Here is a 118115-nt window from a genome sequence, read left to right on the forward strand (position 1 = left end):
AAACACTCTTGTCTAAAATCCCTTGTGGCTTACACCCATCGCTTGACTCAGTTCGTTTACATGCCAACAGACCCGTGAAGATTCCGGGGTAGGATAGGTCTTCAGCAACCCATACTTGCCGTAAAGGGCGACTATGCTTGTCGTAAAAGGCGACTAACGGGATCGGGTGGTCAGACACGCTGACTCGGTTGATGCATGTCATCGATCCCAATTGCGTGGATCGATGCTCATGATGTCAATCACTGGATTGTCTGGTCCAGATTCGATTATATTACAGACCGCCGTCATATCGCTGGAATATTGCTGAGTCCGGCGTTAAACCACAAACAAACAAACAAACAAAACATGCCAACAAATGGAGACTCAACTAAGAGTAAATCACTTGTATTCTGTAATTTACCCCTCATAATAAAGTAAGCTACAAGTTTGGTAATGCTACAATTGACAGTTTATCCTGTAAAGAAGGAGCCATGACGTGTAACTCAAAAGCGGGACAATGAGTTAATTCACTACGATCACATGGTCGAACGACCCTGATCTTCACCCTGCTAAGTGTGTCAAAATATCGAAAAGAATAATTCTATCTACACGATTTTTATGGATACGAATTGTTACGATCCTTACACTTGAAATAATTGAATTACACAACGCTACTTTACTTGCCATGTACAAGGGCTTGGAAATAGACACCCCAAAGAATGAATCATTTATATCAAAGAATATGCTGAGACTGGTTTATTCCCAGCAAAATCGGCTTGGCGATCTATTGTAATCAGACGTCTATCAGAGAATGAACAAATCACTTGGAGGGAGACCAGATCTCTCATGTCATAAAATTCATACACGGTTACAAATGCATGTTCTTTTTAATGTAACGAATCTCTATCCACATTTAAGACACGCCGCTTTTAACACCATTCCAGTTATATCACGGCGTGTCAGCTTAATGTATGAGGAAAACCTGAAGTGATGCAGGTCTCAGACGTTTACCGCTTCTGTGAAACCCACGAGCACGGGTATGGTGCTGACAAACCTAGAAACATAATTGGGGCGAACCGGGATTCGAACCCACAATCATAGGTTTCTGCTGGTCCAAGTGACGCAAATCTGCACAGCGAATCGCGGCGACTTAGACGTCTGGGCCACCCGTGCCCCCCTCTACACATTAACGTTGAGCATGTTCTTTGCATTCGTCGATTTGGGAATCGACGCGTAACAGTAGTTAATAGAATGGTGTATGTGTCTCCGTTATATGCTGTCTTAGATACAACTAGTGTATCTGGTGAGATATGGTTTGAAATACGCTCGTTATAACACAAACGGTATCAAACGGGTACCCGTTTAGTAATCAGAAAACAACATAACGTCTTTTTTTCTAATTTGGATATTAATAAATTCCGTATGGTGTTGACGCAGTTTGGCTGTAGCGGACATTCTCCCCTTATCGAAACTGCCAGGTATTTACAGTGTGAGGATTTACCCTCCAGGGAAACGAACTAAGAGAAGCAGCCTTACAATAACTAATTCATGTGGTTTACAAGTGCTCAGGGATTACCTCCCTTTTAACTGTCAAGTGGTCTGACCATACATCAAAGTTTTGTTTGTTTGTTGTTTAACGCCACACTCCACAATATTCCAGCGATGTGCCAGCGGCTTTTATATAATCGAGTCTCACCAGCATCGATTCACACAATTGACATACGATGACATGCATCAACCAAGTCAACGAGCCTGACCACCCGATCCCATTAGTCGCGTCTCACGAAAAGCATAGTCGCCTTTTAGGGCAAACATTGATTAATCAATACCTCGTCTAAAACGTATGTAATAGACGTTTGGTTGAAAATACGTATCATTGTCGGTCAAGATACTCTTAGATACCTAAGAACTATTACATGTATATAAGCGTTACTATAACTAAGTTTAATATTCAATGGCTTCAAAACATATTTATATTGTGAGAATTTATCCTCCATGGAATGGAACTGAGAGAAGCAGCCTTCAAATAATTCATTTGGTTCACAAGTGCTCAGCGGTTACCTCCCTTTTACCTGTCAAGTGGTCTGACCGGGTGTACATGAATGTTCTTGTTGGTTGTTTAAGGCCGCACTCAGCAATATTCCAGCTATATGACGGCGGTCAGTAAATGATCGAGTCTGCCCCGCATCGATTCACGCAATTCGGATACGATGACATGCATCATCCTAGATAACGAGCGTCTGACGACACACATAGTCGCCTTTCTCTGCAAGCATGGGTTACTGAATATCTATTCTAACCCGGATCTTCACGCTTTTTGTCAACTTTGTCGAATTGTATCCGCATATTGTGACAAAATAGAATCACATTCAAATTCCTGTAATACACAGATCGATATATGTTTAGGCTGATACAAAATATAATGTCCTACATAACATTTTCAATAGTGTTTGTAATCATTTTACATGTTTAAGTGAACTTCCTCATGGTCATTAGTAAAATATGTAGACACATTGCAAACACATAAGACAATTCTACAAAATTCCTATGATCTGCTATGGTCTTAGAACAGGGGACCCAATCCTCTGCTCAGTGGAAGTACTGCCTTTGTAGTGTTCCATACATTACACATTCCTGACATTCCTGACACGCTGCGCGTACGGCTCCAAATTCACTTTAGCAGGGGTTAAATCTACAGGTAACCCAGCTCTACATTGAAAACACAGTATGTTTATCTCCTAAATAAATAGAGGTTATCACGCGAGTGTGTTTGGGGATGGTAAATATCCTGCATAAGGAATAAACATTGTGTTTATTCGTAATACAGGATATTTACCATCCATAAACACACAAGCGTGATAACCTCTTTATCATATAATGTCATTCTTCAATTATGTGCTTGAAAATCGCTTCCTCTCACTCACAAACATTATCTAAACATTGTGAGTTTTCCTGACATACGCGCATTGATATTTATTACGTCACAGGGTAAGTGATGTGTCAGTCGGAGAGTCACAGTAGCCAATATAGTGCCAAGTGAAATCTGTTTCTTATACAGTGGCGAAGCAACATTTACGCAAAACAACAATTGTTTTTAATTGCCTTTCGCGGCAATCCATCGGTCTGTCCGCTTGAGTAACTGCCCTTTGTCAAAGTATATGTCTATGCCCTAGTCTATGCCCTAGTCTATGCTCTAGTCTATGAGACGTCACCGCACGTTCAGACGTTGTTGACAGTCGGCCTGTTCTCTCATAACGTTAAGAAGTTCAGTCAGATGTACAAACAGCGCCAAAACGAAACAAGGTTACAATTGATACATATTTCGCCTTAATCCGACTTTATTTATTTGTGGAAAAGGTTTAAGCCGCAGAAGTCTACAAGCACAGATAAGGCCACTGATCCCGCTTGGCTAGGCCTAGTACCCTCGAAAAATTGTTTCGAAATTTACATCTCCAAAGTTGCCCAAACTTATAAAATGCCTCAGTTACGTCGCAGTTCGACTCTGATTTTCAGTATATAAGACTGTTTTTTTGTGATAATTGTAGCAATTATACCTGTAGTTTATCCAGATTCCCCATGGATAAATCTGACTCGATCGCCGAATGACAAGTGCGACGCAATGTTTGTTTATAAACACCGAAAGTAGTCCCTACTTGACCTTTGATATTTGCATCTCTATACGCATATGACCCCAACGGATATCGTTTTTATCCGTTGGCTTTATCCTGCCGAGAAACCTACCCATTATACGATAAACAACACTATCGGTTTTGAAACATTTACTGCAATCAACACACAACCAGTGTCATAGAACAAACCAGATGACGTCACTATTGCACTCCCTGTGACGTCATTATTGCACTCCCTGCACTGCCCGTCGTCAAGCAAGATGAAGCCATTATCTAGTTGCCCGCTCATTTCTTATAACATGCGGAAGGTTTAATAACAATTCTATCCATATTTTGCTTAATAATCCGTACCATCGGATAAAGGTTTGCTAACGAAAACACAAATTAGACTTGCCGCTTGGGGTGATATAACCGCCTCACAGAGGTTTTTCTACTCCTACGTCCGTGTCTTCTTGCATCTCACCTGTAAAATTTGAGGTTCGCATACCCATGTCCGACACAAGATCAAAGCCCTTTCGAGACAGGGTCCGAGGTCCGATAATTAGGCTGACGTCGTGGCAATTTATCCCTTGTTAAGATTACATATCCTAGATTACTGTTTGCTAATTTATGACTATTTGTGTGTTAGACGTATGTCACGCTGTGTGAGGTCAACTTGTATATGTTTACATAAAGCCTTAATGCTTTAATTTTGGTTTATTGCTCAGTGTTAATATAACCTTAAACTTCATCAGTGTAATAATCGTATGTTTAGCACCGTGACACCGATTACAGATGCTGAATCCCTTTAGGGCTGGGACGAGTATATATTTACTACCCAGGTACCAACCACCCTATTACCCGACCCTACCCTGGTACCCACTGTAGGTCTCAGGAGATATCGCAAAAAGTCCGATTGGAAACATGTTTAGCATAGCTCTGGCAACAATCTGGTCATTCATACACTGAAGTTGAATTAAGTTATATCTTTATTCAACCATAAGAAAAATCAGAAGGAATGGCTCCATAGTCAGAAAGAAATGCGAACAGTTGTGACTATAGTGTAACCATAGAGTTCTAGATAATTTTTGTCATTAAACAATATATCACGTGACTAACCACAGTTCCAGGTAGTCCTGTGGGTACCCGGGTCCTACTCAGTACCCACCCGACCGTGGTACCCGAGTTACCCGTCCCAGCCATAAATCCCTTTACACAAGTAGACCGCCTCCGTGGTCTAGTGGTAGAGCGTCCGCCCGGAGAGCGGAAGGTCCGGTGTTCGATCCCCGGCCGCGTCATACCAAAAGACGTTCAAAGACGGTACTTGTTGTTACCCTGTCTGGCGCTCGGCATTAAGGGGCTTGTCGGCTCTGAGTCAATATACTGTGTCTGAGTGGGGTGTTCATGTTAAACTGCGGCATTGTATCTCAGTGAGCTAGCACTATAAATCGGCATTAGTCCGGACTAGTACAAGCAGCCAAACACACACACGTACATGCACGTCGCTATATACATGTAAGCGCAATAATCTTGGACGCGACGTTAAACCCCATTTCACCTCACTCACCTCACTTTACACAAATGAACTACGTATCGATTTATCCTTTGTGTTTTCAGGTAGAAGGAAGTGTACCCAGCTATTGTGTTTGCGTAATACAGTGGGTAGACTAGGGCGATGAGTTTGTGTGTGTGTGTGTTTATCTAGTGATTTTGATGTTAACTTTTTTCATTCTGATATCAGACCATTTGAATCAGTGAAACGAGAACGATACATATGGCTTTATAGTTCAGTGTGAACTATTGGTAGATTTTCGGTTTTTATTGGGAGTGCAGCTTGTATCTGTTACATTCATATGCTGTCATATCCCGGGAAATAATCGGTCGCCATGTTGCTCATAACATCGACCACTGGTCCGTCTTGTCCAGATTCGGATGTTTCTCTGACTGCGGCGTAAAACAATACCCACTTCTCTACATTGACGCTATCGTATCAAACATACAGGCATAAATATAGATCTAATTTGAGCTCAGTGTCGCCATGACAAAAGTAGAATACAGAGTTAACTATTGCTGTTGTTGATTGGTAATTCTGATTAGGAAGTTCCACTGGTAGACAGATTTGACGAATATATAGTGAACCGCAAAAGAAACGTCACCATGGATAGATATATGAGAAACCTTATTTGTCCAAACACTGTAAACATACTTTCATATATATTAAAAAGATGAAACTTCGCAAAACTGTTCATCAAGGTTGAAATCAAATTGTTAAATGTTCTTAAAGTGAAACACAACACTAATCTGAGAAAATGACATCACAAGTCAGTATCTCGTGTGTCCGCCATGTGCATTGATGACTGCCGTACAACGTCGATACATGGAATGAATGAGGCGGTTGATGAAGGCCATAGGCACTTGAGCCCACACACTGAGGAACGCCTGACGCAGTTCAGCTGCAGTTGTCGGCCGTGGTCAGACGTCATTCAGCCGTCTTTGAATCTCGTCCCACAGATGCTCAATGAGATTTAAATTGGGACTGAGGGCAGGCCACTGCATGGTTTTGATGTCGTTCTACTGGAGGAAGTCTGTTGTTGCTCTCGCAGTGTGGGGATGGGCGTTATCATGCTGAAACTCGTGGTTGTGGTGACGTGCCAAATGAGGTATGGCTTGTGGTCTCAAGACTTGATCAATGTACCGAGTAGCTGTGACACCATTGCCCTCTCCCTGGACCGATGTTCTGGAAGACCACAGGGCCGACCCTCTGTGCAAGACCAATTCAACCCAACACCAGGATGCTCGGACCACCCCACGCGTCTCTCTCTCAACAACACAAGCATCCAAATAACGTTCCCCACGTCGTCGCAAGACTCTCTCTTTCTCTTCCATCTGCTGTTGTGATACAGTAACGGCTCTTGTCTAAGAAGAGGACTCTTCTCCACTGCTGGTGGCACCAATGTTGGTGCTGTGTTGCCCACTGAAGACGGTCCCGGCGATGACGTGGTGTCAGAATGGGTCCTCGGTGTGGCCTGTGACATTGAAGGTGTCTGCTCGTCAATCGTCGACGCACGGTGTCCGCACTAATGTGTCGCTGGTGTGTCCCCATGGTCTGTCGAGCAGTTTCCGCAGCAGTAACAAAACGATCTTGAAGATGCTGTCGCACAATCTGACGATCCTAACGTAGGGTGGTGACCTTGGTCTTCCACTACGTGGTCGGTTATCTGTAGTGTTGGTGGTCTTGTACCATTGCTGGAGCCTGTATATGGTCCTTAAGTTGTCTTGAAATGCATTGGCTACTTGTCGGGCTGTTTGTCCACCTTGCAATCGTCCAAGGGCTTGGTGTCGCTGATTTCTTGTCAATCTTGGCATGTGGTAGCAATTCGATAACGAATGAATGTTATCTGGTGGATTTTTATAGGGCAAGAAATCGGGGAACGGATCTGCATTTCATTTTGCACGGAACTCACGTGCATCAGATTACCATGGCCGTTGCCGTGATGCGTTTGGGCAATCGGTATTTAAATGACAACTTTTCATGCAATGTTACTTGGGGTGACGTTTCTTTTGCGGTTCAGTATAAATTCGGAAGTCTCACACCCACGAAACCCAACGCCTGTCGACAGTATTATATTCTAGTGAGCCTCCCTTGTATATACCCCCAAGCTCTGCCATTAATGGTCCCACAATCACTGTGCAGTGAATCATCACTTTTGTTCTACACAAAAATATACGGTTTGTCGTTGTTGTGGAGTAATTAGAGCGTTGCGTGGTTGTCAACAACGTTGCGGCAAAAAGCTCAAGTTGACAGTGCGCGGTGTGCTCCTTGACAACACGACAACGTGCTCTGTCAAGTTGAACGGGAATTACCGCATGGACGTACAGTTATGTCTGACGTAAATGCGCAACTTGTCCAACAAGGAAGTTGAATATTTCTGGAAAAATATCATGTGACTCACTTTGTTGTTCTGAAGTTAATAGAGTGTGATAACTTTCATTGCCAGCCCATGCGAACCTGTCGTCAAACACCAACATGTTATGGATTTCTATCATGTTTGATGTTATCTACATCCTGTATTAATAAAGAATAAATTCAATACAACAATAAAAAATATTAACAGTGTTTCATATTTGGCTTTCGTTACTTGATACCACCCAGCATTGACACATTAACATATTATCTATGCCAATATTATCCTCATACGCCCATATTGAACTTCAGCACAGCACAGTTGGCATGGGCTGATAGGTAGTTTTAGTTACTACTTTGATACAAAAAAAAGTCACTACAAAAGGTTACACCCTCCCTGGACTTTAAAAACTCCAAACGTTGACGCTGCCCTAACACCAGAAGTCACTTAAAAAAGAAAACGCAACCCTACAACGATCAGTAGATATCACTAAAATTCAAATTAACTGGGACAGCTGGGCCTATATATACACTGATGGATCCAAGAATCCTATCAACAACAGTGCTTGTTACGGGGTCCATTTCCACAGCTCTAAACTCAAAGCACACTGGTATGCCTGCCTGATGGTCAGTGAGTATTCATTGCTGAACTGGAAGCATGCACTCAAACCCATACTGGAACTTCCTGAAGCAAAGGCAGTCGTCCTATCAGATTCGCTATGTGCACTTCAAACCATCAGCGGCAGAAACTGAAACTTCAGGTCAAACACAGTCAATAATATTCTATACGAATATACAAAAAATGGTGGTGCTGTGTTGGATCCCTTCTCACATATATATTCATTGAAATGAAAAAAGCAGACACACTGGCAAATCTAGCTCTAGACAAAGCGGGGATACAGCCTATTCCCTTTACTTTGATACAAAATATAACTGAACCAAATGCTTAATATACAATTGCACAGAATTATGGATATGTAGACGAGCTCCACTTTATGGCTCTAGAGACGCATATAAAGAACATACTCAAGGTTAATGTGTTGAGATTTAGCTACTGTATCTGGCGATTGTTCAAAACACCCAAGGGGGCATGGGTGGCCCAGTCGTTTAAGGCGCCGCGATTCGCTGTGCAGAGTTGCGTCCCTTTGGCACGCCAGAAACCTATGATTGTGGGTTCGAATCCTGGTTCGCCCCAATTATGTTTCTAGGTTTGTCAGCACCATACCCGTGCTCGTGGGTTTCACCGAAGTGGCACTTTGTGGCATTCCTCCCACATTAAGCTGACACGCCGTGATAAAACTGTAATACTGTTAAAAGCGTCGTTAAACCAAACTCACTCACTCACTAACAAAAGACAAGGCATTTATGTAGTCGCGACCTTTCGGCTGATAACGTTTTCTACACTAAACCTTCGCATCATGCAACATAAACCAAAAGGTTGAGACTACCACCAGCATGTGTTTCATAGAGAGATAGTCACCTTTAATAGTGAAACTAGTAACTCCATTGATTCCTTTTAATTCATGTCCATTTAGATTCAGTTCAGCCGAGGGACCAATTACGGTGCCGTGCTACCAATATAGGTCTTGACAAATCGTTTGTAGTAAGAAACACAATCATTTGTCGTTGCTGAAAAGTAGATAAATACAACAATTGAGAAACGTGTGATTGTAATCATTACCAGTAGTCACAGCGTGTAACATATACTTTTTGGATAGCTCTGCTTTATCAGGTCAAATGCCATAGAATACAAATGACAGCCATAATAAATGAATGAATTTCTTTATTTTCTTTAGTTCAATCCGAAAATAATACATTATTTACAATATTTTTTTTATATTACGTGAGTATATACAATGAAAGCATGCGATACGGTGTTCGTGAATATCATTTTACAATGTACAATTTGTGAGAAGTAGGATTTTTATGTGTCTAGTAGAAGTGTGTCGTTATATTCCATATAAAGTACATGTAGCAAAAAGACAGTATGATGTATTCCCAAGTATTATAATTAATTGCGTCATTTAAGTCATTAACATCTGCTCCGAGAAACAATAAAAGCATATCACAATCAAATTTATCAATAAAAAAAGTTCTATATATAAGACATAAACTATTTACAGTGCAACATAATGTGGCAATCTTAGTCAAAGCAGTGTCAAAATGCATGATATGTAAGTCTTATCATCGACAATAATATAGCAATCATCTGCAATTAGATCCGCTATCTGTCATAGATCTCCCGAAGCCAAAAGATGCAATAGCGAAAGGCCTAACTAACTCTATTTCTGACAGATGAACAGCTACTCGAACGTTTATAAACGGAGCAGTCAAAGATAAAAATGAAATTATATCAATATACGAATTAGAAATCATATCAATACAAAAACAGAAATTATGTGAATACCAAACTAGACATGTGTACCCTACTCACACATGGGAGTCTCAAAGAGGGACAGGTCAGCCGAAATTGCTGAGGCAGAAGGCGACCTCTTAAACACTTAAAACAACAACGACAATAATATCACCAAAATGGCAAATGCGCAAGTGAGACTGACTTTGATAGAGAGTGTGAGAGGCGGACAGCAACAGTACTGTGACGGGTATAGATTTCGTCGCAGAAGCGTACACAATGAAACGAAGTATTGGAGTCGTGCTGTCGTCGGATGTATTGCACGTTTTTCAACCCGTGAAGACAGACTAAACAAGGTTGAAGAACTGGCCTGCTGGAGACGATTGCCCACAGCCCTGCAGGACCTAAGATCACCGCCTTCATGGACTACGTGACAACATCTTGAGTTGAATGGAGGCAGTTCAGTCCTTTTGTTTCTTTTTCTTAGGGTTTCTGTACTACAGCGTATATGTCTGAAACTGACGTTCACACATTGGGTATTTAACTTGCATCATACATTTTTGTTTGTTTGTTGTTTAACGCCGCACTCCGCACTATTCCAGCTATATGACGGTGGACTACAAATAACCGAGTCTGGAGCAGTCAATCCAGTGCTTGACCTTATGAGCATCGACCCACAAAAGTGGTATACCATGACATGCATCAACCAAGTCAACGAATCTGATCACCCGAAACCGTTAGCCGCCTCTTACGACAAGCATGGGGTGCTGAAGACCAATTTTAAGCCGGATCTTGCTACATGTAGCTTCATTTATGACTACGTTATGTTGAACATAGAAAAAAGGAGTAAAATAGATCGAGAGAATCAGATCTACACTTCGATATTAAATATATCAGATGAACTACAAGAGCATGCATTAAGGATGTGCCTCACCATCTTGAACCTCTGTATGTCTGCTTCTGTCAGGTTTAGCGTCCACGTTCTCTAAGTTGTCGTCACCAGATGGAACCTCCTCCCGTGGTGTGCACGTGTTCGTCACTGGCATGTCCACACTCGCGTATCCATCTGGTGAAACAGTATGATGTTTAAATGAAAAGTGCAAATATCATTAGCCAAGAAAACATATCCATTTATGTACATATACAGCAGAGCGATCATTGTAGAATTCAGATCACACTATCTTCTGATTCTTGTAACATTTAGAGATACATGCTAACATGCAGTTACCTGACAACATTAAGTCATCCTCCTGATTCTCAGCTGCGTTCATTGGTTGGACATCGCGTGACCCTTCATACAAGTCATCTCCCACTAAAACATACACAATGAGAGAACACGGAAATACGCCACGTAAATAGGATGTGACAAGGGTAACTGTCAGCTACAGCACAGCGGCAGTATACTTCCAAAATCAGTTTTAATTCTCATACCGTGTTATTCGAATTATGATCAATTGAAAAGCATACCTGTGTTGCTGCCTGTCGTGTTTTGATAAACTGGTGAGCTGGAACGAGAACAGTAATCACTTATATGGAAGACCAAAGATTGAAATAATTTTCAACAAACGTCAAAAAGTACAAAAAAAGTGTATGTGTGCGTGCTTACATAAGAATGTGTGTGTTTGTTTTGCGTGCGTGCGACCGTGCGTGTGTGTGTGTGTGTGTGTGTGTGTGTGCAAATATGTTTTTGTGCGTTCTGTCTGGAATAACAATTACACTTACATGTTCTCCAAGTTGACGTCACCAGATGGAACCTCCTCCCGTGGTGTGCACGTTTTCGTCACTGGCATGTCCACACTCGCGTATCCATCTGGCAATACAGTATGATGTTTAAATAAATACTGCAAATATCATTAGCCAAGAAAACATATCCATTTATGAAAGTGTAATGATTAAGCACATATACAGCAGAGCGATCATTGTAGACTGATTTCAGATCACACTATCTTCTGATTCTTGTAACATTTAGAGATACATCCTAACATGCAGTTACCTGACAACATTAAGTCATCCTCCCGATTCTCAGCTGCGTTCATTGGTTGGACATCGTGTGACCCTTCATACAAGTCATTTCCCACTGAAACATACACAATGAGAGAACACGGAAATACGCCACGTAAATAGGATGTGACAAGAGTAACTGTCGCTCAGGTTGATTTGCGAGATGTCATGGGACCGTTCTACCCCTCAGTATGTACCAGCTGTTTAATAACCATGGAGGATTGCGTGTGTGGCACAAGTGCGTCAATAGCCAACGAACCATGTGTTAGAATAAGGGCCTGTTAAACAGTTACATCATACAGTACAGCGGCAGTATACTTTCAAAATCAGTTTTAATTCTAATACCGTGTTATTCGAATTATGATCAATTGAAAAGCATACCTGTGTTGTTGCCTGTCGTGTTTTGATAAACTGGTGAGCTGGAACGAGAAGAGCAATAACTTATATGGAAGACCTAAGACTGAAAAATAATTTTCAACAAACGTCAAAAAGTACAAATTTGGTTTGTGTGTGTGTGCTTCCATAAGAATGTGTGTCTTTGTTTTGCGTGCGTGTGTTTGCGTGAGTGTGTGTGTGTGTGTGTAGGGGGGGGGGGGGGGGGGGGGTTGCAAATATGTTTCTGTGCATTCTGTTTGGAATAACAGTTACACTTACGCTTCATTATTTCTTTCTTCTTTCATATCATTTTGTTGATCTGGAAGAAGAACTTTTCATCATTTTAGGAAGTCTCAATATCCTCTGCCGCTATCAAACATTTCACACTAACCAGAATCAACTCTGACAATCATTGGATACATATTAATGTGGAAGTTGATGGTTATTGCAACTGTCGAACTGCCTTTTAAAACTTGTTTAATTTATTGTCCATAATTCAAGTCGAAGTTTCATCTAGAATTATCTTAAATCGCAACAATAATACATACGGGCAGCTTTTTTTCTCCGACTGATACACACGACGCCAGCGACAACGACGGTAAGCAGAACAGCTCCACCTACTGCCCCAACCACGATGTAGAGATGTTCATCTGTAAATGCTGAAACATAATATCATGGTTTATCCAGGATATATAGAGAACAGCTTGTCAAGGGTGAGAGGTTATATTATGTGTGCGATGTGTGGAGAAGTGAGAGACAGTTAACTAAAAGACTCACTGAAAAATAGTATCACTGCTAATTAGTCCCGGATATATACAGAACGGTTTGTAAAGTTGGGGCATTACATATGTGCAATGTATGGAGAAGTGAGAGAATGTGTTGGTTATAAGGCATTATGGGGTAAGTCTAAGGTAGTGGACGTTTCGATGAAATCCACGTGTACGCGTACGGTATTAATGAGGGTACGAATCTTGGGTTCAAGTCCTTATACAATCTAGGATCACAGACACAGCTATGACACGCAATCCTGCACAGCGAACGTTCGGGCCTTATCAAATAAATCGGGTGAATTAAGAATCTCGTTTGCTGGACGTTGCAATGATACACACTGGTTTTACCCTTTGATGATAGATCCCCAGCAAATTTAAACTATAATGGTCGTAAGATGCGACCACGTGGATCGGCTGCGCAAGATCGGCGACTTGCATAGATCGTTGCTCAGTGAATCGTTAAGTGGATTGTCTGGTCCAGGCGTTTCACAACAAACACTGATTTGTTGAATGACTTCTTAGAACAAACATATAACATGGTAACATTCAGATAAACAAGTCTTGTTATTGTCTGACCCTTGCATGTGTTTTCCAATGCGTGTGATAAACAGTTGACAGCAAATATTACACTACTTACTGCATGAATATATGAACAAATATGCGTCATGACTATTCAGAGTATTTTATGTGTTATAATACATTTAATGTATATTATTAAAATCTAACTTTACAATTTAAAAACAGAACGATGAAAGAAGGAAGCATTCTATTAACTACCACGCCAAATACACTCACCCTCTTTGCGCACATTGTTGCATAAACGTGTAAATATGTGTATTTAAGTTGTTTGAATATTTTTTCTACAAATATATGAAACGTCTATCTATAAACTAATATAATTTCCATATGTCAGTGTACTTTTATGCAAACAGTATTTCGCCCAAATATGACAGGCAGCGACATTTGAATGATGACCTTATACAGTAGCATGACGTCACAAAACGAGGTTAGAATGCAGATTTCATTATTCAGAGGCGCTGCCCCCATTTACGCGACTTGTCGTAATTCACATTTTGTTTCACATATAAACCTAATCTTTGCCGCTTTGACTCTTCGTCTAACATTTGCATCTGTATCGCATAGTTTGGCGATATATTGACTTAACAAAATCCCTATACAAAACAGTTCAATTTGTGCAGACACCGTTAAAGCAAACTGTATGGATTCCCAATTGGAAACAGCGTACATCTGTAATAACATGATCGGTAGACAAGCTATGCACCTACATGCTAGATTATGAATAGACACGGTGTGACAATGCCCCGGCAGGTGATGCCTATAAAATTATTTTTATAGATCACAAATTTCAAATGCCACTGGAACGACAGTGTTGTGTTTTCTAAGTTTCTGATACTGATCGTTTATTATCGTATATAACATATACTATTTGGTGCATATTCGTGGTGAGTATAAGAATGTTTAATCATTCATTAAATCCGGCTCTCCATGTAAACTGTTGATGTTACCTTGTACATATTCTTTTTTTTGTCAAAGTATCTCCTATGTAGGACTTACTATGTCTTACGTCATACTTTGTATGGCCTAGATTCACTATCTCCTATGTACGACTTAGTATATCCTACGTAGGACTTTGTATACCCTACATAGGACTTACTATCTCCTACGTAGGACTTACTATCTCTTACGTCGGACTTTGTATGGCCTAGAATTACTATCTCCTATGTACGACTTAGTATCTTCTACGCAGGTCTTAGTATCTCTCACGTTGGACTTACTATCTCCTATGTAGGACTTAGTATATCCTAGTATGGACTAGAAAAACTACATAGGAGATAGGGAGTCCTACGTTGGAGATAGTAAGTCCTATGTGGGAGATACTTAGTCCTATATTGACTTAACAACATCCCTACAACAGTACAAGTACAACAGTACAAGTTGTGCAGACACCCTTCAAGCACACTGCAAGCATTCCCAATAGGAAACAGTATACATCTGTAATAATATGGTCGATAGACACACTATGCACCAACATGATACATTATGAACAGCCACGATGTGACAATGTTCCTGCCGGTTATGCCTATAAAATGATCACATATTCCTGAAGGCAATTACATATGTTACTCGTGTATTAATCGTATTTCTAATACTGATCGTATATTATCGTATATATCGAATAATATTTGGTGTGTTTGGTAATGTTTAATCATTCATTATATCAGGCTCCCCATGTAAACTGTTGATGTTACGTTGTACATATTCTCAGTACGATATGGATATTTAAAGGAGAACTACCATTCTTTGTAGTCGATTTCAGCGGATCCGATGCAGTCTCCATATGTTGGGTTGTTGCTGATAATGACTGTGTTGACATGACATGACTTGAAGTATTGGCATGTTTTTCTGTACCTGTAGGACAAGAGCTTATCTCTATGTATATCGTTTGACTGGAAAACATATCATTCATTTCAGTACCCCACAAAATTATATGTATTGCCTTGCATAAATAGTGATGCTGTAATAGACCAACGTTCCAAATGAATAAAGTATATTCAGACAACGATTTTTAATGTTAATCCTGATGCAAAATGTTGTTTAGTTTTCATTGTCATTTCTTACGGGTCTTATCACATCGTTTCCTTTTTTATACAATTTATGGTCATTGATGATTACACTTGTGACAATTTACTATAATGCTAAAGATGTATTATACAACGCAGTGATTATGTCATACCCACCTATTGTATATTGTTGCTTCTCGGGTGGATAACGTTGTCGGAAACCTGTTTCCCACACTGCCACGCTGCTCCTTGGTCTGTGGTGGAGTGAAATCTAAACGTCATACTATGGGCCGTGGTACTGCAACTCACATTGATACGGTTGATGATGTCATGACCATGGGCGAGTTTGTGCTTAATACAATTAGGGGTCTTTTGAGTAACGACCTTAGCTTTGTTGTTCTGCAGCCACCCAATGTTTTTTGTAGATTCATCACGGATGCTACAGATCAAGGTTAAGAGTTCTCCATCTGTTGCTGTTAATGGTGAGCTCGTCAGTACAAATGTACCTGCGGAAACAAAATAATCCACATAAAAGTTTTATATACAAGTTACCCAAAAGCTGTTATGGCTGTCACATACCATTTGTCACGTTCGATTCTCCTCGTGGTTGTCACTAGTGTAGCTTTGGCCCAACTTTTTCACTCGTCCATGATTCTACATGAGTCAATGTCATTACTGGCCAGGATTATAACGAACTGATCACACCTAATGTTATCATTTATTTCATTAATACCCTCAATATTTTGTCTAATATTGTTGTAATCTCACTGGTGCGACGTTAACACATATATTATTATCATACTCGTCCAAATTTAACAAAGGAAATCTCATTCAGGTATACATGACTTAAGCATATTTGGTATAGATGTGGCAGGCTCAATTATGTATATACGTTTAATTAAGATTTATTAGTAAGTAGTAAGGTTATATGGCCTTGTTACCATTTTAACTGATTAGTTTATTACGATATTTACATGATAAGAAGATATTATTAGTTATAATATTAGTTATGTTTTATACTTTAGTATTTTATACCTTAAACATTCATTCCATAGCTCTGTAACATTAAGTAAGCTTACTCTCAGTCTAACTTCCACTAATTGTCACACTGGACGCTTTGACTTACAGCACTCTTTGCCCCAGCGCGCCCCGGCCCAGTCTATTGTCTTGTTGATAGGCCAAGCTGGCCTTAGCTACAACAATGTTTGTTGTTGAATTTTAGAAAATCAGTTGCTATTTGTCACCTCAAGGAAAGACTCAGCGAGATTTATTGCCACTTTCATTTCTATGTGAGGATTTGGATTTGTGAAGGGATTTATTCATATTTAAGGTTAGTTTATTAATTATTTTATGATGTTGTATATATGGATGTTTTCTAATTATTGCGATTAGAAATAATATATATTGTAGAATGCATTTTTAAATTGATTTATTAGAAACATAATGCATCTTGTATATATTTATAGTGCTTGATGAACTTACAGTTCAATGAGTAATTATTATCTGTATAAAACAGTATTAAACACAAAACCTAAATAAATATATATATAAACTAAGTAATATAAACCCCTCTGGACAGTAATGGAAAGTAAATGTATGTCTGTATGCTTGATTTATGTTGGTAAGTGCAAGTGTATGAGTGTTGTATGTCTGAAATGAGTGGCTGTTGTACTATATATTTTTATACACTATTTTACCATAGGATATCACTTGTATATAGTATTCTGCATTTGTATTTCTTTATTATGCAGCTTTCTCAGTGGCAACGTTCACCGTACAATCATTGTCACGGTATTACCAGTTCAGGTATCACCTATCTGGTATGTAATGTTCGTTATCACACTATATCATATTAACATATTTTGTATCTGTGTATTGATGTATTGTACGGATACGTCTGATGTATTGTGTAATTAAAGTAAATGCTATTCATTAAATGGATGTGATGTCTATATTTTAGAAATTTAAAGAGTAACTACATGTATAACGGATTGTATATATTTATTTCTATATTATATTTGCTTATTTGCTTAGGTACATTCGCACCTATAATAAAATAAACGTCATCAGACTCACCCCCCACAGCTGTTTGTGATTTATTTGGCCAGTAGATCGCCTACTCCACTATCGGCCAACACAATCACGGTTACATAGATAAAATATAATACATAAGTTCACATTTATAATGCGATTTTATTTTAAATTGTGTGAGTGGTGGGTCCTTCCGGTAGAGCATGACATGCTTACCCTTTTTCGTGAACATTTGGTGTCATAACTGATTTTCAGAGATCCATACATGTAATTGTCACAACAGTTTGCCTCATTACGCCTAATGCAAAGAAAAACACCTTGCAATAATGTAATTTTTGTGCAAGCATTTTTTTCAATAGTCTGAAGCATATTTGTATTTGAAAATGTATTTTGGATAACTATTTATATGGTCTGTCCCTTATTTGTTTTTCATCACAACAACAGCAGCATGCAAGTTGGACAACTATGAACAATTTTTACTATTTTTGAAAGGATATGGTAATTTTGTTAGGGAATGGATGTAGTGGGAAAATATATTTCTTGTTAAATATGGGATTATTACAAACTAACGGGACACGTTCGAATATCTAAAAATATTAACTGTCAAATTGACAACGCGATTCGTATATTACAGTTTATCTATCAGGCCTTGTGTTATTGTGTGAGCTGGTCATGTACAGTGGCAAGTGACCTTGTGTACAACGCAGAGGACACATATCACATGGAATAATGCAACGTTAGTTATGAAGAATTCTTCAATAGCCGACCGTGTTCGGCAGCGTGAGAGTTTCTATGGCTTTGGTCCTACCCGACACTGAAGCACATGCACATGTAGCACTTGCATCTGCGTTGCCAATTGACTTCGCAATATGCCTATAAAGAATTATATAGCAATGTGACTGTTAACTTCTAGCCCCTCACAGGCAGTAGATGTTGTCAACTTGCCTTCTTAATATTTACTTCCACAGTAAATTCACAATTAACAATTCACAACCTTAAAAAACTAGATAATCAGAAATGTTTTTATACACAACCTGCAGATGTTTTGACATGTGTGTTGTTATGAAAAGTTAATTCCAGTCGAAACTGTTGTCAGTATATGTTTAGTATTTGTCAGCAACATTGTTATACTGGTAAAACTGTCAAGTGTTACTACTTACATAGCCTCCTACATTGTTCGTTTTCATCATAAACCTAAAACTGTATGTTTCAATATAATTGATTGATCATTTCTAGATATGTTTGGTTATTCACTTATTTAATAGTTTAATTCTTTGTGAACCGATTTCTAGGTTCGCCTCTGTTTTTAAATATGGAAATCACATTGTAACAATATAAACACACTTCATTACTACAAATAACAGTGGGTCATAATTAACATGAAGACAACGTTAACGTTTCAAACTTTAGAAAACGACACCTCAACCGATGCCCCACGTCATACATGTACATCTAAGGATATCACTTCAAAGCGTATGACTTACTTTATTCTGGTACCGTCGTTGATAAAAAAAAACATGTTACCGATCTCCATGTTGTAAAGTAGATACATACTCTCATAGCATATCAGATCACATCCCATCTTTAGTATTTATCCATTTTGGAGCCTTTGGTCAAACTGATTTTGAATAAATCAGATCAAGCTGATTCGGGGAGTTAAGGGCCAATATCTATGGTCAGATAGGGTTATGCAAAGATATCTGAGATCTATTTAACATCTTTACCTGTATTTACGGCTATGTCTATCATCACAATCGTGTGAATATAAAACACATCTTTATTATGTTCACAACTGTGATCTATATTGTCGGCCTGAACCTGTTAAAACATGCAGCGACCATGTAAGTAAAAGCATTATGCTTGCATGTTCTAAGTGTATTCCAAAATGCGGATATAAACCCTCTCTTAAACTATTTTGGAAAGCCGATGGACTTAATGATGCACATTACCGTATTAGGGTTGGCAGAACTTGGAACATGGCTAAAAATGGTATCAGAGAGGACAGCATACAATATCTAAAGTAAGCGCTAGTTTCCATAATAAATGTTTTGAGTGAAGAGACCTGTATCTGATCAGAGTTTCCACCGGTCTTCCTCATATGAAGACATTGCATTTCCTCCATTCAGTTCTGATGAAGGTCGAAAGGACACATTTAAGGCTAGAGTTACTTAAGAAATGCTTTTCAAACTGTGTTGGTTTACTGGAACTAACACAGTATGAAATTCATATGAGGCACAGGGTGTTGCACAAATATTCGTGTATACGTACGGAATATTTGCTTTGTTTGTTGTAACAAAACTTATAACACTATGTGATTATGCAAAACCTATCAACTTTGTTGGTAGTCAGTCATCTTACTAAAAGTTACATTCATACTTGCCATTGGCATGCACAGCTCCGTGAATAACGCCTATCCACGTACATATCAATATATTCCAGCAGACCTTCATTGTAGCATACCACGTCCCAGTGTATGTTTTCCTGTATATCCTTCCTTTACAAGTTGTGATGTCATAGGTTCAATTGCAGAATACACTTCCTTGCTATTTCTCCGTATAGAAAGGAATCATAACCCAGTATATGCTCTCCGCTATAACTTGTGTTCTCTCAAGTTTAAACACAACGCCATTTTGTCAACATAACCGATCTGTCTGACTTCGGTTACTAAAACTTAAATACTGGTCAAACTTGTGTATGACATTAGCTTATCTCTTTCCCCGGGACACGTGTATGCAAGAGGGAAGTAGTCTCGACAGTCAACAAGGCGTGATATATTCATGTGATAGTAATACACACCAAAGCAGGAACATAATTTAATAATTTCATACTTCGAAGTTTACACTTTTTCTTTCATGCTGATTGGCTGAATGGGTAGTCACTTGATCTGATATTTGGAGTTCACACACCTGTGTACGGACAAAAATAGTTCACATGATTAGAACAATTTTTTGTGAAATTGATCGTGTGAACTTTTGCCGGAACTACTTCCCGGGATTTCCCCGAATTCTCGTTCGGCGTTTACGATCAACTCGTTTTTCTATTTTCTTTTTAATACCTGCATTTATCAGCAATATAATTAATTTCGTATTTTTGCCTGGTCTTGTAACATTTCATCTGACTGATAAAGAAATAAATGCTTTGGTTCTGGTGATTGATGTCGTCTAGCTGCTACATGAAACAAAATGGATTGTCCTTGTGATGATTTGGATATGGAATGGTTATCTTTCAATACCAATCACGCAAGTGAAGAAAATTAATTCTGTAAAATTACTGAGGTGAACAAAATTGATTTATTGAGCGATATTGACTTTGATGCCTTCTTTTCGGAAATAACAGGAATCACCAATGAAAACAATGTCGTACCTTGCTCAGATGTGGCCGCTGACAGAGCAAACGCGACTGCTCCTGATCAATCCCAGACTAAAATCCAGTTTACTATCGTATCGGGGGAAAAAAATCCAAGATTTTGAGTAACCATAAAATATAAGAAGGTAAGGAAAGAACGTTAACTTTAAAATACAAAACAAACTTGCCTACCTGTTTTATCGATTGGTCATCGGAGTCAAGAAAATATCCGTAGACGGAATTAGAAATCTAATATTCAGGTTTTTGAGTAACAGTAACGGGGCACAGAAATGAAGCTGGCATCAGGTCATACAGTAGGTGGGGGGCACGGGTGGCCCAGTCGTCTAAGGCGCCGCGATTCGCTGTGCAGAGTTGCGTCCCTTGGGCACGCCAGAAACCTATGATTGTGGGTTCGAATCCCGGTTCGCCCCGATTATGTTTCTAGGTTTGTCAGCACCATACCCGTGCTCGTGGGTTTCACTGAAGTGATAAACGTCTGAGACCTGCATCACTTCGGGCTTTCCTCCCACATTAAGCTGACACGCCGTGATATAACTGGAATACTGTTAAAAGCGGCGTTAAACCAAACTCACTCACTCACTCATACAGTAGGTCCATCTCAGGTGACAAGAAACACCAGCTAAGCAAAGTATTATAGCACACGCGACAAATCCCAAACTCCAAATATAACACACCCTGACGTTGAAAATTAACACAAAAACACAACAGTTTCAGAGCACTCGGTTCAACCCCCACCAGTCAATTCCGCACCGTCCCAACTGGTTTGCAATTATCAAAACACAAGCAACACATTTATAAATCGGTGATATTCCCAATTTGCTAGTGCCATGAGAGGGTTCACGCGTCGGGGTGTTTTCCATAACTGCTCCATGAACGTCATTTTCAACAGCAGTAAGTATAAATTTCATCCTCATGCTCCCGTTCGACTCGAAATACACCACTTTACAAACTTATGTGACGTCATGTATAAATCCGTGCTTGAAAATTGAACTCGCCTCGGTGCATCGAGGTCATGTTTATATTTTGGTTCACCTTCCTGTAACCTAATTTTAAGATTTAATCTATCCCAAATATTGTTTGTAAATTTGTTCAGAGAAAGAAATTATGTACATATATTTCTAGATTATGTTGCATATATTCAAAGAACTATTTTTCTTTGAGTAACTATGTATGAGTTGGGAAACGTATGTGACCGAGAGTCGGCAAATACCGACAAAATAACATTGTTGCAATGTTCTTCGGCGAAACCAGAGGACTTCAAATTTAAGCAAACATTCTTACGATATTATTCGGCGAGACAAGTAAACTACAAAATATGAAATTGTAAGAATTGAACGACGCAAGCTCGGAGGTTCACACAGTTTAACCAGCACTTTTAAATCGTTCACACTTCAATGAACCCATCAAAACTGACGTTCAATTCTTAAATGAGAACAATCGCCAGATACAGTAGCTAAATATCTACACATTAACCGTGAGCATGTTCTTTGTATTCGTTGATTTGGGAATTGACACGTAACAGTAGTTAATAGAATGATGCCATCTTAAATACAACTAGTGTATCTGGTGAGAAATGTTTTAAAATACGCTCATTATAACACAAACGGTATCAAACGGTGACCCGTTTATCATTCAGAAAAAAAACATAATTTAATTGATCTAATTTATACATAAATAAATTTCGTATTGTGATGGCACCATACATATTTCGTCTTATCAAAACTGGGGAGTATTCAAATATTGCTAGGGAATTGAGATTTTAGAAAGTATTTAATAGAAGTTTGGTTGAAAATGCGTATCATTGTCGGCTGGTATGTGAATTTCAAGATACTCTTAGATACCTAAGAACTATTACATGTATATAAGCGCTACTATAACTAAGTTTAATATTTAATGGCTTCCAAACATATTCATATTGTGAGAATTTATCCTCCATGAAAGGGTACTGATAGAAGCAGCCTACAAATAACTAACTCAGTTGGTTCACAAGTGCTCAGGGGTTACCTCCCTTTTAACTGTCAAGTGGTCTGACCGGGTGTACATGAATGTTCTTGATTGTTGTTTAACGCCGCACTCCACATTATTCCAGCTATATGACGGCGGTCGGTAAATAATCGAGTCTGAACAGCATCGATTCACGCAATTCGTATACGATGACATGCATCATCTTAGTAAACGAGCGTCTGACGACAAGCATAGTCGCCTTTCACTGCAAAATGGGTTACTGAATATCTTTTCTAACTCGGATCTTCACGCTTTTTGTCAACTTTGTCGAATTGTATCCGGACATTGTGACAAAATGGAATCGCATTCAAATTCAGGTAATACACAGAACGATATATGTTTAAGCTGATATAAAATATAATGTCCTACATAACATTTCAATAATGTTTGTAATCATTTTACATGTTTAAGTGAGATTTCTCATGAATAATGTTCATTAGTAAAACATGTAGACACATTGCAAACACATAAGACAATTTTTATAAAATTCCTATGTTCTGCTATGGTCTTAGAACAGGGGACCCAATCGTCTGCTCAGTGGAAGTATTGCCCTTGTAGTGTTCCATACATTACAAGGCAGTACAAAGATCAGCTCGCGACGGAGCACGTGCAACAGCGGCAGAGAACACAATCAACTGTCCATTCCCTAAAAATAATGGAGCGCTCACACAATAGAATGACGTCACATATGGGTTTTTTTGTTTACCGTATTTTGTCATGATTACATTGTGAATTTGTTTGAATAAAAACTGGGGTTCTCACACTTTTTAACAATGCATTTATGTGATGTAACTTATTAAAATAATGTTATGGCTTATGTATGTTAAATGTTTGAATACCTTTTGTTTTTAATTACCCTTTAGGAAACAACCACTTGGGCCTTTATTGTATATAACACATATTCTTAAAGCGCCAACACGGCACCGAATCATGATGGATTTATGACGCATGATTTTAGGGCATTATCATTGCCCGAGCTCTTCCATTAACTGCCCGACGAAGGAGAACAAGGGTTTCTGCCAATGATATTGCCCTGAAAAATAGCATTACCGTTATAACAGCTAAAATAGATAGAATTTGTTATCAAATACAAATATACAAAAATATCGGTTTTGAAACATTTACTGTTATCAACACACAACCAATGTCACTGAAAAAGATACAAATATACAAATATGGAAACGTCATAGAACAAACCACATGACATCACTATTGCACTCATGACGTCACCTAACTACGGGCGTGATAATGGCTCGTCGTCAAGCAATATGAAGGCATTATCAAGTATACAGTGGCCCGCTCATTTCTGCGAGTGGTATAATGATAATTATATCCATTATTTGCTATAAAATCCGTAACATCGGATTAAAGTTTGCTAAAAAATACAAAATAGCCTTGGGGTGAAGTTTTCTACTCCGACGTCCGCCCCTTTTGCATCTCACCTATAAAAGGTTTATGTGACGTATACTCTGACAAAAAAAAGATGAGGTTTGTATACCCCGTGCTGGACACAAGACAATTAGGCTGGCGTCGTGTTGATTTATCCCTTGTTAAGATTTCATACTGTAGATTACTGTCAGGTTTGTCAATTTATGACTATTTGTCTGTTAGACGTATTTCAGGGTGTGTAAGGTCAACCTTGTATATGTTTACGTAAAGCCTTAATGCTTTAATTTTGGTTATTGCTCAGTGTTAATATATCCTTAAACTTCACCAGTGTAATAATCGTATGTTCAGCACCGTGACACTGATTACAGATGCTGAATCCCTTTACACATTTGAACTACGTATCGATTTATCCTTTGTGTTTTCAGGAAGAAGGAAGTGTACCCAGGTATTGTGCTTGCATGATACAGTGGATGAACAAGGGCGATAAGTTTGTGTGTGTGTGTTGATTTAGTGATTTTGATGTTCACTATTTTCCTTCTGAATCAGTGAAACGAGAACGATACATATGATTATATAGTTTAGTATGAACTGTTGGCAGATTTTCGGTTTTTATTGGGATATTATATGGAGTGCAGCTTGTATCTGTTACATTCATATGCTGTCATATCCCGGGGTATAATCGGTCGCCATGCTGCTCATCACATCGACCACTGATCCGTCTGGTCCAGATTCGGATGTTTCTCTGACTGCGGCGTAAAACAATACCCACTTCTATACATTGACGCTCTCGTATCAAAAAGATGGGCATGAATATAGATCTAATTTGAGCTCAGTGTCGCCATGACAAGAGTAGAATACAGAGTTAACTATTGCTGTTGTTGATTAGTAATTCTGATTAGAAGGTTCCACCTGGTAGACAGATTTGACGAATATATAGTGAACCGCAAAAGAAACGTCACCATGGATAGATATATGAGAAACCTTATTTGTCCAAACACTGTGAACATACTTTGAGTCATAATGAAAAGATGAAACTTGTCAAAACAGTTCATCAAGGTTGAAATTAAAGTGTCAAATGTTCTTAAAGTGAAACACAACACTAGTCTCTGAGAAAATGGCATCACAAGTCAGTATCTCGTGTGTCCGCCATGTGCATTGATGACTGCCATGCAACGGCGATACATGGAATAAATGAGGCGGTTGATGAAGGCCATAGGCACTTGAGGCCACACACTGAGGAACGCCTGACGCAGTTCAGCTGCAGTTGTCGGCCTTGGTCAGACGTCATTCAGCCGTCCTTGAATCTCGTTCCACAGGTGCTCAATGAGATTCAAATTGGGACTGAGGGCAGGCCACTGCATGGTTTTGATGCCATTCTGCTGGAAGAAGTCTCTCGTTGCTCTCGCAGTGTGGACACGGGCGTTATCATGCTTGAACTCGTGGTTGCGGCGACGTGCCAAATGAGGTATGGCGTGTGGTCTCAAGACTTGATTAATGTACAGAGCTGCTGTAACACCATTGCCCTCCCTGGACCGATGTTCTGGAAGACCACAGGGCCGACCCTCTGTGCAAAACCAATTCCACACCACACCATGATGCTCGGACCACCCAACGCGTCTCTCTCTCAACAACACAAGCATCCAAATAACTTTCCCCACGTCATCGCCAGACTCTCTCTCTCTCTGCCATCTGCTGTTCTGATACAGTAACGGCTCTTGTCTGAGAAGAGGACTCTTCTCCACTGCTGGTGGCACCAATGTTGTTGCTGTGTTGCCCACTGAAGACGGTCCCGGCGATGACGTGGTGTCAGAATGGGTCCTCGGTGTGGCCTGTTACAGTGGAGGTGTCTGCTCGTCAATCGTCGACGCACGGTGTCATCACTAATGTGATGCTGGTGTGTCCCCATGGTCTGTCGAGCAGTTTCAGCAGCAGTAACAAAACGATCTTGAAGATGCTGTCGCACAATCTGACGATCCTAACGTAGGGTGGTGACCTTGGTCTTCCACTACGTGGTCGGTTATCTGTAGTGTTGGTGGTCTGGTACCGTTGCTGGAGCCTGTATATGGTCCTTACGTTGACTTAAAATGCATTGGCTACTTGCCGAGCTGTTTGTCCAGCTTGCAATCGTCCAAGAGCTTGGTGTCGCTGATTTCTTGTCAATCTCGGCATGTGGTAGCAATTCGATAACGAATGAATGTTATCCGATCTGGTGGATTTTTATAGGGCAAGAAATCGGGGAAAGGAACTGCATTTCATTTTGCACAGAACTCACGTGCATCAGATTACCATGGCCGTTGCCGTGATGCGTTTGGGCGATCGGTTTTATTGTCATCTGCTTTGTATATTCATCATCAAATTATTTTTTTTCCGGACAAGGTAATGTTAAATTAAGAATCTTTGCCAAAAATTACCTAGATATTAAAATGACAACTTTTCATGCAATGTTACTTGGGGTGACGTTTCTTTTGCGGTTCAGTATAAATTCGGAAGTCTCACACACGAAACCCAACGCCTATCGACAGTATTATATTCTAGTGAGCCTCCCTTGTATATACCCCCAAGCTCTGCATTAATTGTCCCACAATCACTGTGCAGTGAATCATCACTTTTGTTCTATAAAAAAAATATACGGTTTGTCGTTGTTGTGGACTTATTAGAGCGTTGCGTGGTTGTCAGCAACGTTGTGGCAAAAGGCTCAAGTTGACAGTGCGCGGTATGCTCCTTGACAACACGACAACGTGCCCTGTCAAGTTGAACGGGAATTACCGCATGGACGTACAGTTATGTCTGACGTAAATGCGCAATTTGTCCAACAAGGAAGTTGAATATTTCTGGAAAAATATCAAGTGACTCACTTTGTTGTTCTGAAGTTAATAGAGTGTGAAAACTTTCATTGCCAGCCCATGCGAACCTGTCGTCAAACACCAACATGTTATGGATTTCTATCATGTTTGATGTAATCTACATCCTGTATTAATAGGGAAGAAATTCATTACAACAATAAAAAAATTTAACAGTGTTTCATATTTGGTTTTCGTTACTTGATACCACCCAGCATTGACACATTAACATATTATCTATGCCAATATTATCCTCATACGCCCATATTGAACTTCTGCACAGCACAGTTGGCATGGTCTGATAGGTAGTTTTAGATACTACTTTGATACAAAATATAACTGAACCAAATGGTTAATATACAATTGCACAGAATTATAGATATGAAAACGAGCTTCACTTTATGGCTCTAGAGAATCGACGCATATAAAGAACATGCTCAAGGTTAATGTGTTGAGATTTAACTACTGTATTTGGCGATTGTTCAAAACAGAAAAGGGGGCACGGGTGGCCCAGTCGTCGAAGTCGCCGCGATTCGCAGTGCAGAGTTGCGTCCCTTGGGCACGCCAGAAACCTATGATTGTGGGTGCGAATCCCGGCTCGCCCCATTTATGCACCATACCCGTGCTCGTGAGTTTCACCGCAGTGGAAACCGTCTGAGACCTGCATCACTTCGTGGCTTTCCTCCCACATTAAGCTGACACGCCATGATAAAACTGTAATAGTGTTAAAAGCGTCGTTAAACCCAACGCACTCACTCACTAACAAAAGACAAGGCATTTATGTGGTCGCGACCTTTCGGCTGATACCGTTTTCTACATGAAACCTTCGCATCATGCAACATAAACCAAAGGGTTGAGACTACCACCAGCATGTGTTTCATAGAGAGATAGTCACGTTAAATAGCGCAACTAGTACCTCCATTGATTCCTTTTAATTCATGTCCATTTAGATTTAGTTCAGCCGAGGGACCAATTACGATGCCGTGCTACCAATATAGGTCTTTACAAATCGTTTGTAGTAAGAAACAAAATCATTTGTCGTTGCTGAAAAGTAGAGTAATACAACAATTGAGAAACGTGTGATTGTAATCATTACCAGTAGTCACAGCGTGAAACATATACTTTTTGGATAGCTCTGCTTGATCAGGTCCAATGCCATAGAGTACAAATGATAGCCATAATGAATAAATGAATTTCTTTATTTTCTTTAGTTCAATCCGAAAATCATACATTATTTACAATATGTTTTTTTTTTTTATTTTACGAGAGTATATACAATGAAAGCATGTGATACAGTGTTCAGGAATATCATTTTACAATGTACAATTTGTGAGCAGTGGGGTTTTTATGTGTCCAGTAGATATACGACAAGTGTTTTGTTATATTCCATATAAAGGACATGTAGCAAAAAGACAGTATGATGTATTCCCAAGTATTATAATTCATTGTGTCATTTAAGTCATGAAGATCTGCTCCGAGAAACAATAAAAGCATATCAACATCAAATTTATCAATAAAAAAAGTTCTATATATAAGACATAAACTATTTACAGTGCAACATAATGTGGCAATCATAGTCATAGCAGTGTAAAAATGAATGCTATGTAAGTCTTAACATCGACAATAATATAGCTCATCTTCAATTAGATCCGCTATCTGTCATAGATCTCCCGAAGCCAAAAGATGCAATAGCGAAGGCCTAACTAACTCTATTTCAGAGAGATGGACAGCTACTCGAACGTATATAAACGGAGCAGCCAAAGATAAAAATGAAATTATATCAACGTACGAAAATAGAAATCATGTCAATATGAAAACAGAAATTATGTGAATACCAAACTAGACATGTGTACCCTACTCACACACATGAGTCCCAAAGAGGGACAGGTCAGCCGAAATTGCTAAGGCAGAATGCGACCTCTTAAACACTTAAAGAAACAACGACAATAATATCACCAAAATGGCAAATGTGCAAGTGAGACGGACTTTGATAGAGAGTGTGAGAGGCGGACAGCAACAGTACTATGACGGGTATAGATTTCGTCGCAGAAGCGTACACAATGAGTAGTGCTGTCGTCGGATGTATTGCACGTTTTTCAACCCGTGAAGACAGACTAAACAAGGTTGAAGAACTGGCCTGCTGGAAACGATTCACGACAGCCCTGCAGGACCTAAGATCACCGCCTTCATGGACTACGTGACAACATCTTGGGTTGAATGGAGGTAGTTCAGTCCTTTTGTTTCTTTTTCTTGGGTTTCTGTACTACAGCGTATATGTCTGAAACTGACGTTCACACATTGGGTATTTAACATGCATCATACATTTTTGTTTGTTTGTTGTTAAACGCCGCACTCCGCACTATATGACGGCGGCCTGCAAATAGCCGAGTCGGGAGCAGTCAATCCAGTGCTTGACCTCATGAGCATCGACCCACGCAAGTGGTATACCATGCCATGCATCACCCGAAACCGTTAGCCGCCTCTTACGACAAGCATGGGGTGCGGAAGACCAATTTTAAGCCGGATCTTGCTACATATAGCTTCATTTATGACTACATTATGTTTAACATAGAAATAAATGAGTAAAATAGATCGAGAGAATCAGATCTACACTTCGACATTAAATTAACAGACGAACTACAAGCAAATACATTACGGATGTGCCTCACCATGTTGAACCTCTGTATGTTTGCTTTTGTCAGGTTTAGCGTACAGGTTCTCTAAGTTGACGTCACCAGATGGAACCTCCTCCCGTGGTGTGCACGTGTTCGTCACTGGCATGTCCACACTCGCGTATCCATCTGGTGAAACAGTATGATGTTTAAATGAACAGTACAAATATCATTAGCCAAGAAAACATATCCATTAATGTACATATACAGCAGAGCGATCATTGTAGAGTTCAGATCACACTATCTTCTGATTCTTGTAACATTTAGAGATACATGCTCACATGCAGTTACCTGACAACATTAAGTCATCCTCCTGATTCTCAGCTGCGTTCATTGGTTGGACATCACGTGACCCTTCATACAAGTCATCTTCCACTGAAACATACACAATGAGAAAACACGGAAATACGCCACGTAAACAGGATGTGACAAGGGTAACTGTCGCTCAGGTTGATTTGCGAGATGTCATGGGACCGTTATACCCCTCAGTATGTACCAGCTGTTTAATAACCATGGAGGAGTGCGTGTGTGGCACAAGTGCGTCAATAGCCAACGAACCATGGGTTAGAATAAGGCCCTGTTAAACAGTTACAACATACAGTACAGCTATAGTATGCTCCCAAAATCAGTTTTAATTCTAATACCGTGTTATTCGAATTATGATCAATTGAAAAGCATACCTGTGTTGTTGCCTGTCGTGTTTTGATAAAGTGTTGAGCTGGAACGAGAACAGCAATAACTTATATGGAAGACCTCAGACTGAAATAATTTTCAACAAACGTCAAAAAGTACACATTTGGTTTGTGTGTGTGTGTGTGCTTCCATAAGAATGTGTGTTTGTTTTGCGTGCTTGTGTTGCGTGAGTGTGTGCGTGTGTGCGTGCGTGCGTGCGTGCGTGCGTGCGTGCGTGCGTGCGTGCGTGCGTGCGTGCGTGCGTGTGTGCGTGCGTGCCTGCCTGCCTGCGTGCGTGTGTGTGTGTGTGTGTGTGTGTGTGTGTGCAAATATGTTTCTGTGCGTTCTGTCTTGGACAACAGTTACACTTACGCTTTATTATTTCTTTCTTCTTTCATATCATTTTGTTGATCTGGAAGAAAAGGTTTTCATCATTTAAGGAAATCTTAATATCCTCTGCCGCTATCAAACATTTCATCCTAACCTGAATCAACTCTGACAATCATTGGATACACATTAATGCGGAAGTTGACGACTATTGCAATGGTCAAACTGTCTTTTAAAACTTGTTCAATTTATTGTACATAATTCAATGTCTAAGTTTCATCTAGAATTATCCTAAATCGCAACACAAATACACACTGGCAGCTTTTCTTCTCCGTCTGATACACACGACGCCCGCGACAACGACGGTAAGCAGAACAGCTCCACCTACTGCCCCAACCACGATGTAGAGATGTTCATCTGTAAATGCTGAAACATAATTTCATGATTAGTCCAGGATTTATACAGAACAGCTGTGAGAGATTGTATTATGAGTGCTATGTGTGGAGATGTGAGAGACAGTTAAATAAAAGACTCACTGAAAAATAGTATCATAGTTAATTAGTCCCTGATATATACGGAATAGTTTGTCAGGTTGCGAGCATAACATGTGTGCAGTGTACGGAGAAGTGAGAGAATGTGTTGGTTATAAGGTGTTACGCGGAAAGTCTCAGGTTGTAGACGTTTCGATGAAATCCACGTGTACGCGTACGGTGCTACAAAACACATAACATAAGTCCTACCATCTAGGATCACAGACACTGCTATGGCGCGGAACGTTGCGATGACACACACTGGTTTTACCCCTTGGGGATTCCGGGTTAGAATAGGTCCCCAGCTAATTTAAACTATGCTGGTCGAAAGAGGCAACCACGTGGATCGGCTGTGCAGGTTCGGCGACTTGGAGTTTAGCATATACTTGTACACCGACGGCATAGATCGTTGCTCAGAGTATCGTTTAGTTGATTTTCTGGGCCAGGCGTTTCATAACAAACACTGATTTGTTGAATAACTTCTTAGAACATACATATGACATGGTACCTGTAATATTCAGATTAACATGTCTTGTTATCGTCTGACCATTGCATGTGTTCTCCAATGTGTGTGATAAACAGCTGACAGCAAATAGTACACTACTTACTGCATGAATAAATGAACAAATGCGTCATGTCTGTCCGCTCGTGTCTATTCAGAGTATTTTATGTGTTCTAATCTATTAAATGTGTATCTTACCACTGGAACGACAGCGTTGTATTTGTTTGCAGTTTCTAATATTGATCGTATGTCATCGTATATATCGTATAATATTGTGTGCATATTGGTGATGGGTATGATAATGTTTCATCTTTCATAAACTCCGGCTCTCAATGCAAACGGGGCGTTTGGGTAGCCTATTGGTTAAAGCGTTCGCTCGTCACGCTGAAGACCTTGGTTCGATTCCCTGCATGGGCACAATGTGTGAAGACCATTTCTGGTGTTCCCTGTCGTGATATTGCTGGAATATTGCTGAAAGCGGCGTAAAACCATACTCACTCACTCACTCACTTAATGTGAACTGTCAATGTTATCTTGTACATATTTTTAGTACAATATGCACATTTGAAAGAGCACTACCTTTCTTTAGCGTCACTGTCTCAGGATCCGATGTAGTCTCCATATATCGGACCGTTGTTGATAATGACTGTGTTGACATGACAGGACTTGATGTTTGGTTACCTTCCTCCGTACCTGTAAGACAAATGCGTATCTCTGTGTACATACTTTAGCTGGAAAACCGAGCCATTCATTTCAGTAACTCACATATGGGAACCTCCCAATTGTCAGACGTCCCATTTGTCAGACAGTTTATACCAGGATTAGTCAAGGAAGGTTATTAAAGTAATAGTTACCTGTTTACCTTTCATTAAAATGGAACAGACCAAAAAACAGACATTTTGAGGAATTTTCAGGGGAGGTTTATTATGCACTTTTAATCATCAAATCATACCAGAAATCACATATTTATTCGACTTTAATGTGGAACATATAACACTATTTCACTATAACCTATCATACAGCGGACGGAAATGTTATCATTTTACATAAGAAATTCTATTATTACATTATTAGAAAGACACAATATACATTGAAGCGTGTGATATAACACATTTTGATTTTTTACAAGATATATTTCATTATATTATGACAAAAGACAATATATTCCTCAAAGTTTGTGTTGTTGTTGCTTTAAGTGCTTCTGTCTTAGCAATTTCGGCTGACCTGTCCCTCTTTGGGACTCATGTGTTTGAGTAGGGTACACATATCTATTGCGAGCTTTAGTATTCATAAACTTTCTCTTTGTGTTGATATGATTTCTATTTTCGTATATTGATATGATTTCATTTTTATCTATGGCTGCTGTGTTTATATATGTTCGAATAGCTGTGCATCTCTCAGAAATTGAATTAGTTTGGCATCGATATTGCATCTCTTGGCTACAACAGATAGCGGATCTAACTGCAATTCTTGTTTTAACCAAGCCCGGGCTGGGGCGTGGTCTTGAGATTCCAGTAACAAGGGAGCAAAGGATTCAGGTTGATTGCAAGATGGGCATACCTTTTCATAGTGCTTGTTGTGAATTCTCCAAAGTAATATAGTACGGTATTTATAGTACATGTGAGATTATACACAGGTTACGGAGAAGTCTAATGTATATAACATGTTCTAATTCTATCTAACAATGTATATAATGAAAATATTGCAAAACAAACTCAACGGTTAAAATGTTTTATTATTTTTCACTGAGTTTCCTATAGTCTATATAATTGAAAAAAACCTATTCCCAGTCTTGCCTAATAAAACTCCCGCAACCCTTCACAGATCAAACGCAACTTACAAACACAATCATAATCTGGTTAATCTGTATCACACAATGAGTTGGGGTAGTTCAATCTGCCCACAGTATCGAGCAGCTCAGTAATTGGTAGGTAAGACCAGGCAGTTACACTGGTCACATTAAGTTTTGACTGGTCTGTCTGACGATTGAGTCGTCTGACAAATGGAATGTCTGACAATTGGAAGTGAACCCACATAATATATGCACTGCATTACATAACCAGTGAAGCCGAAATAGACCAACGTTCCAAATACATAAATTTATTCAGCCAATGATTTGTAATACATGTATGTGAATCCTGATGCAGAATACAGGTTATTTTCCAATGTCATGTCTTTTGGATATTATTGCATAGTTCCGTTACTAAAATGATTTATGGCCATTGGTGATTACATTTGTGACAATTTATTTCATTGCTAAGGATGTACAAACCAGTGATTTTACCATACCCACCTATTGTATAGTTGTCGCTTCTCGGGTATATCTTCGTATCGTTAACAAGTTTCCCGCACTGCCACGCCGATCCTTTGTCTGTGGAGGAGTTAAATTTAAATGCTATACTGTGGATCGTGCCATTGCAACTCACATTGATGCGGCTGATGATGTCATCCCCATTTAGTGCCTGTACACTACAATTATTGGTCTTTTGAGTAGCGACCTTAAGTTTGTTGTTCTGCTGCCACCCAACGTTTGCTACCGAATTATCACAGAAACTACAGGTCAAGGTGAAGAGGTCTCCATCGGTTGGTGTTAATGGTGAGCTCGTCAGTGAAAATGTACCTGCTGAAACAAAATAATCTACATTCAAGTTTAATATACGGGTTATCCAAAAGCTGTGTTGGCTGTCACGTACCATCTGAAGCCTTTCTCATTCGTCCATGATTCTACAAGCGTCAATGGCATTACTGGACAGGATGATTACGAACTAATCACACTTAATGTTATCATATTTGGTAAAGACAAAATGTACACAGCAAAAAAAGTGTAGGTTTCCGTCTTCCGGAAACCTTCCGGAAACCTTCAGGATACCTTCCCATTTTGGATCCGGCCCGGATACCTTCCGGAAACCTTCCGGAAACCTTCCAAAAAAAATGTCAAAATTTGGGGGGTGCATTTTGTTCACTTAAGTGTGAAACACATAAAAAAATTAACTTGAAAATACCAAGCAATTTGAAGGTTGTTGAAGGCATCTGGAAGGTTTCCGGAAGGTTTCCGGAAGGTATCCGGATGCAAATTTTCTTCATGACTTGCTTCTGGTAAATAATGTTAGCCTGTGCATTACAGATACCTGTTGTAATATTCTGTGTTATTTTAATGGTAAATATCCTCCTAAAACATTTTTGGAGAAGAAAATTGTTCAATTTCATATTTTGTCCTTTTTGGATGTTAATGGTATTTAATGAACAAACATCAGTTCTTGTATAATGATATCCTTAAATTTCATGTCCAGACTTCCAGTTTGTACTGAGAAAAAGAAAAAGTTACAGGTACCTGTTGTAATATTCTGTGTTATTTTAATGGTAAATATCCTCCTCAAACTGAGATATGTGGGCATGCATTGTTCACAAGTTGTTTTGCGACATGGGTCCAATGTGTGAAGCTTATTGCTGGTGTCCGCCACCATGGTATTGTTGCAATATTGCTAAAAGTGGCAAAACAGCATTCTCACTCAGAAAAAAATGGAAAGTCATTGGCTATGTGCTTTGGCATTTGGCCCTGGTGAGATTAACAGATTAGTTTGGAATGGTATCAGTACTTGTTATATCGGGACAGTGTAGTTTCATGGGAATATAAAACAGAATACAATTGTCCCAAATTGGTGCATAAGACTAATGGCATCCATAGAAAACACCTAAATAAAGTACAGAAAAAATATCAATGTCATTTGTCTACTAAGGTGGAACTACAACTTTTGTTAAGTATTTATAGTAGGAAAACATTCAGGGCATTAGTACATTTCATATTTGTTCAGCACCTATGTTATGGCTGATCAGTATTATATATCTTTATGCTAATGAAGCAAAACAAATCATGTTTTTGGAAAAAAATCTTATTTATTGATTATATGGCATTTCATTGGTACATATCACAAATTGAAATTTGATCAAGCAAGAAGAGGAACTAGCATAAAGTAACCAGTGGTGTTTGCAAGGCCTTACAGAACAGACGCTTCAATGCCGTTTTCTAAATAAACAAATTAGTCAAATCTCAGAAGAATTTTATTGAAGAAGAATATCTAAAGTCAATTATGTTTCTGCAGTAAACCACAAAAGTCATTCAGATTTGTATGGTCAGCATCGGTGTACACAACCTGGACATAGTCACAGTGCTTTGGCATAAATTCATTCAGACTTCATTAGTGTCATAATAAAACCACCTACAGTCACACTGATGTGGCATTATTCATTCAGAATCATCACTTTCTGAGGTGAATCTGTTGCTTGTTATCAGGAGTACTGTTCATCTTCCGGCGAGTCCCTTGTCTGAATTGTGTGAGCAAGATCTTCTTAAATGTAGCTGGTGTCAGATTGTGAAATCCAGGTACCTGAAACATTTCATAACATCTTTAGAAACTTGTTAGTCAAAAGTTATGAAACACACACATATTTACAAATGTTTAAAGTTGTTTTCTCAAACAGTGAGGTATTGACAATTTATCTTGCAACTGATATTTAACCAATCTTTGAACATGTAAATAAGCCATTGCAAACAGAAAAGTGTTCAGAAAATACAAAAATGTATCCGGTCTTCTAAAACAATACCACAAGGTTCACCTGAATTTTGCTTGAATGTTTGCATTACATCAAAATGTAAGGAAGGGTAAACAAGACTATGCAAAACGAAGTTACATAGGTTCTTATACATAAATACATAAATGCAGCTATTCATAATTATCAAAACACATGTCATGTAAGTGATCTCAAAATACAACATAATGAGCGAGTGAGTTGGTATAGTTTCATGCAGCTTGTTAGCAATATTCCAGCTATGGGCTTCACACATTGTACCCATGTGGTGAATTGAACCCGGGTTTCAGAGACTGTTTCACCCACTAGGCTACCCTTGCACACCAAATACAAAAGAAAGTATATTAGGAATTCAGACAATAGATATTCTCACCAAATTCATTAATTCATTAATGGAAGCTATATTGAAATTCAAATTTTGACAAATTAGGATGAGACTGTAGAAGCATTTATCTAAGTTATTATGGATATTAAATATCTACCGTTAATTGGTAGTCCATCATAGACAGTGATAAGAAATTCAACTGAAAAGTACAACCTGAACCATCAACTAAAAACTATGTATATTACATTAAAGGGGCCGGTCATGTATTACCGGTATGTTCTCATTCATTTTTGACACAACCCTCCCTGAAAGAAAATGCAAAGCACTTTATATTTTATTGTCCATTTTGTCAAAAGTCTCCCCTAGAGACTCTCACCTTTTGGGGTGACCCTCCCTGTTTGTTCTGATCTGAATTCAAATATTCATGACTCATTATCATATTTTATCATTCATCCTATCTTTTTTGAAAATTAACTAAATGAAGATTAACAATAACATGCAAATCTGCCAAAATATTGGCCTGGCAAAGTTTAAATTAATCATAATTTCTGTTATAAAGTTTTGGATCCATCGTCTGTTTCTAAATACAGTGAAACCCAACTTTGACTTGTGTGGCATTGTTGAATCATCTACCTAATGTTCTTTATGCATTGATATGCATCTGCACAGAGTGGTCAAAGTCTGTGTCTGACACATAGTGTGCTACAAGGGAGACATCAGTTTGTGTCTAGCCAAACTGTCTGATAATCTCAAGGGCTGCCTTGGTGGCATCAAGGGATGTAGCTAATCCTAAATAAACATAAAACAAGTGACACCATCTCTTCTACAGAACACATGATCAAAGCCTGCCCCACCTTTGATGTTTATTACCTTGCTACTCTAAAAACAGCTAATTAGCAAAATGAACTCAATGTCAACTCATTGTGGACTAGGGATTAACAGGGCAATTAGTGTCGGGTGGGTATTAGTACTTGCAATTGTCTGTTAATTACTTAATTGAGTAGTGACGGCTTAGTCAGTTGTGCCTTTACAACTGCTATACAGCTTATCGAGTCAGTTTACTATGTAACATGCTTCTTGGGACCAAGGAAATGTATCTTGCTGGATAACAGTTTTTTTCTAATTTATCAGAGATCAGAAATAATAATAATGACGTTTTTGATGTGCATTTCTTTGTTGTGTTCACTAGGATGATGGTGATGGTGTTTGAATTATTAGACACTATTTATTCCAAAAGAGGAATAGGGTTGGTGAAGAGGCAAAGCTTATTTGAACAACATATATATTGATATACAGAAACTGTACAACAAACAGATTAACTGTATCTACAGTTGAAACTATCATGATGCAAATTTTCAATGAATCAAAGTCATATCTTTTCAAGACTCAGATCAGGTTGTAGTGATTGAAGGTCACATTAAACTTGCTAATTTCAAATCATTCATCCCACACTTATGATTTGGTTTTCTGTTTTATGCCGCACTCAAGCAATATTCCGGCTATATGTAAATAATCGAGTCTGGACCAGACAGTCCAGTGATTGACATCATGAGTATCGACCCACACAATTGGAATCAATGACATGCATCAACCAAGTCACTGAGTCTGATCGCCACCTGATGGTGTTAGTCAACTCTTTAAACGAGCATTGTCGCCCGTAACGGAAAGTATTGGGTTACAAATATCCCTTGTAAAACCTTTCAACATGTTCAAATGACACATCAAAAGGCCATTGTGAAAAATTGCACCATGTTAGGATTCTTAAATACAGTTTCAGCTTGACATTGAGTACTTTAAACTTTAAAGTGAAAAATACATTCACAACAAGTGAGCTGTGTCTGCCAATCAGAGTCGGTGAGTAAATTGGAGTAGGGGACTAATTTCGAAGGTAAACTTGTTTCAACGTTTAACAGCTACATGCATTTGTGTTTGTATGAGACGACGTGTGTTTAATTCCATATATTTCACTTCAAAGCATTTTATCACAATAAATTGAGTCGGGTATAGGATAAGTTGGAGTAGAGGCTAATTTCTATTGTAAACTTGTTTTAACATTTCACAATTATTGGTCTTTGCAAGTTATCAATCCTAGTTTAATTTCATTCATTTTACCAAGGTAAAAAAAAAATAAGGTGTCATTTTCGTCAAGTAATAATCGCCGTTTTCGCTTTCGGCGAGTATTTCGCCAGTCAGTGCTGTTTTGCTAAGGTGTCATTTCAGCTATAACCCGCTTATTGCACATTATTAGTTTCAATTTATATTTATAATCATTTTAACCACTGTAATAAGTAAAAAATGAAATAAAAGTATATAGAAAATAAACAAGCACTTGTTATAAAATGTGCATCCGCAGGCAATATTTATAAGATAATCCTGCATGTAGCTGTGGCCATCACACTGAAGATGCACTTCACTTCTTTCTCATATGTCCAAATTACAATGATTTAAGACGAATATGTACTATTATGTTAAGGGATATGATCTTAATTCAATTCTATTAGGTAATCCTGAAAGGACGTCAAAAATAAACTTAGAAATTCTTAAATCAGTAGAAGACTACATTCAGCTATCCAATAGGTTTTGTGATTGTACATAGCATCTTAAATTTATAATACTATTCCTTGCCGTATATTGCAGTACACTATTACTACTAAAAATGCGACCTGACAGCGCCGACAACGTAGTTTCTATAATAAGAACATGTATATAATTGTATTCCTTGACTGTACTTTTGTCATATCATATTGTATTCTAATTCTGGAGCGGTATTCAAATAAGTTTTTGCTTGTTTACCCATCCAGTTCACATATAAATGTTTAAAACAATATTTAGTAAACAAATAATTTAAACTCATGCAACAACATAGCGTGTGGAGACGATAGACCACTGAAAAGAGCATATATATGCACATCCAATGACCCCTGACATCACAAGGCATTGTTTTGCCAGTGTGTCAGGCAACAGAATACTACGAATTACATCACAGGGTACTGTGACCTGTTTGAAAAGTTAGGTACTGTATTCTAAAGGTAGGCCCAAAATTCTAGACAATCCAGTGATTGATATTGTGAACATCAATCCACACTGTTAGATGGTCACTGTCAGATGCCATGAACCAGGTCACCGAGCCTATCACCTGATCTATTAGGTTATCTCTTATGGGTGAGGCTAAAACGGCACCTCAGCAAAATGTCACTGATTTCTCCAACGAAAACAGCACCTTGATTTGGCAAAAAGGGCTACTAATTGTTGTCTGTTATCTGGAGAGACATGTTGATTCCTGGCCGAAATATATATAAATGAAATTTCTATAAAATAACTATTTATTTCCTACTTACTAAAATAAATATGACATATATAGTATACCTGTTGTCCAGTTTCTTGACATTTTCGCCAGACTCAGGTTCAGCTTGACATTGAGCTAATCTGAGTAAAGCTACTTAAAACTTCAAAGCATGTGATCTTTCAATGATAAGTTTAGTTGCACCTCCCAATCAGAATCATGAGTAAATTTGAGCAGAGGCTAATTTCTAATGTAAACTATTTTTAGGTGACTAACATTTAACAATTATTTGTGTTTGCAAGTTTAATTGCATTTATTTTACTTCAAAGAAATCAAAGCATATTATATTTTCACAATAAGTTTAGTTGCATCTCCAAATCAGAGTCGGCAAGTAGATGCTATTTTTTAATGTAAACCTTTTTGAACATTTCTCAGTTATTTGTGTTTACAAGTGACCATGCAAGTTTAATTTCATGTATTCGGGCATATTCAGACCCAAGGTAAAAAAAATAACAAGGTGCTGTTTTCACCAGGCAATAGTAGGCGAGGTACTATTTCCCTTTATAGTATAACCCTCTCTTACAACTAGCATAGGTTGATGGGGACCAATTCCAACCCGGAATCCCCAAATGAGTGGGTATGGTTTTATGCTGTTTTTAGCAATACCACGGCAAGGGACACCTGACATAGACTTCACACATTGTACCCATGACAAGAATCGAACCTTGGTCTTCAGCACTTCAACCACTAGGCTACCCCACCGCCAAAATTCCCAGCATAATAAACTTGTCATCACGGTATTCTTCAACAAGTTCAAGTGAAAATATCCATACCTTTCAAATGTCTTATCTTCCACTTCACAATGTTCACTGTTGCAAAACTCCTGTCATTTAATTTGTTCTTGAATATTCACACCTGCAAAAGTAAGTTTAGTCGGTACGGTATGAACTAAAAAAATGAGTCACTATAGAGTATCTAGATAAAGGAATATAAATAAGCAAACATATTTCTACATCATATACATTAGCAAGGATTAACATAAGTTAGGTAGATTGCTTATCCTACAAAAATTAAATCACACATTTACTAACATATGTAAAACAGAATAAGTGGCTTACAGAAGATAAAGAACTTTAATACGTGATCAATATTATTAACATATTCCTTACCTGAATCAGAGACCATATAACAGTCTATGTATTATGGTCTCTGTCTGAATATGTCACATCTTCAGCTCCCTGCAATCGAGGTTGTGAAACATTTCTGCTGTAGGAATATTACATCCGCTGGGATATCCCTTGTCACACTGCCTGGCATGGTAGGCAAACGCATATTCCATACACCACATAGGTATACTTCCTAATACACACTGTCGAAATCCCCGCGGCTCCCAATATGGCCTGTATGAACTGTAATCGGCCAACCTCGTCTCTTTCCGTAACTGCTGCAGAAATGACCGCTCGTCATTCGTGACCAACTCGTGTTATTCCGGGACAAGCAAGTCTACCCATAATTCCCTGTATGGCCGAGGGCGCCATTTTGGAACACAAATGTAAACAAACACTCAAACCTCGTGTAATCGATGTACACCGTGATGCTTGATTGCGATATGCTTACCTCGTGTATCGATACATTGTTCTCAATCACCTCTAACTCGGAAATCCCGGTCGAAATCCACCTGAGCCATCCACAACGAGGACGTCAAGTATTTCGAAAACTCGATTGACAGCCGAAGGAAGGAAGAGCAGCTTGCAGATGCCAGGTACGTAGCAGGGCTTCGAGACATAATGTTCCATGATTTCTATACAGAGATCTTATGAAATGGATTGATTTAGATATTTTCCTGATCTCCATGTTACTACTGTAAACATCAAGGGCCTTTTAGTTTTGTTGTTTTCGGAAACCCTTTGTTATTATGATCAAGTGTTTGTTGTGACATGGTATTTCTATTTGGGATTGCATAAGAGCTACAGGTGCAGGACTTTTAAGGGTCGTGTCCTTATTCTCAACATAACGCTGGGATTTGATGATGAGGGTTAGTTACCAAGGGTATAAATCTGGCAAAGTGCATGTCAAACAAAACGTGGCATTCAATTCCAATCATGTGTTGCCACCTGAACCACCTGAAAGTGAGATATAGATTACAATGAATAATGACAGCTTATCAATCTTTAACAAATTCACACTGAAACATTGAAAGGATAAAGACAAGTTAGTTGTTTTCTGTTTCAGCATGTTCAGGGTTTCTGGGCAGGTTCACAGACATCCTCAGGGAGGATACCAAGTATTGAGTGAGTATTTTTGTTTGTGATAAATACAAATACATGTATTCATCATGGTATATTTCAATGTAATGTGAAACATCACACTCACAATAGTCCAGCTCTGTGATGGCAGCCTGTAAATAATTGAACATGGACCAGGCAATCTAGTGATTGTTATTTTCAGCCAAGATCCATGCCCTCAGAGTATGATGACAACCTAGTCTGACCACTCAATTCATTAGTTGATTAGTGTTTGCAGCGGTAGAAACTAACACTTTCAGTCCACTAGTCCTAAAATGATAGCATATAGCAAAACCTTTAAAATGTCAAAATGATTAGTGCCAATTTCTAACCCTGGTGTTTGGATGTTGTGTTTGTGTGTGTATGTATGAGTGTATTTAGGTTGGTTTGTTGTTTAACACCGCACTCAGCTATATGACGACGGTCTGTAAATAATCGAGTCTGGACCAGAAAACCCAGTGATTCATATCATGAGCATCGAGCCACGGAATTTAGATCAATGACATGCATCAACCAAGTCAGAGAGTCTGACCACCCAATCCCGTTAGTCGTCTTTTACGACAAGCATAATGGCCTTTTACGGCAAGCATGGGTTGCTGAAGACCTAGTCTACCCCGGAATCTTCACGGGTCGAGTGTATTTAACTTAAATCATGAATCTTATACTTGTTTCTCTGTGCTTTTACAATGTAACCCAAATTTTCTCTGGAATAATAAAGTATTCTCTTATTTATATCATTTCTGAACAAAGTGTCATATCAAGGTTAGATCTCTGTCAAAACAGTGCCATGGAAAAGCCAAACAAATAGCCTAGAAATAAAAGTAAATACTGCATTGCATTAATCTGCATTTCAAGAAAATGTGGCAATAATTCATGGAATGATATTCACCTCGGTGAGGATCTCTCTGCATTGTCGAACAAGTTATTTCCTATGTAATGTATGTGTTGAATGACCCTGACTTTGTTGTCAAAATATTGTTTTAACATTTGTTAAATATGGGGATAAATGTCATCTCTGAATGTTTGACATGAATTATTATGATTAGGGTAGTTCTAAGTCGGAATCACACCCGGGGTCTTTTCATTTGAATCAAATGTACAACATGTACAGTTTGGACATTTCTGTGATGTGAATGCTACTTATGTTTGTAGAATGTCCGGATGAATAAAAGAGACAGTCATCCGTGCAGCATCAATGCAAAGAAAGACCATAGAAGAGCAACAGTGAGTGGTAAATATTTTGAAATTATTCTGTTTGGTTCATATGGTTATTTTGCAAATATGTCTTCAGTTTGTTCCTTATCGCTGTAGGCACGGATGTCCTATTATCTAAGGCACTACAATTTTCTGTGCAGAGTTGCATCTCTTGGGCTTAGCAGAAACCTATAGTCATGGGTTCAAATCCTGGTTTTCCCCGGGTTAAAGCGTTCGCTCGTCACGCCGAAGACCCGGGTTCGATTCCCGACATGGGTACAATGTGTGAAGCCCATTTCTGGTGTCCCCCGCCGTGATATTGCTGGAATATTGCTAAAAGCGGCGTAAAACCATACTCAGTCAGTCAGTGGTTCTCCCCGATTATGTTGCTAGGTTTGTCAGCATTATACACATACTCGTGGGATTCATCAAAGACCTGCATCACTTAAGACTTTCTTCCCACATCAAACTAACATGGGGTGATATATCTGGAATACTGTTCAAAGCAGTGTTAAAGCCAAATCATTTATTTAACACTGCATCCAGCAAAAGTTTGGCTATATGACAAGGATTGTGAATATATATTTTTCCATGTTGATGAGTTGAAACAATCACTAAATGACATCTCTTAAAAGGATTCCCAGCATTCCAAGCCTAATTAATAGATAAGGTTGTGATTGAGTAGGCTCATTGATCACATGTAATCATACCACAGTGATGTGGGATATTGTCCATAATAGTTATCATCGGTTTGTCTGGACCGAGTTCATAACATTAGTCACTGGTTTGTCTGGTTGAGATTTGAGATGTGATTATCTTAAATGTTTAGCATATAACAAGACTCACATATGACAACTTAAGTGATTTTGCTGCCTTCTATCTGTAAGTACATGTGGCAACAATTCTTTTTGATTGCTAAAATCTTTTTACATAATGCTGCAGAAACTGAAGTCCTGCTTGAGATCCCTGGATGAGTACTCCAGGTTGACAGTCTGGAAGGACCAGACAAGGGAGTCCTAAACAGAGGCTGCACCCCTTCAGATATCAGAGGTGATTTGCAGACAGCGATGATGAGGGTCCTGTTATTTCAATGGAGGCCGACCGAGAAATTGTATGCCAAATGGTACTGGGACACACAAAGGCTGGTCTGGCTAATGTGAGAAGACCAACCAATGCCAAGCTGGAGTGGAATTCATCCAGGACATTCAGGAAATTCTTGTAAACACTTGAAAGGAATGATAAATGGGACTTATTGTCTTTAAATGTGGACCCAAACACCAAATGGAAAGTTCACAATTCTACTAACACAATGCAGCAGAGATAGGGTCTAACTGGTATCCCCTCATCCTGGTTCCTGTTCATCCATGGCAATATAGAAAGAAAAGGAGGATTGAGGGAAAGTAAGTTATCTGAACTGGTGAACATAATCCGTAGGTACTGTCAAGCGAACAGTTATCACACTCTGTTATGAGTATTGAAGAATAGGATGAAATTGCATTCTGCATCAGGAACCATCATGTGGACACTGTTCAATGTGCGATATACTATAGGCATATGAATAAAAGAAATTGATAATTTGATTGTTGCTTATGTTTCATTTGCCAGCTGTGTAAATGGGAATGTTTCATGATTTTGCCTCAGTTTAATAGCCACACTTATCTTATGAAACCATGCATTGCTTGGGCATCTCAAGATAAATAACACATGTTTCCTTTGCTCTGAAAACGTCTGATGACACATTGATCTGTTATGTCAAAGGTTAAAGTCACAACCAGACAAAAAGTTTGTTTGTGGTCTAACTCTTCCTTTGGGCAGGAGTCGAAGTTGGAAAAAGGTCGTGTGTGATCTATATATACTACATTTTCCCTTAAATTGCCTTTTCTACAGAAGTTTTAGTAACTCTTATACATATACTGGTTACATTACTTCCATATTTTGGTCAATGATATGTTGAATTCTACCAAAGGACTGCATATTTGGTTTATGTGCTGGATAGCTCTTTGAAATGTTTTTGAAATATTTATCACTGATATTGAAGGTCAAATTCACACTCAAAAGTGATAATTCATGAGGGGTTGAAGTGTAAGATCAAGGCAACAGTGAAGGGGTCATTCATAAAGTATTTCTGCAATTATAACTAAAATGCCTATTTCTGGAGATATTTGTGAAGTATTAAGCACATCGTTGTTATATTATTTGAATACACATATATGTGCAGTGGTTACAACTCCAGTGTCAAATTAACTGTCAATCCCTTTTAATAAAATAATTCACAGTAACTGAGGAAGAGCTTACTGTAGTACCATAAAACTAGGGTGAGGCAAATTTCAATGAAGTTAGTATTTTGAATATAACAAGTACATGTACCGTTACAAATAGTCTTATTATCATCTCACTAGGACCAAAGGCCCAAGTGAGCACATTGTCAATGACTTTTTCTTTTTCTCAATACAAACTGGAAGTCTGGACATGAAATTTAAGGATGTTATTATACAAGAACTGATGTTTGTTCATTAAATACCATTAACATCCGAAAAGGACAAAATATGAAATTGAACAATTTTCTTCTCCAAAAATGTTTTAGGAGGATATTTACCATTAAAATAACACAGAATATTACAACAGGTATCTGTAATGCACAGGCTAACATTATTTACCAGAAGCAAGTCATGAAGAAAATTTGCATCCGGATACCTTCCGGAAACCTTCCGGAAACCTTCCGGAAACCTTCCAGATGCCTTCAACAACCTTCAAATTGCTTGGTATTTTCAAGTTAATTTTTTTATGTGTTTCACACTTAAGTGAACAAAATGCACCCCCCAAATTTTGACATTTTTTTTGGAAGGTTTCCGGAAGGTTTCCGGAAGGTATCCGGGCCGGATCCAAAATGGGAAGGTATCCGGAAGGTTTCCGGAAGGTTTCCGGAAGACGGAAACCTACACTTTTTTTGCTGTGGTAGTACAATAGTTTTCATTTATAAGGTGATTAAAATGCAAATTGTAAGAGTGATTGGTCCTACCGGTAAAACAGGACATGCATATTTGGTGTTATCATTGATTTCCAGAGATCCTTTCATGTAATTGTAACAACATTTTGCCTCATAACGCCGAATGCAAAGCATAACACCTTGCAATAATGTAATTTTTGTGCAAGCATTTTTTTTCAATAGCCTGTTGTCTATTTTGGATAACTATTTAAATGGTCTGACCCTTATTTGTTGTTCATCACAACAGCAGCAGCATGGAATTTGGACAACATTGAAAATGTTTTACAATTTTTGAAAGGATACAGTGATTTTGTTCGGGAATGGATGTTGTTGAAAAATATATAAATTGTTAAAAAAGGGATTATTACAAACTAACGGGACACGTTCCAATTTCTAAAAATAGTATTGTCACATTGATACCGCGATTCGTATATCATAGTTTATCTACCAAGCCTTGTGTCATTGTGTGACCTGATCGTGTACAGTGACATCTGACCTTGTGTACAACGCAGAGGTCACTTATCACATGGAGTAATGCAAGGTTAGTTGTGGAGAGTTCTTCGATGGACGACCGTGTTCGGCAGCGTGAGAGTTTCTAAGGATTTGGTCCTGCCCCACACTGAAGCACATGCACATGTAGCACATGCGTCTGCTTTGACAATTGACTTCGCAATATGCCTATAAAGAATTATATAGCAAGTGACTGTTACCTTCTACCGCCTCACAGGCAGCTGAGGTTGTCAACTTGCCTTCTTAATATTTACTCCACAGTAAATTCACAATTCACAGCCTTAAAAAACTAGATAATCAGATATGTATTTGTACACAACTTGCAGATGTTTTGACATATGTTGTTATGTAAAGGTAATTTCAGTGGAAACTGTCGTCAGTATATATTTAGTATTTGTCAGCAACATTGTTATACTTGTAAAACTGTCAAGTGTTACTACTTACGTAGCCTCCCACATTGTTCGTTTTCACCATAAACCTAAAACCGTATGTTTCAATATAATTTATTGATCATTGCTAGATATGTTTGGTTATTCATTTATTCAACAGTTTAATTCTGTGTGAACCGATTTCTGGGTTCACCTCTGCTTTTAAGTATGGAAATCACATTATAACAATATAAACACACGTCATTACTACAAATAACAGTGGTCATAATAAACATCAAGACAACGTTAACGTATCAAAGTTTAGAAAACGACACCTCAACTGATGCCCCATGTCATACATGTACATCTAAGGATATCATTACAAAGAGTATGACTTACTTTATTCTGGTACCGTCGTTGATAAAAAAAATAGCATGTTACCGATCTCCATGTTGTAAAGCAGATACATAGTCTCATAGCATATCAGATCACATCCCATGTTTCGTATTTATCCATTTTGGAGATTTTGGTCAACCTGATTTTGAATAAATCAGATGAAGCTGATTCGGGGAGTTAAGGGCCAATATCTCTCGTCAGATAGGGTTACGCAAACATATCTGAGATCTATCTAACATCTTTACCTGTATTTATGGCCATGTCTGTCGCCACAATCATGTGAATATAATACCCATCTTAATTAATTCACAACTGTGATCTATATTGTTGGCCTGAACCTGTTAAAACATGCAGCGACCATGTAAGTAAAAGCCTTATGCTTGCAAGTTCTAAGTGTATTCCCAAATGCGAATATAAACCCTATCTTAAACCATTTTGGAAACCCGGTTTACTGGAACCAACACAATATGAAATTCATATGAGGCATAGGGTGTTGCACTAATATTATTGTATACGGAATATTTGCTTTGTATGTTGTAACAAAACTTATAACAATACTGAATATCTATTCTAACCCGGATCTTCACGCATTTTGTCGACTTTTATCCTGATATTGTGACAAAGTAGAATCACATTCAAATTCCGGTAATACACAGAACGATATATGTTAAAGCTGATACAAAATATAATGTCCTACATAACATTTCAATAGTGTTTGTAATCATTTTACATGTTTAAGTGAACTTCCTCATAAAATTATAAAATTCCTAAGATCTACATCGCCTTGTATCAGGGGACCCAATCTTCTGCTCAGTGGAAGTATTGCCTTTGTAGTGTTCCATACGTTACAAATTCCTGACATTATGTGGAGAGCAATGCCCGTGTAACTCTCGATTCCTTAAACATGTTGGTGCCGCGGCCAAATGATTTTTTTTTAAGGAATGGAGAGTAACGAGGATATTCCCTCAACTTAAAACACATCTCTGCTTTTACACTTTGACGAAACATTCTTAAGAACCACAAACAAGGCAGCGCAAAGATCTGCTCGCGACGGAGCACGTGCAACAGCGGCAGAGAACACAATCAACTGTCAATTCTCAAACAATAGAATGACGTCACAGATGTTGTGTTTTTTTATTACCGTATTTCGTCATAATTACAATGTGCATTAGTTTGCATTAAAACTGGGGTTCTCACACTTTTTAACGATGTATTTATGTGATGTAACTTATTAAAATAATTGTATGGCTTATGTATGTTAAATGCTTGAATACCTTTTTTATTTTTAATTACCGTTTAGGAAACAACCACTTGGGCCTTTGTTGTATATAACACATATTCTTAATGCGCCAACACGGCACCGAATCATGATGGTTTTATCACTCATTGATGAAAGAACATTGGGCGTTCTGCCCCAGGATCGCACCCATTGACCCCAAGCACGGAGGTATAAGAATGACGTCACGCTAAAAATAGCTTACCAGCGTAGTACATTACAGGTTGTGTTGCAATCTGGGAAAACCCTGGCTTAAGATAGACCAACGGCTATACATTCAAACATAGCCTAATCAGTATAATTAAAACTATACAATAGTATGTATGAAATTCCTTTAAAATAGAAAGGGTGCAATGTTGTCAGTTCTTCTATGTTTACATTAGTTGCATAGGTAAAAGAAGAATTGTTTTGTTACTGTAAACACGAGGACGAACTAGGTCACATAACAGTCTTCTCCACTGAAGGCAAATAGTTGTGTAAACAAACCTACGAGGAAGGCAGTCCTCTGTATCCACGGGTTAACATAAACACACAAGCACGTTTGTTATTGAAGGTAACCTAGGCCCGTCTCTGTAGTTTTGATAGGCTATGAAGTGGAGAAACATATAAGCTCTATTTACATCGTGTGGGCTTCATTTCACGTGTAACCATGCCTGCTGACGGATGGAAAGCATATTTGTCTAGTATTTATTTGAATCCCAAACACCCAGCCTCCTTTTCTGGGCCTGCTAAGTTGTATCACATTGTGAAAAAGGAGGGGAAATTTGATATTAGTTTGCATGACATAAAGAAGTGGTTGACATCCCAAGATGCCTTTTCGCTTCAGCGACCTTTAAGATACAAGTTCAAGCGGAACAGAGTGGTGGCTTCAGGCCTCAATGCTCGATGGGATATTGACTTGGCTGATGTATCTAATATAGCCTCGGACAATGACGGTGTGAAATACTTACTCATAGCTATAAATGTATTTACACGTTTTCTATGGGTTGAGCCCCTTAAAAATAAACACCGGATGCGGTCATTAAGGCCTTGAAGAAGATATTTTCCCGCGCTACCCTGCCACAAATTATACGATCAGACAAAGGTCGAGAATTTGAAAATAAGAAAATGAGGTCTTATTTAAGAAACAAGGGCATCACTTACTATGCCACACAGAATGAAACCAAGGCTTCTTATGCCGAGAGAGTGATACGGACCCTCAAGACCACGATGTACAGATATTTCACCTACAAACAAACGTATCATTATTTGGATATTTTACAAGACCTCGTCCGGGATTATAACCACAGACATCACAGATCATTGAATGAAAGATCACCCTCAAATATTAATCAAACGAATGAAGCTCTGGTATGGAAAGAACAATACATTGACACTTTGACGAGACCAGTCAAATCGAAAGCTGAAATCAAAAAGAAGTCCATGAAGAAACCCTTTGAATTTAAAGTGGGCGATCAAGTGAGACTCTCTCATTTGAGACATACATTTCAAAGAGACTATCAAGAAAAATGGACTGAGGAAATCTTTATTATCAGAAGAAGGTTCTATCGTGATGGTATGCCTATCTATCTGTTGAAAGATATGGCTGATGATCCGGTTCAAGGCAGTTTCTATGCAAATGAACTACAGAGAGTAGACAAGCCCGCAGACACAGTGTGGAGAGTGGAGAAAGTTTTGAAGAAAAGGAAGCGAGCTGGCGTAAAAGAGGTGTTTGTGAAATGGATGGGTTATCCCAAAAAGTTTAACAGTTGGATCCCAGAAACTGATCTTCAGAGTATATAAGGGTCTTCCTCTTATTCCAGTGTCAGTTGCATTTCTATCGTCATGGAGTCCACATCGTGTCCTGATTGTGGGAGACAGTTCTCTAGAAATGATAATATGCATAGACATAGGAGACAGATGCATTCATATCCTCCTCCTCCTCCGGGAACCTCACCTCCTCCTCCTCCTCCTCTGGGAACCTCACCTCCTCCTCCTCCTCCTCCTCCTCCTCCTCCCACGTCTCCCCCTCCTCCACCTCCTCCAGCACTAAAAGAACAGTTCTACTTTACCATTCCATCCAATACTGTGGTGGTGGGTCCAAGTGGAAGTGGCAAGACTATGTTTGTGTACAACATTTTACTACAGAATCGCATCCAACCTGTACCCAATAACATTATCTGGTGTTATATGGAGTGGCAGCCTCTGTATCAGATAATCAGTGAACAGTTACCCTATGTGACGTTTGTGAAGGGGATTCCTTACAACCTGCACGAGGATAACTATCTGGATGCACGGAATAACAACATGATTGTACTGGATGACCTCATGTCAGAGGCTAAAGATGATAAACGCATCTCCCAACTGTTCACCCGAACCTCTCACCATAAGAATGTCACTATTTTCTTACTGTTACAAAATCTGTTTCCCAGAGGTAAGGAGTCACGTGACATTGCTTTGAATTCTCATTACGTGACACTGTTTAATTCCCCTGTGGACAGACATCAAGTCAACTTGTTTGCCAGGCGCATCTATCCAAACAATGCTGTTCAGTTTATGTCTGTGTATAAAGAAGCTGTTGAAAAACCCTATGGCAATCTGACAATCGACTTGCGTCCTACTACCTTGGAATCAGGAAGACTACAACCTAATGTACTTGAAACAGTCATCACCCCACGGCCAATAAAAGAGGAGCAGGCTGTCAATCAGTATCATTTGAAGCCAGACACCAGAAGAAATCACATCTCAGAAGTAGCCGCTCCAGTGGACAGTGAATCAGAGGACGACACTAGTGATACAACCATGCCTTCCTGTGACGAGTGTGGTATTGTGTTTGAAAATAATCATGACCTTCAGCGTCATGTCAGATCATGGTGCCCTGAGAATGGAGGGGGACCCCTGAGGAAACGAGTTAAAATGGAGACAGCTGATGAAAGCGATGTTCTACAGCCTACAATGACCTCTAAATTCAGTGATGCTGATAAAGAGTGGGAGGTGAAAGGCTTAGAATACATGTGGAAACACACTCTAAAGCACTGTCAAGATGATGTCTTTAAGAAAAAAGAGGAGTATGAAGATCAGGGGAAAAGTGAGAGATGGATTGAAAACAAGCTCAAGAAATGCTGGGAAGCTAACTTTCTAGATCGTATGGCAACAGCTATCCGATATGTGAGTTACTTTGGATATGGACCCCTCTTCAAGCCTATCCTGGAGAAAGTGAGAGCTATGGATCCCGATATTGATTCCAAAGGATTGTCTGCTAAAATCAACAAGTGGATTAAACCTGTTGTCAAAGACATTCTGTCTCATGTAGATCTTTCTGAGGCTGAAGATCTAGAGCGTGAACAGTCAGATGTTGATGATGATGATGACACAGACACTGAATAATCACTCCATGTACATTTTTACTGTTATTGTCTTAATGTTTGATTTTTGTGTTTTAATGAAATAAACCGTGTGTTAACAGTTTTACATTTCTGTCTGTTTTTCATTGGTAATTACGTCAATCCTTGTGGTGAAACTGATACAGAATAGCTGTAGGATTATCATTGCAGTAAGAAATTCCCTCAGCAAGTGTTCAACAACAACAAAAATAACAGAGCATCGACGTTTAATGTGTGTATTTATTCACATATAAGTCATTCAAAGGTGATACAACTGTACAACAAGCAACATAATGTTTTAATCACATAAAGTCCATAGACCCTCAGTACATTAAACGTTACCTTCCCCAGTTGCAATAAAACTATGTACTGTATCAACATTGCTGTGAATGCTGTTACTGGGGGAAATGGTTCAGGTATTTACACTCGGTATTTACAACTGTGAGGTGACTGAATAATACCTCATAACAAATACATATGAAAGTTTAATTACATATGACATGCATACAGATGTAGATAAAATATAGGAAACATTTTACCAGGGATCGTTATATACAAACATACAATACAAGAACACTGAAGGCATGAAATGGTTCTTATGTAGTTAAAACACTTTACACATTGGTAGAAGGAATTTTATAGTGTCCATGAGCTAACGTATGAATCTTATCTTTCAAAACAAATCTTTTATCATCATAAGGGCTTAAATTGATTTTGTTTATACTGACAGTGTGGAGTTGATGGTTTTGACTCTGAATTTGATTCATGTTGTGTCTAAATTGTCAAAAACAACAGACACAACATGAATCAAATTCAGAGTCAAAACCATCAACTCCACACTGTCAGTATAAACAAAATCAATTTAAGCCCTTATGATGATAAAAGATTTGTTTTGAAAGATAAGATTCATACGTTAGCTCATGGACACTATAAAATTCCTTCTACCAATGTGTAAAGTGTTTTAACTACATAAGAACCATTTCATGCCTTCAGTGTTCTTGTATTGTATGTTTGTATATAACGATCCCTGGTAAAATGTTTCCTATATTTTATCTACATCTGTATGCATGTCATATGTAATTAAACTTTCATATGTATTTGTTATGAGGTATTATTCAGTCACTTCACAGTTGTAAATACCGAGTGTAAATACCTGAACCATTTCCCCCAGTAACAGCATTCACAGCAATGTTGATACAGTACATAGTTTTATTGCAACTGGGGAAGGTAACGTTTAATGTACTGAGGGTCTATGGACTTTATGTGATTAAAACATTATGTTGCTTGTTGTACAGTTGTATCACCTTTGAATGACTTATATGTGAATAAATACACACATTAAACGTCGATGCTCTGTTATTTTTGTTGTTGTTGAACACTTGCTGAGGGAATTTCTTACTGCAATGATAATCCTACAGCTATTCTGTATCAGTTTCACCACAAGGATTGACGTAATTACCAATGAAAAACAGACAGAAATGTAAAACTGTTAACACACGGTTTATTTCATTAAAACACAAAAATCAAACATTAAGACAATAACAGTAAAAATGTACATGGAGTGATTATTCAGTGTCTGTGTCATCATCATCATCAACATCTGACTGTTCACGCTCTAGATCTTCAGCCTCAGAAAGATCTACATGAGACAGAATGTCTTTGACAACAGGTTTCATCCACTTGTTGATTTTAGCAGACAATCCTTTGGAATCAATATCGGGATCCATAGCTCTCACTTTCTCCAGGATAGGCTTGAAGAGGGGTCCATATCCAAAGTAACTCACATATCGGATAGCTGTTGCCATACGATCTAGAAAGTTAGCTTCCCAGCATTTCTTGAGCTTGTTTTCAATCCATCTCTCACTTTTCCCCTGATCTTCATACTCCTCTTTTTTCTTAAAGACATCATCTTGACAGTGCTTTAGAGTGTGTTTCCACATGTATTCTAAGCCTTTCACCTCCCACTCTTTATCAGCATCACTGAATTTAGAGGTCATTGTAGGCTGTAGAACATCGCTTTCATCAGCTGTCTCCATTTTAACTCGTTTCCTCAGGGGTCCCCCTCCATTCTCAGGGCACCATGATCTGACATGACGCTGAAGGTCATGATTATTTTCAAACACAATACCACACTCGTCACAGGAAGGCATGGTTGTATCACTAGTGTCGTCCTCTGATTCACTGTCCACTGGAGCGGCTACTTCTGAGATGTGATTTCTTCTGGTGTCTGGCTTCAAATGATACTGATTGACAGCCTGCTCCTCTTTTATTGGCCGTGGGGTGATGACTGTTTCAAGTACATTAGGTTGTAGTCTTCCTGATTCCAAGGTAGTAGGACGCAAGTCGATTGTCAGATTGCCATAGGGTTTTTCAACAGCTTCTTTATACACAGACATAAACTGAACAGCATTGTTTGGATAGATGCGCCTGGCAAACAAGTTGACTTGATGTCTGTCCACAGGGGAATTAAACAGTGTCACGTAATGAGAATTCAAAGCAATGTCACGTGACTCCTTACCTCTGGGAAACAGATTTTGTAACAGTAAGAAAATAATGACATTCTTATGGTGAGAGGTTCGGGTGAACAGTTGGGAGATGCGTTTATCATCTTTAGCCTCTGACATGAGGTCATCCAGTACAATCATGTTGTTATTCCGTGCATCCAGATAGTTATCCTCGTGCAGGTTGTAAGGAATCCCCTTCACAAACGTCACATAGGGTAACTGTTCACTGATTATCTGATACAGAGGCTGCCACTCCATATAACACCAGATAATGTTATTGGGTACAGGTTGGATGCGATTCTGTAGTAAAATGTTGTACACAAACATAGTCTTGCCACTTCCACTTGGACCCACCACCACAGTTTTGGATGGAATGGTAAAGTAGAACTGTTCTTTTAGTGCTGGAGGAGGTGGAGGAGGGGGAGACGTGGGAGGAGGAGGAGGAGGAGGAGGAGGAGGAGGTGAGGTTCCCAGAGGAGGAGGAGGAGGAGGTGAGGTTCCCGGAGGAGGAGGAGGATATGAATGCATCTGTCTCCTATGTCTATGCATATTATCATTTCTAGAGAACTGTCTCCCACAATCAGGACACGATGTGGACTCCATGACGATAGAAATGCAACTGACACTGGAATAAGAGGAAGACCCTTATATACTCTGAAGATCAGTTTCTGGGATCCAACTGTTAAACTTTTTGGGATAACCCATCCATTTCACAAACACCTCTTTTACGCCAGCTCGCTTCCTTTTCTTCAAAACTTTCTCCACTCTCCACACTGTGTCTGCGGGCTTGTCTACTCTCTGTAGTTCATTTGCATAGAAACTGCCTTGAACCGGATCATCAGCCATATCTTTCAACAGATAGATAGGCATACCATCACGATAGAACCTTCTTCTGATAATAAAGATTTCCTCAGTCCATTTTTCTTGATAGTCTCTTTGAAATGTATGTCTCAAATGAGAGAGTCTCACTTGATCGCCCACTTTAAATTTAAAGGGTTTCTTCATGGACTTCTTTTTGATTTCAGCTTTCGATTTGACTGGTCTCGTCAAAGTGTCAATGTATTGTTCTTTCCATACCAGAGCTTCATTCGTTTGATTAATATTTGAGGGTGATCTTTCATTCAATGATCTGTGAGGTCTGTGGTTATAATCCCGGACGAGGTCTTGTAAAATATCCAAATAATGATACGTTTGTTTGTAGGTGAAATATCTGTACATCGTGGTCTTGAGGGTCCGTATCACTCTCTCGGCATAAGAAGCCTTGGTTTCATTCTGTGTGGCATAGTAAGTGATGCCCTTGTTTCTTAAATAAGACCTCATTTTCTTATTTTCAAATTCTCGACCTTTGTCTGATCGTATAATTTGTGGCAGGGTAGCGCGGGAAAATATCTTCTTCAAGGCCTTAATGACCGCATCCGGTGTTTTATTTTTAAGGGGCTCAACCCATAGAAAACGTGTAAATACATTTATAGCTATGAGTAAGTATTTCACACCGTCATTGTCCGAGGCTATATTAGATACATCAGCCAAGTCAATATCCCATCGAGCATTGAGGCCTGAAGCCACCACTCTGTTCCGCTTGAACTTGTATCTTAAAGGTCGCTGAAGCGAAAAGGCATCTTGGGATGTCAACCACTTCTTTATGTCATGCAAACTAATATCAAATTTCCCCTCCTTTTTCACAATGTGATACAACTTAGCAGGCCCAGAAAAGGAGGCTGGGTGTTTGGGATTCAAATAAATACTAGACAAATATGCTTTCCATCCGTCAGCAGGCATGGTTACACGTGAAATGAAGCCCACACGATGTAAATAGAGCTTATATGTTTCTCCACTTCATAGCCTATCAAAACTACAGAGACGGGCCTAGGTTACCTTCAATAACAAACGTGCTTGTGTGTTTATGTTAACCCGTGGATACAGAGGACTGCCTTCCTCGTAGGTTTGTTTACACAACTATTTGCCTTCAGTGGAGAAGACTGTTATGTGACCTAGTTCGTCCTCGTGTTTACAGTAACAAAACAATTCTTCTTTTACCTATGCAACTAATGTAAACATAGAAGAACTGACAACATTGCACCCTTTCTATTTTAAAGGAATTTCATACATACTATTGTATAGTTTTAATTATACTGATTAGGCTATGTTTGAATGTATAGCCGTTGGTCTATCTTAATCCAGGGTTTTCCCAGATGTTCTTTCATCAACTCATGATTTTCAGGGCATTATCATTGCCCGAGCTCTTCCATTAACTGCCCGACGAAGGAGAACAAGGGCTTCTGCCAATGATATTGCCCTGAAAAATAGCATTACCGTTATAACAGCTAAAATAGATAGAATTTGTTATCAAATACAAATATACAACAATATCGATTTTGAAACATTTACTGTTATCAACACACAACCAATGTCACTGAAAAATATACAAATATACAAATATGGAAACGTCATAGAACAAACCACATGACATCACTATTGCACTCATGACGTCACCTAACAACGGGCGTGATAATGGCTCATCGTCAAGCAATATGAAGGCATTATCAAGTATACAGTGGCCCGCTCATTTCTGATAACATGCGAGTGGTATAATGATAATTATATCCATTATTTGCTATAAAAATTCGTAACATCGGATTAAAGTTTGCTAAAAAATACAAAATAGCCTCTACTCCGACATCCGACCCTTTTGCATCTCACCTATAAAAGGTTTATGTGACGTATACTCTGACAAAAAAAAGATGAGGTTCGTATACCCCGTGCTGGACACAAGACAATTAGGCTGGCGTCGTGTTGATTTATCCCTTGTTAAGATTTCATACTGTAGATTACTATCTGGTTTGTCAATTCATGACTATTTGTCTGTTAGACGTATTTCAGGGTGTGTGAGGACAACCTTGTATATGTTTACGTGAAGCCTTAATGCTTTAATTTTGGTTATTGCTCAGTGTTAATATATCCTTAAACTTCACCAGTGTAATAATCGTATGTTCAGCACCGTGACACTGATTACAGATGCTGAATCCCTTTACACATTTGAACTACGTATCGATTTATCCTTTGTGTTTTCAGGAAGAAGGAAGTGTACCCAGGTATTGTGCTTGCGTGATACAGTCGATGAACAAGGGCGATAAGTTTGTGTGTGTGTGTTGATTTAGTGATTTTGATGTTTACTATTTTCCTTCTGAATCAGTGAAACGAGAACGATACATTTGATTATATAGTTTAGTATGAACTGTTGGCAGATTTTCGGTTTTTATTGGGATATTATATGGAGTGCAGCTTGTATATGTTACATTAATATGCTGTCATATCCCGGGGTATAATCGGTCGCCATGATGCTCATCACATCGACCACTGATCCGTCTGGTCCAGATTCGGATGTTTCTCTGACTGCGGCGTAAAACAATACACACTTCTATACATTGACGCTCTCGTATAAAAAATATGGGCATGAATATGGATCTAATTTGAGCTCAGTGTCGCCATGACAAGAGTAGAATACAGAGTTAACTATTGCTGTTGTTGATTGGTAATTCTGATTAGAAGGTTCCACCTGGTAGACAGATTTGACGAATATATAGTGAACCGCAAAAGAAACGTCACTATGGATAGATATATGAGAAACCTTATTTGTCCAAACACTGTGAACATACTTTGAGTCATAATAAAAAGATGAAACTTGTCAAAACAGTTCATCAAGGTTGAAATTAAAGTGTCAAATGTTCTTAAAGTGAAACACAACACTAGTCTCTGAGAAAATGGCATCACAAGTCAGTATATCGTGTGTCCGCCATGTGCATTGATGACTGCCGTGCAACGTCGATACATGGAATGAATGAGGCGGTTGATGAAGGCCATAGGCACTTGAGGCCACACACTGAGGAACGCCTGACGCAGTTCAGCTGCAGTTGTCGGCCTTTGTCAGACGTCATTCAGCCGTCCTTGAATCTCGTTCCACGGGTGCTCAACGGGATTCAAATGGGGACTGAGGGCAGGCCACTGCATGGGTTTGATGCCATTCTCCTGGAGGAAGTCTCTTGTTGCTCTCCCAGTGTGGACACGGGCGTTATCATGCTTGAACTCGTGGTTGCGGCGACGTGCCAAATGAGGTATGGCGTGTGGTCTCAAGACTTGATCAATGTACAGAGCTGCTGTAACACCATTGCCTCTCCCTGGACCGATGGAAGACCACAGGGCTGACCCTCTGTGCAAGACCAATTCCACACAACACCATGATGCTCGGACCACCCCACGCGTCTCTCTCTCAACAACACAAGCATCCGAATAACGTTCCCCACGTCATCGCCAGACTCTCTCTCTCTCTGCCATCTGCTGTTGTGATATAGTAACGGCTCTTGTCTGAGAAGAGGACTCTTCTCCACTGATGGTGGCACCAATGTTGGTGCTGTGTTGCCCACTGAAGACGGTCCCGGCGATGACGTGGTGTCAGAATGGGTCCTCTGTGTGGCCTGTGACAGTGGAGGTGTCTGCTCGTCAATCGTCGACGCACGGTGTCCGCACTGATGTGTCGCTGGTGTGTCCCCATGGTCTGTCGAGCAGTTTCCGCAGCAGTAACAAAACGATCTTGAAGATGCTGTCGCACAATCTGACGATCCTAACGTAGGGTGGTGACCTTGGTCTTCCACTACGTGGTCGGTTATCTGTAGTGTTGGTGGCCTGGTACCGTTGCTGGAGCCTGTATATGGTCCTTACGTTGACTTAAAATGCATTGGCTACTTGTCTGGCTGTTTGTCCACCTTGCAATCGTCCAAGGGCTTGGTGTCGCTGATTTCTTGTCAATCTCGGCATGTGGTAGCAATTCGATAACGAATGAATGTTATCCGATCTGGTGGATTTTTATAGGGCAAGAAATCGGGGAAAGGAACTGCATTTCATTTTGCACGGAACTCACGTGCATCAGATTACCATGGCCGTTGCCGTGATGCGTTTGGGCGATCGGTTTTATTGTCATCTGCTTTGTTTATTCATCATCAAATATTTTTTTTCCGGACAAGGTAATGTTAAATTAAGAATCTTTGCCAAAAAATACCCAGATATTAAAATGACAACTTTTCATGCAATGTTACTTGGGGTGACGTTTCTTTTGCGGTTCAGTATAAATTCGGAAGTCTCACACCCACGAAACCCAACGCCTATCGACAGTATTATATTCTAGTGAGCCTCCCTTGTAAATACCCCCAAGCTCTGCATTAATTGTCCCACAATCACTGTGAAGTGAATCATCACTTTTGTTCTACATAAAAATATACAGTTTTTCATTGTTGTGGACTTATTAGAGCGTTGCGTGGTTGTCAACAACGTTGTGGCAAAAAGCTCAAGTTGACGGTGCGCGGTATGCTCCTTGACAACACGACAATGTGCCCTGTCAAGTTGAACGGGAATTACCGCATGGACGTACAGTTATGTCTGACGTAAATGCGCAACTTGTCCAACAAGGAAGTTGAATATTTCTGGAGAAATATCAAGTGACTCACTTTGTTGTTCTGAAGTTAATAGAGTGTGATAACTTTCATTGCCAGCCCATGCGAACCTGTCGTCAAACACCAACATGTTATGGATTTCTATCATGTTTGATGTAATCTACATCCTGTATTAATAGGGAAGACATTCATTACAACAATAAAAAAATTTAACTGTGTTTCATATTTGGTTTTCGTTACTTGATACCACCCAGCATTGACACATTAACATATTATCTATGCCAGTATTATCCTCATACTCCCATATTGAACTTCTGCACAGCACCGTTGGCATGGGCTGATAGGTAGTTTTAGATACTACTTTGATACAAAATATAACTGAACCAAATGGTTAATATACAATTGCACAGAATTATAGATATGAAAACGAGCTTCACTTTATGGCTCTAGAGAATTGACGCATATAAAGAACATGCTCAAGGTTACTGTGTTGAGATTTAACTACTGTATTTGGCGATTGTTCAAAACAGACAAGGGGGCACGGGTGGCCCAGTCGTTGAAGGCGCCGCGATTCGCTGTGCATAGTTGCGTCCCTTGGGCACGCCAGAAACCTATGATTGTGGGTTCGAATCCCGGCTTGCCCCATTTATGCACCATACCCGTGCTCGTGGGTTTCACCGCAGTGGAAACCGTCTGAGACCTGCATCACTTCGTGGCTTTCCTCCCACATTAAGCTGACACGCCGTGATAAAACTGTAATACTGTTCAAAGCGGCGTTAAACCCAACTCACTCACTCACTAACAAACGACAAGGCATTTATGTGGTCGCGACCTTTCGGCTGATACCGTTTTCTACATAAACCAAAGGGTTGGGACTACCACCAGCATGTGTTTCATAGAGAGATAGTCACGTTAAATAGCGCAACTAGTACCTCCATTGATTCCTTTTAATTCATGTCAATTTAGATTTAGTTCAGCCGAGGGACCAATTACGGTGCCGTGCTACCAATATAGGTCGTGACAAATCGTTTGTAGTAAGAAACACAATCATTTGTCGTTGCTGAAAAGTAGAGTAATACAACAATTGAGAAACGTGTGATTGTAATCATTACCAGTAGTCACAGCGTGAAACATATACTTTTTGGATAGCTCTGCTTGATCAGGTCCAATGCCATAGAGTACAAATGATAGCCATAATGAATAAATGAATTTCTTTATTTTCTTTAGTTCAATCCGAAAATCATACATTATTTACAATATGTTTTTTTTTTATTTTACGAGAGTATATACAATGAAAGCATGTGATACAGTGTTCAGGAATATCATTTTACAATGTACAATTTGTGAGCAGTGGGGTTTTTATGTGTCCAGTAGATATACGACAAGTGTTTCGTTATATTCCATATAAAGGACATGTAGCAAAAAGACAGTATGATGTATTCCCAAGTATTTTAATTCATTGCATCATTTAAGTCATGAAGATCTGCTCCGAGAAACAATAAAAGCATATCAACATCAAATTTATCAATAAAAAATAGTTCTATATATAAGACATAAACTATTTACAGTGCAACATAATGTGGCAATCATAGTCATAGCAGTGTCAAAATGCATGCTATGTAAGTCTTATCATCGACAATAATATAGCAATCATCTGCAATTGGATCCGCTATCTGTCATAGATCTCCCGAAGCCAAAAGATGCAATAGCGAAGGCCTAACTAACTCTATTTCTGAGAGATGGACAGCTACTCCAACGTATATAAACGGAGCAGCCAAAGATAAAAATGAAATTATATCAACATACGAAAATAGAAATCATGTCAATACAAAAACAGAAATTATATGAATACCAAACTAGACATGTGTACCCTACTCACACACATGAGTCCCAAAGAGGGACAGGTCAGCCGAAATTGCTAAGGCAGAAGGCGAACTCTTAAACACTTAAAGAAACAACGACAATTATATCACCAAAATGGCAAATGTGCAAGTGAGACTGACTTTGATAGAGAGTGTGAGAGGCGGACAGCAACAGTACTGTGACGGGTATAGATTTCGTCGCAGAAGCGTACACAATGAGTAGTGCTGTCGTCGGATGTATTGCACGTTTTTCAACCCGTGAAGACAGACTAAACAAGGTTGAAGAACTGGCCTGCTGGAAACGATTCCCGACAGCCTTGCAGGACCTAAGATCCCCGCCTTCATGGACTACGTGACAACATCTTGGGTTGAATGGAGGCAGTTCAGTCCTTTTCTTTCTTTTTCTTGGGTTTCTGTACTACAGCGTATATGTCTGAAACTGACGTTCACACATTGGGTATTTAACTTGCATCATACATTTTTGTTTGTTTGTTATTAAACGCCGCACTATTCCAGCTATATGATGGCGGTCTGCAAATAGCCGAGTCTAGAGCAGTCAATCCAGTGCTTGACCTCATGAGCATCGACCCACGCAAGTGGGATACCATGACATGGATCAACCAAGTCAACGACTCTGATCACCCGAAACCGTTAGCCGCCTCTTACGACAAGCATGGGGTGCTGAGGACCAATTTTAAGCCGGATCTTACTACATATAGCTTCATTTATGACTACATTATGTTTAACATAGAAAAAAAGGAGTAAAATAGATCGAGAGAATCAGATCTACACTTCGACATTAAATTATCAGACGAACTACAAGCACATACATTACGGATGTGCCTCACCATGTTGAACTTCTGTATGTTTGCTTTTGTCAGGTTTAGCGTACAGGTTCTCTAAGTTGACGTCACCAGATGGAACCTCCTCCCGTGGTGTGCACGTGTTCGTCACTGGCATGTCCACACTCGCGTATCCATCTGGTGAAACAGTATGATGTTTAAATGAATAGTGCAAATATCATTAGCCAAGAAAACATATCCATTTATGTACACATACAGCAGAGCGATCAGTGTAGAGTTCAGATCACACTATCTTCTGATTCTTGTAACATTTAGAGATACATCCTAACATGCAGTTACCTGACAACATTAAGTCATCCTCCTGATTCTCAGCTGCGTTCATTGGTTGGACATCACATGACCCTTCATACAAGTCATTTCCCACTGAAACATACACAATGAGAAAACACGGAAATACGGCACGTAAATAGGATGTGACAAGGGTAACTGTCGCTCAGGTTGATTTGCGAGATGTCATGGGACCGTTATACCCCTCAGTATGTACCAGCTGTTTAATAAGCATCGAGGATTGCGTGTGTGGCACAAGTGCGTCAATAGCCATTGAACCGTGGGTTAGAATAAGGGCCTGTTAAACAGTTACAACATACAGTACAGCTACAGTATGCTTCAAAAATCAGTTCTTATTCTAATACCGTGTTATTCGAATTATGATCAATTGAAAAGCATACCTGTGTTGTTGCCTGTCGTGTTTTGATAAACTGGTGAGCTGGAACGAGAAGAGCAATAACTTATATGGAAGACCTAAGACTGAAATAATTTTCAACAAACGTCAAAAAGTACACATTTGGTTTGTGTTTGTGTGCTTCCATGAGAATGTGTGTTTGTTTTGCGTGCTTGTGTTGCCTGAGTGTGTGTGTGTGTGTGTGTGTGTGTGTGTGTGCAAATATGTTTCTGTGCGTTCTGTCTTGGACAACAGTTATACTTACGCTTTATTATTTCTTTCTTCTTTCATATCATTTTGTTTATCTGGAAGAAAAGGTTTTCATCATTTAAGGAACTCTTAATATCCTCTGCCGCTATCAAACATTTCATCCTAACCTGAATCAACTCTGACAATCATTGGATACACATTAATGCGGAAGTTGACGACTATTGCAATGGTCAAACTGTCTTTTAAAGCTTGTTCAATTTATTGTACATAATTCAATGTCTAAGTTTCATCTAGAATTATCCTAAATCGCAACACAAATACATACGGGCAGCTTTTCTTCTCCGTCTGATACACACGACGCCCGCGACAACGACGGTAAGCAGAACAGCTCCACCTACGGCCCCAACCATGATGTAGAGATGTTCATCTGTAAATGCTGAAACATAATTTCATGATTAGTCCATGATTTATACAGAACAGCTTGTCAAGGGTGAGAGATTGTATTATGTGTGCGATGTGTGGAGATGTGAGAGACAGTTAAATAAAAGACTCACTGAAAAATAGTATCATAGTTGATTAGTCCCTGATATATACGGAATAGTTTGTCAGGTTGCGAGCATAACATGTGTGCAGTGTATGGAGAAGTGAGAGAATGTTGGTTATAAGGTGTTACGCGGAAAGTCTCAGGTTGTAGACGTTTCGATGAAATCCACGTGTACGCGTACGGTGCTACTAAACACATAACAAAGAGGGAAAGAATCTAAGGTTCAAGTCCTACCATCTAGGATCACAGTCACAGCTATGGCGCGTAACGTTGCGATGACACACACTGGTTTTACCCCTTGGGGATTCCGAGTAAGAATGGGTCCCCAGCTAATTTTAACTATGCTGGTCGTAAGAGGCAACCACATGGATCGGCTGTGCAGGTTCGGCGACTTGGAGTTTAGCATATACTTGTACACCGACGGCATAGATCGTTGCTCAGAGTATCATTTAGTTGATTTTCTGGGCCAGGCGTTTCATAACAAACACTGATTTGTTGAATAACTTCTTAGAACATACATATAACATGGTACCTGTAATATTCAGATTAACATGTCTTGTTATCGTCTGACCATTGCATGTGTTCTCCAATGTGTGTGATAAACAGCTGACAGCAAATATTACACTACTTACTGCATGAATAAATGAACAAATGCGTCATGTCTGTCCGCTCGTCTCTATTCAGAGTATTTTATGTGTTCTAATCTATTAAATGTGTATCTTACCACTGGAACGACAGCGTTGTATTTGTTTGCAGTTTCTAATATTGATCGTATGTCATCGTATATATCGTATAATATTGTGTGCATATTGGTGATGGGTATGATAATGTTTCATCTTTCATAAACTCCGGCTCTCAATGCAAACGGGGCGTTTGGGTAGCCTATTGGTTAAAGCGTTCGCTCGTCACGCTGAAGACCTTGGTTCGATTCCCTGCATGGGCACAATGTGTGAAGACCATTTCTGGTGTTCCCTGTCGTGATATTGCTGGAATATTGCTGAAAGCGGCGTAAAACCATACTCACTCACTCACTCACTTAATGTGAACTGTCAATGTTATCTTGTACATATTTTTAGTACAATATGCACATTTGAAAGAGCACTACCTTTCTTTAGCGTCACTGTCTCAGGATCCGATGTAGTCTCCATATATCGGACCGTTGTTGATAATGACTGTGTTGACATGACAGGACTTGATGTTTGGTTATCTTCCTCCGTACCTGTAAATCAAATGCTTATCTCTGTGTACATACTTTAGCTGGAAAACCTAGCCATTCATTTCAGTAGCTCACATATGGGAACCTCCCAATTGTCAGACGTCCCATTTGTCAGACAGTTTATACCAGGATTAGTCAAGGATGGTTATTAAAGTAATAGTTACCTGTTTACCTTTCATTAAAATGCAACAGACCAAAAAACAGACATTTTGAGGAATTTTCAGGGGAGGTTTATTATGCACTTTTAATCATCAAATCATACCAGAAATCACATATTTATTCGACTTTGATGTGGAACATATAACACTATTTCACTATAACCTATCATACAGCGGACGGAAATGTTATCATTTTACATAAGAAATACTATTATTACATTATTAGAAAGACACAATATACATTGAAGCGTGTGATATAACACATTTTGATTTTTTACAAGATATATTTCTTTATATTATGACAAAAGACAATATATTCCTCAAAGTTTGTGTTGTTGTTGCTTTAAGTGCTTCTGTCTTAGCAATTTCGGCTGACCTGTCCCTCTTTCGGACTCATGTGTTTGTGTAGGGTACACATATCTATTGCGAGCTTTAGTATTCATAAACTTTCTCTTTGTGTTGATATGATTTCTATTTTCGTATATTGATATGATTTCATTTTTATCTATGGCTGCTGTGTTTATATATGTTCGAATAGCTGTGCATCTCTCAGAAATTGAATTAGTTTGGCATCGATATTGCATCTCTTGGCTACAACAGATAGCGGATCTAACTGCAATTCTTGTTTTAACCAAGCCCGGGCTGGGGCGTGGTCTTGAGATTCCAGTAACAAGGGAGCAAAGGATTCAGGTTGATTGCAAGATGGGCATACCTTTTCATAGTGCTTGTTGTGAATTCTCCAAAGTAATATAGTACGGTACTTATAGTACATGTGAGATTATACACAGGTTACGGAGAAGTCTAATGTATATAACATGTTCTAATTCTATCTAACAATGTATATAATGAAAATATTGCAAAACAAACTCAACGGTTAAAATGTTTTATTATTTTTCACTGAGTTTCCTATAGTCTATATAATTGAAAAAAACTACTCCCAGTCTTGACTAATAAAACTCCCACAACCCTTCACAGATCAAACGCAACTTACGAACACAATCATAATCTGGTTAATCTGTATCACACAATGAGTTGGGGTAGTTCAATCTGCCCACAGTATCGAGCAGCTCAGTAATTGGTAGGTAAGACCAGGCAGTTACACTGGTCACATTAAGTTTTGACTGGTCTGTCTGACGATTGAGTCGTCTGACAAATGGAATGTCTGACAATTGGAAGTGAACCCACATAATATATGCACTGCATTACATAACCAGTGAAGCCGAAATAGACCAACGTTCCAAATACATAAATTTATTCAGCCAATGATTTGTAATACATGTATGTGAATCCTGATGCAGAATACAGGTTATTTTCCAATGTCATGTCTTTTGGATATTATTGCATAGTTCCGTTACTAAAGTGATTTATGGCCATTGGTGATTACATTTGTGACAATTTATTTCATTGCTAAGGATGTACAAACCAGTGATTTTACCATACCCACCTATTGTATAGTTGTCGCTTCTCGGGTATATCTTCGTATCGTTAACAAGTTTCCCGCACTGCCACGCCGATCCTTTGTCTGTGGAGGAGTTAAATTTAAATGCTATACTGTGGATCGTGCCATTGCAACTCACATTGATGCGGCTGATGATGTCATCCCCATTTAGTGCCTGTACACTACAATTATTGGTCTTTTGAGTAGCGACCTTAAGTTTGTTGTTCTGCTGCCACCCAACGTTTGCTACCGAATTATCACAGAAACTACAGGTCAAGGTGAAGAGGTCTCCATCGGTTGGTGTTAATGGTGAGCTCGTCAGTGAAAATGTACCTGCTGAAACAAAATAATCTACATTCAAGTTTAATATACAGGTTATCCAAAAGCTGTGTTGGCTGTCAGGTACCATCTCAAGCCTTTCTCATTCGTCCATGATTCTACAAGCGTCAATGGCATTACTGGACAGGATGATTACGAACTAATCACACTTAATGTTATCATATTTGGTAAAGACAAAATGTAGTACAATAGTTTTCATTTATAAGGTGATTAAAATGCAAATTGTAAGAGTGATTGGTCCTACCGGTAAAGCAGGACATGCATATTTGGTGTTATCACTGATTTCCAGAGATCCTTTCATGTAATTGTAACAACATTTTGCCTCATAACGCCGAATGCAAAGCATAACACCTTGCAATAATGTAATTTTTTAAAGCATTTTTTTCAATAGCCTGTTGTCTATTTTGGATAACTATTTAAATGGTCTGACCCTTATTTGTTGTTCATCACAACAGCAGCAGCATGGAATTTGGACAACATTGAAAATGTTTTACAATTTTTGAAAGGATACAGTGATTTTGTTCGGGAATGGATGTTGTTGAAAAATATATAAATTGTTAAAAAAGGGATTATTACAAACTAACGGGACACGTTCCAATTTCTAAAAATAGTATTGTCACATTGATACCGCGATTCGTATATCATAGTTTATCTACCAAGCCTTGTGTCATTGTGTGACCTGATCGTGTACAGTGACATCTGACCTTGTGTACAACGCAGAGGTCACTTATCACATGGAGTAATGCAAGGTTAGTTGTGGAGAGTTCTTCGATGGACGACCGTGTTCGGCAGCGTGAGAGTTTCTAAGGATTTGGTCCTGCCCCACACTGAAGCACATGCACATGTAGCACATGCGTCTGCTTTGACAATTGACTTCGCAATATGCCTATAAAGAATTATATAGCAAGTGACTGTTACCTTCTAGCGCCTCACAGGCAGCTGAGGTTGTCAACTTGCCTTCTTAATATTTACTCCACAGTAAATTCACAATTCACAACCTTAAAAAACTAGATAATCAAATATGTATTTGTACACAACTTGCAGATGTTTTGACATATGTTGTTATGTAAAGGTAATTTCAGTGGAAACTGTCGTCAGTATATATTTAGTATTTGTCAGCAACATTGTTATACTTGTAAAACTGTCAAGTGTTACTACTTACGTAGCCTCCCACATTGTTCGTTTTCACCATAAACCTAAAACCGTATGTTTCAATATAATTTATTGACCATTGCTAGATATGTTTGGTTATTCATTTATTCAACAGTTTAATTCTGTGTGAACCGATTTCTGGGTTCACCTCTGCTTTTAAGTATGGAAATCACATTATAACAACATAAACACACGTCATTACTACAAATAACAGTGGTCATAATAAACATCAAGACAAGGTTAACGTATCAAAGTTTAGAAAACGACACCTCAACTGATGCCCCACGTCATACATGTACATCTAAGGATATCATTTCAAAGAGTATGACTTACTTTATTCTGGTACCGTCGTTGATAAAAAAAATAACATGTTACCGATCTCCATGCTGTAAAGCAGATACATAGTCTCATAGCATATCAGATCACATCCCATGTTTAGTATTTATCCATTTTGGAGATTTTGGTCAAACTGATTTTGAATAAATCAGATGAAGCTGATTCGGGGAGTTAAGGGCCAATATCTCTGGTCAGATGGGGTTACGCAAAGATATCAGAGATCTATTTAACATCTTTACCTGTATTTACGGCTATGTCTGTCATCACAATGGTGTGAATATAATAATAATTAATTATGTTCACAACTGTGATCTATATTGTCGGCCTGTACCTGTTAAAACATGCAGCGACCATGTAAGTAAAAACATTATGCTTGCAAGTTCTAAGTGTATTCCCAAATGCGAATATAAACCCTATCTTAAACTATTTTGGAAACAGGATGGACTTAATGATGCACATTACCGTATTAGGGTTGGTAGAACTTGGAACAGGGCTCAAAATGGAATCAGAGAGGACATCATACAATATCTAAAGTAAGTGCTAGTTTCCATAATAAATGTTTTGAGGGAAGAGACCTGTATCTGATCAGATAATCTCTCAGAGATAATATGAGTTTCCACCGCTCTTCCTCGTAAAATGAACATTGCATTTCCTCCATTCAGTTCTGATGAAGGTCGAAAGGACACATTTAAGGTTAGAGTTACTTAAGAAATGCTTTTCAAACCGTGTTGGTTTACTGGAACCAACACAAAATGAAATTCATTTGAGGCACAGGGTGTTGCATTAATATTATTGCATACGGAATATTTGCTTTGTATGTTGTAACAAAACTTATAACAATATGTGATTCCTGGTTTGTAAAACCTTTCAACTTTGTTGTTTGTGAGTCATCTTACAAATAGTTACATTCATACTTGCCATTGACATGCACAGCTCCGTGAATAACGCCTATCCACATACATATCAATATATTCCAGCAGACCTTCATTGTAGCATACCACGTCCCAGTGTATGTCTTCTGTATATCCTTCCTTAACAACTTGTGATGTCATAGGCTCAATTGCAGAATACACTTCCTCTCTATATCTCTGTATAGAAAGGAATCATAACTCAGTATACACTCTCCGCTATAACTTGTGTTCTCTCAAGTTTCAACACAACGCCATTTTGTCAACATAATCAATCTGTCTGACTTCGGTTACTAAAACTTAAATACTGGTCAAACTTGTTTAATACACTAGCTTATCTCTTTCTCCGGGACACGTGTATGCAAGGGGGAAGTAATCTCGATAGTCAACACAGGGCGTGATATATTCATGTGATAGTATTACACACCGAAGCAGGAACATAATTTAATGAAAACAATCGCCAGATACAGTAGCTAAATCTCTACACATTAACCATGAGCATGTTCTTTGTATTCGTTGATTTGGGAACCGACACGTAACAGAAATTAATAGAATGATGTACCTGTCCCCGTTATATGCCGTCTTAGATACAACTAGTGTATCTGGTGAGATACGTTTTGAAATAAGCTCGTTATAACACAAACGGTTTCAAACGGAGTCCAGTTTATCCTTCCGAAAAAAAACATAATTTAATTGGTCTAAATTAGATATTAACAAATTTCGTATTGTGATGGCACAGTTTCCCTGGAGCGCACATATTTCTTCTTTTCAAAGCTGGTGGGTATTCAAATATTCCTAGGGAACTGAGACTTTAGAAAGTATTTAATAGAAATTTGAATTTCAAGATACTCTTAGATACCTAAGAACAATGACATGTATATAAGCGCCACTATAACTAAGTTCAATATTTAATGGCTTCCAAACATATTCATATTGTGAGAATTTATCCTCAACTGAATGGAACTGAGAGAAGCAGCCTTGAAATAACTAATTCAGTTGGTTTACAAGTGCTCAGGGATTACCTCCCTTTTAACTCTCAAGCGGTCTGACCGTACATGAATGTTTTGTTTGTTTCTTGTTTAACGCCGCACTCCACAATATTCCAGCTATATGACGGCGGTTTTTAAATAATCGAGTCTGACCAGCATCGATTCACGCAACTGATATACGATGACATGCATCAACAAAGTCAACGAGCATGACCACTCGATCCCGTTAGTCGCGTCTCACGACAAGCATAGTCGCCTTTTAGGGCAAGCATTGATTAATCAATACCTCGTCTAAAACGTATGTAATAGAAGTTTGGTTGAAAATGCGTATCATTGTCGGTGGGTATGTAAATTTCAACATACTCTTAGATACTTAAAAGCTATATAACATATTTATAAGCGTTACTATAACTAAGTTTAATATTTAATGGCTTCAAAACATATTCATATTGTGAGAATTTATCCTCCATGGAATGGAACTGAGAGAAGCAGCCTTCAAATAACTAATTCATTTGGTTTACAAGTGCTCAGGGATTACCTCCCTTTTACCTGTCAAGTGGTCTGACTGGGTGTAAATGAATGTTCTTGTTTAACGCCGCACTCAGCAATATTCAAGCTATATGACGGCGGTCAGTAAATAATGGAGTCTGACCTGCATCTATTTACACAATTCGGATACGATGACATGCATTGTCCTAGTTAACGAGCGTAGTCGCTTTTTCTCTGCAAGCATGGGTTACTGAATATCTATTCTAAGCCAGATCTTCACGCTTTTTGTCAACTTTGTCGACTTTAATCCGGATATTGTGACAAAATAGAAGCGCATTCAAATTCAGGTAATACACAGAACTATATATGTTTAAGCTGATATAAAATATAATGTCCTACATAACATTTCAATAATGTTTGTAACCATTTTACATGTTTAAGTGAGATTTCTCATGAATAATGGTCATTAGTAAAATATGTAGACACATTGCAAACACATAAGACCATTTTTATAAAATTCCTATGATCTGCTATGGTCTTAGAACATGGGACCCAATCTTCTGCTCAGTGGAAGTACTGCCTTTGTAGTGTTCAATACATTACAAATTCCTGACATTCCTGACACGCTGCGCGTTCAGTTCCAAATTCAATTTAGCGGGGTTAAATCTACAGGTAACCTAGCTCTACATTGAAATCACAGTATGTTTATCTCCTCAAAACTCAACAACATCGGTTTTGACAAATTTAATGCAATCAACAAACAACCAGTGTCAGTGTCATAGAACAAACCAGATGACGTCACTATTGCACTCCCTGTGACGTCATTATTGCACTCCCTGCACTGCCCGTCGTCAGCAATATGAAGGCATTATCTAGTATACAGTTGCCCGCTCATTTCTTATAACATGCGGGAGGTTTAATGATAATTCTATCCATATTTTGCTTAATAATCCGTACCATCGGATAAAGGTTTGCTAACGAAACACAAATTAGACTTGCCGCTTGGGGTGATATAGTCGCCTCACAGAGGTTTTCTACTCCTACGTCCGCGTCTTATTTGCATCTCACCTATAAAATGTTTATACATCTTAAACTCTGACAAAAAAAACGACTTTGAGGTTCGTATACCCCGTGTCGGACACCAGTCCAAAGCCCTAACTCCCTTTCGAGACAGGGTCCGAGGTCCGATAATTAGGCTGGCGTCGTGTTGATTTATCCCTTGTTAAGATTTCATACTGTAGATTACTGTTTGCTAATTTATGACTTTTTGTCTGTTAGACGTATGTCACGCTGTCTGGGGTCAACTTGTTTATGTTTACGTAAAACCTTAATGCTTTAATTTTGGTTTATTGTTCAGTGTTAATATATCCTTAAACTTCACCAGTGTAATAATCGTATGTTTAGCACCGTGACACCGATTACAGATGCTGAATCCCTTTAGGGCTTGGACGAGTCCGTATTTACTACCCGGGTACCCACCACCCTATTACCCGACCCTACCCTGGTACCCACTGTAGGTCTCAGGAGATATCGCAAAAAGTCCGATTGGAAACATGTTAAGCATAGCCATGACAGATGCATGTATTATACAATCTGATCATTTATACACTGAAGTTGAATGAAGTTATATCTTTATTCAACCATATGAAAAATCAGAAGGAATTGGTTCATAGTCAGAAAGAAATTCGAACATAAGTGACTTTAGTGTAACCATAGAGTTCTAGATAATTTTTGTCATTAAACAATATATCATGTGACTAACCACAGTTCCGGGTAGTCCTGTGGGTACACGGGTCCTACTCACTACCAACCCGACCCTGGTACCCGACTTATCCGTCCCAGCCTTAAATCCCTTTACACAAGTAGACCGCCTCCGTGGTCTAGTGGTAGAGCTTCCGCCCGGAGAGCGGAAGGTCAGGTGTTCGATCCCCGGCCGCGTCATACCAAAAGACGTTCAAAGATGGTACTTGTTGTTACCCTGTCTGGCGCTCGGCATAAAGGGGCTTGTCGGCTCGAAGTCAGTATACTGTGTCTGAGTGGGGTATTCATGTTAAACTGCGGCATGGTATCTCAGTGAGCTAGCACTATAAATCGGCATCAGTCCGGACTAGTACAAGCAGCCACAGAGACACACACACGTACATGCACGTCGCTATATATGAGCAATAATCTTAGACGCGACGTTAAACCCCATTTCACCTCATTCACCTTACTTTACACATTTGAACTACGTATCGATTTATCCTTTGTGTTTTCAGGTAGAAGGAAGTTTACCCAGGTATTGTGTTTGCGTAATACAGTGGGTAGACTAGGGCGATAAGTTTGTGTGTGTGTGTTTATCTAGTGATTTTGATGTTTACTTTTTTCCTTCTGATATCAGAACATTTGAATCAGTGAAACGAGAACGATACATACGACTTTATAGTTTAGTGTGAACTGTTGGTAGATTTTCGGTTTTTATTCGGATATCATATGGAGTGCAGCTTGTATCTGTTACATTAATATGCTGTCATATCCCGGGGTATAATCGGTCGCAATGTTGCTCATCACATCGACCACTGGTCCGTCTTGTCAAGATTCGGATGTTTCTCTGATTGCGGCGTAAAACAATACCAACTTCTACAAATTGACGATATCGTTATAAACATATAGGCATAAATATAGATCTAATTTGAGCTCAGTGTCGCCATGACAAGAGTAGAATACAGAGTTAACAATTGCTGTTGTTGATTGGTAATTCTGATTAGAAGGTTCCACCTGGTAGACAGATTTGACGAATATATAGTGAACCGCAAAAGAAACGTCACCATGGATAGATATATGAGAAACCTAATTTGTCCAAACACTGTAAACATACTTTGAGACATATTAAAAAGATGAAACTTGGCAAAACTGTTCATCAAGGTTGGAAACCGATGTTCTGGAAGACCACAGGGCTGACCCTCTGTGCAAGACCAATTCCACCCAACACCATGATGCTCGGACCACCCCACGTGTCTCTCTCTCAACAACACAAGCATCCGAATAACGTTCCCCACTTCGACGCCAGAATCTCTCTCTCTGCCATCTGCTGTTGTGATACAGTAACGGCTCTTGTCTGAGAAGAGGACTCTTTTCCACTGCTGGTGGCACCAATGTTGGTGCTGTGTTGCCCACTGAATACGGTCCCGGCGATGACGTAGTATCAGAATGGGTCCTCGGTGTGGCCTTAGACAGCGGAGGTGTCTGCTCGTCAATCGTCGACGCACGGTGTCCGCTGGTGTGTCCCCATGGTCTGTCGAGCAGTTTCCGCAGCAGTAACAAAGCGATCTTGAAGATGCTGTCGCACAATCTGACGATCCTAACGTAAGGTGGTGACCATTGGTCTTCGGTTATCTGTAGTGTTGGTGGTATGTTACCGTTGCTGGAGCCTGCATATAATCCTTACATGGACTTGAAATGCAATGGTTACTTGCCGGGCTGTTTGTCCAGCTTGCAATCGTCCAATGGCTTGGTGACGCTGATTTTATGTCAATCTTGGCATGTGGTAGCAATTCGATAACGAATGAATGTTATCCGATCTGATGGATTTTTGTAGGGCAAGAAATCGAGAAACGGATCTGCATTTCATCTTGCACGGAACTCATGTGCATCGGGTTACCTGGCCGTTGTCGTGATGCGTTTGGGCGATCGGTTTTATTGTCATCTGCTTTGTTTGTTCATCATCAAATTTCATTTTTCCGGACAAGGTAACGTTAAACTTTAGAATCTTTGTCAAAAATTACCGAGATATTTAAATGACAACTTTTCATGCAGTGTTACTTGGGGTGACGTTTCTTTTGCGGTTCAGTTTAAATTCGGAAGTCTCACACCCCACCCACGAAACCGAACGTTGTAGTGGAGTAATTAGAGCGTTGCGTGGTTGTCAACAACGTTGTGGCAAAAAGCTCAAGTTGACAGTGCGCTGTATGCTCCTTGACAACACGACAACGTGCTCTGTCAAGTTGAACGGGAATTACCGCATGGACGTACAGTTGTGTCTGACGTAACTGCACAACTTGTCCAACAAGGAAGTTGAATATTTCTGGAGAAATATCATGTGACTCACTTTGTTGTTCTGTAGTCAATAGAGTGTAATAACTTTCATTGCCTGCCCACGCGAACCTATCGTCAAACACCAACATGTTATGGATTTCTATCATGTTTGATGTAATCTACATCCTGTATTAATAGGGAAGAAATTCATTATAACAATAAAAAATATTAACAGTTTTTCACATTTGGCTTTCGTTACTTGATACCACCCAGCACTGACACATTAACATATTATCTATGCCAATGTTATCCTCATACGCCCATATTGAACTTCAGCACAACACAGTTGGCATGAGCTTATAGGTAGTTTTAGATACTTATTTGATACAAAATATAACCGAACCAAATGATTAATACACAATTGCACAGAATTATAGATATAAAGACGAGCTTCACTTCAACACACTTTATGGCTCTAGAGAATCGACGCATATAAAGAACATGCTCAAGGTTAATGTGTTGAGATTTAGCTACTGTATCTGGCGATTGTTAAAAAAAGACAAGGGGGCACCAGTGTCCAAGTCGTTTAAGGCGCCGCGATTCGCTGTGCAGAGTTGCGTCCTTTAGGCACGCCAGAAACCTATGATAGTGGGTTCGAATCCCGTTCGCCCCAATTATGTTTCTAGGTTTGTCAACACCATACCCGTGCTCGTGGGTTTCACTGAAGTGGTAAACGTCTGAAACCTGCATCAATTCGTGGCTTTCCACCCACATTAAGCTGACACGCGGTGATATAACTGTAATACTGTTAAAAGCATCGTTAAACCCAACTCACTCACTCACTAACAAAGGACAAGGCATTTATGTAGTCGCGACGTTTCGGCTGATACCGTTGTCTACATGAAACCTTGTACAGCAATTGCGATATTGCACGATTTCCCTGATTTCATATACACAGATCCTTCTGCCTGTACTTCACATATTATGACAGGCGGTATTAAGAACCAAGATTTGTGTATGATTGATATAAAGTGGGTACACAATTTCGCATCATACAACATAAACCAAAGTTAGTCACAGTGGAACATATACTTTTTGGATAGCTCTGCTTGATCAGGTAAAATGCCAAAGAGTACAAATGATAGCCATTATGAATATATGAATTTATTTTCTTCAGTTCAATCCGAAAATCATACATTATTTACAATATTTTTTTTATATTACTTGAGTATATACAATGAAAGCATGGGATACAGTGTTCATGAATATCATTTTACAATGTACAATTTGTGAGCAGTGGGGTTTTTATGTGTCCAGTAGATATACGACAAGTGTTTCGTTATATTCCATATAAAGTACACGTAACAAAAAGACAGTATGATGTATTCCCAAGTATTATAATACATTGCGTCATTTAAGTCATGAACATCTGCTCAGAGTAACAATAAAAGCATATCACAATCAAATTTATCAATAAAAAATAGTTCTATATATAAGACATAAACTATTTACAGTGGAACATAATGTGGCAATCATAGTCATAGCAGTGTCAAAATGCATGATATGTAAGTCTTATCATCCACAATAATATAGCTCATCTGTAATTAGATCCGCTATCTGTCATAGATCTCCCAAAGCCAAAAGATGCAAAAGCGAAAGGCCTAACTAACTCTATTTCTGAGAGATGGACAGCTACTCGAACGTATATAAACGGAGAAGCCAAAGATAAAAAAATGAAATTATATCATATACGAAAATAGAAATCATATAAAAAAAGAAAGAAATTATGTGAATACCAAACTAGACATGTGTACCCTACTCACACACAGGAGACCCAAAGAGGGACAGGTCAGCCGAAATTGCTAAGGCAGAAGGCGACCTCTTAAACACTTAAAGCAAGAAGGACAATATATCACCAAAATGGCAAATGCGCAAGTGAGACTGACTTTCATAAAGAGTGTGAGAGGCGGACAGCAACAGTACTGTGACGGGTATAGATTTCGTCGCAGAAGCGTACACAATGAAACGAAATATTGGAGATGTGCTGTCGTCGGGTGCACGCCTTTCAACCAGTGAAGACAGATTCAACAAGACTGAAGATCTGGCCCGCTGGAGACAATTGCCGACAGCCCTGCAGGACCTAAGATCACCGCCTTCATGGACTACGTGACAACACCTTGGGTTGAATGGAGGTAGTTCATTCCTTTTGTTTCGTTTTCTTGGGTTTCTGTACTACAGAGTATATGTCTGAAACTGACGTTCACACATTGGGTATTTAACATGCTTCATACATTTTTGTTTGTTTGTTGTTTAACGCCGCACTCCACACCTTTCCAGCTATATGACGGCGGCCTGCACATAGCCGAGTCGGGAGCAGTCAATCAAGTGCTTGACCTCATGAGCATCGACCCACGCAAGTGGGATACGATGACATGGATCAACCAAGTCAACGAATCTGATCACCCGAAACCGTTAGCCGCCTCTTACGACAAGCATGGGGTGCTGAAGACCAATTTTTAGTCGGATCTTGCTAGATGTAGTTTTATTTATGACTACATTATATTTAACATAGAAACAAAGGAGTAAAATAGATGGAGAGAATCAGATCTAGACTTTGACATCAAATATATCAGATGTACTACAAGAGCATGAATTACGGATGTGCCTCGCCATTTTGAACCTCTGTATGTTTGCTTTTGTCAGGTTTAGCATACAGGTTCTCGAAGTTGATGTCACCAGAGGGAACCTCCTCCCGTGGTGTGCAAGTGTTCGTCACTGGCATGTCAACACTCGCGTATGCATCTGGCAATACAGTGTGATGTTTAAATGAATACTGCAAATATCATTAGCCAAGAAAACATATCCATTTATGTTCGTGTAATGATTAAGCACATATATAGCAAAGCGATCCTTGTAGACTGAGTTCAAATCGCACTGATTTTTGTAACATTTAGAGACACATGCTAACATGCAGTTACCTGACAACATTAAGTCATCCTCCTGATTCTCAGCTGCGTTCATTGGTTGGACATCGCGTGACCCTTCATACAAGTCATCTTCCACTGAAACATACACAATGAGAGAACACGGGAATACGCCACTTAAATAGGATGTGACAAGGGTAACTGTCAGCTACAGTACAGCTGCAGTATACTTCCAAAATCAGTTTTAATTCTAATACCGTGTTATTCGAATTATGATCAATTGAAAAGCATACCTGTGTTGTTGCCTGTCGTGTTTTCATAAACTGGTGAGCTGGAAGGAGAACAGCAATAACTTATATGGAAGACCAAAGACTGAAATATTTTTTCAACAAACGTCAAAAAGTACAATATTTGGATTGTGTGTATGTGCTTGCATAAGAATGTGTGTGTTTGTCTTGTGTGCGTGTGTTTGCGTGAGTGTGTGTGTGTGTGTGTGTGTGCAAATATATTTCTGTGCGTTCTGTCTGGAATAACAGTTACACTTACAGGTTCTCAAAGTTGATGTCACCAGATGGAACCTCCTCCCGTGGTGTGCACGTGTTCGTCACTGGCATGTCCACACTCGCGTACGCATCTGGCAATACAATATGATGTTTAAAGGAATACTGTAAATATCATTAGCCAAGAAAACATATCCATTTATGTACGTGTAATGATTAAGCACACATATAGCAGAGGGATCATTGTAGAATGAGTTCAGATCACACTATCTTCTGATTCTTGTAACATTTAGAGACACATGCTAACATGCAGTTACCTGACAACATTAAGTCATCCTTCTGATTCTCAGCTGCGTTCATTGGTTGGACATCGCGTGACCCTTCATACAAGTCATCTTCCACTGAAACATACACAATGAGAGAACACGGAAATACGCCACGTAAATAGGATGTGACAAGGGTAACTGTCAGCTACAGTACAGCTGCAGTATACTTCCAAATTTAGTTGTAATTCTAATACCGTGTTATTCGAATTATGATCAATTGAAAAGCATACCTGTGTTGTTGCCTGTCGTGTTTTGATAAACTGGTGAGCTGGAAGGAGAACAGCAATAACTTATATGGAAGACCAAAGACTGAAATATTTTTCAACAAACATCAAAAAGTACAAATTTGGTTTGAGTGTATGTGCTTGCATAATAATGTGTGTCTTTGTCTTGTGTGTGTGTGTTTGCGTGAGTGAGTGAGTGTGTGTGTGTGTGTGTGTGTGTGTGTGTGTGTGTGTGTGTGTGTGTGTGTGTGTGTGTGTGTGTGTGTGTGTGTGTGTGTGTGTGTGTGTATGTGTATGTGTGTGAAAATATGTTTCTGTGCATTCTGCTGTGTGTTGTTTGCATGTGTGTGCGTACGTGCGTGGGTGTGTTTGTGTGCATGTGTATGTTTAATCTGGAATAACAGTAACACTTACGCTTTATTATTTCTTTCTTCTTTCATAGCATTTTGCTGATCTGGAAGAAGAACTTTTCATCATTTTAGGGAGTCTGAATATCCTCTGCCGCAATCAAACATTTCATACTAACCAGAATCAACTCTGACAATCAATGGATACATATCAGTGCGGAGGTGGAAGGTTATTGCAATTGTCAAACTGCCTTTTAAAACTTGTTTAATTTATTGTGGCTAATTCAAGTCGAAGTTTCATATACAATTATCTTAAATCGCAACACAAATACACACGGGCAGCTTTTCTTCTCCGTCTGATACACACGACGCCCACGACAACGACGGTAAGCAGAACAGTGCCGCCTACTGCCCCAACCACGATGTAGAGATGTTCATCCGAAAATGCTGGAACAGGATATCATGGTTGTTCCAGGTTATGAAAAGAACAGCTTCACCTACTGCCCTAACCACGATGTAGACAGACATGATCTGAATGACTGTCATTTGTAAATGCTAAAACATAATATCATGGTTAGTCTAGGATATATACAGAACAGCTTGTCAAGGATGAGAGGTTATATTATGTGTGCGATGTGTGGAGAAGTGAGAGACAGTTAAGTAAAAGACTCACTGAGAAATAGTATCATAGTTAATTAGTCCCGGATATATACAGAACAGTTTGTCATGAATGTGTTGGTTATAAGGTGTTACGCGGAAAGTCTCAGGTTGTAGACGTTTCGGTTTAATCCAAGTGTACGCGTACAGTGCTATAAAACAAAAAATAAAAAGGGTACGAATGTAAGGTTCAAGTCCTCATACACTCTAGGATCACAGACACATCTATTACGCGCAACTCTGCGCAGCGAATGTTCCGGCCTTATCAAATAAATCGTGTGAATTGGGAATATGGTTTGTTAGACACTGGTTTTACCCCTTGGGTATTCCAGGTTAGAATAGGTCCCCAGCTAATTTAAGCTATGCTGGTCGTAAGAGATATATGTATATCATTAAAATCTAACTTTCAAATTTGAAAAAAGATTTAGAAAAGAAGGACGCATTCTAATAATTGTTACGTCAAACACACTCACTCTCTTTTGGGCACTATGTTACATAAAAGTGTAAATATATGTAATTAAGTTTTTTACATTTATTTTCCACGAATATATGAAACGTGTATCTATAAGCTTATATCATTTCTATGCGGTAGTGTACTTTTATGCAAACAGTAATTCGCCCAATTACGACATGCAGCGATATTCCAATGATGACGTTACACAGTACTGTGACGTCACAAAACGAGGTTAGAATGTAGATATCAATGTTCAACGGGGAAGCCCCCATTCACTTTTACCATAAGCCGTACGTGACCTGCAGTAACTCACGTTTTGTTTCACATATAACACCAAATCTTTGCCGCTTTCACTTCATCTAACATAATGGGCGATATATTGACCTAAAAAATCCCACTAAACAACAGTTCAAGTTGTGCAGACACCCTTAAAGCACACTGCATGGATTCCCAGGAGAAAGCAGTATACAACTGTAAGAACATGTTCGGTAGACCCACTATGCATATACAAAATAGATTATGAACAGACACGCTGTGACAATGTGACAATCCTAGATCACAAATTTCTGAAGGCAATTACATATGTTGCTTCTGTATCTTACAACTGGAACGACAGCGTTGTATTTGTTTGCGGTTTCTAATACTGATCGTATATCATCGTATATATCGTATAATATTTGGTGCATATAGGTGATGTGTATGATAATGTTTCATCTTTCATAAACTCCGGCTCTCAGTGCAAACAGGACGCTTGGCGTTCGCCTATTGGTTAAAGCGTTCGCTCGTCACGCTGAAGACCAAGGTTCGATATCCCGCATGGGCACAATGCACCTTTCTGGTGTTCCCTGTCGTGATATTACTGGAATATTGCTGGAAGCGGCATAAAACCATACTCACTCACCCACGCAGTGTAAACTGTTAATGTCGCCTTGTTCATATTCTCAGTACGATATGCACATTTGAAAGAGCACTACCTTTCTTTGGCGCCACTGTATTCGGATCCGATTTAGTTTCTGTATATCGGGTCGTTGTTGATAATGTCTGTGTTGACATGACAGGACTTGATGTTTGGTTATCTTCCTCCGTACCTGTAGGACAAACGCTTATCTGTGTACATGCTTTAGCTGGAAAACCTAGCCATTCATTTCTGTAGCTCACATATGGGAACCTCCCAATTGTCAGACGGCCCATTTGTCAGACAGCTTATACCAGGATTAGTCAAGGTTGGTTAGTCAAGCAATAGTTACCTGTTTACCTTTCATTAAAGTGGAACAGACCAAAAAACAGACATTTTGAGGAATTTTCAGGAGAGTTTTATTATGCACTTTTAATCATGAAATCATACCAGAAATCACATATTTATTCGACTACAATGTGGAACATATAACACTACTTCACTATAACCTATCATACAGCGGACAGAAATGTTATCATTTTAAATAAGAAATACTGTTATTAAAAGACTCACTGAAAAATAGTATCTCAGTTAATTAGTCCCGGATATATACAGAACAGTTTGTCAAGTTGCAAGCATTACAAGTGTGCAATGTATGGAGAGGATCTGTTGGTTTTCAGGTGTTATGCGGAGAGTCTCAGGTTGTAGACTTTCGGTGAAATCAAATAACAAAGAGGGTACGAATCTAAGGTTCAAGTCCTAATACAATCTAGGATCACAGACACATCCATAACGCGCAACTCTGCGCAGATAATGTTCCGGCCTTATCAAATAAATCGGATGAATTGGGAATCTTGTTTGTAAGACGTTGTGATGACGCACACTGGTTGGGGATTCCGGGTTAGAATAGGTCCCCAGCTAATTTAAGCTATGCTGGTCCTTAAAGGCGACCACATGGATCGGCTGTGCAGGATCGGCGATTTTAGCCTATACGTGTACACATACGACATAGATCGTTGCTCAGAGAATCGTTTGCTTGATTGTCTGGTCCAGGCGTTTCACAACAAACACTGATTTGTTCAAATGACTTCTTAGAACTTACACATAAAATGACCCCTGTATTCAGATAAATATGTCCTGTGTATTCTCTGATTCTTGTACGTTTTTTCCAAAGTGTATGATAAACTGCTGACAGCAAATATTACACTACTTACTGCATGAATACATGGGAGTTCTCATATTTGAGCTTTGCGTCATGTCTGTCCCCCAGTCTCTATTCAGAGTATTTTACGTGTTTTAATATAATTAATGTATATTATTAAAATCTAACTTTCCAATTTAAAGAAAGAAGGAAGAAAGAAGGATCTATTCTGTTAACTACCATGCCAAATACACTCGTCCTCTTTTGCACACAGTTTTTCATAAAAATGAAAATATATGTATTTAAATTTTTTGAATATTTTTTCAACAAATTTATGAAAAGTGTATATAAAAGCTTCTATAATTTCTGTGTGGTCTATTTTTAAGCAAAAAGTATTTTGCACAATTATGACAGGCAGCGGCATTCCGATGATGACGTTATACAGTACTATGATGTCACAAAACGAGGTTAGAATGCAGATTTCATTCTCCAACGGCGCTGCCCCAAATTACTTTTGCCGTAAGCTGTACGCGACCTGTCGTAATTCACGTGTTGTGTCACATTTCAATCTTTGCCGCTCTGACTCTTCGTCTAACATTTGCACCTGGACCACATTTTGGGCGATATATTGACCTTACAAAATCCACATACACAACAGTTCAAGTTGCGCAGACACCCCTAAAGCAAACTGCGTAGATTCCCAGGAGGAAGCAGTATACAATTGTAACAACATTGTCGGTAGACACACCTAGCATCTACAAAGTAGATTATGAACAGACACGGTGTGACAATGTGACAATCCTAGATCACAAATTTCTGAAGGCAATTACATATGTTGCTCATGTATCTTACCACTGGAACGACAGCGTTGTATTTGTTTGCAGTTTCCAATACTGATGGTATATCATCGTATATATCGTATAATATTTGGTGCATATTGGTCATGTGTATGATAATGTTTCATCTTTCATAAACTCCGGCTCTCAATGTAAACGGGGCGTTTTGGTTAAAGCGTTCGCTCGTCACGCTGAAGACCTGGGTTCGATTCCCTGCATGGGCAAAATGTGTGAAGCCTATTTCTATGTTCCCTGTCGTGATATTGCGGGAATATTGCTGAAAGCGGCGTAAAACCATACTCACTCACTCACTCACTGAATGGAAACTGTCAATGTTACCTTGTACATATACTCACACTCAAAAGAAACGGAAGTTGTTTTAAGCAAATAGGTAACAAACACGGAGCCATACATTGATATGAGTTTTAGCATGTAGTGAAGCCTGATGGTATTATCAATATTTTTGGTTGCATTTAGATAGCCCCGAGTAAAAACGCAACATAAACGAATCGCCAAAACGCACCATTTCAATGAATATGTGGGTATCATGCACCCATTTTTAGCGGAAACGAAAATGCACGAACTGTCACGAACTGTAGTGGGTATAAACCTGTGGCCGATTCTTGGACCTACCACTCCTTGGTCAACAATGCCACGCCTTACTCAAATTCAGAAGAACCAGGCTATCGGACGTTTGGAAGCTGGAGAGCCCGTCCAAGATGTTGCCCGTCATTTCAACGTTAACAAAACCACAATTTACCGTGTCCTGCATCGATACAATGCTACACAGACCAAAGATGACCTTCCTCGGAGCGGTCGTCCTAGGGTCCCCACACGTCGACAAGATCGGCGGATTACACGTCAAAGTACACCAGCAACATCCGTTCCTAACTGCAAGTGAAAGTGCTCGACAAACCATAGGAACACATAATCGACACATACATATAAGCCGGGACACTGTGATCCGACGTCTCTGTTCCAACAACCTCAGATGTCGCCGACCAGCACGTCGTCCTGTTCTCCAACCACGGCATCGACAAGCACGACTTCAGTGGGTACCGGGTCATCACAATTGGCGTCATCTTCTCTGCTGAAAGACGCTTCTGTGTCTCCCATGCAGACGGAAGAGTCAGAATTTGGCGGCGTCCAGGTGATCGTTTCGCTGACAGAAACGTTGTGGAAAGGGATCCATTGGGTGGACCTAGCGTCATGATATGGGCAGGGATTGGACTTAATGCGAGACTTGGACCCATGTGCTTTCTGAATGTTGGTCAAAGTCGGGGACACGGCGTCACTGCTCAACGGTATATCGACCAAGTGATCAGACCCCACGTTGTTCCATTTTTTTGCACAACATCAACAACACATTTTCCAGCAGGACAACGCTCGTCACCATGTTACCAGAGCTACCATGGCTTTTCTGCAACAACACAACATCCGTGTTCTCCCATGGCCAGCCCTCAGCCCTGATCTGAACCCCATCGAACACTTGTGAGATGAGGTTCAAAGGCGTCTGCACAATGTGCGCCCAGTCCCTACAACGGCCGATGAACTACGCACAGCTGCTCTGGATGTGTGCAGGAGGATCCCTAGGGCCTTCACAAATCGTCTGATCCACTCAATGTACAGGAGATGTGTGGCAGTGATCAATGCTAATGGTGGTCACACCAGGTATTGACTGACATTTTGGGTATTGACCCGACACCGTGTAAGCCCTTAACATTTGAAAAAAACAATTATGTCATCTGCCTTTTAATCCATTAAACTGTCTTCAGTCAAACTTTTGTCAATCTTGCCCTATTAGTATTTCTTGTCTTTACTGATGAAAATAAATAACATGTATACTGCATACTCGACTTGGGTTTCTTTTGCGTTTGAGTATATTTTAAGTACAATATGCACATTTGAAAGAGAACTACCTTTCTTTGGCGGCACTGTATTCGGATCCGATTTAATTTCCGTATATCGGGTCGTGGTTGACATGACATGACTTGATGTTTTGTTATCTTCCTCCGTACCTGTAGGACAAATGCCTATCTCTGTGTACATCGTTTGACTGGAAAACCTAGCCATTCATTACTGTGGCTTACATAATATATGTAATGCCTTGGATAAACAGTTGAGTCGAAATAGACCAACGTTCCAAATACATTAAGAATATCAGACAACGATTTGTAAGATGTTAATGCTGATGAAGAATACAGGTTATTCCCAAAGTCATGTCTTTTGGTATTATCGCATAGTTTCGTTACTTAAATAATTTATGGTCATTGATGATTACATTTGTGACAATTTACTTTATTGCTAACAATATATTGTAGAAGCCAGTGATTATGTCAACCCACCTATCGTATAATTGTTGCTTCTCGGTTGTATATCGATGTCGGAAACCTGTTTCCCGCACTGCCACGCTGCTCCTTGGTCTGTGGTGGAGTTAAACCTAAACGTCATACTATTGGCCTTGGTACTGCAACTCACATTGACACGGTTGATGATGTCCTGCCCATAGGCGAGTGAGCGCTTCATACAATTAGGGGTCTTTTGAATAACGACCTTAGGTTTGTTGTTCTGCAGCCATCCAATGGTTACTTCAGATTCATTACTGAAGCTACAGATCATGGTGATGATTTCCCCATCTGTTGCTGTTAATGGAAGGCTAGTCAGTTTGAATTCACCTGCGGAACCTACATTAAAGTTTCATATATATGTTATCCAGAAAGCCGTGTTGGCTGTCACGTACTATTTGGCGCTTCGATTAGTGGATAGAATCATTACGAACTAATCATACTTAATGGTATAATTTGTTTCATTAATACCTTCAATATATTGTCTGACACTTGCAATATGGTTGTAATCTCACGGATGCGACGTTATAAACTCACATAGTATTATCATACTCATCCCATTTTTTAACAAAGAAACTCTCATTCAGGTCTACATGATTTAAGAATATTTGGTAAAGATAAATTATAGTACACTTGTTTACATTAAAAATGCGATTTTATTTTGTGTGAGTGGTGGGTCATTCTGGTAGAGCAGGATATGCTTACCCTTTTTCGTGAACATTTGGTGTCATTACTGATTTTCAGTGACCTATTAATGATCATTTTTTTCAACGGCATATATGTATTTGAAAATTTGAATGGTCTTCCCCTTATTAGTTAAATGTGTGTTCATCACAACAACAGCAGAATGGAAATTGGACAACATTAAACATTTTTTACAATTTGTGAAAGGATACGGTGAATTTGTTAGGCAATGGTTGTAATGGGAAAATATATAAATTGTTACATAAGGGATTATTACAAACTAACGGGACACGCTCCAATATCAAAAGTTATTAAGTGTCAAATTGACAACGCGATTCGGATATCATAGTATATCTATCAGGCCTTGTGTTATTTTGTGAGCTGATCGTGTACAGTTGCACGTGACCTTGTGTACAATGCAGAGGTCACATATCACATGGAGTAATGCAACGTTAGTTGTGGAGAGTTCTTCGATAGGCGACCGTGTTCGCCAGCGTGAGAGTTTCTAAGGATTTGGTCCTGCCCCACACTGAAGCACATGTACATGTAGCACATGCGTCTGCTTTGACAAGTGACTTCGCAATATGCCTATAAAGAATTATGTAGCAATGTGACTGTTACCTTCTACCGCCTCACAGGCAGCTGAGGTTGTCAACTTGCCTTCTAAATATTTACGTGCACAGTAAATTCACAATTCGCAACCTTAAAAAAATAGGTCATCAGATATGTATTTGTACTCAACTTGCAGATGTTTTGACATATATGTTGTTATGAAAAGGTAATTTCAGTCGAAACTGTTGTCAGTATATCATTAGTTTTTGTCAGCATCATTGTTATAGAGGTAAAACTATCAAGTGTTACTACTTACGTAGCCTCCTACATTGTTCGTTTTACCATGAACCTAAAACTGTATGTTTCAATATAATTGATTGATCAATTCTAGACATGTTTTGTTATTCCCTTATTTAACAGTTTAATTCTGTGTGAATCGATTTCTGGGTTTACCCCTGCTTTTAAATATGGAAATCACATTGTACCAATATAAACACACTTCATTACTACAAATAATAGTGGGTCATAATTAACATGAAGACAACGTTAACGTATCACAGTTTAGAAAACGACACCTCAACCGATGCCCCACGTCATACATGTACATCTGAGGATATCACTTCAAAGAGTATGACTTACTTTATTCTGGTACCGTCGTTGATAAAATATAGCACGTTACCGATCTCCAGGTTGTAAAGCAGATACAAAGTCTCATAGCATATCAGATCACATCCCATGTTTAGTATTTATCCATTTTGGGGCCTTTGGTCAAAACGATTTTGAATAAATCAGATGAAGCTGATTCGGGGAGTTAAGGGCCAATATCTCTGGTCAGATAGGGTGACGCAAACATATTTGAGTCCTATTTAACATCTTTACCTGTATTTGAATATAATACACATCTTAAATATGTTGACAACTGTGATCTTCATTGTCGGCCTTAACCTGTTAAAACATGCAGCGACCATGTAAGTAAAAACATTATGCTTGCAAGTTCTAAGTGTATTCCCAAATGCGAATATAAATCCTATCTTAAACCATTTTGAAAACCCGATGGACTTAATGATGCACATTACCGTATTAGGGTTGGTAGAACTTGGAACATGGCTAAAAATAGTATCAGGGAGGACAGCATACAATATGTAAAGTAAGTGCTAGTTTCCATAATACATGTTTTGAGTGAAGTGACCTGTATCTGATCAGATAATCTCTCAGAAATAATCTGAGTTTCCATCGCTCTTCCTCATATAAGGACATTGTAATTCCTCCATTCAGTTCTGATGAGGGTCGAAAGGACACATTTAAGTTAGGAGTTACTTAGGAAATGTTTTTCAAACCGTGTTGGTTTGCTGGAATCCACACTAATATTATTGTATACGGAATATTTGCTTTGTATGTTGTCACAAAACTTATAACAATATGTGATTATGTAAAACCTGTCAACTTTGTTGGTAGTCAGTCATCTTACTAATAGTTACATTCATACTTGCCATTGACATGCGAAGCTCCGTGAATAACGCCTATCCACATACATATCAATATATTCCAGCAGACTTTCATTGTAGCATACCATGTCCCAGTGTATGTCTTCCTATATATCCTTCCTTTACAAGTTGTGATGTCATAGGTTCAATTGCAGAATACCCTTCCTCTCTATATCTCTGTATAGAAAGGAATCATAACTCAGTATATGCTCTCCGCTATAACTTGTGTTCTCTCAAGTCTCAACACAACGCCATTTTGTCAACATAACCGATCTGTCTGACTTCGGTTACTAAAACTTAAATACTTGTCAAACTTGTTTAATACACTAGCTTATCTCTTTCTCCGGGAGATGTGTATGCAAGGGGGAAGTAATTTCGATAGTCAACAGGGCGCGATATATTTACTGTGATAGTAATACACACCAAAGCAGGAACATAATTTAATGAGAACAATCGCCAGATACGGTAGCTAAATCTCTACACATTAACCATGAGCATGTTCTTTATATTCGTTGATTTGGGAATCGACACGTAACAGTTGTTAATAGAATGATGTGCCTGTCCCCGTTATATGCTGTCTTAAATACAACTAGTTTATCTGGTGAGATACGTTTTAAATACGCTCGCTATAACACAAACGGTATCAAACAGGGACCCTTTTTATCATTCAGAAAAAAAACATAATTTAATTGGTGTGATTTAGATATAAATAAATTTCGTATTGTGATGGCACAGTTTCCCTGGAGCGCACATATTTATTTTTATCGAAACTGGCGGGTATTCAAATATTCCTAGGGAACTGTGATTTTAGAAAGTATTTAAAAGAAGTTTGGTTGCAAATGCGCATCATTGTCGGTTGGTATGTGATTAGTTGGTTGGTTGGTTGGTTGTTTAACGCCGCACTCAGCAATATTCCAGCTATATGACGGCAGTCTGTAAATAATCGAGTCTGGACCAGACAATCCAGTGATTAATATCATGAGCATCGATCCACGCAATTGGGATCGATGACATGCATCAACCAAATCACTGAGCCTGACCACCCAATCCCATTAGTCGCCTTTTACGACAAGCATAGTCACCTTTTACGGCAAGCACGGGTTGCTGAAGACCTATTTTACCCCAGAATCTTCCTGGGTAGGTTGGTATGTGAATTTCATGATACTCTTAGAAACCTAAGAACTATTTCATGTATATAAGCGCTATTTTAACTAAGTTTAATATTTAATGGCTTCAAAACATATTTATATTGTGAGAAGTTATCCTCCATGGAATGGAACTGAGAGAAGCAGCCTTCAAATAACTAATTCATTTGGTTCACAAGTGCTCAGGGGTTACCTCCCTTTTAACTGTTAAGTAGTCTGGCAGGGTGTACATGGATGTTCTTGTTTGTTGTTTAACGCCACACTCAGCAATATTCCAGCTATATGACGGCGGTCTGTAAATAATCGCGTCTGATCAGCATCGATTCACGCAGTTCGGATACGATGACATGCATCATCCTAGTCAACGAGCGTCTGACGAAAAGCATAGTCGCCTTTTACTGCAAGCATGGGTTACTGAATATCTATTCTAACCCTGATCTTCACGCTTTTTGCCAACTTTGTCGAATTGTATCCGGATATTGTGACAAAATAGATACGCATTCACATTCCGGTAATACACAGAACGATATATGTTAAAGCTGATACAAAATATAATGTCCTACATAACATTTAAATAGTGTTTGTAATCATTTTACATGTTTCAGTAAACTTCCTCATGAATAACGTTCACTAGGAAAATATGTAGACACACTGCAAACACATAAGACAATTTTTATAAAATTTCTATCATCTGCATCGTCTAAGAACAGGGGACCCAATCCTCTGTCCAGCCAAGGTATTGGCTTTGTAGTGTTCCATACATTACAAAAGCCTCACATTATGTAGAGGGAAATGTTCGAGTAACTCTCTAATCCTTAAAAATTAATGGAGCCGAAGTCCATTGTTTTTAAGGAATGGAGAGTTACCAGGGTATTCCCCAACTTAAAACACTTCTCTGCTCTTTCACTTTGACAAAACATTATGAAGAGCCATGCATTGTAAACATAAGCTCACGGCGGAGCACGTGCAACATCGGCAGAGAACACAATCAACTGTCCATTCCCTAAAAATAACGGAGCCCTAAAACAGTAGAATGACCTCATAGATGTAGTTTAAATTGCAGTATTTTGTCATGATTAGAATGTACATTTGTTTGCATTATGACGAGGGTTCTCAGATTCTCACACTTTTTAAAGATGACTTATGTGATAATTTTATGGCTTATGTATGTTAAATATTTGAATATCTTTTATATTTTGTGACATTTAGAAAACAACTACTTGGGCCTATATTTTATGTAACACATGTTCTCAAAGCACAAACACGGCACCACTCCATGATGGTATTATCACTCATGTTAGTTTTAATGCAAATTCGTGCCATCGGATTAAAGTCTGTAAAAAAAACCATGAAATAGCCATATGCCTGACCGCTTGGGGTGAGATATCCGCCTTGCGGAAGTTTTCTACACCTACGTCCGCGCCTTGTTGCATCTCACCTGTAGTGAGTGAGTGAGTGAGTGAGTTGGGTTTAACTCTGCTTTTAACAGTATTCCAGTTGTATCACTGCGTGTCAGCTTAATGTGGGAAGAAAGCCCAAAGTGATGCAGGTCTCAGACGTTTACAACTTCGGTGAAACCAACGAGCACGGGTATGGTGCTGACAAACCTTCACACATAACCGGAGTGAACCGGGAATCGAACCCACAATCATAGGTTTCTTGCGTGTCCAAGTGACGCAAATCTGCACAGCGAATCGCGGCGACTTAGACGACTGGGCCACCCGTGCCCCCCTCTACACATTAACGTTGAGCATGTTCTTTGCATTCGTCGATTTGGGAATCGACGCGTAACAATAGTTAACCATAACACGGTTATGGTGCCGAAAAACCTAGAAACATAATTTGGGCGAACCGGGATCCGAACCAAATATCATACGTTTCTGGCGTGCCCAAATGACTGCACAGTGAAACACGGACCCCTAAACGACTGGGCCATCCGTGCACCCCATCTAAACCTATAAATGGTTTAAGTGACTGATACCATGTCACGGGTCCTGTACTGTACACACCCCTCCACGCCCACCAAGCTCGGTCTGCTCACCAGCTTAAACTGCATGGTCGTCAATCACCCAGGCCCCTGGGACTGACAAATATGAATTTGGAAATGGAGATGGCGGAATTATGTCCAGAAAGTACAATTGTTGAGAGTCCGCCCAACTCTCGAGAGAACCAGCCCAGTTCTCAAAAGGGTATGCCTAAACCATTCCTTCACTCTGGTCACCAGAAAACCTTAAAAAAAACAGCCAACATGACTTGTATTCAAGCCGCGCTAAATGTCCCTGAACGTTTTTAGGACACATTCACGTTCAAAGGAAATAGACACAAAGAAAAAATCGGTTATGGTGCCCATTGGACTCGAGGCATGCTTAAACAAAAACCTTTAGCCTCAATCCGAAATGTCATAAATCTAGCCCACCGAAGGCTACAGAAACGACAAAGAATGAGTCATCAGAGTCAAAGACACACAAAAATAGAAGACCACAAACCAAATTAGAAAAAGTAGCCTTTAGCGCAGATTTCTCGCAGATCTCGCAAGATCTTAATAAGATCCTAACAGCTCAAGATACTGCCAAAGAGCCGAAGCACAAAAATATTACTAGTGTAAATAAGTGTGGAAGAGGGTATGTTGTTGTCGGGGACAACCTTACAGAGTCAATTGACATGCCCAAAAGGATAAAATGGAATCAAACTAAAATGGGATACCCCAAAGTGGCTGATGCAACTGTACATCTTGACAAAAAAAAGTAATGACGACCAGCTTTATCAACTTATCTGTCTAACTCAAAAGAAAGTAATTCAACCAAAAATCCTGTCGGGTTAAGGATCAAATCAATGGACACAACCAACACACGAGTAGTATAACTTATGTTACTCGGCCAGTCAGTCACTGCTCCCGAGTTTCTTGCAAAGAAAACTGCAACACATGGTGTACAAACTGCAGGAAAGAGAGTCATTTGTCCTTGGCGCCGAAATGTCCAAAACGCTCATCAGCAAACGCATAAATAAAATACCTACTCAGCAATCTAAATACAAATCTATTCGGTATGCTGCGTGACAACACGACAACGTGCTCTGTCAAGTTGAACGGGAATAAACGCATGAATGTCTAACGTAAATACGTTACTTGTCTAACAAGGAAGTTGGATATTTCTGGAGAAATATCATGTGACTCACTTTGTCGTTCTGAAGTAAGTAGAGCATGATATCTTTTCATTACCTGTCCACGAGAACCTGTCGTAAAACACCCACTTATCATGGATCTCTATTGTGTTTTGATTTAATCTACGTCTTGTACTAAAAGGGAATACATTCATTACAATAATAAAGAATATTAACAGTGGTTCACTATTTGGCTTTCGTTACTGTTTACCACCTTGCATTAAAACATTAACATATTATCTATGCCAATATTATCCTCATACGTCCATATTGAACTTCAATACAACACAGTTGTCATGAGCGTATAGGTTGTTTAAGAAACTACTTTGATACAGAATATAACTGAACCAAATGAATATACAATTGCACAGAATTAGTCGCGCTTCACTTTAACACTCTTTATGGCTCCGGGAAATTGACGAATGCAAAGAACATGGTAAAGGTTAATGTGCAGAGATTTCGCTACTGTATCTTGCGATTGTTCACAATAAAACACTTTGCAGGCATTTATGCAATCAAAACCTTTCGACTGATCCAGTTTTTTACATAACACTTTGGAAAGCAAATGCGATACTGCACGATTTCTTTCATACAGATCCTTCTGCATCCTGTTCACATATTTTGACAAGTGGTATTAAGAACAAAGACTTATTTATGGTTAATATAAAGTGTGTATACAATCTGACACCAAGCAAGATCAACAAAAGATTTGCGACTGTCACCAGAATGTGCTGTGTGAATAGTGTGAAAAGTTTAGAAGAGAAACAAGTAATTCCAGATAACATTTAGATTTAGTTCAACTGACAGAATCATTTACTGTTCTGGGCTACCAATAAAGGTCTTAACAAATTGTGTTATCGTTTGTAATAAGAAACGAAATCTTCAGTCATTGCCAAAAAGTAGAGTTATACAACAATGGGGAAACGTGTGATTGTGCTCATTACAGTAGTCACAGCGTGAAATATATACAAGACGTGGCAGTGTGTTGTTCAATTAACTGTATCAAAGCATTTGATGACATGCCATAAAACATTTGACATGACATGCAATCAGTAAACTAATATGCAAGTACAAATACTTGATACAACTCCTTGTCTACATGTCTTTCTAATTCTGCACTATTCATTGTATGTATTTGTAGATTGTTGTGTCAGCCAACTCCTCCAGTCGCACGTACGCACTCTTTATTAGTCATGCGTTTAGCAACATAGCTGTGCTTGATCAGGTCAAAGGTGAAAACAGTCGTCTGAGGCGTTGCAATTTGCTGTGCAGAGTTACGTCACCTTTCATTCGCCCATGTCATGTATTTAGGTTATCAGCATAATACACATACTTGTGGATTTCGTGAAAGTGGTAAAGATGCACAAGTTTGGGTTTTCCTTCCACATGAAGCCGACACGCTGTGATATACTGAACAAAGTTGCATTTACTAAAACTTGCCAAAAGTACAAATGATAGCCATGATGAATGAATGAATAACTTTATTTCCTCCAGAGTTCAATTCGAAAATCATACACGGGCAGATACATTATTTACAATTCGTTATTTGTGTTACGTGAGTATCTACAATGAAAGCAGGTGATACAATGTTTATGAATTTACAAGTTGTGAGCAGCAGGGTCCAGTAGATACAAAAGATGTGTAGGTATATTCCATATAACGTACATTTAGCAAAAAGACAGTATGATGTATTCCCAAGTATTATAATTTATTTCGTCAGTTAGGTCATGAACACCTGCACCGAGAACCAATTAAAGCATATCAGCCAGTTTATCAACGTATCATAAAGCATAAAAAAATCTAAACATAAGACACTTAGTATTTACACTGCAAAAAATATGGCAATCATAGTCATAGCAATGTCGATTACAAAGTTTGCATTATTTCGAAACTTTTGCTCTTGATCCGATTTTAAGAGGTCATAAATGTGCATAGAGATGCATTGTATTTTGAAGAACATGCATTTGTAAGGGTGTATGAATTTTATGACACGTGAGAGATCTGATCTCTCTCCGGTTATTGCCCGGGAATGCCAATCTGAATTTCAGAAAGTCCCGGTAGTGCCGAGAGATGCTCCTCTTGGTACCGTGAGGGCCAAATATTTCTTTTCCATATCTTGACACCCGTAGCTGGGTGGAGGTTAAAATCGTCAAGACCATGTGATCACAGTGAATTAACTCATTGTCCTGCTTTTGAGCAACACGTCATGAGTCCTTCTTTACAGGATAAGTTACTGCTGATGATTATTATACTCAATATTTGACAGAGTCAGGGCTGTCAATTGTAGCATCACCAAACTTGTAGAATACAAGTGATTAACTCAAGTGGCACTATCGGTGAGTCTCCATTTGTTGGCATATAAACTAACTGAATCAAGTGAAGGGTGTAAGCTGCTAGAGGTTTTAGACAAGAGTTTGTATCATTGGCCAATAAAATACAGGGTATAAACATTCCATGAAGAGGGAGGAAAGTGTTTGCTTTCCTTAATTCACTTATTAGATCATTCATGAAAACGAGAAAGAACCATGCTTACATAACTCGACCTTGCCTAACACCTTGTTTAGTGGGAAAATCATTAGATCTTTCTCCGTTGTATGATATAAAATTCCTGCTGTCTGTATAGCTATGAAAAAGAAGCTTCCGAAAGTTGCCACTCCAAGGTCATATGTCTTGACAAAAAGACAGTCCTGGTAAATACGATCGAAATACTTTTCACAATCCAAAACTGCGGCAAACACTTGCAATTCTCTTTCTAGGAATAAATTAACACATTCAAAAACAGTGAATACAAACAAATTGCTTTATGTTCTTTTCTGAAACCAAATTGTAAATCACCAGAGAAGGATTGGAAGTTACTGAATGTGTATTTTTCTACTCACTTACAATGATTTTCTCTAAGAATTTAGACAAACACGATGTAAGAGTTATAACCCAATAGTTCCTAGGATCATGTATGTCGCTTTTGTCTTTATGAGCCGGTATTATCATACCTTGTTAAGTACGAAATGCGGATGACATAAGGTAAACATCCTAACAGATAACACCAGGGGTATGTACAAAAGGATTATGACTGGTTGGAGTGTTTGATGAGTTGATGGTAAGCAGGGGGTATCCAATAGCCTTGGTCATGGTTGATTGATCGTTGGAGTTATTTCATTTCCCTGCTTACGGAGTCGAAATCGCACAATGGTATCTGCTTTCAGCAGAGATTTCCAAAAAGGTTTTGTCGCCTCTTTTTTAATAACTATTTTTTTGCCTTTAGACCCTTGTTATGTTTTGCATACACGTCTGTATTGAAGTCTTCAGACACAATTCGATCATCTTGTTTGTTTTTCTTGGGTTTCTGTACTGCAGCGTATATGTCTGAAACTGACGTTCACACATTGGGTATTTAATGTGCATCATACATTTTTGTTTGTTTGCTGTTTAACGCCGCACTCCACACTATTCGAGCGATATGATTGTGGTCTGCAAATAGCCGAGTCTAGAGCAGTCAATCCAGTGCTTGACCTTATGAGCATCGACCCACGGCGTGGTATACCATGACATGCATCAACCAAGTCAACGAATCTGATCACTCGAAACTGTTAGTCGCCTCTTATGACAAGAATGGCTGAAGACCAATTTTAAGACGGATCTCGCTACATGTAGCTTCATTTATGACTACAGTATCTCCAACATAGAAAAAGCAGTAAAATGGATCAAGAGAATCAGATCTAGACTTCGACATTAAACATATCAGACGAACTACAGGATAATGCATTATGCATGTGCCTCACCATGTTGAACCTCTGAGTGTTTGCTTTTGTCAGGTTTAGCGTAGAGGTTATCTAAGTTGACGTCACCAGATGGAACCTCCTCCCGTGGTGTGCACGTGTTCGTCACTGGCAGGTCAGCACTCGCGTATGCATCTGGCAATACAGTATGATGTTTAAAGAAATACTGCAAATATCATTAGCCAAGAAAACATATCCATTTGTGTACGTGTAATAATGAAGCACTTACATAGGAGAGGGAACATTGTAGACTGATTTCAGATCACATAATCTTCTTATTCTTTTAACATTTAGAGACACATGCTAGCATGCAGGTACCTGACAACATAAAGTCATCCTCCTGATTCTCAGCTGCGTTCATTGGTTGGACATCGCGTGACCCTTCATACAAGTCATTTTCCACTGAAACATACACAATGAGAGAACACGGAAATACGGCACGTAAATAGGATGTGACAAGGGTAACTGTCAGCTTCAGTACAGCTGCAGTATACTTCCAAAATCAGTTTTAATTCTAATACCGTGTTATTCGAATTATGATCAATTGAAAAGCATACCTGTTATGTTGCCTGTCGTGTTTTGATAAACTGGTGAGCTAGAACGAGAACAGCAATAACTTATATTGAAGACCAAAGACTGAAATAACTTTCAACAAACGTCAAAAAGTACAAATTTGCTTTGTGTGCGTGTGCTTGCATAAGAATGTGTGTGTTTGTTTTGCGTTGGTGTGTTTGTGTGAGTGTGTGTGTTTGTGTGAGTGAGTGTGTGTGAGTGTGTGTGTGTGTGTGTGTGTGTGTGTGTGTGTGTGTGTGTGTGTGTGTGTGTGTGTGTGTGTGTGTGTGTGTGTGTGTGCAAATATGTTTCTGTGCGTACTGTCTGGAATAGCAGTTACACTTACAGGTTCTCTAAGTTGACGTCACCAGATGGAACCTCCTCCTGTGGTGTGCACGTGATCATCACTGGCAGGTCAGCACTCGCGTATGCATCTGGCAATACAGTATGATGTTTAAAGGAATACTGTAAATATCATTAGCAAAAAATATATCCATTTGTGTACGTGTAATAAGGAAGCACTTACATAGTAGAGGGAACATTGTACACTGAGTTCAAATCGTACTGATTCTTGTAACATTTAGAGATACATGCTAACATGCAGGTACCTGACAACATAAAGTCATCCTCCTGATTCTCAGCTGCGTTCATTGGTTGGACATCACGTGACCCTTCATACAAGTCATTTTCAACTAAAACATACACAATGAGAGAACACGGAAATACGGCACGTAAATAGGATGTGACAAGGGTAACTGTCGCTCAGGTTGACTGACGAGTTTTTATGGGACCGTTATACCCCTCAGTATGTACCAGCTGTTTAATAACGATGGAGGATTGCGTGTGTGGCACAAGTGCGTCAATAGCCAATGAACCATGGGTTAGAATAAGGTCCTGTTCAACAGTTACTACATACAGTACAGCTACAGTATGCTTTCAAAATCAGTCCTTATTCTAATACCGTGTCATTCGAATAATAATAAATTAATTGAAAAGCATACCTGTGTTGCAGTCTGAGGTGTTTTGATAAATTGTCGTGCTGGAAGGTGAGGTGAGGTGAAATTGGGTTTAACGTCGCGTCCAAGATTATTGCACTTATATAGCGACGTGCATGCACGTGTATGTGTGTGTGTGGCTGCTTGTACTAGTCCGGACTGATGCCGATTTATAGTGCTAGCTCACTGAGATACCATGCCGCAGTTTTAACATGAATACCCCACTCAGACACAGTATACTGACTCCGAGCCGACCAGTCCTTGTTTTAGCCCTTTAATGCCGAGCGCCAGACAGGGTAACAACAAGTACAATCTTTTAACGTCTTTTTGTATGACGCGGCCCGGGATCGAACCCTGGACCTTCCGCTCTCCGGGCGGACGCTCTACCACAGGACCACGGAGGCGGTCCGTGCTGGAAGGAAAACAGACCAAAGACAGAATGATTTTCAACAAAGCACCTCAAACTATACAAATTTGGTTTGTGTATGTGTGTTTTTGCATAATAATGTGTGTGTTTGTTTTGCGTGCGTGTGTTTGCGTGAGTATGTGTGTGTGTGTGTGTCTGTGTGCAAATATGTTTCTGTGCGTTCTGTCTGTGTGTTGTTTGCATGTCTGTGCGTGCGTGCGTGGGCATGTTTATGTGCGTGTGTATGTTTGTTCTAGAATAATAGTTACACTTACGCTTTATTTACTCTTTCTTCTTTCATATCATTTTGCTGATCTGGAAGAAGGACTTTTCATCATTTTAGGAAGTCTTAATATCCTCTGCCGCTATCAAACATTTCATACTAACCTGAATCAACTCTGACAATCATTGGATACACAATAATGCGGAAGTTGACGACTATTGCAATGATCAAACTGTCTTTTAAAACTTGTTTAATTTATTGTGCATAATTCAAGTCGAAGTTTCATCTAGAATTATCTTAAATTGCAACACAAATACACACGGGCAGCTTTTCTTCTCCGTCTGATACAAACGACGCCCACGGCAACGACGGTAAGCAGAACAGCTCCACCTACTGCCCCAACCACTATGTAGAAAAGATTTGGATCTTTTTCCTCTGTAAATGCTACAACATAATATCATGGTTAGTCCAGGATATACACAAAACAGCTTGTCAAGGGTGAGAGGTTATATTATGTGTGTGATGTGTGGAGAAGTGAGAGACAGTTAAGACTCACTGAAAAATATTATCATAGTTAATTAGTCCCGAATATATACAGAACAGTTGTCAGGTTGCGAGCATTTCATGTGTACAATGTATGGAGAAGTGAGAGAATGTGTTTGTTATAAGGTGTTACGCGGTAAGTTTCCGGTTGTAGACGTTTCGATGAAATCCACGTGCACGCGTACAGTGGTACAAAACATATAACAAAGAGGGTGAGAATCTAAGGTTCAATTCCTACAATCTAAGATCACAGACACAGCTATGACGTGCAACCCTGCACAGCGAAGGTTCGGGTCTTATCAACAGGTGAATTCGAAATCTGGCTTGTTGGACGTTGCGATGACACACACTGGTTTTACCCCTTGGGGATTCCGGGTTAGAATAAGTCCCTAGCAATATAAAACTATGCTGGTCGTAAGAGGCGACCAAATTGATCGGCTGTGCAGGATCAGAGACTTGGATTTTAGCATATACTTGCACACCAACGGCATAGATCGTTGCTCAGAGAATCGTTTAGTTGATTGTCTGGTCCAGGGGTTTCACTGATTTGTTCCAATGACGTCTTAGAGTGAGTGAGTATTGTTTTATGCCGCTTTTAGCAATATGCCAGCAATATCACGGCGGGGGACACCAGAAATGGGCTTCACACATTGTACCCATGTCGGGAATCGAACCCGGGTCATCGACGAACGCTTTAACTTAGCTTAGAACTTACACATGAAATGACTACTGTAATATAGAGATAAACAAGTCTTGTTTATTGTCTGACTCTTGTATGTGTTCTCCAAAGTGTATGATAAACAGCTGAGAGCATGTTACACATTATTACTGCATCTATAAATGGGAGATTGCGTCATGTCTGTCCGCTGGCCTCTATTCAGAGAATTTTACGTGTTATAATATATTTAATGTACATTATAAAAATCTAACTAAAGGAGGAAAGAAGAAGCATTCTATTAACTACAACGAAAAATACACTCACCCTCTTTTGCGCGCAATGTTGCATAAAAGTGTAAATATGTGTTTTTAAGTTTTTTGAATATTTTTTTCTACAAATATATGAAGCGTTTATCTACGTGGTAGTATACTTTTAAGCAAACATTAATTCGCCCAAATATGACAGGCAGCGACATTTCAATGATGACCTTATACTGTGCTATGACGTCACAAAACGAGGTTAGAATGCAGATTTCATTGTTCAAAGGCTCTGCCCACATTTACGCGACCTGTCGTTACTCACGTTTTGTTTCACATATAATTAATCTTTGCCGCTTTGACTCTTCGTCTAACATTTGGACCTGTATTGCATAGTTTGGCGATATATTGACCTAACAAAATCCCTATACAAAACATTTCAAGTTGCGCAGACACCGTTAAATCACACTGCATGGATTCCCAATAGGAAACAGTATACATCTGTAATAACATGGTTGGTAGACAAACTATGCACCTACATTGTACATGCTAGATTATGAACACACACGGTGTGACAATGCCCCGGCAGGTTATGCCTATAAAATTATTTTCATAGATCACAAATTTCAAAGGCCACTGGAACGACAGTGTTGTGTTTTCTTAAGTTTCTAATACTGATAGTTTATTATCGTATATAACATATCCTATTTGGTGCATATTCGGTGTGTGTATGTGGCTCCCCGTGTACCTTGTACATATTCTCAGTACGATATGGATATTTAAAAGAGAACTACCATCCTTTGTCGTCACTGTCTCCTGATCCGATGTAATCTCCATAGGTTGGGTTGTTGTTGATAATGACTGCATTGACATGGCAGAACTTGAAGTACCTGAAGGACAAGAGCTTATCTCTGTGTATATCGTTTGACTGGAAAACATATCATTCATTTCGGTAGCTCACATAATTATATGTATTGCGCTGCTCCCAATTCATTTTGCCGTAAGTCATGCGAGACCTGCAGTAATACAAGTTTTGTTTCATATATAACACCCAATCTTTGCCACTTTGACTCTTCGCCCAATATTTGGACCTGTATCGCATTATTTAGCGATATATTGACCTAACAAAATCCCTATACAAAATAGTTCAAGTTGTGCAGACACCGTTAAATCACACTGCATGGATTCCCAATAGGAAACAGTATACATCTGTAATAACATGGTTGGTAGACAAACTATGCACCTACTTTGTACATGATAGATTATGAACACACACGGTGTGACAATGCCCCGGCAGGTTATGCCTATAAAATTATTTTTATAGATCAGAAAATTTCAAAGGCCACTGGAATGACAGTGTTGTGTTTTCTAAGTTTCTTATACTGATCGTTTTTTTGTCGCATATAACATATTCTATTTGGTGCATACTCGTGGTGTTTATGATAATGTTTAATCATTCATTAAATCCGGCTCTCCATGTAAACTGTTGATGTTACCTTGAACATATTCTCAGTACGATATGGATACTTAAAAGTACGCAAGCGTAGTAGGGCCACGGTGAAATTGTTTTTGGTCTAAGTATCTCCTATGTTGGATTTAGTATCTCCTACGTAGGACCTACTATCTCCTACGTAGGACTTACTATCTCCTACGTAGGACTTAGTATCTCCTACGTAGCACTTACTGTCTCCTACACAGGACTTACTATTGCTTACGTATGGACTAGAATAACTATCTCCTACGTAGGACTTAGTATCTCCAAAGCAGGACTAAGTATCTCCTAGGTAGGACTTACTAACTCCTATGTAGGACTTAGTATCTCCTTACGTAGGACTTAGTATGGATTAGAATAACTATCTCCTACGTAGGAGATTGGGAGTCCTACGTAAGAGATAGTAAGTCCTGTGTAGGAGATATTAAGTCCTATGTAGGAGATACTAAGTCCTATATTGACTTAACAACATCCCTATACACAAGAGTACAAGTTGTGCAGACACCCTTAAAGCACACTGCATGCATTCCCAATAGGAAACAGTATACATCTGTAATAACATGGTCGATAGACACACTATGCACCTACATGATAGATTATGAACAGCCACGATGTGACAATGTTCCTGCCGGTTATGCCTATAAAATGATCACATATTCCTGAAGGCAATTACATATGTTACTCGTGTATTAATCGTGTTTCTAATACTGATCGTATATTATCGTATATACCGAATAATATTTGGTGCATATTTGTGGTGTGATTGGTAATGTTTAATCATTCATTATATCAGGCTCCCCATGTAATCTGTTGATGTTACGATGTACATATTCTCAGTACGATATGGATATTTAAAGGAGAACTACCATTCTTTGTAGTCAATGTCAGCGGATCCGATGCAGTCTCCATATTTCGGGTTGTTGTTGATAATGACTGTGTTGACATGACAGGACTTGCAGTATGACCATGTCCATCCGTACCTGAAGGACAAGAGCTTTTCTCTGTGTATATCGTTTGACTGGAAAACATATCATTCATTTCAGCAGCCCACATAATTATATGTATTGCCTTGCATAAATAGTGAAGCCAATATAGACCAACGTTCCAAATTAATTAAATATATTCAGACAACGATGTTAATATGTTAATCCTGATGCAAAATGTTGAAAAGTTTTCATTGTTATGTCTTATGGGTCTTATCCCACCGTTTCCTTTTGTATACATTTCAAGGTCATTGATGATTACACTTGTGACAATTTACTATATTGCTAAAGATGTATTGTACAATACAGTGATTATGTCATACTCACCTATTGTATAATTGTTGCTTCTCGGGCGTATATCGTAGTCGGAAACCTGTTTCCCGCACTGCCACGCTGCTCCTTGGTCTGTGGTGGAGTTAAATCTAAACGACATACTATGGGCCGTGGTACTGCAACTCACATTGATACGGTTGATGATGTCCTGCCCATAGGCGAGTGATTGTTTACTACAATTACCGTCTTTCTGAGTAACGACATTAGGTTTGTTGTTCTGCCACCACCCAATGTTTACTATAGATTCATTACGGAAGCTACAGTTCAAGGTGAAGAGTTCTCCATCTGTTGCTGTCAATGGTGAGCTCGTCAGTACAAATCCATCTGCAGAAACAAAATAATCAACATTAAAGTTTTATATACAGGTTATCCAAAAGCTGTCTTGGCTGTCGCGTACCATCTGAAGGTTCGATTCTCCTCATAATTATCACTAGTGTAGCCTTTGTCACTCGTCCATGATTCTACAAGAGTCAATGTGATTACTGGACAAGATGATTACGTACTAATTACACTCGTTTTTTTCATGAATACCTTCCATATATTGACTGGTACTTATGGTTGCAATCTCACGGATGTGACGTTATTAACTCGCACATTATTATCACACTCATCAAATCTTTGAACAAATGAAATCTCACTCAGGTCTACATGATTTAAACATATTTGGTAAAGATAAAATGTAGTACATTAGTTTACGTTTATAAGGTGATTTTAATGCAAATTATGAGAGTGGTGGGTCCTAGCGGTAGAGCAGGTCGTGCTTACCCTTTTTCGTAAACATTTGGTGCCATCGCTGATTTTCAGAGATCCGTTCATGTAATTGTCACAACATTTTCCCTCATTACGCCTAATGCAAAGAAAATTATTGTGCAAGCATTTTTTACAATAGTCTGAAGCATGTTTGTACTTGACAATTTATTTTGGATAACCATTTAAATGGTCTGTTCATTATTAGTTAAATATGTTTGTGTTCATTACAACAACAGCAGCATTGAATTTGGACAACATTGAACAATTTTTACAATTTTTGAAAGGATACGGTGAATTTGTTGGGGAATGGATGTAGTGGGGAAATATATAAATTGTTAAATACGGGATTATAACAAACTAACGGGACACGTTCCGATATCTAAAAATAGTAAGTGTCACATTGATACCGTGATTCGTATATTTCAGTTTGTGGGAGCTGATCGTATACAGTGGCACGTGACCTTGTGTACAACGCAGAGGTCACTTATCACATGGAGTAATGCAATGTCAGTTGTGGAGTGTTCTTTGATAGGCGACCGTGTTCGGCAGCGTGAGAGTTTCTAAGGATTTGGTCGTGCCCCACACAGAAGCACATGCACATGTAGCACATGCGTCTGCTTTGACAACTGACTTCGCAATATGCCTATAAAGAATTATATAGCAATGTGACTGTAACCTTCTAGCGCCTCACAGGCAACTGAGGTTGTCAACTTGCCTTCTTAATATTTACGTCCACAGGAAATTCACAATTCACAACCTTAAAAACTAGATAATCTGATATGTATTTGTACACAACTTGCAGCTGTTTTGACATATATTTTGTTCTGAAAAGGTTACGGTACAGATCCTTATACAGTTGACAAGCAGGACTGTCTTGCTTGACAACGGTATACGGATATATACCGAAACGTCGCCTTTACAGTATAAAAGAAGTTGTTATCCATAAATAAGTGTGTCTACTTTGTCATCTGTCAACTTCTAAGTAATGCTTATCAAACAATTCGGAAATCACATTGTTATACTATAAACACACTTTATTACTACAAATAACAGTGGATCATAATTAACATGAAGACAACGTTAACGTACCAAAGTTTGGAAAACGACACCTCAACCGATGCCCCACGCCATACATGTACATCTAAGGATATCACTTCAATGAGTATGATTTACTCTATTCTGTTACCGTCGTGGATAAAAAATAGCACGTTACCGATCTCCATGTTGTAAACCGGATGGACTTAATGACGCACATTACCGTATTAGGGTTGGTAGAACTTGGAAAATGGAAACATCAGAGCGTACAGCATACAATATCTAAATTGAGGATTAGTAAGTGCTAGTTTCCATGATACATGTTTTGAGTGAATTGACCTGTATCTGACCAGACAATCTCTCAACAGCAATCGGAGTTGTTGTTTTTCGCATGTCCTCCATTCAGTTCTGATGAAGGTCGAAGGGACATTTTAAGGTTAGAGTTACTTTTGAAATTATGTCCATGCTGTGTTGGTTTACTGGAACCAACACAATATTAAATTCATTTCTGATAAAGTCGTATTTTGAAATTTAAAATGGGTCTCAATTTTACTCTGACGCACATTTTAGGAGATTTACGTTACCGGGTACATTGGAATGCAGTGACCCAGTTGCGGGTATGTTACGTTCTTTACACCTACGTAAATCAAAGTAGTCCCATTTCCATAAATAAAACACACAACTCATTTTTAATCATCGAGAGTTACTTTTATTTATTTAAAATCAGAAATTACTAACTTCTTTTACCCGACTCAAACAAAATACCAAATATGTACAACAATGTTGATGCATGGCATCACTTGTCATCGATTTTTAATCGATCAAAATGGCGTGTCCACTGACATTAGCACTGACATAAAAAGATAGATACCCAAGATCACCAATTTGCTATGTTTGAAATTCAAATCTCCGAGTAGATATTCGATATTTTGATTTTAAAACATACACTGAATTACGCTGTAAATAGTGATTTAGTAATGTATACAAAATGGCGAGATTTACGAAGTTCCAAATTTTCAGAGCATTTTCAGTAGGTTTGTCTAAAATGACAGTGGATGAAATCACAAAACAGGGACTTCCCCAAAGAACTGAGAAACTTGCTATGTATTCATCTTATTCGACTTCACCGTAATTAAGTGTTGAAGAGGGGGTTGTGACCCTGTGACATCAATGGGGTAATGCAAATATGTGAATGAGTGTTTTAATGAAACATTGTGTTAAAAAGGAATGTTAAAATATTGTCCAGTATTGCCGATCTAAAGATCATGGTAAGCAGGGAGCATGTTGTGAAATAGGTTTGGTGATTTTGGGAGGCACAGGGTGTTGAACTAATATTATTTAATACGGAATATTTGCCTTGTATGTTGTCACAAAATATTGCTTCCTACTTTGTTTACATTTACATTCATACTTGCCATTAACATGCTCCTCTCCATGAATAACGCTTATCCACATACATATCAGTATATTCCACCAAGTCTTCATTGTAGCATACCACGTCCCAGTGTATGTCTTCTGTATATCCTTCCAACACAACCTGTGATTTCATAGGTTAAATTACAGAAACCACTTCTTAAACCCAGAAACAAACAGGATGTCGTCAGCAGCATACGTAACCCTCTTCGACTTATATTCTCACAAGTTTCGACAAAACATAGCATGTGTGTCGGTTTGTAGACAGAATCGTAAAGCAAGATACCCTTGTATTACAGCGTGACCAGGATATGAAACGTTATTTTCATATACCGCAGTTTCAGTCATGGAACAATACTCCTTTACACAACTCCAACTTGCCAGCGAGTCGGAGACGCTCTGTATAGAAAGGAATCCTGCGTCGCAACTACGTATATGCTCTCCACTATGACTTGTGTTCACTCAAGTTTCAATACACCGCCATTGTGTCAACATAACCGATCTGTCTGACTTAGGTTACTAAACATAAATACCGGTCTAACGTGTTTAATACACTAGCTTATGACTTTCCCCGGGACACGTGTATACAAGAGGGAAGTAGTCTCGATAGTCAATAGGTCGGGATATATTCATGTTATAGTAATACACACCAAAGCAGGAACATGATTTATTGAGAACAATCGCCAAATACAGCAGCTAAATCTCTACACATTAACCGTAATCATGTTCTTTGTATTCGTCGATTTGGGAATCGACACGTAACAGTAGTTAATAGAATGATGTACTTGTCCCCGTTATATGCCGTCTTAATTACAACTAGTTTATCTAGTTGGATACGTTTTGAAATACGCTCGTTAAAACACGAACGGTATCAAACGGGCAACCGTTTATCATTCAGAAAAAAACATAATTTAATTTGTCTAATTTAGATATCAATAAATTTCGTATTGTGTTGGCACAGTTTCGCTGTAGCGCACATAGTTTGTCTTATCAAAACTGGCGGGTATTCAAATATTCCCAGGGAACTGCGATTTTAGAAAGTATTTAATAGAAATTTGGTTGAAAATGCGTATCATTGTCGGTTGGTATGTGAATTTCAAGATACTCTTAGATACCTTACAACAATGACATGTATATAATCGCCACTATAACTAAGTTTAAAATTTAATGGCTTCCAAACATATTCATTTTGTGAGAATTTATCCTCTATGGAATGGAACTGAGAGAAGCAGCCTTCAAAAAACAAATTCATGTGGTTTACCTCCCTTTTAACTGTCAAGAGGTCTGACCGTACATGAATGTTTTGTTTGTTTCTTGTTTAACGCCGCACTCCACAATATTCCAGCTATATGACGGCGGTTTTTAAATAATCGAGTCTCACCAGCATCGATTCACGCAACTGATATACGATGACATGCATCAACCAAGTCAACGAACATGAGCACCCGATCCCATTAGTCGCATTTCACGACAAGCATAGTCGCCTTTTACGGCGAACATTGATTAATCAATACCTCGTCTTAAATGTATGCAATAGAAGTTTGGTTGAAATGCGTATCCTTGTCGGTTGGTATGTGAATTTCAAGATACTCTTAGATACCTAAGAACCATTACATGTATATAAGCGATACTATAACTAAGTTTAATATTTAATGGCTTCAAAACTTATTCATATTGTGAGAAGTTATCCTCCATGGAATGGAACTGAGAGAAGCTGCCTTCAAAGAACTAATTCAGTTGGTTCACACGTGCTCAGGGGTTACCTCCCTTTTACCTGTCGAGTGGTCTGACCGGGTGTACATGAATGTTCTTGTTTGTTGTTTAACGCCACACTCGGCAATATTCAAGCTATATGACGGCGGTCGGAAAAAAATCGCGTCTGACCAGCATTGATTCACGCAAGTCGGATACGATGACATGCATCATCCTAGTAAACGAGCGTAGTCACCTTTCTCTGCAAGCATGGGTTACTGTATAACTATTCTAACCCGGATCTTCAAGCTTTTTTGTCAACTTTGTCGAATTGTATCCGCATATTGTGACCAAATAGAATCGCATTCAAATTCAGGTAATACACAGAACGATATATGTTTAAGCTGATATAAAATATAATGTCCCACATAACATTTCAATAATGTTTGTAATCATTTTACATCTTTAGGTGAACTTCTTCATGAATAATGTTCATTAGTAAAATGTGTAGACACATTGCAAACACATAAGACAATTTTATATAAAATTCCTATGATCTGTTATGGACCCAATCCTCTGCTCAGTGGAAGTATTGCCCTTGTAGTGTTCCATACATCACAAAAGCCTGACATTATGTAGAGTGGAATGTCCGAGTAACTCTCCATTTTTTAAACATGATGGAGCCGAGGCCAATTGTTATTTTAAAGGAATTGAGAGTTACGAGGATATTACCTAACTTAAACAAATCTCTGCTTTTACTCTTTGACGAAACATTCTAAACAACCACAAACAAGGCAGTGCAAAGATCTGCTCGCGTCGGAGCCCTTGCAACAGAGAACACAATCAACTGTCCATTCTCTAAAAATATTGGAGTGCTCAATAGACAATAAAATGACGTCACATATGGTTTTTTTGGTTTACAGTATTTCGTCATGATTACAATGTGCATTTGTTTGCATTAAAACTGGGGTTCTCACACTTTTTAACGATGCATTTACGTGATGTAACTTATTAAAGTAATGTTATGGCTTATGTATGTTAAATGTTTAAATACCTTTTATCTGTAATTACCTTTTAGGAAACAACCACTTGGGCCTTTGTTGTATATAACACATATCCTTAAGCGCCAACACGGCAATCCATGATGGTATTATCACATACTTAGAGCTATATGTATGCCTATATGTTTGATACGACAGCGTCAATGTATATAAGTGGGTATTGTTTTACGCTGCAGTCAGAGAAACATCCGAATCTGGAAAAGACGGATCAGTGGTCGATGTGATGAGCAACATGGCGACCGATTATACCCCGAGATATGACAGCATATGAATGTAACAGATACAAGCTGCACTCCATATGATATAATCAATAAAAACCGAAAATCTGCCAACAGTTCATACTAAACTATAATATCATATGAATCGTTCTCGTTTCACTGATTCAAATGTTCTGATATCACAAGGAAAATAGTTAACACACCCTGTTTTTAGGGCATAATCACTACGCCCGATGTCTTCCATTAAGTGCCCGACGAAGGAGACAGAGGGCTTCTGCAAATGATACTGCCCTGAAAAATAGCGTTAACGTTATTACAACTAAAATAGATAGAATTTGTTATCAAATACAAATATACAAAAAAAATCGGTTTTGAAACATTTACTGCTATCAACACACAACCAAATAAACAAATATACAAATATGGAAACGTCATAGAGCACACCACATGACATCACTATTGCACTCCCTATGACGTCACCTACGGATAGTGGCCCGTCGTCAAGCAATATGAAGGCACTATCAAGTATACAGTGGCCCTATCATTTCTGATAACATGCGGGTGGTTTAATTATAATGGTATCCATTTCTGGCTATACTAACATCGGTTTAACTGAGTTTGCTAAAATATACACAAAATAGCCTTGTCTGGCCGCTTGGGGTGAGACACCCGCCTTGCGGTGGTTTTCTACTCCGACGTCCGCGCCTTGTTGCATCTCACCTGTAAAAGGTTTGCTTATGTGACGTATACGCTGAGAAATATCACGAATTTGAGGTTCGTATACCCCGTGTCTGACACAAGATCAAGGCCCTAACTCCCTTTCGAGACAGGGTCCAAGGTCGGATAATTAGGCTGACGTCGTGGCAATTTATCCCTTGTTAAGATTTCATACTGAAGATTACTGTCAGGTTTGTCAATTTATGACTGTTTGTCTGTTAGACGTATGTCACGCTGTGTGAGATCAACTTGTATATGTTTACGTAAAGCTTTAATGCTTTAATAGTGGTTTATTGCTCAGTTTTAATATATAGAGGATATTTAATGTGTTTTTTCAAATACCACTTTTATCTCATCGAGTGAAGTGGGGAGAGTCTAATATTTTTGACGAGTGACTGCGTCACTCGTGAAAATATTAGACTCTCCCCACTTCACGAGATGATATAATAGTGGTATTTGAGAAAACACATTGACTTTTCTATTTGTTATATACATGTTTTATTTTCATTACATGCAAATTATATATTTTTTCGAAAAACAGTGTCTGATGAATTACTAAGTTCTTCACTGTCGCCCCTTTACCACCGCCCTATAAAGGGGATTGCGAAAAGAATATAGTTCGTGAATAAAACTAGCCCTGTTAATATATGTTATGCGAAATATATTATTTCATATCGAGTATTAAGTTCCGTGGACATATTTGTTTGTCATAATTAAACATTCCTGTTTAAAATGAAAACAGACATCATTTTCCAACAGCGATTATTTTATTGGCGAAGGAATACATAAACAGTTAGTACTGTGACCATGTCGAAAGATCAGCTGAGAGTTCTCCAGGCTTACAAAATCCGCCAAATTTGATCAAATTTTCTCACAGATAAGTATGAAAGTTGACATAAACACATTTATAGAACCCAGAACATTTTAACTCAGACATTGTTGCTTGCTGTCATGAATTAAATAAGGAAAGTTCAATTCTCGGAAAATTCAAGTGGGCACCTCCCGCTGTCGCCAGTTGTGCCTAATGTCTGGCGAAGCATGTCCGGCGCAAGAGTTATATTAACATTGCCATATATGTTATTTCCAGATATCAGACTCCATGTCTGATATTTGAGAAAACACATTGAATTTTCTATTTATTATATCCATGCTTCATTATTCCTTGCTACTTAGCAGAGGTAAACAAAGGGGGATAACTCTTTAATGTTTTGATTCAGGAGAAAGTAGTTCCGGCACCTTATTTATACCAGTCACTAGTGACTGATATCAACTTTTTTATATCAGTCACTAGTGACTTGATCTATCGTCACTGATAAATTCCAGTATTTCATTCATATGTATATAATAAAACCTTAAACTTCACCAGTGTAATAATCGTATGTTCAGCACGGTGACACCGATAACAGATGCTGAATCCCTTTAGGGCTTGGACGAGTCCATATTTACTACCCGGGTACCCACCACCCTATTACCCGACCCTACCCTGGTACCCACTGTAGGTCTCAGGAGATATCTCAAAACGTCCGATTGGAAACATTTTTAGCATAGCTCTGGCAGATACATGTGTTAAACAATCTGGTCATTCATACACTGAAGATGATTTACGTTATATCTTCATTCAACCATATGACAAATCAGAATGAATGGGCCCATAGTCAGAAAGAAATGCGAACATTAGTGACTTTAGTGTAACCATAGAGTTCTAGATAAATTTTGTCAATAAACAATATATCACGTGACTAACCACGGTTCCGGGTAGTCCTGTGGGTACCCGGGTCCTACTCAGTACCCACCCGACCCTGGTTCCCGAGTTACCTGTCCAGGCCCTAAATCCCTTTACACAACTGAACTACGGGATCGATTTATCCTTTGTGTTTTCAGGAAGAAGGAAGTGTACCCAGGTATTGTGCGTGCGTGATACAGCGGGTGAAGCAGGGCGATTGTGTGTGTGTTAATTAAGTGATTTTGATGTTAACTATTTTCCTTCTGATATCAGACCATTTGAGTCAGTGAAACGAGAACGATCCATATGATTTTATAGTTTAGTAGGAACTGTTGGTAGATTTTCGGTTTTTATTGGGATATCATATGGAGCGCATCTTGTATCTGTTACATTCATATGCTGTCATATCCCGGGGTATAATCGGTCGCCATGTTGCTCATCACATCGACCACTGATCCGTCTTTTCCAGATTCGGATGTTTCTCAGACTGCGGCGTAAAACAATACCCACATCTATACATTGACGATATCGTATCAAACATATAGGCATAAATATAGATCTAATTTGAGCTCAGTGTCGCCATGACAAGAGCTGAATACAGCGTTAACTATTGCTGTTGTTGATTAGTAATTCTGACTAGGAAGTTCCACCTGGTAAACGGATTTAACGAATATATAGTGAACCGCAAAAGAAACTTCACCATGGATAGATATATGAGAAACCTTATTTGTCCAAACACTGTAAACATACTTCAAGACATATTAAAAAGATGAAACTTGGCAAAACTGTTCATCAAGGTTGACACAACACTAGAGTCCGTTTGATTCCAAATGAGAGCGATAAATTGCAAAATAACTCGAAATCCAAAAAAGTGTATGAAACATCAATACGGTACTTGACCATGAATACCCTGTACCCAACAAAATCTGAATTTTGTTTAATTTAAGACCTATGACGGATGAAGTTCTTTCAGAAACTATCATGTAATTTTGTATAGAAATGTGTACATGACACGTAGGGGGACAAACTTTGGAAGGAACAGCGCAAGCACGGTCTGCATGTGCTACACAGTGACCGTGTTCATTCAATCACAAGATGCGCTACTCAGCAGATGTTAAACAGTTGATGTTGAATGTGTATGATTTCTTTAGAAGTGATGCAGAAAGAGCAAAGCCTTTTTATGCAATAAATAAATTCTTGAAACGAGCTTCAAAAGCTCTTGGTATGTCCCCTCAGAAACTTAAAAATGTTGTTAGTCGACGAGATACAACTAGTCAGGCCAAGGAGGTAGGGAACATGTCAGAACCACGCAAGGTTGATAAATTAGACAGTTTTCAGAGGGATCAAGTCAGATGTGCAATTGTTAAACTGCACTCAGAAAATGGAGTACCTGTCCCTAATAATTTTGAAGAAACTGACCATGATTTACGTGTTACAAAGTACAAACTATGGCAGCTGTTGCATACATTTGGTTACAAATACAAAAAAGATAACTGGAGAAAATAGGGCTGTGATGTGTGAACAGCCTGACATTGTTCGTCTCCGAAATCATTACCTTCGTACCATCTAGCAGAAACGTGAAGAAGGATATGAGCCCGTCTTCTTAGATGAGACATGGGTAAAAGCGTCACACACAGCCAGCAGTCAGTGGGTACCCAGTGGTGACTGTAAGGAGTCTGGTAGAAAGTTACCAATTAATGGGAAAGGGTGAAAGACTCATAGTTCTCCATGGTGGTTCTGCTAGTCAGGGTTTTCTCCCAAACTGTGACCTCGTCTTTAGAGCCAATGCCAAAGACAACAGGGACTACCACACAGAAATGAACGGCAATGTATTTCTGGAGTGCGTGAAAGATAAATTAGTCCCTGCTTTGCCTACCAAGTCTCTCATTGTCATGGACAATGCACCGTATGATAGTGTGCAGGATCCAGAGAGCAAGACTCCAACCTCTAATAACCGTAAAGGAGACACGGTTACTTGGCTGCAACGGAGGAACATTAACTTTCCTTCTCGAGCGACGAAACCACAGCTCTATGAAATCATCAAAACTATGAAACCTGACCCCGTGTATAAAGTTGACAGTTACATCAAAGGTCAGGGTCACACTGTCTTACGACTGCCACCTTATCACTGCGACCTGAATCCAATCGAGTTGGTATGGGGCATCGTCAAGGGTGACGTTGGACGATCGAACACAACGTTCAAATTACGAGACGTTGAACAACGCGTAAAGGAATCCCTTGGTCGGGTAACAGTTGAAACATCGAGGCGTTGTGTGGCCACAGTCGTTGACGAGATAGAGCCACGTTATTGGTCACGAGATGGACTAGGGCCAGCAACAGTCCAACCTATAATAGTGGCAGTCGGTTCAGGCACCAGCAGTTCCGACGACGAGATCTATGGCATGATCGAGTCAGATTGCGACTGAAATTATCATGAGACGGCCCCTCTAACGCTCTGTCATTTCCCCTACCACAGAACGTGCAGTGCATGCGTGCTTGCGCTGTGCCTTCCACGGTTTGTCCCCCTTACGTGTCATGTACACATTTCCATACAAAATTACATGATAGTTTCTTAAAGAACTTCATCCGTCATGGGTCTTAAAATAAACAAAATTCAGATTTTGTTGGGTAAAGGGTATTCATGGTCAAGTACCGTATTGATGTTTCATACACTTTTTTGGATTTCGAGTTATTTTGCAATTCATCGCTCTCATTTGGAATCAAACGAACTGTAGTCTCTGAGAAAATGGCATCACAAGTCAGTATCTCGTGTGTCCGCCATGTGCATCGATGACTGCCGTGCAACGGCGATAGATGCAATGGATGAGGCGGTTGATGAAGGCCATAAGCACTTGAGCCGACACACTGAGGAACGCCTGACGCAGTTCAGCTGCAGTTGTCGGCCTTGGTCGGACGTCATTCAGCTGTCTTTGAATCTCGTCCCACAGGTGCTCAATGAGATTTAAATTGGGACTGATGGCGGGCCACTGTAGGTTTTGATGCCATTCTCCTGGAGGAAGTATCTCGTTGCTCTCGCAGTGTGGGGACGGGCGTTATCATGTTGAAACTCGTGGTTGCGGTAACGTAACAAATGAGGTACGGCTTGTGGTCTCAAAACTTGATCAATGTTCCGAGTTGCTGTGACACCATTGCCTCTCCCTGGACCGATATTCTGGACGAACACAGGGCTGACCCTCTGTGCATGATCAATTCCACCCCACACCAGGATGCTCGGACCACCCCAAGCGTCTCTCTCTCAACAAGCATCCGAATAACGTTCCCCACGTCGTCGTCAGACTCTTTCTGTCTCTCTGTCTCTCTCTCTCTCTCTCTGCCATCTGCTGTTGTGATACAGTAACGGCTCTTGTCTGAGAAGAGGACTCTTCTCCACTGCTGGTGGCACCAATGTTGGTGCTGTGTTGCCCACTGAAGACGTTCCCGGCGATGACGTGGTGTCAGAATGGGTCCTTGGTGTGGAGGTGTCTGCTCGTCAATCTTCGACGCACGGTGTCCACACTAATGTGTCGCTGGTGTGTCTCCATGGTCTGTCGAGCAGTTTCCGCAGCAGTAACAAAGCGATCTTGAAGATGCTGTCGCACAATCTGACGATCCTAACGTAGGATGGTGACCATTGGTCTTCGGTTATCTGTAGTGTTGGTGGTCTGGTACCGTTGCTGGAGCCTGTATATAATCCTAACGTGGACTTGAAATGCATTGGCTATTTGCCGGGCTGTTTGTCCAGCTTGCAATCGTCCAAGGGCTTGGTGTCGCTGATTTCTTGTCAATCTTGGCAGGTGGTAGCAATTCGATAACGAATGAATATTATCCGATCCGATGGATTTTTATAGGGAAAGAAATTGGGGAACGGATCTGTATTTCATTTTGCACGGAACTCACGTGCATCAGGTTACCATGGCCGTTGCCTTGATGCGTTTGGGCGATCGGTTTTATTGTCATCTGCTTTGTTTGTTCATTATCAAATTTCATTTTTCCGGACAATGTTAAATTAAGAATCTTTGCCAAAAATTACCCAGATATGTAAATGACAACTTTTCATGCAATGTTACTTGGGGTGACGTTTCTTTTGCGGTTCAGTATAGATTCGGAAGTCTCACACACGAAACCCAACGCCTATCGACAGTATTATATTCTAGTGAGCCTCCCTTGTATATACCCCCCAAGCTCTGCATTAATTGTCCCACAGTCATCATCACTTTTGTTCTACATAAAAATATACGGTTTGTCGTTGTTGTGGACTTTTTAGAGCTTTGCGTGGTTGTCAATGACGTTGTGGCAAAAAGCTCAAGTTGACAGTGCGCGGTTTGCTCCTTGACAACACGAAAACGTGCCCTGTCAATTTGAACGGGAATTACCGCATGGACATACAATTGTGTCTGACGTAAATGCGCAACTTGTCCAACAAGGAAAGTTGAATATTTCTGGAGAAATATCAAGTGACTCACTTTGTTGATCTGCAGTCAATAGAGTGTGATAACTTTCATCGCCAGCCCACGCGAACCTGTCGTCAAACACTATCATGTTATGGATTTCTATCATGTTCGATGTAATCTACAATCTGTATTAATATTAATAGGGAATAAATTCATTACAATAATAAAGATTATTAACAGTGTTACATATTTGGCTTTCGTTACTTGATACCACCTAGCATTAACACATTAACATATTATCTATGCCAATATTATCCTCATACGCGTATATTGAACTTCAGCGCAACACAGTTGGCATGGGCTTAAAGGCAGTTTTAGATATCACTTTGATACTAGATATAACTGAACCAAATGATCATTATAGAATTTCATAGAATTATAGATATGTAGACGAGCTTCAATTTAACACACTCTATGACTCTAGAGAATCGACGAATGTAAAGAACATGCTCAAGGTTAATGTGTAGAGATTTAGCTACTGTATCTGGCAATTGTTCACAAAAGACAAGGGGGCACGGGTGCCCCAGTCGTCTAAGGTGCCGCGATTCGCTGTGCCAATTTGTGTCCCTTGGGCACGCCAGAAACCTATGATAGTGGGTTCGAATCCTGGTTCGCCCCAATTATGTTTCTAGGTTTGTCAGCACCATACCCGTGCTCGTTGGTTTCACCGAAGTGGTAACCGTCTGGCACCTGAATCACTTTGGGCTTTCCTCCCACATTAAGCTGACACGCCGTGATATAACTGGAATACTGTTAAAAGCGGCGTTAACCCAACTCACTCACTCACTCACTAACAAAACATTTATGTAGTCGCGACCTTTCGGCTGATAACGTTTTCTACATGAAACCTTGTACAGCAGTTGCGATATTGCACGTTTTCCCTCATTCCATATATGCAGATCCTTCTGCATGTACTTCACATATTGTGACCTACGGTATTAAGAACAAAGACTTGCATCATGCAACATAAAGGGTTGAGACTACCACCAGCATGTGTTTCATAGAGAGATAGTCACGTTTAATAGCGAAACTAGTAACTCCATTGATTCCTTTTAATTCATGTCCATTTAGATTTAGTTCAGCCGAGGGACCAATTACGGTGTCGTGCTACCAATATAGGTCTTGACAAATCGTTTGTAGTAAGAAACACAATCATTTGTCGTTGCTGAAAAGTAGAGTAATACAGCAATGGAGAAACGTGTGATTGTAATCATTGCCAGTAGTCACAGTGAAACGTATACTTTTTGGATAGCTCTGCTTGATCAGGTCAAATGCCAAAGAGTACAAATGATAGCCATAATGAATGAATGAATTTCTTTATTTTCTTTAGTTCAAACCGAAAATCATACATTATTTACAATACGTTTTTTTTATATTACGTGAGTATATACAATAAAAGCATGTGATACAGTGTTCGTGAATATCATTTTACAATGAACAATTTGTGAGCAGTAAGGTTTGTATGTGTCTAGTAGATATACGTAAAAAGTTTCGTTATATTCCATATAAAGTACATGTAGCAAAAAGACAGTATGATGTATTCCCAAGTATTATAATTCA

The 118115-nt window shown here is 39.1% G+C and overlaps 2 protein-coding genes and 1 long non-coding RNA gene across 4 annotated transcripts; 1 reads left to right on the forward strand and 2 right to left on the reverse strand.

Moving 5' to 3' along the window:
• Positions 1 to 10761: 10761 nt before the first annotated feature.
• Positions 10762 to 106765, reverse strand: LOC139457043 (uncharacterized). Its single transcript, XM_071238486.1, has 13 exons — positions 106696 to 106765; positions 103490 to 103819; positions 86254 to 86583; positions 82011 to 82112; positions 31189 to 31299; positions 30166 to 30249; positions 29872 to 30003; positions 12769 to 12879; positions 11838 to 11921; positions 11567 to 11654; positions 11312 to 11349; positions 11073 to 11156; positions 10762 to 10910 (listed from the first exon to the last, which is right to left on the reverse strand). The coding sequence occupies exons 1-13, from the start codon at positions 106763 to 106765 to the stop codon at positions 10762 to 10764; spliced, it is 1713 nt and encodes a 570-aa protein (XP_071094587.1).
• Positions 31829 to 70192, reverse strand: LOC139457984 (uncharacterized). The gene is made up of 5 exons (XM_071239313.1): positions 70123 to 70192; positions 67384 to 67710; positions 34199 to 34525; positions 32485 to 32586; positions 31829 to 31911 (listed from the first exon to the last, which is right to left on the reverse strand). Exons 1-5 carry the CDS (start codon positions 70190 to 70192, stop codon positions 31829 to 31831), a joined length of 909 nt encoding a protein of 302 aa, XP_071095414.1.
• Positions 41638 to 44783, forward strand: LOC139457563 (uncharacterized). 2 transcript variants are annotated; one of them, XR_011652600.1, is made up of 4 exons: positions 41638 to 41862; positions 42333 to 42391; positions 43538 to 43616; positions 44522 to 44783. It is a non-coding gene; the product is annotated as an uncharacterized lncRNA (long non-coding RNA). The 2 variants fall into 2 exon arrangements; XR_011652601.1 differs by having other exon boundaries at positions 43538 to 43609.
• Positions 106766 to 118115: the final 11350 nt, after the last annotated feature.

Source organism: Haliotis cracherodii, unplaced genomic scaffold (assembly GCF_022045235.1).
Source record: "Haliotis cracherodii isolate W230 unplaced genomic scaffold, xgHalCrac1.p SCAF_12, whole genome shotgun sequence".
NCBI classification, from domain to species: Eukaryota; Metazoa; Mollusca; class Gastropoda; order Lepetellida; family Haliotidae; genus Haliotis; species Haliotis cracherodii.

Coding starts and splice junctions, on each gene's coding strand:
- LOC139457984 (XM_071239313.1), bottom strand. CDS start 70,192: ATGAAGGTCTGCTGGAATATATTGATATGTATGTGGATAGGCGTTATT. Junction 32,587..34,198: donor AAGCGACAACTATACAATAG/GTGGGTATGGTA, acceptor GTACGGAGGAAG/GTAACCAAACATCAAGTCCT. Junction 31,912..32,484: donor GACAGTGACGCTAAAGAAAG/GTAGTGCTCTTT, acceptor TGAATATTACAG/GTACCATGTCATATGTATGT.
- LOC139457043 (XM_071238486.1), bottom strand. CDS start 106,765: ATGAAGACTTGGTGGAATATACTGATATGTATGTGGATAAGCGTTATT. Junction 82,113..86,253: donor AAGCAACAATTATACGATAG/GTGGGTTGACAT, acceptor GTACGGAGGAAG/ATAACCAAACATCAAGTCCT. Junction 11,157..11,311: donor CACGACAGGCAGCAACACAG/GTATGCTTTTCA, acceptor TGTATGTTTTAG/TGGGAGATGACTTGTATGAA.